The sequence below is a fragment of the Phocoena phocoena genome, chromosome 1, assembly GCF_963924675.1.
Source record: "Phocoena phocoena chromosome 1, mPhoPho1.1, whole genome shotgun sequence".
Classification (NCBI taxonomy): Eukaryota; Metazoa; Chordata; class Mammalia; order Artiodactyla; family Phocoenidae; genus Phocoena; species Phocoena phocoena.
Genome location: NC_089219.1, coordinates 68,819,664 through 68,936,152, shown reverse-complemented (window position 1 = coordinate 68,936,152; position 116,489 = coordinate 68,819,664). Strand labels below are relative to the sequence as shown.

General features: G+C 37.4%; 1 protein-coding gene across 3 annotated transcripts; it reads right to left on the bottom strand.

Annotated features, from left to right (window-relative positions):
- Positions 1–43,479: 43,479 nt before the first annotated feature.
- On the bottom strand, positions 43,480–99,468 carry PTGFR (prostaglandin F receptor). Of its 3 annotated transcripts, XM_065875594.1 has the most exons (3): positions 98,598–99,395; positions 46,930–47,122; positions 43,480–43,642 (listed from the first exon to the last, which is right to left on the bottom strand). In XM_065875594.1, exons 1-3 carry the CDS (start codon positions 99,393–99,395, stop codon positions 43,614–43,616), a joined length of 1,020 nt encoding a protein of 339 aa, XP_065731666.1. In that variant the 3' UTR covers positions 43,480–43,613. The 3 variants fall into 3 exon arrangements, with proteins under 3 accessions (XP_065731666.1, XP_065731656.1, XP_065731675.1); XM_065875584.1 differs by lacking the exon at positions 43,480–43,642 and having other exon boundaries at positions 45,705–47,122; positions 98,598–99,468; XM_065875603.1 differs by lacking the exons at positions 43,480–43,642; positions 46,930–47,122 and adding an exon at positions 94,266–94,270 and having other exon boundaries at positions 98,585–99,395.
- Positions 99,469–116,489: the final 17,021 nt, after the last annotated feature.

Sequence of the window (116,489 nt, the reverse complement as noted above, 5' to 3'; positions counted from 1 at the left end):
TATATATATAAAACTATGGGTAGATATGAAAAAAATAGATAATTTAAATTTAAAATATTTTTTTAAGGTCAGTAGAAAAAATAAACTGGATTAAAAAAATAGAGAAAAATTCATGAATTAGAACAGGGATCAGCACACTTTTTCTTAATAACAGATAGTAAAAAGTTTAGGCTAAGTGGGTCATAAGGTCTCTACCACAATGACTCAACTTTGCCAATGTAAGGCAAAAGCAGCCACAAACAATATTTAAACAAATGCACATGACATTATTCCAGTAGAAGTTTTTCTACAAAAATAGATGGCTGGCATATAGGCCATAGTTTGCCAACCCATGAATTTGAAGATATAAATGAGAAATTAATTCAGAAAACAGTGTACAAAGAAAGAAATTGAAACATGAGAGGATTAAATCCTATTTAATTGAATAGGATTAAAATGGTCTATTTTACCTAAGTGGCAAAATAAACCATTAGCCATCAGGCCAATTCTTTCAATGAGAAAAATTAGAAACACAGGATAAACTGTAAAACAGATATATTTGAAAGTATTGGAGAGAAAAAAAAAGCAGTGAAGAATTATGTTATTAGCTAAGATTTGGAAAAGAAGTGAAGGCAGAGAAGTAAGCTTGGCATTTGATGCATCTGTCAACTTTAGAAGGTGCTAAGAAGTTCAGCAAAGCTTTTGCTAGATTCGTAGAGCTAGGGTAATACAGCACAAAAAAGAGGGTGCCTTCACAACCCTCCCCGAGGCCATGCGTGACAATTATGAAGAGCTACAGAGAAGAAGCACCAGTGGACTGGGAGGTAGACTTAATTTCATCTCTAGTCTTCTCAGTCTATAATCAGATTAAGACAAATGAGGATTGCCAGTGTCTCTAGCTACAGGACAGATGCAAAATAAACTTTGGATGAAGAGAACATTTTCTTAACTTTAAATTACCTCTACATTTTCTTGATATTCAATGTCTCATATTCATCATAAACACAGGGGAGCAGACAAAACAACATGATAGAAAACCAAGAGAAAAAACAGAAAAGAAAATAGAAACAAATCCATACTGATAACGGAATTACCTACAGCAATTTTTAAGTAACTAAGCTTGGTGTGTTCAAATAAGTTAAAGATAAGATTGAATGGTTGACAGTAAAATGGAAAAAAGAAATTTTAAGGAAATTCTGGACTTAAAAAAATATATCTGAAATTTTAAAATTGGAAGATACATTTAACTAAAGGTTAATAAACACACTTAAAAGGAATAATTAGTTGGAAGAAACTATATCAAACTGAAACAATGAGACAAAAAGAAGAGAAAGAAAAGCACAGGACAAAAGAGACTAGAGGTACAGTAAAATTAGCTAACATCTGTGCAACTAGAGTCTAAGAATGAGAGAAGGAAGGAATAGAACATATATTAAAATAGTCCCACAAAACTCAGGCTTCCCTGATGGTGCAGTGGTTGAGAATCCGCCTGCCAATGCAGGGGACACGGGTTTGAGCCCTGGTCTGGGAATATCCCACATGCCGCGGAGCAACTGGGCCCGTGAGCCACAACTACTGAGCCTGCGCGTCTGGAGCCTATGCTCTGCAATAAGAGAGGCCGCGATAGTGAGAGGCCCGCGCACCACGATGAAGAGTAGCCCCCGCTTGCCACAGCTAGAGAAACCCTCGCACAGAAACGAAGACCCAACACAGCAAAAATAAATTAATTAATTAATAAACTCCTACCCCCAACATCTAAAAAAAAAAAAAATAGTCCCACAAAACTCGAAAAGCAAGTCTCAAAACATTTCAAAGCACTATAATTTTGAATAAGAATATAGGCTAGAAATCAGGAAAAAAAAAAAATAGATCCCCTAATACATTAGACAATAAAGAAATCTACTACTAAGAAATCCCTGGATCAAATAAGAAAACTTAATGAGATCTGGAAAATTGAATAAATGATAATAAAATATTATTGTCGAAACTTATGAAATGAAGCTAAAATGTACTGTAAAAAATGTATATAATTAAATACATGTATTAGAAAAGAAGAAAGGCTGAAAATGAATTATATAAACTTCAACTTCACAACGTCAAGATAAAAAGCCAATTAAACACAAAGAAAAAAGAAGAAATTAAATAATAAAAGTAAAAGCAAATATTAATAAAGCAAAAATAAGTATACAAAGAGAAGATCAACAGAACCAAAGTTAGTTTTTAAAAAGAATAATAAGATGTGTAAAACATTGCTGATACTGATAAAGAAAAAAAGGTGGTGGGGTGACAATGTACCAAGGTCAAGAACATAGACAAGAACATCAGTACATATGCTACAAACAATAAAAATATTGTTTAAGATGAACAAATTTTTAAAAATAAATTTGAAAATAGGCAAATTTGAAATGGGCCAATTCTGAGAAAAACAAAACTTACCAAACTGATATGAAAATAGATAAAAATGAATAATCTCATAGCCATTTTAAAAAAACAGAATTCATCATTAAAGACTTCCCAAAAATAAAACTCAAGGATAAATGAGTCCAATAGCTAAACCAAACTTTGAGGGATCAACTTTACAATCTTAAACAAACACTTCAAGAGAATAATTTAGAGACCAACACATTACAATGGCATTATAGGCAAGGAAAATTGCAAGCTAGTCTCACTCCTAAATACTGATGCAAAAATCCTCAGCAAAATATTAGCAAACCTAAAGAAAAAAGAAGTGAAGCAGATTTTTTTTTTAAACCTCATTCGCAAAAGCAGCAAATAAAATAATGTTCCTAGGAGTAAATTTTTTAAATGATGCAAGCAACTTCTGAAGAGATAATTATATGAAGAATGTTATAAAGGACATGAAAAATGACCCAAATAAAAAGCCTCTACCCGGGCTTCCCTGGTGGCGCAGTGGTTGGGAGTCCGCCTACCGATGCAGTGGATGCGGGTTCGTGCCCCGGTCCAGGAGGATCCCACATGCTGCGGAGCGGCTGGGCCCGTGGGCCATGGCCACTGGGCCTGCGCGTCCGGAGCCTGTGCTCCGCGGCAGCAGGGGCCGCGGCGGTGAGAGACCCGCATACTGCAGGAAAAAAAAAAAAAACCCTACCCAACTTTCTTGGATGAGAAAAGCCTTCTTAAAAATAATATCAATTCTTCCAAAATTTATCTTTCAATTCAGTGCATGCTCAATCAGAAGCCCAAGAACATTCTTTCCATTGAATGTAAGAAGGTGATCTGAAAGTTCACATTATATTTCAAGGAGCAAAGAAGAGCCAGGAGAGTTTTGAAGAAAAACAAGTTAAGACTTATATAAAATTATGATAATTAGGAGAATGTGAGAGTGGCACTAAGATAGTCAAGAGCCCTAAGACTGACCAACTTTCATAGCCAGGGTCCCCTGGAAAACAAAGCTTAAGGCCGAGTTTACATGCAGAGGCTTTATTGTGGGGTGCAAATCCAGAGAAATAAACATGAGGTAAAGCAGAAAGTGAAATCGAGAAGGACTTGACCAAATACAAAATTGACACAACTGATTACTCAGCTTGGAGACCAAGTAATAGCTCTATAGGGAAAAAAAAATTAATTAAATCATATCATCCTCATAATCTCATAACATCTTTAAAAGTAAATTCCAGTTGGTATGAGGCACTAAATGTGCCAAGTTTTAGAAGGAAATGCTGGAGAATATCATTATGACCTCTCTATTGGGAAGGATTTCTAAAATAAGATACTAAAAGTACAAACTATAAAGGAAAGAAAGATAAATTTGACTACATTAAAACTTAAATTTTTCTTACAATAAAAGATACAACAAATGCAACTTTAAAACACATTTATCCTACAAATATTATCCAACGTATAAACAATAAGAAAACCACAAACGACCTAATAGAAAAGTAGTCAAAGTATGTGAACAGGAAATTCACAGATGAAGTAACTCAAATGGGCTATAAACATATGAAAAAATGTTCAATAGTTCTAGTGACAAGGAACTGTAAATTAAACAATAATGAGATATCATTTCACGTTAAACAAAAGTCCAGTGATACTAACAGTTGACCAGGACATAGAAATTCAAGAATACTTACATTGTCCTGATGGGCATGCAACATTTTGGAAAGTAAGTATATGCATAGCAGCATCGTTTATGGTGTTGTTAGAAGATTGGATGTACAAATTTTGGCATATTCATACAAGGAAATACTAAAGGGCATTGAAGTGACTGAACTAGACCTATTTGAATCAACGTGGATAAAGCTCAAAGAACTAATTGGAAAAAAGCAAGTTGAGAATGAGACTCTTAGTATGATACCATAAATAAACTGTTAATACAAAATGCAATACTAGAGATCATTTTAGTTACATACATATATAGAGTAAAAGCATAAAAACAAGTATGACAATAATTTATACCAAAGTCTGGGTAGTGTTTCCCTCTGGGAAGGAAGAGAAGGGAAGAGAACGTAGGAGAGACTCTTAGATAATTTCAACAGGATCTGTAATGCTTTGATCTGTAATTAGAATGGTTTGGTTTTCAAGGAAAAAAAAAAAAAACCATTCTAATTAAATAAAGCAAATCATTCGAAAAATCAGATAGAACTGTATAAGATTACAGTAGAGTTCATTTATTCTCTATAGTTCCCTGTTTATGAAATATTAATTAAAAAACAAAACCAGTGAAAGAGAAAAGCATGATCATTAGCAGTGATTTCACTCTGAAACTTTTTTCAAAGAAAGAAAAACGGGCAACTTTCTTCGCACACAGCTAGGAAACATTGGATGACAGCAAGTCACTTACTGGTTTTTCAGAGTTGGACGAGGCTTAAACTGCTCTCTGATTTATGGAACAGCCACAGTTGGGACACTGAAGCTTCTGCTGAGATCAGTGGTTTCCTGTTCTTAAGAAAGGAAAGTGAAACACAGCAGCAAACAATCAGGAGACAGCAAGCCACCTGCTGTTAAGTTTCTTTTTCTCTAGTAAAAAAGAGACAGCAGCAAACAATCAGGAGACAGCAAGCCACCTGCTGTTAAGTTTCTTTTTCTCTAGTAAAAAAGAGACAGAAAACAAGAAAAAAATAAAAAGATTCCTGTTGAGCACAAGAAAAAGATCTTTGGTCCCCTCTGCAGCCCACATCTAGGCATGCATGAAATGGCAATTATTAATAAAAAATTGCGATAAAACTAATAGTTAATAATTTCTTGTGCATATAACTATGTATTTGGCACAGTGCACCTACCTGCATTGTCCTAGTTTCTGCTCAAAACAATCTCATACAGTAAACACTATTAGCATCCCTATTTCTCAGAGTATGAAAATAAAACTTAAGGACATTAAGAGACTTTGCCCAAAGTAATGGAGCTGATAGAGTGGTGCAGCCATCTGGTATTCAAAACCCAGACTGCCTGCACCGGAACAAACAGTTTATGATTTGGCTTTTCCTGAATGCATATGGTAAGGCAGAGTGCAGCCTCTTTTCCTGTTTATACATTCATTCATTCAATACAGACTTAGATCCTGGGAAGGAAAATGCTGAGTAAGATAAAACCACTGCCCTCAGGGACCATGCTGTGTACTCCAGGAGACAGTCAGGTATACAGACAGTTATGTTAGTGTGCCGAGGGCTACAAGTGGAGTAAGAACGAGATTGTCTGGGGACCAGGATGATGGTGGCCTCACCCAGTCTTAGTGCACTAGGAAAAAGCTTGCTAAAAGATCAAAGTTTAGACTGAGACATGAATTACAAGGAAGAAGTGAAGCAAGAGAGAGCACAGTGTTATGAGACCTCCAATTATTTTAGTCTGACTGGAATGGAGTGACAACATCAGATTGGCAGGCAATGAGGCTAGGGAGGTGATCAGGGTTTTAAAAGATGCAGACATAGAGAATGGAGTTGAGGACACGGGGAGGGGGCAGGGTAAGCTGCGACGAAGTGAGAGAGCGGCATGTAGTTATATACACTACCAAATGTAAAATAGATTGCTAATGGGAAGCAGCCACATAGCACAGGGAGATCAGCTCAGTGTCTTGTGTCCACCTAGAGGGGTGGGATAGGGAGGGTGGGAGGGAGACGCAGGAGGGAGGAGATACAGGGATATATATATATGTATAGCTGATTCACTTTGTTATACAGCAGAGACTAACAAACCATTGTAAAGCAATTATACTCCAATAAAGATGTTTAAAAAAAAAATAAACTGTACAAAATTTAAAAAATATATACACACCTGGGGGGGGAGAAAGTCTTATTTAAATTGAATTTTTATCAGGAAGACAACCTTCACACTCTAAAAGCAGGGGGTGGCATGGTCAAAATTGAATGTCTTAGAAAGAAAAGTGTATTTGTTGTTTCTTGCTTTGTAACAAATACCATAAACCTAGAGGCTTTGAAACAACTCACATTTATTATGGCAGTTTTTCCATGGATCAGGAGACCAGCATGGCTCAACTGGATTCTCTCCTCAGGGTCTCTCACTCAAGGTGTTGGCCAGGAGTGGTCTCATCTTTCTCTGGGAAAGCTCTTTCCGGTTACGGCAGAATTCAGTTCCGAGAAAGTGTAAGACTGAGGTCCCCTGTTCTTTACTCACTGCCAGCCTGAGGCCACTCTCAGCTCCAAGAGTATGCTCCCAGTGCCTTGCCAATGGTCTCACTCATCTGAGGCTTACAAGACATGGTGGCAACAGAATCCTCCAAGGCCAGCAGCAGAATCTCCCTCGTGTCAAATCGCCTTCAGAGGGAGCCCCTTTCTTTTAAGGGTTTACCTGATTGCATCAAGCCCACCCACTGAAGATAATATCTCTTTTAAAGCCAATAAATTAATCATGGAAGTGGTATCCCATCATTTTCAGACCTCTCTCGCACTCAAGGGTAGAGTTACACAAGAGTGTAGGTCATGTGGGGGCCATCATAGATTTCTGACTATCACAAAGGGCAAGACTGAGATCAAAGAGACCACTTTTTAGTCTTTTGTATTTATTTATTTATTCAATCATTCATCCATTCATCTATCAGTCCTTTTTTTTTTGAAGTATAACTGATTTACAGTACTATGTTAGTTTCAGGTATACAGCATAGTGATTCAGTATTTTTGCAGATTATGTTCCATTATAGATTATTATAAGATAAGGGGTATGATTCCCTGAGCTATACAGTAAATCCTTCTTGTGTATCTATTTTATGTATTGTAGTTTGTATCTGCTATTCCCATAACCCTACTTTGGCCACCCTCTCTTCCCTCTCCCCTTTGGTAACCCCAAGTTTATTTTCTATGTCTGTGAGTCTTTTTCAGTTTTGCATATAGTTTTATTTTTTATATTCCACATATAAGTGATATCATGTAATATTTGTCTTTCTCTGTCTGACTTACTTCATTAAGTATATTATTCTCTAGGTCCATCCATATTGCTGCCCATTTACTCTTCTTATTCCTGTGTTGTATACCTGAAACTATCATAACATTATAAGCCAATTATACTTCAATTTAAAAAAATTTTTAGTCAAACAGGAAAAAAAAAAGATTCCCAGGTCTGCCTAGAGTAAGACTCTAAATCCTAGACTCAGGCCTTAAAGACTGCAATGGCCAAAGTGTTTTGTCACTTGAGTTATTCCTGTAGCTGAATAGGGGGGCCACCTCCAAAAGCAGTGAGCATCCCCCACACTGTGTGTAGTTAGGAAGACCAGAGAGCCACGGCTGCCTCACCCGGGGGACAGAAAGGTATGGCCCTGCCTTCCTTCTCCTTCTTCGTGCTTCCTGTTGTTCTGCAGCCTCTTCCAGATACAGACTCAGAGTCTCTAGCTTCCCAGTACTGTCTTGCTTTGAACATTTTGTTTTCTTTCTACTTATTTTGCTTCCTCATCCCATAATGCCTTCCTTTTCTATTTTCTTCCTCCTTAGCATTTTTCCTTCCTTGGCTTTCTTCCTTCTCCTCTGTGGTTAGTCTCCACTTCTGCTTGTTATTCCTCAGCTGCTTAATATACATTTGAAGAATGAATTAAATTAAACAGATGAATGACAATTTAGAAACCCCCAAGGTTAAAGAAGAGCCTGGTCATGACCATTGTGACCCATTTTCTAAAGAGAAAGTAGAGCATATTTAAAGAAAAATGTCTCTTTGAGAAAATAAAAATAATGAAAATAAATATTTTCCTATGATTAAATAATTTCCTTTCCTTATGATTAAACACACAACTATTCATTTATTGATTTCTTATTATTCTGCATTGTAGATGAACAGTGAACTGATTTTAACATGATACTCAGACTTACGCTCAGGAAGAACAGCCTACAATGCTTATGTAATTTCACATTTGGGGCTACAATAAACTGTGGTATGAAAAATGTCAAATTTACCAATTTTACTACATTTAACATTTTTATTATTAAATGAAAAAGAATGTTGCATAATAAAATTTTCACAGTAATCATGAGCATAAAATAGAAATATATTTAAAAGATACAAATTTCACTCTTCCAACTCAAGTATGTTAAATCATCATTTTCTTTAAATCGATTTATTCATTTCTGAATCCCTCTCCCAGAGTGTCGGGAATTTATGCTCTGGCATTTGGGGAACTCTCCACTTTCAGAATTGGACCAAGGACATTGAATCCAGCAGCAGGACAGTACATGTCCTGAAGCAGTTAGGGCATGTGTCCTAAGCAAACTATCCCAGTGACAGGAGCTTGACTGGGCCCCTTCTCCCTTGACTCCTGGACAAGACTACTTCCAGTTTCCCTGTTGATATCCATGTAACACATTCCTGTTCTTTAAGTCAATGAGCATTGACTATTGTTGCTTATAACAATAGAACCCTAACAAACCTGCATTTACTTCTCTGTTAACACTCTCACATCCTGGATGATTTGATTTGGTCCCATACTCTATTTTTCTTTTCTTTTTTTTTTTTTTTGTATATGGTACAATTAGTGCTTTTATCGAAATACAGTTAATTTACAATGTGTCAGTTTCAAGTGCACAGCAAAGTGATTCAGTGAGATATATATATATATATATACAATATATTCTTTTTCAGATTTTTTCCATTAAAGATTATTACAATATATTGAATATAGTTCCCTGTGCTATACAGTCAGTCCTTATTATTTATCTATTTAATATATAGTACTGTGTATCTGTTAATCCCAAACTTCTAATTTATCCCTCCCCTGTCCCCTTTTCCCTTTGGTAACCATAAGATTGTTTTCTATGTCTGTGAGTCTGTTTCTGTTTTGTAAATAAGCTAATTTGTATCATTTTTTTTAGATTCCACAAATAAGTGATATGATATTTGTCTTTCTCTACCTGACGTACTTCACTTAGTATGATAATCTCTAGGTCCATCCATGTTGCTGCAAAAAGCATTATTTCATTCTTTTTTAAGGCAGAATAATATCCCATTGTTTGTGTATATATATATCACCTCTTCATTATCCATTCCTCTGTCTATGGACACTTAGGTTGCTTCCATGTCTTGGCTATTGTAAATAGTGCTGCTATGAACATTGGGGCACATGTATCTTTTCAAATTAGAGTGTTCCTCTTTTCCAGATATAAGCCCAGAAATGGGATTGCTGGACCATGTGGTAACTCTATTTTTAGTTTTTTAAGGAATCTCCACACTGTTTTCCTTAGTGTTTGCGCCAATTTACATTCCCACCAACAGTGTAGGAGGTTTCCCTTTTCTCCACACCCTCTCCAGCATTCATTACTTGTAGACTTTTTGATGATGGCCATTCTGACCAGTGTGAAGTGATACCTCATTGTAGTTTTAATTTGTATTTCTCTAATAATTATCAATGTTAAGCATCTTTGCATGCGCCTCTTGGAGATCTCTATGTCTTCTTTGGAGAAATGTCTATTTAGGTCTTCTGCCTATTTTTTGATTTGATGAACCCTTAAGACTCCACACAAAAACTATTAGAACTGATAAACAAGTTCGGCAAGGTAGCAGGATACAAGATTAACATACAGAAATCTGTTGCAGTTCTTTACACTAACAATGCAATATCAGACAGAGGAAGTTTTTTAAAATCCCTTTTAAAATTGCATCAAAAAAATAAAATACTTAGGAATAAATCTGACCAAAAAGGTGAATGACTTATATGCTGCAAACTATAAAACATTGGTAAAGGAAACTGAAGGTGATTCAGAGAAATGGAAGGATACCCATGTTCTTGGACTGAAAGAATTAATATTGTTAAAATGGACATACTACCCAAAGCAATCTATAGCTTTAATTCAATCCTTATCAATTTACTCATGACATTTTTTATAGAACTAGAACAAATAATCAAAAAATTCATATGGAGCCATAAAAAACCCAGAATTGCCAAAACAACAAAGCTAGAGGTATAACCCTCTCAGATTTCAGACAATACTACAAAGCTACAGTAATCAAAACAGCATGGTAGGGCTTCTCTGGTGGCGCAGTGGTTGAGAGTCCGCCTGCGGATGCAGGGGACACGGGTTCGTGCCCTGGTCCGGAAAGATCCCACATTCCGCGAAGCAGCTGGGCCCGTGATCCATGGCCACTGAGCCTGTGCTCCACAATGGGAGAGGCCGCAACAGTGAGAGGCCCGCGTAACGCAAAAAAAAAAAAAAAAAACAGCATGGTATTGGCACAAAAAACAGACATATGGATTAATGGAACAGAATAGAGAGCCCAGAAATAAACCCACACACCTACAGTCAATGAATCTTAAACAAAGGAGGCAAGAATATATAATGGTTAAAAGACAGTCTCTTCAGCAAGTGGTGTTGGTAAAGCTGGACAGCCGCATGTAAATCAATGAAGTTAGAACACTCCCTCACACCATGCACAAAAATGAACTCAAAATGGCTTAAAGACTTAAATATAAGACATGACATCATAAAATTCCTAGAAGAGAACATAGGCAAACCATTCTTTGACATAAATCATAACAATGTTTTCTTAGGTCAGTCTCCCAAGGCAAAAGAAATAAAAGCAAAAATAAACAAATAGGACCTAATCAAACTTATAAGTTTTTGCACAGCAAAGAAAACCATGAACAAGTTGAAAAGACAACCTACAGACTGGGAGAAAATATTCACAAATGAGCAAATGACAAGGGCTTAAATTCCAAAATATACAAACAGCACATACAACTCAATACCAAAAAAACAAACAGTCCCTTACTTTAAATACCACCTATGTTGAGGCCAAGGACTCTTAAATGCATGTCTTCAGTCCTGACCTCTTCCCAGAACATCAGGCTGACCACTTGATATCTCTACTGGATGTCTAAAAAGCATTTAAGTTTTTACAGGCCTACAACAAAACCTGCCTTCAAACATGACCTCACTTCTCCCCTAGTAGTTCCTGTTTTAGTTAAGGATACCAATACCCATCTAGCTTTATTCAGACAAAGCCTAGGAATTCTTCTTAATTTCTCTTTTTTTTTTTCACTCTATATCCAAATTATGAGCAAAGCTGTCACTACAAAATATTTTTCTCTCTAATATCCCTAGTGTAGACTATTATCTTATTTAACTTAGATAGTGATACAAGCTCTGTTTTGGTGTTTCAGTTACCTGTTGTTGCATAACAAAGTACCTCTAACGTTTACTGAGTTAAAACAATGACAATTATTTATCAGGATTCTATGCATTCACCATTAAGTGCTTCTGCTTCACTTGATTTTGGCTGGGGTGTAGAACAGCCAAAAGTCCAAAATGACCTCACTCCCAAGGCTGGAAGTTGGAAGTTGTTTCAGGCTGCTGGTTAGTAGCTTTCCTGGGGCTGTTGGCTAGAAGTCTTGATTTTCTATGACATGGTTGCTTGGCTTTCTCACAGTATAATGAGCCATAAGCTAATTCTTTGCAAAGACAAAACTGATAAACTCCTAGCAAGATAGATCAAGAGAATGAGAGAGAGAGAGAATGAGAGGTAGAGAACACAAATGATCAACATTAGATATGAAAGAGTAGGTATCACTATCACTACTTACCTAATCCTAAAGACATTAAAAATATAATAAAGATATTATTAGCAGCTTACATCAACATATTTGACAATATATATAAAATGGAAATTTTTCTAGAAAATCCCAACTTAAAACTGATAGAAGAAAAAATAGAAAATTTTAAATTTCCACTCTCTAATAAAGAAATTAAATCTTTTACTTAAAATCTTTCCACAAAGAATCATGAACAGACAAAAAGTTATAAAAATATCCATCAAACACATGAAAAGATGTTCAAAAACACTCATAATTAGAGAAATGAAAATGTAGAAAGCACTGCTATACCATTTCTCACTTGTATTTAAATTTTTTTAATTTAAATTATGGCACATTCTGTTGGTGAAACTAGAGGGAAACAAGCACTCATATATTACTGGTGGGAATGCAAGCTGGTACAGCCTTTCAGGAGGGGAATTGAACAATAGGTAAGAAAAGTACATATGTCCTTACCTTTTGGCCAACAATCCCACCTCTAGGAATCTACCATGAAGATATGCTTCCAACAATGCAAAAATACATATACACAGGGTTATTCATTACAGCATTCTTTGTAATTGCAAAATGTTAGAAACAACATAAATGCCTATATATAGATCAGGTGAAGAAATGGTACAATACACAATGGAGAATTATGCTGTATAAAAAAATCTCTATGAACTGATATGAAGTAATTTCCAGAATTTACTATTAAGTGAAAAAAGTAAGTGCAAATAAGAGTATCTATAGTCATCTACCTTTCATGTAAGAAAGAATTTAAGAAAATATACATGTATCCACTCATTTGTGCAAAAGAAATACAGTCAGCCTTCCATATTCATGGGTTCCACATCCACAGATTCAACCAAATGTAGATTGAAAATATGCAGAAAAAAATTCCAGAAAGTTCCAAAAAACAAAACTTGAACTTGCCACACACCAGCAACATAGTGTTTACATAGTATTTACTACCAATTACATAGCATATATATTGTATTAGTTATTATAAGTAATCTAGATATGATTTAAAGTATTCCAGAGAATGTGCATAGGCTATATACAAATACTACTCTACTTTATATATAAGACATGAGCATCTGTGGATTTGGGTATCTACTGGGGGTCCAGAAACCAATCCTCCCAGGGATACCAAGGGATGACTGTACAGGAATGCTAAACCAGAAACTAAAGAGATTGATTACTAATGGGGTGGGGAAGGTGTAGAGTAAAAGGGGGACTGAAAAAGGAGTAGTAGGTATGAGGAAGGAACGTCACTTCTCTAAGTATGTCCTTTGGTTTGCCTCTTACTCGTAGAACTATAGTAATGTTTCACATACCAAAACAAAAAAATAAACAATTTAAATCAATCAAGATGTGGGAGGAACCCAAAATACAAGATGAACTGTAGCAAAGGAACCTAACTTAACCATGTGCCCAGAAATGATGGAACCACATTGAAGGAGAGGGAGGGAGAAAAAAAGAACTAACCTAGGTAACTGAGAAAAACAGTACTTTGACTAAATACTCTAATGCTAAAGACAAAAGGGGTTGTCTTTTTCTAAAGGGGTTTGGGTTAGCAGTTTTGAAATAAATTAATGTTTGTTCCAACTAGAATTGAAGGAAAATTAAATATATTGTAAATAATAATAACTATGCTTCTTTTTGCCAAAGAAATTACAAATAAGAAAAGGAAGAAGACTAGCAGGAATCCTGTAGTGCTGTATTAGAATTGCAGGAATTGGTGTAAGCACACATACAGATAGATAGATACAGAGATATAGATGTATGTGTATGTGTGGATTAGTATGCAACATATGTTCCTAGATCCGTCAACTAAGAAATGACTATCTTGCGGTGCCAGAATATGAGACGGTGCTCCAAAAAAATGTCAAAAAGACACAGGATGACAGAAGGGGAAATAATTTGAGAAGCAAAATAAATAATAATCATATTAGTTTATAACACATAGAATAAAATAAATAGCCATGAACTCATCCTGATATAAATAATTTAATATGTAAATAAATGAATGACAAAGTACAGTTCTGAATTCCAATTAATAAGTGTAGGAAAAATGAGGGAAATAGAAAATCAATATTAGGTAAATTCCATAAGATGCATCAATGTATGCTAAAATTAATGAGCTGTAAGTTTGAGGAGAAATAGGACATTTACAGAGTCTCAAAGTATTTCCCCCAAGATATTTATTAATTTTGAAGGAAAAAATAGTAACTTAAATAGACAAATTCTGCAGACACCACCTTAACTAGGTAATTGAGGTTAACATTAACAGGATAAATATATTGCTATTATGTACTCCTAGTTATCATGCACTGAGAAGAACATATAACTTTTATGGTATTCTTGGTAAAATGCATAACTTTCATCTACTCATAAGAAAATATCAGACAAAGTCGTATTGAAGGCCATTTTACAAAAAAAAGCTGAACAGAAATCTTCAAAAATGTCAAGGTCATAAAAGACAAGGAAAGAATTAAGAACTGTCACAGACTGAAGGAGACTAAGAAGACAACAAAATACGATGTGTGATCTTAGATGGTTCCTGGGACAAAGGCATTAGTGGAAAAACTGACAAAATTTGAATGATGTCTGTAATTTAGTTAATAGTATAGTACCAATGTTAATTTCCTAGTTTTGATAATTGGATTATGGGAAATGTTAATATTAAGGGGAACTGAGTTGAGAGTATGTAGGAACTCTATAGGAACTCTCTGTACTATGTCTGCAACTTTTCTGTAAGTCTAAACTACTGCAAAATAAAAATTAAAAGAAAAATCTCACAAAGAAAACCCCAAACCCAGGTAGTTCTGTTAGTGAAATCTTTTAAATATAAGAAGAATGAATAATACAAACATTATACAAAACTTTCAAGAACACTTCCCAAATCTTGAGATCAGTTAACGTAGATACAAAACTTGAGATCAGAGTAACCTATGTACAAAACTTGACAGGGACATTATAAGACAAGAAAGGAAAACTATAAACCACTATCAACATATATACAAAAATCTTAAACAGTATTTAGGAAATTGAATCTATCAGTGAATAAAAAAGATAGTACATCCCAACGACTTCGGTTCATTGCAGTAATGCAGAGTGTTTTTACATTAGAAAAGCAACTAATTTGACGTATTAATAAACAAAAAGTTTTGAAATAATATAAGATCTACACAAAGAGAAAATACTTAATAAAATTTGACACCCACTCATGATTTTAAAATAATAATAAAATCCTTAACAAAATAGGAATAGAAGGAACCTTCCTAATCTAATAGAGTATCTAATGATAAATAACTAGAGCATGCATCACCCTTAATGGTGTAATACTGAATTTTCTTTCCAAGAGAAAGAGTATCTGCTATTACCAGTTCTATTTAACCTCGTATTGAAGGTGTTAAATGTAAACATGCAATAAGTCAAGATACAGAAATAAAAGGCATAAGAATTAGAAGGAAAAAGTAAATTCAGTGATTTGCATAAGTGTTAAATGTGTATGTGGAAAAATACAGAAGACTGTGCAAGCACACTGTTAGCAATAATATGTGAATTTAGCAAGTTCAGTGAATAAAAGGCAAATTGTGAAAAATCAGTTAGATTCCTATATAACAATAACAAAATTTATACTAAATATAAAAGATACCATTTACAATAACATCAATGCATGTTAAAAAAAGTAATAAATCTATCAAATGTTGTACAAGAATAGAACTAACTAAATGGAAAAACCTACCATGTTCAGAGTGGAAGACTTTATTTTAAAGCTATTATGTCAACCTGGATAAAATCAGGAGAAAGAAACCACACTGTAATTTGATCTGGGAAAGTTTAATACAAAGAACTATTTATAGTAACAGAGGGTTGTAACAATGAGAGATTGTCTAGAACTAAAAACTTCATAAATAGTAGATATAAGGAACAGTCATACCCTTAGGACGAGTTAGAACACACAGCCAGAAGTCCCAGTAGGGCAAAGAACCCCAGATCTTAAGTATGGCAGTGGCTTTCTAAATGGCAAAGAAATGGCTGTTGCGTGCATTGGTGGAGATTGCTGGAAATTCACTCTCTGGGGTGCTGGGGAAAGTTGCTCAGACAGCGGTGTCTCACTGGAGTCATGCTGCTACAAAACTACCCGAGATGGGGTATTGGGGAACGCCGCAGGCTGCTGGGTGCTTCTGGCTGCCATGCACTGCAGGAGCCTGGTACTGGAATAGCCAGCTGTGCGTGCTGCAGGAGCTGGACCCTGGAGAAGCCATGCATGCTTCAGCATTTGCAGAACCGGGAAGCAAAACCCTTCTCTTGCAATGTCCCTCCAGTGCCCTCTACTAACAATGCTCGACTTCATACCAACTGACAAAGGGAAAACATTTAAAAGGACAATTTTCATCAGAGACTGGGCAATAAAGAGTGAATTTGGAGCCAGGAGGCAATAAATTGATAACTGGAACAGAAGAAGAACACCACCCAAACTGGAGGACTCACTATTATAAAACTATTATAAAACCATCATTAAGATAGTGTGTGATTGATGAAAGATAGAGAAACTGACCAGTTGAACAGAGTAGAGTCTATAGAGACAGACTCACACATACACAGTCGCCTGATTAATGATAAACACACACTGCAGTACAGTGAAGAAAGGATAGTTCATTCAATAAATGGTTCTGAGTCAATTAGAAGACCAAACAGAAAAAAATTAATTTTGACCCTACTCAAAAATTAATTCTAAATGGATTACAAATCTGAATGTAAAAGGTAAAACAATCACATTTTTAGAAGAAAACTATATGGAACATTTCCAGACTTTGGAGTAGGCAAAGCATTCTTAAATAGGGTGCAAAAAGCAGTAACTGTAAAATCTGATAAAGCAAAAAATATTAAAATTAAGGATTTCTTATCAAAAGACGCACCACTAGGAATGAAAATACATCTCACAAATTTGGAGAGGAGATTTCCAATTCGTATATGCAACAGAGAATTCATATCCAGAATATTTCAAGAACAGGTACAAATCAGGAGAGACAAACCCATAGAAAAATGAGTGCTTCATAAATGGTGAATAGACATAGGCAAAGTATTCAACTTCATCAATCATCAAGAAAGTAAAAATTAAAACCACAATGAGATATCACTATTCACCTATCAGACTGACCAAAATGATAAAGATCAACCAAGTGTTGGCTAGAATGTGGCACAATGGCAATTCTGGTTGTGGAAGTATAAACTGGTAAAACCATTTTAAAAACTAGTGGGCAGGGCTTCCCTGTTGGCGCAGTGGTTGAGAGTCCGCCTGCCGATGCAGGGAACGCGGGTTCGTGCCCCGGTCCGGGAAGATCCCACATGCCGCGGAGCGGCTAGGCCCGTGAACCATGGCCGCTGAGCCTGCACATCCAGAGCCTGTGCTCCGCAACGGGAGAGGCCACAGCAGTGAGAGGCCCGCGTACTGCAAAAAACAAACAAACAAACAAAAAACTAGTGGGCAATATCAATGAAAGCTGAGTATAAGGGTACCTTATGACTCAGCAATTCTACCACCTATGCATTCTCCTATCCATATTCATCACAGAACACGCACAAGAATGTTCATAGCAGCACTGTTTGTAATAGTCCCAGGCTGAAAACTCCTCAAATGCCCATTAGCAATAGAACAAATAAATATGGTATATTCACAAAATGAAATACTGTACAGCAATGAGAGCAAAAGAATGATATCTTCATATCATGAACCCCACAAACAATGTTAAGTGAAAAATGGGAAATGGATGGGAAAAGAATACATAATGTATGATTTATCAATGTTCAAGTATAGTCAAAACCTACCTATGGTGTTAAAAATCAGAATTGTGGCTGCCCTTGCAGGAGCAGTGACTAGAAGCAGGAACAATGGGAGTGTTCTTGGTGTTAGTAATATTCTTATTCTTGATCTGGGTGCTGGTTACATAGGTATGTTCAATTTATGATAATTTATTGAGCTATACACTTGTGATTTGTATACTTTTCTGTATGTGTTATACTTCTATAAGTTGCTTTTAAAAGAGAGAAAAGGAAACAAAAACAAACAATGACATCAAATTAATGAATATGGTACAATTAACTCATACTTCAAACATTGGGTATAAGATAAGAAAAATCTAACGAATTCTAGTTACAGTCTTCGTTTGGAATAATATTATCCTGCCACAAGGGGGCTCCCTTGCTACACTCCTTTACTTATGACACTACGTATTTTCTAGATTCTTTTGGTGTTCTGATGCATTTTACCTATTTATCTTTGAAGGGTTCAACAAGGCACACTCTTTACTGAAAATCTGTAAATCTACAGAATAGAATAGAGCATGAAGCCTCTCCACAGTTACTCCAAAAATGGTCATCCAACAAGTAGTGGAAGATGTTTCCTCAAACTCTTAATCTGATTACTAGAAAGTGTATCCTAATCTAATATTTAAATCTATCCCCTTGTCATTTCTAACCTTTGTTCTTGCTCTGCCTCTCAGGACTGAATTTCTCTGTTTTGGGGGGAGTGTAAGCTTTCTATTAAAGCAACTGAGGTATGTTTATCAGCTACATCCTATCTCTAACTTTTTAAACTGACAGTTGGGTAGCACCCACAGATTTTTTCTTCTGGGTGTTGTCATGTTTAAATCTTTTGTACAAACATGTTTCAGGACTCTGTTAATCCTTATGTTAATCCTTATTAATTTTCTGTTAAATTTAGACTATTATGTCAACCTATCGTGCTATTTTTAATCTAATTTGGTTTTCAAATTAGATTCCACAAGTCTTGTGTTACACACAAATGTAAATGAATGTCTCCTACCTCATAAGGTGCCTAGCATATGGTAATAACTCAGTAATATTCATTTAAGTCAATTCGGTGAAATAACGTATTCAAGAAGAGAGCAATTTGAACCCAAATAATTATAAACTTAATTTACATTTCTCTATCTTGTCTACATATATTTACATTTCTCTATCTTGTCTACATATATTTGATGTCTACAGCATTACCCAAGTCTTTAGGTCGAGCAAACCTACTTCACAAAGAGAATTAGATTATTCTGCCAAGACCTGGTTTTGACTAAGTTATGATGGTACCTAGTGATCATTACTTCCCTCTATAATTTTGTCTGCTCATGCATTCAGTCATTCATTTGTCGAGTATATATGGAGTGCCTGCAAGGTGCTCTGCACTTTCTAGGAGCTGGGATGGGGACCTTGAATGTGACAAGTTCCTACCTTCAAGGAACTTTATGTTCAGTGGGAGAAAAATGGAAAATAAATAATTGAACAAATAAATTAGCAAGTTAGTGTCACATAGCAAAAGTTTTGATAAGCTAATAAAAGCAAACTTACGTAGTAGAGAGTTACAGGGAGATACTTTAGATAGGATGGTCAGGGAAGACCTCTTTGAAGAAGTACCATTTGAGTTAAGACCTGAATTGTGAGGAACCAGCCACAAGAATGACCAAAAAAAAAAGTTTCAAGAACAGAAAATAGCAACCAAAGAAAGACCTGAGGCAGTAACAAGCATGATGAGGAAAAGAAAGAAGGTCAAAGTAATGTATAGGGAGCAACAGCAGAAGAAGTGTGAGATGAGGCGGGTAAGATTGGCAAGGACCAGAGCAAGTGTGGACTGATCGGCCATGTCAGGGAGTTTGTGTTTCATCCCAAGTGTAATAGGGAGCCATTGAAAGTTTCCAGTGGAAGAAAGATATGATCTAGTTGATAGATTGAAAGCATCACTATGTATGCTGAAAAGAAGAGGGATGGCAGGGGAAGGTGGCAAAAGTGGGTGACTATCTAAATGAGTTATGATGGACTGGCCTAGGATGGTGGTGATCAGGATAAAAATAAATTAAGAGGTAGGAAGAATATTTTGGAGGTAAAGCCAGAAGACCTTGCTAATGGACTGTATATGGGACTGGCAGAAAGAGAGAAACAAAGAACAGTTTCTAAATTTTTGGCTTAAGCAATTGACTATACGAAGGTGTCATTTTCTGAGCCAAAGGGAAACTGGAAACTGAGGAAAGATCAGATTTGGCACATGGATCCAAAAGTTCCACTTTGAGTATACAAAGTTAGATGTTAAACAATTATGTAGCATTTTTCAGTTGCCTGTTAGACATACGAGTGTTGAGGAACTCATTAGGTGTTCCTGTCATTTCACCATTTGTTCATCCCTTTATCTTCCCCTCTCTTCTCTCTGTGAGCTGATTTTTGGAAACTCCAGTAGAATGCGTATCCCAGTTTGTATTTAGATAATGTTCAGTGATTCATTCCTCTGCCCCACAGCCTAACATGCCCCCAAACAGCCATTACTGAAGACAGAGAGTAGTTTAACTTCTGCTTTACATATTGGAGAACACTGTTGGGGACCAGGAAACGTTTCTTGTTGTCAGGAATCAGGAACTGGTTTTTGTCCATTTTTGTATTACCTGAACCAGTGCTAGTATTTATATAAAAAAGGTTATTTAAACAAAAGTTATATTATTATTTAACCAAATGTTATAACTTTAAAAACACTTCCTAAGCAAGCTCAAAGATCAAAACTTTGACAATTTTTTAATAAGGCAGATAGCCAACATTTGCCTGACTTAAAAGTTTGTTTTCTCCACTAACCTGATAGGTCAACTCAAATCCCAACAGCCAAACCAGTTTGGCAACATAGATGATTTACTTAAAGTGGAACTGGACACTAGTTAAATATCATTCTCACCAAATGACTTAACTTCTGCTGTAAAGAAAACTGCTTCTAAAAATCCACGTTTTAATTTTAGTCAGAATGTAGCATAATGAGAAGGCTAGGAGGGAGAGGGAGGAAGGAAGAGAGAAGCAGACAGAGAGGCAGAGAGAGAAGAGGAAGAAACAGATTACAGACAAATATATTAATTTGTTTACAAGCATTTAGGACTGCTGGGAACTAGTTTTTAGATCTCAAATGTGTTGTGAATAAAATCTTCAGCTTTACAGTTTGTTCAGTGAAATATAAAAACACTATTCAGTCAAAATAATAAAAGTATATTAATAATGACATTACCACAAGCAATAAGTATACTTTCTTATCTTGGAAACCATCTACAAAATAACAGATGTTAAAAGAATTATAAGTAAATTTCTCTTTTCTTTCTATAAAATAGTTGTGAAATCATTTATTTTTTGAAATTAAATAAAAGCATTTCAGATTCCACCAGATCAGCAAACATAGCTCCCTACAACTATTCAAAAATTTAAAAAGAATGATAATAGAAAATATATGTATATAAATAAACGTTTTTCTTATTATTTGAAGTCTGATTTTCAATTCAGTGGTAAATGGTATACTGTAGAAAACACCATGGTGTACTGAAAATTATTCTTTGCAACTAATAGGACTTGCATTGGAATCTTTAGTTCCATTTGGTTCCAGTCAACAATATTTTTTTTCAGATAATAATCCTATCTCATATTTCTACTGCAGCAAATAATAAAAATTCTACTTACTAAATCTCTTGAAAAACTTCCAAAAAACTTGAATGTTGTGAGAATTATACTGATTAAGCTTAAATTTTCAATGTTCTAGAAAGCAAATTTTAAAGTACCTCTTCATTTGTATTATTCATGTCATCCCTACTATCTTGCATCAGATTCCAATAAATCTAAACCATGCCATTAAGGGTCAAGAAATAAAGAATAAACAGCTGATAAAAATGGCAGGGTTGGAGAATTGGGCAGATAAGTTTTAAAACTATTTTCCGTTATTATTAATGTACCAAATCTTTATGGACCATCTCTTATGTGCCTGATTACTAAGCTAAGCACTGAAGAGAGAGAAGTGTACAGAATAAATATGGTCCCTGCTCTCACAGAGCTTTCCACGCAGTGCAGGACACAGATCTTGAAAATACATTTGCACAAAAATATATAAATTACAGATAATAATTATGACTATTTAAATCACCAATCTTTCCCTCACTCAACAAAATTGTTTTTTAAATGCATCAAGATAGCCCCAGAAGAGTAGGGTTGAATCCAGTTAGATGGAAAATTTGCAAGCTGGGATACGGTGGGATTAACTCACACATACTGATGGACAGAAAGAGAAGAGGAGCAACATTGTCAGAATCTTTGGATTGCGGTGACTTCAGACCACATACTAGCCAGTGGTTCTGAGCTATAACTCATAAATCTGTTTCCTAGTGTCCTCTCAAATCTTTGGCACTTGAAAGACATGTGCAGTGATAACATTGAATCTGAGAATCTTTTGCTTTCAATCTCTTTAAGTTTCTCAAATCCTAGTCACTGAGATTATTTCTGACTCACCTTACAATCCTATATCTATGATTGATGAAGCATAGTCTGAAATAATTTATTCTGGAAAATTCAGTTTTGTGTATAGGCCATATATTCAGTACTGAGTAAATATTGTGTTTATTCTTTTTCCCACACAATAGATAATTTATGAAAGCTCAAGATCTTTATAATTTCATTTTATAGGCAGGTATACTCTCCAGCTTCTTAATATCTTTGCTAAGATAATATTAAATGTATTTGATTTGATTTGACATGGCTTCAGATAAAATTTCAAAGTATCCAGAAATCAACTTTTGTATACTCCATAGTTCTTACTATTACAAAATATAAGTATTATATTTTTCCCATTCTATATAAAGTAATTAACCTTGGCGAGAATTCACTAACTTTCAGAATAGTTTCCACTTCATTACTTGTCTTAAATTTAGAGATATTGCTGTCATGATTTCATGAGTGTTTGATTTCACTTTATTGGCTATTTCCTTAAAATCATTGGTTAGAATCTAGCAAGAATGTTCAAAGAATAGTGAATAAAATATGTGTACGTATGTTTGTTTGTGATTCTCTTTGCAAAATACAGAGTCAAGTTATTTTAATTAATGAGGATCTAACTGGTAGGATGCATAGGAAAATGAAGAAAGTAAGAATCCTAGGCACATGAGCAGTTGTCAAGGAAATTCAAGAAAAGCCAAGCACCCAGCCCGAATAGGAAGAAGAGACACCACAGTGCTCTTGGCCCTCATGGCACCAAAACGTCTTTCAGGCAACAGGGCCGCTGTAAAAATCTGGTCAACTTTTAACCCTTCCCACTATGAGAGTCCCTGCATCACTCTAGTTTTTCTGCTACCAACATGGCTCAGTTACTATGTCCATTTCCTCTCGAGCTACCAATTAAGTAATTTTCTCTAAATTTCCCTATTCAAATTCCTGATAATGAGTGAATCTAGTGGGAACTGCTAACTACCATCAACACTTTCCAGGCCATCTTAAAAGTGTTCATCTTGGTACAATCATACATGGCCGATAAGTTTACAAGGCATGGAACATGGACACCCTTGCTTTCCTCAGCCACACCTTGGGGAGAGCAGTTTCCCTTAGGAAGCAAGTAAATGGCCAGAAGCAGAAGAACCATCTTGCACTTATGTAGCAGAAACAAGAAGAAAACTCACATCTAACAGTGGCAGGGCAGAAAGCTAGAATCTTAACAACATGTTGGAGCGGCTATACCAGCTAGAATACCTTCTTCCTACCTTCTCATTACCTAAAGGGGGAAAAAAATCTCGCTGTTTTTAGTTAACCACTGTTAATTAGGTTTTCACTATGAGGCAGAATATAATTTCTGTCACTGCTGAAATGAAACATTCTCATGAAGCAATAAGATCCAACATTTCATCTGATCCGTAATGTCAGTGTACTACGTCTAATAAATTATTTTCCTCCATTATTTCATTTAAATGAATCACTCTGGTTTCTATTTTATCTTCTGCCTAACTATTAATAACAATGACCCTCAGAACACAGCCTTTGGCATCTCACTTTAAGAAATCTCATCCATTCCCATGGCTTCAATTATGACATACATGTTGAAGGCTGTCATACACCCAACTAAACCCAAGACTCTTGTATATAGCTGGCAACTGGAAATATGAACTTTATCTGTGGTGAAGATAAGGCACTTTAAACTCACCATTTCCTTCTTAAACCTGATCTTTCTCTGTTCTCTAATTTGGAGAATAACATGAGCCTCCTCCTAGTTTATCTAAATCGGTGTCATTGAAATTAAACTTTATTCTTCCCTTTGCCCTCTAAATACCATTGTCACTGAATCCTGGTAATCTACCTCGTATGTACTAGCCCTCTGTTCTGTCCTTCTCTCTCTTTCTTCACTGTCACTGTCCCTCTTAGAATCGTCAATGGGCTCATCAAGGGCTCATAACACTGCCCTCGACTAGACAAAGGCAACAGTCCCTCCGACACATTCTGCGCACTACTGTAAGAGGACTCTTTCTAAAATGCAAATCTTATGTGATTTGCCATGTAAAACAGTTGGGTGACTCTTCATGGCTTTTAGGATGACATAAAATTCAGTAAGGCCCAGGCTCTACCATACTCTCCAGACTCATCTTTGACTATCTCACCCTAAGTACCAGGGACACAGTATTTCTAACACACCATGATTTTACACATGGTTATATCTTTGAATATACTGTTCCCTAGGCCTGGACTAAGCTTTCATTTTTGTTCATTCTGATCCTCTCCTAGACTAACTGCCAGACAACTGCAAAAATCTGTTCTGATATCACCAACAGAAATGATGGACATGTTAATGATGTTCATATATTACATATCATTATTATCTATTAAAACATTAAACAATCCCAGGATATAAATGATATTTCCACTTTACATATGAGAAAAATTGGTTCAAAAGAGTTAACTGATGTGTCTGAGCCAAGAAATCAAAGAAAGATGTATTCATATTATGTTAATCAATGAGCTTCATGTTTTATAAGAAACCACTCCTGGGCATATATCTGGACAAAACTATAATTCAAAAAGATATTGATACATGCATCCTTATACATGGTAGCACTATTTACAATAGCCAAGACAGGGAACCAGCCTAAACGTCCATCAATAGATGAATGGATAAAGAAGATGTGGGGTATATATATACATGAATATATATATGTATGAATACTACTCAGCTGTAAGAAAGAGTGGAATAATGCATTTGCAGCAACATGGATGTACCTAGAGATTATCATACTAAGTGAAGCAAGTCAAAGAAAAATACCATATGATATCACTTATATGTGGAATCTAAATTACGACACAAATGAACTTACCTATGAAACAGAAACAGACTCACATAGAGAACAGACTTATGGTTACCAAGGGGGAGGAGAGGTGGGGGAGAGATGGATTGGGAGTTTGGGCTTAGCATATGCAAACTATCATATATATGTATAACTGAATCACTTTGCTGTACACCAGAAACTAACACAACATTGTAAATCAACTATAATAAATTATTTTTTTAAAAGAAACCAAGGACAAATTCTTTTATGCTTAAAACTACCAGGTGTTATTAAATTAATAATAGCCAATATAGACTACAAATTCCCATTATGTTTTCTATTCTTATGAAAGGAACATTGACCACTCAGTTGTCACGAACTTAATGATTATTACATAGTTTTAATATATGGCTTTTAAAATTAGGACATATTGAAAGGTGTTTAACAAATATTTGTTAAGAGTGAAAGAAAGATCAGTATTTCCAATGAAGATAATATAATGTTACAATTTACAGAGTTATTAGCACAGGAAAATTAAGCACCTGTTTTGAAGAATACAAAGTTCAGAGATCAGGATCAACAGGTGTTGCTTCTGTTAATATACAAATAGCCTGATTATATTCTAATGCTCTGTTCCACTGCCATGCCTTTATGCCTGATGACTCTTTGGAAATACTAGGAAGGCACAATTTGTCTTTCATTATTTATGACCTTAGGAAAGCTGAGATCAAATGAAGCATGGGCTTCTCATTCTTTATTTTAACCCAGATATCCAGCTGAGACCACTGAAGCATAATGCATTTGGGGGAAGATGTAAGACCACACAAATTTACACTTATACCTACCGGATAAGTGTATATTTTGGTGTTTGCAATAAGACTCCAATTTATCTTCACCTTAGGAGCTAGCAAACTGCTTCCAGGAAGCTTAAAAGAGTTTTGCAAATATTGGAGGGCTTATATGTATAACGTTCTATGAAAGAAGAGATTAAAGATAGATAAACTATCTAATAAGTAGATAAGAAGAGATGTAGTATATAAAATTATTATTAGAGAAAGGGACTGGAGACAAAACAATTAAACAATGTTTTGACAAAAGTAAAACAGTAATAAAGTCTATATTCTGAAATTAATTCAGCCTGTGCCATTATAAGAAATTAGTTGAATACTGTTCTTTTTATTTTTAGCTTTATTGAGGTATAATTTATACACAAAAATACTGTATACATTTCATGTAAACTCATGCAGACCCTTCATGAGTTTGGACATATGCAAAGTTTCTGTTGTCCAGGATGAATAAGTTGTAGAGATCTGCTGTACAACATAATACCTATAGGTAACAAACCAGTATTGTACACTGTAAAATACTATTCATTTTTTACAGTGTATGTTGAGGCAGGAGAAATTGGGATGAATAGAAATAATCAACTTTATCCAGGTTTTTAATATTGTAAGCATGGAATTGTGTGCAGCATTTCTTAATTTTTAAAAATAATTTAGATATGTGTCCCTATATCTAGTTTCTCACTATTGATTTTAGTAGTTCCCTCTTTATTTCAATTTTGTTTGCTAGGCTTTTCAAGAATATTAGATTGTTGGGTTTCCTCCCATCAGACAAGCAACCAATTTTTAGATTTTTATCAGTTTCCTTGTTCTGTTTACTTTCTGAGTTATTAATTTCTTATTTGCTCTGTACTCTCTATCATTTTTGGTATTGTGCTCATCCTCTGAGTTTTAGGAATGAGATTAGTTTTACCTTTCCTACACATTTCCCTTTAGTTCATAGTGCCTTCAATATATTTTTGTTGTTCATTTTCAAATGTATTTGATAAATGTTTAATTCATTATTTTTAAATTTCAAAATATTTAAAGTTTTGAATTTGCTCTTGAGATCTTTAGATGATGTATTTCATGTTTTAATATGAAAACTTCATTTTTACTTTCTCTAAATAGTATGAAGTTGAGTCTGAATTGTATTTTACATCCAATAGTAATTTAGGTGATTGTGCGTAATTAATTTTTAAATGTATACAAATTTTAAAATGATTCACTTTGTTATTGAAATATCTGGTCTTTGGGTATAATTTCTTTAGCTAGTTGAGCGCTTTATAGTATTCTAAAATTATTGCTTCTATCAAGTTATCTGTATATTTCTAACACCTTCTTACATGAAATATTGCAAGGTTATGTATTCTCCTAAAATGGTTCATGACTATTATATGGTCATTGTGAACCATGCTTATTGATATAAAATTATCTTGCTTAATGATTTGTCTTGAATTGTCTTTTCTTTGAAATTTAATATTTCTTCTTTTGCTTTTTGTTTCTACTTGCCTTATTACTTTTATCATCCTTTGTTTTTTAATCACCTGTGTCACTACTTTAGATATGCTTTTACAAGCAGCCTGTTGTTGAAATATCCATTTTATATCAATATGAAATGTTGCTATGTAATAGGGGAAATTAAGCTATTTGTATCCATTTTCATAACTGATATAACAGTTCTCTTATTTCATACTTCCTCTCTAAAAAAATACTCATTTCTTTTGCATTTTATTGCATAGGCTAAACATTCTTAGCTTTTATCTACTCCAGTGATTTAACAATGATATATCCTGCTTTAAAATATGCTGCTAATCACATTAAGATAAAAAAATGAAAATACTATAATTTTCTGATTACCAAAATCAATAATGAATTTGCCTTAACCCCACTCCAAGTAAAATGGGAATTTACTTATTTTTTTCTCCCCAATCTATATTTGTAAATATAATCTAGGAGTTCAATATATATTAGTCATATCAAATTATCATTTTTAATATTACATGTGTTTTCATTTAAGAATTACTTTTGATATTTACAGTATTTTAAAGCAATATTTTAAAATAATTGCTTACAATTTATTTTATATTGAAATGTTTTTCACACTCACCCCATTCCTCTAACACCACAAATTACTCATTTTGGGGTTATAGACCTTTATTTATTTTTCTGTTGACATATACATGACTTGAAGTATTTCTCAAAAAGTATCCTTTTAGGGTAAATTCTCTTTACTATTGTGTATCTGAGTTTATTTTTTCATTAGCAACTCATGTGACCAACAGCTTGACTGGATATAATTTTCTTTGATCAAAACTTTTCTCTTCAAAATTCTGTAAATATTGGCCCCAACTGATGTCTGATGTTGTTTCCACTTTTTGATGATACATTTGTGTACAAGTTTTTGTTTGAATACCTATTTCAATTCTTCTGGGTATATTCTTAGAAGTGGAGCTGCTGGGTCATATGCTAATTCTATGTTTAACTTTTTGAGAAAACTCCAAACTGTTTTCCATAGCAGTTTCCCCATTTTACATTCCCACCACAAACTTCTCTACATCCCCACCAACACTTATTAATCCTGGTTTATTATTATTATAGCCATCTTAGTGGGTGTGAAATGATATCTTATTGTGGTTCCACAAGGTTTTAATTACTCTAACTTATAATAAATTTAATACTCTCTACTTTAGCAAGTATCTTTCCTATTTTTTTGAAACAATCAGGTTAATTTTGTTTATTTTTAAATGACCTTTATATTAATTTTTTCAGATTGAAAAAAATTGATGTAATTTTCATTAGTATTGCACTAGTTTTAATGGTTAATTTAGGGAAGATTTACATCTTAACAATTTTCAAATGTTCTTTGGTGTCTCTCAATAAGACTTTGTATTTTTCATTTAGATTCTGAACATTTTTATTATGTTTATTCCTACTTACTTGACACCAACTGGTCTGGCTATCTTGCAGGAAAGCCATTTACTGACATTGTAATTTTATTTTATTAACTGCTAATCCAAAGACTTAATCCAGACTAAAAGCAATCCATACTAAATACAATTATTTTGAATACTTTATTTTGAAAACTTCAATTAGCAATATTCCATGTCCTTTTGAAAAATTAAGAGATCTAACCCATTCCCAGAAATTACAAATTGACTGGAACTAAGTTGCACTGTTCCCTTTGCGTAGGAAATACTTTTTCCAGTTTACTTTCATCTTCACTATTCCTTGTTTTATTCAAAAACTAGGGCTGAGTAGGAAGGGATAAACATCAGTGTTCTTATGCTGTTGTTGATATAGTTTTTCTAATAACAGAGTTAGAAAAGTTGAACATTTCTTGTAAATGTGAGTCTTGGTTGGGTTTCTCAGAGAGCACAGCCTGGGACAGGGACTTGAATGCACAGAGTTTATTTGGGAAGGAATGAAGGAAGCCAGAATGAGGGAGTTAGAAAGACTGAGAAAGTGAAGGAGAGAAAAACAAGGGAATATCCTTTACTGAACTGGCGCTGCAGTAAACAATGGAGGCACAGTCTTCCCCAAGGACCTCTGAGAACTGTGAAGATGCCACCTCAGAATTTTTCCTTCAAATAATGGGAGCTGGTGTATTCATCCACTGCTTCCCCCTCTCTGCATTAGTTGAGGGCTGCAACTAGGGACACTTCATTCCACCACCCCACCACCTGCCCCAACCAAATCTGGGCAGAATTATCTCCCTAAACTTTGGGGAAAGCTCTGAGGCAGAAAAAACTGAGCGATACTGCTGGGACTTGAAGTAGGAATCAGGGAAGTATCCACCACAGTCACTTCCAAAATCAAAGGGTGAAGAGAATATGGCTGGGGAAACCCAGCAGCATCTACAAAGCCATTTTCCTGTCAAAAGTAGGAAAATCAAGATAAAAATCAAATGAATGTATGTTTGAATAAAGTATCTCTGTGTCAGAAAAGACACAACTTAAGACTCCATTGTGAAGAGACCTTCAAGATGGCAGAAGAGTAAGACGTGGAGATCACCTTCCTACGGACAAATATATCAAAAATACATCTACATGTGGAACAACTCCTACAGAACACTGACTGAATGCTGGCAGAAGACCTCAGACTTCCCAAAAGGCAAGAAACTCCCCACATACCTGGCATGTAGTTGACAGGGTTTTGGTGCTCTGGCTGGGTGTCAGGCCTGTGTCTCTGAAGTGGGAGAGCTGAGTTAAGGACATTGGTCCACCAGAGACCTCCCAGCTCCACATAATATCAAACAGTGGAAGTGCTCCCAGAGATCTCCATCTCAATGTTAAGACCCAGCACCACTCACCAACCAGCAAGCTAGAGTGCTGGACACCCTATGCCAAACAACTAGCAAGACAGGAACACAACCCCATGCATTAGCAGAGAGGCCACCTAAAATCATAATAAGGTCACAGGCACCCCAAAACACACCACTGAACGTGGTCCTGCCCACCAGAAAGACAAGATCCAGCCTCAGCCACCAGAACACAGGCACCAATCCCCTCCACCAGGAAGCCTACACAACCCACTGAACCAATCTTAGTCACTGGGGACAGACACCAAAAACGATGGGAACTACGAACCTGAAGCCTGCCAAAAGGAGACCCCAAACACAGTAAGTTAAGCAAAATGAGAAGACAGAGAAACAGCAGGTGAAGGAGCAAGGTAAAAACCCACCAGCCCTAACAAACGAAGAGGAAATAGGCAGTCTACCTGAAAAAGAATTCAGAATAATGAGAGTAAAGATGATCTAAAATCTTGGAAATGGAATGGAGAAAATACAAGAAACGTTTAACAAGGACCTAAAAGAACTAAAGAGCAAACAAACAATGATGAACAACATGATAAATGAAATTTAAAATTCTCCAGAAGGAATCAATAGAAGAATAACTGAGGCAGAAGAACGGATAAGTGACCTGGAAGATAAAATAGTGGAAACAACTACTGCAGAGCAGAATAAAGAAAAAAGAGTGAAAAGAATTGAGGACAGTCTCAGAGAACTCTGGGACAACATTAAATGTACCAACATTCGAATTATAGGGGTCCCAGAAGAAGAAGAGAAAAAGAAAGGAACTGAGAAAAAATTTGAAGAGATTATAGTGGAAAACTTCCCTAATATGGGAAAGGAAATAGTTAATCAAGTCCAGGAATCACAGAGAGTCCCATACAGGATAAATCCAAGGAGAAACATGCCAAGACACATATTAATCAAACTATCAAAAATTAAATACAAAGAAAACATATTAAATGCAGCAAGGGAAAAACAACAAATAACATACAAGGGAATCCCCATAAGGTTAATAGTTGATCTTTCAGCAGAAGCTCTGCAAGCCAGAAGGGAATGGCAGGACACATTTAAAGTGATGAAAGGGAAAAACGTACAACCAAGATTACTCTACACAGCAAGGATCTCATTCAGATTTGATGGAGAAATTAAAACCTTTACAGACAAACAAAAGCTAAGGGAATTCAGCACCACCAAGCCAGCTCTACAACAAATGCTAAAGGAACTTCTCTAGACAGGAAACACAAGACAAGGAAAAGACTTACAATAATATACCCAAAACAGTTAAGAAAATGGTAATAGGAACATACATATCGATAATTACCTTAAATGTAAACGGATTAAATACTCCAGTCAAAAGACATAGACTGGCTGAATGGATACAAAAACAAGACCCGTATATATGCTGTCTACAAGAGACCCACTTCATACCTAGGGACACATACAGACTGAAAGTGAGGGGATAGGAAAAGAGATTCCATGCAAATGGAAATCAAAAGAAAGCTAGAGTAGCAATTCTCACATCAGACAAAATAGACTTTAAAACAAAGACTGTTACAAGAGATCAAGAAGGACACCAAATAATGATCAAGGGATCAATCCAAGAAGAAGATATAATAATTGTAAATATTTATGCACCCAAACATAGGTGCACCTCAGCACATAAGGCAAATGCTAACAGCCATAAAAGGAGAAATCAACAGTAACACAGTCAAAGTAGGGGACTTTAACACTCCACTTTCACCAATGAACAGATCATCCAAAATGAAAATAAATAAGGAAACACAAGCTTTAAATGACACATTAAACAACGTTGACTTAATTGATACTTATTGGACATTCCATCCAAAACAACAGAGTACACATTCTTCTCAAGTGTTCATGGAACATTCCCCAGGCTAGATCATATCTTGGGTCACAAATCAAGCCTTGGTAAATTTACGAAAATAGAAATCGTACCAAGTAACTTTTCTGACCACAACACTATGAGACTAGATATCAATTACAGGAAAATATCTGTAAAAAATACAAACACATGCAGGTTAAATAATACACTACTTAATAACCAAGAGATCACTGAAGAAATCAAAGAGGAAATCAAAAAATACCTAGAAACAAATGACAATGAAAACACAATGACCCAAAACCTATGGGGTGCAGCAAAAGCAATTCTAAAATGGAAGCTTACAGCAATACAATCCCACCTCAAGAAACAAGACACATCCCAAATAAACAACATAACCTTATAGCTAAAGCAATTAGAGAAAGAAGAACAAAAAAAAAAAAAAAACCAAAGTTAGCAGAAGGAAAGAAATCATAAAAATCAGATCAGAAATAAATGAAAAAGAAATAAAAGAAACAATAGCAAAGATCAATAAAACTGAAAGCTGGTTCTTTGAGAAGATAAACAAAATTGATAAACCATTAGCCAGACTCTTCAAGAAAAAAAGGGAGAACTCAAATCAACAGAATTAGAAATAGAAATGCAAAAGGAGAAGTAACAACTGACACTGCAGAAATACAAAGGATCATGAGAAATTACTACAAGCAACTATATACCATTAAAATGGACAACTGGGAATAAATGAACAAATTCTTAAGAAGACAAACTTCCAATACTGAACCAGGAGGAAATAGAAAATATAAATAGACCAATCACAAGCACTGAAATTGAGACTGTGATTAAAGATCTTCCGACAAAAGCCCAAGATGAGATAGCTTCACAGGCGAATTCTGTCAAACATTTAGAGAAAAGTTAACACCTATCCTTCTCAAACTCTTCCAAAATATATCAGAAGGAGGAACACTCCCAAACTCATTCTACGAGGCCACCATCACCCTCATACCAAACCCAGACAAAGATGTCACAAAGAAAGAAAACTACAGGCCAATATCAATGATGAACATAGATGCAAAAATCCTCAACAAAATACTAGCAAACAGAACCCAAGAGCACATTAAAAGGATCATACACCATGATCAAGTGGGGTTTATCCCGGGAATGCAAGGATTCTTCAGTATACCCATATCAATCAATGTGCTACACCATATTAACAAACTGAAGTATAAAAACCATATGATCATCTCAATAGGTGCAGAAAAAGCTTTCAAGAAAATTCAACACCCATTTATGATTAAAAAAAAAAAAAAACCTCCAGAACGTAGGCATAGAGGGAACTTACCTCAACATAATAATGACCATATGTGAGAAACCCACAGCCAACATCGTTCTCAATGGTGAAAAACTGAAAGCATTTCCTCTAAAATCAGGAACAAGGCAATGTTGCCCACTCTCACCACTGTTATTCAACATAGTTTTGGAAGTTTTAACCACAGCAATCAGAGAAGAAAAAGAAATAAAAGGAATCCAAATTGGAAAAGAAGAAGTAAAGCTGTCACTGTTTGCAGATCACATGATACTATACATAGAGAACACTAAAGACGCTACCAGAAAACTACTAGATTTAATCGATGAATTTCGTAAAGTAGCAGGATACAAAATTAATGCGCCAAAATCTCTCGCATTCCTGTACACTAATGATGAAAAATATGAAAGAGAAATTAAGGAAACACTCCCATTTACCATTGCAACAAAAAGAATAAAATACCTAGGAATAAACCTACCTAAGGAGACAAAAGACCTGTATGCAGAAAACTATAAGACACTGATGAAAGAAATTAAAGATGATACAAACAGATGGAGAGATATACCATGTTCTTGGATCGGAAGAATCATTATTGTGAAAATGGCTATACTACCCAAAGCAACCTACAGATTCAATGCAATCCCTATCAAACTACCAATGGCATTTTTCACAGACTAAAACAAAAAATTACACAATTTGCATGGAAACACAAAAGACCCCGAATAGTCAAAGCAATCTTGAGAAAGAAAAACGGAGCCAGAGGAATAAGGCTCCCAGACTTCAGACTATACTACAAAGCTACAGTAATCAAGACAGCATGGTACTGGCATAAAAACAGAAATATAGATCAATGGAACAGTATAGAAAGCCCAGCGATAAACCCACGCACATATGGCCACCTTATTTTTTATAAAGGAGGCAAGAATATACAATGGAGAAAAGACAGCCTTTTCCACAAGTGGTACTGGGAAAACTGGACAGCTACATGTAAAAGAATGAGATTAGAACACTTCCTAACGCCATACACAAAAATAAACTCAAAATGGATTAAAGACCTAAGTGTAAGGCCAGATGCTATAAAACTCTTAGAGGAAAACATAGGCAGGTAACCACACAATCCAAAATGGTAGGAAGAGCTTCAGTCATCGTGTCTGAGTTGCAGAAGGAGGAAAGGTATAACGGGAAATAATGGACTCCAACTAACTGTAGTAACTCCTTTCAGTCAATTTTTCTCCTACAAAACAAGTTCTACAAAACACTTCTCCTGATATCCATGGACAAGAATTTAGTTATAGGGCTCCCACTAGTTGAAAGGAATTTGGGGCAGCATACTCTTTTAGTAAGTACTGCGTATCAATTTTGAAGTGATTGGCTAAGAAGCCAATTCATTCCCTTAATGACTCTGATAGCATATTATTCTATTTTACTTAGACCCTTTAGAATACAGCTAATAACATGTTTTAAATCCCACTGAACACTGAGCTTCAACAGCAGAAACACGAGAGAAAACAAAGTAATTATAGATCTGTACTTCATGGCTACTCTTATAAAATTACTGTCTGTAAAAAGATTCTGATGACTGGGGAACTTTTCACTTAATTCATCATTCTTTTTTAGAGCAATATCACATATTTTATGTGCATTTAGAAAAAAAAGCTCAGTAGAAATTTCAGGGTTTTTTCTGGTACATTAATTTTGTAACATGCATATTTTTGTACCACAGTTGTAGTTGGCACTATGGTTTATTTCACAAAGGAGTCTTTTTTTAAAAAACATCTTTATTGGAGTATAATTGCTTTACAATGGTGTGTTAGCTTCTGCTTTATAACAAAGTGAATCAGCTATACATATACATATCTCCTCCCTCTTGCGTCTCCCTCCCATCCTCCCTATCCCACCCCTCTAGGTGGTCACAAAGCACCGAGCTAATCTCCCTGTGCTTTGTGGCTGCTTCCCACTAGCTATCTATCTTACATTTGGTAGTTTATGTATGTCCATGCCACTCCCTCACTTCATCCCAGCTTACCTTTCCCCCTCCCCATGTCCTCAAGTCGATTCTCTACATCTGCATCTTTATTCCTATCCTGCCCCTAGGTTCTTCAGAACCTTTTTTTTTTTTTAGATTCCATATATATGTGTTAGCATATGGTATTTGTTTTTTTCTTTCTGACTTACTTCACTCTGTATGACAGACTCTAGGTCCATCCACCTCACTACAAATAACTCAATTTTGTTTCTTTTTATGGCTGAGTAATATTCCATTGTATATATGTGCCACATCTTCTTTATGCAGAATCCTTTGATAACTTTTAAATAACATCAGACTAATAGAATTCTTAATAATGGTTTCAATGTCCAGTCCTATAAATTAGGTAATTCTTGTGGCTCTTTAATTATACCACCACATTAAAAATTATTTTTCACAGCAGCAATGTAGCCTCAATTTTAAGACTGGTGTTTTAATTCTCTCTCTGTGCTCTTAAGCAAATGGTTTTACCAACCTATAGATTTTGTCTATTTAAAATGACATAATAATATAATGGAATAATAATACCAAGTAAAGATCAAATTAGATCACTGATAAGCTTATGAATAAAATTTCAGGCAAGATAATCCGATTTTCAGAACTTGATAAAGAGGTGTACTTGTGGTCGGATTCAATTAGTCTCAGAGTACAAGAATAGTTATTGGTAAAAACCTCTGAAAATGATAAAAGGAGACTCAGAAATCTCAGCGAAGGCAGGATGGTTTATAGGATTGCTCCGACTCTCCAGAAAAGATCCACTATAGACAAGATAGTGAAGAGCTTTGTTTGTCATGCTAAGTAATTTGGACCAAATTTGAAGGCAAAGAAGAATGGAAATAATTCAAAAGCAGGTAGGTAAAATAGTCATAGTTATTTTTAGGAAGAAAATTCCACACTCAGTGTAAATGGTCAAAGTGGTGACTCTTTGGGAAACAAAGTGGTTTAAAAAAACAACAGCTAGGCAGCTATAGATCAGGTAAAATGTGATACTTGACTTGCAGTAGTAATTGTAATGAAGAGCAAAATATAAAAGCTTACATGTTGGGACTCAGCAGCCATCTACCCTCTCTTAATCATCAGAGAAAAAATGATTTATATCCATAAAGAAATGTGTCATTGGGCAAGTGAAGTTCGAACCACACAGGCTCAGATGATATTAATAGTTATAAATTTAATAATGACACTCTTACCTACTTGCAAAATTTACTCAGCATTACAAGTGAAATGCTGAATTTCAGGGGGGTGGTCATAATTTTATAAAGAATTACTGGCAATGCTTATGAGAGTTGAATTATTTCCAAGAGCAGTGTTGTAATGTGATGGTGGATCATCTTCCATTCTTGCAGATGTTTTTCTTCTGAAGTTAGAGACATTAAAATCATTCTTTTCCCCTCATGCTTACTCCCCACAAATCAAAATTATGGTAAGTTTCTAAACATGTACAGGTGAATGACTGCAATGCCAGCCCGTAAGCTAAGTGGTTGATGCTGCTTCATTAGGTCAGATTGAATTGCTGAATCAGTTCTGAACTGAATCACAACCGACGATAGGTTCTCTTGACAGGTAAAGGCAAGCTGGTCCAAAATGTATTTCTATTTTAGTTAGACATAAGCTATATTGGGCTTAAATCAGTAGAAGGCCAACAACTTGCCCTCAAAGCCAGTTGATATCTCCTTATTATAGCACGAAACTACAACCACCACACAGATCCAAGCTGCTTTTCACCTCAAGGCCCTGGCACATGGAGTTCTTCTTGGAACACTCTTCCCAAACAAAACAAGTTTCTGATTAGTACAATTAATAAGGGCTGGGAGGTGTGTACCACAAACCAGAAAGAGGGTAGGATCCACAAGGGCCTCAGCTAGATCATCTGGCAAATGCTACCTCATGGGAAATGCCATTGTTTCTTAAGGCATTACTGAAAGCATCACTAAATTACAATTTTAACATCTGCCCAACCACAATTTGGAAAGCAAATAGCTATGTAGTGCTTCTAACTTTTTTAGGACATTTTTAAGCTCTCTGTCTTGCTTGAGCATTGCTGTGAGGAAATCACTAATCTTATAAAACCAAAATCATAAAGTGATGACAAATGTCACAGTCTTCGGAAAACTATATCCAATTGCTGTTTTCCACTCTTTTAATAGTCCAAGTTTTATAAATTAGTACATTTGGCACTGAGATTTCAGAATGATATATTTATTTAAAGAAGTAGCTACTTAAAACATTTTTATCTGTGTTTATGTTTGATATTCTTTGTAAGTCTCCCAGTAACCAATGATATATTATTCTTAAGAGGGAGAGGAACTTTCCTAGGTAGAACTGTGTTTTGAAAAAGCACAGCCTGGGCTTTTGCTTCTGTAGCTTTTTTCCCCTTTACCTTAGAAATACCATTTATTTGGAGTTGTATAAAAGACCTTGTATTTTAATGCCTTTAGCATGAGATTTTGTATTCAAGATTTTGTATTCAAGTATTTAGTTTTGGTCCATTTATTGTCTACTGTTATTCTGTTTGTTTTTTAATAAAAACCACTCTAATAATTTACTTGACCCAAAAGTATTAGTGTTATATTTTATTTGGAAACTGAAAAGTCTCAGTACCCCTCTGGGAAGCCAAAAACTGACTGAAGATTTATTTTACCAGAGCAGGGAATTATTTTAAGATCATCTGGACTCAAGCAAGAGTGGAAAACACAAGGATCAAAAAAGATTATAAACACTGAAAGTGTGGGGAGGAAAATATAAAATTTATCCAAACAACCTTGTTAAAAGCTTTTGGTTAGAATTAAAAGGTAAGCAATATTTTTAGACTATGGGAATTTTGCCAGTCTACAACATAACACAAAAATTCCTTTGACACCAGTAAGAAATTTGTAGCCATCTAAACCGTGGCCTCACTTAGGTCTGCTTTGTCTTTTTGTATACAATTTTTACTGTCAATCTGTATTAGCCCATGTTCTTCTAGCCACTTTCTGGATAGTTCTTACATTTTTCAGGTCAAATTTGTTTGGGCTTGGAGCAAAAAATGTGTTTAGGAAAAGAATTAAAATGCCAGTACTAAAACAGTGGTACAGTTTTGCACTGTCAAAAAGCTTCATGGTTCTTTGTATGTTTCATATCATGCCATCTGTGGCTGGTTAGCCTAGTTGATTAGGCCAGTGGTTCTCAAAGTGTGTTCCTCAGACCAGCGTTGCCTAGGGACCCTCCCCTGGGATCTTGTTAAAAATGTAAATTCAGTGGTTCCTCCCAAGACCTACTGAATCAGTCACTGGGATGGGACCTGGCAATCTGATTTAGCAAGACCTCCATGTAAAAGAGATGGATACTAACATTTGAGAACCGCTGGATAATAAACCTGAGGTAACAGACTCAACTCTTGTATGGTCCATCTACCATAACTTTATCTTAATGTCTCAGATTATACTCTTTTTATGAGCTGAATTGTGTCCCTCCAAAATGCATATGTTGAAGTCCTAGTTCCCCAGTCCCTCAGAATGTGGCTGAATTTAGAGACAGGGTGGTTAAAGAAGGTCATTAAGGTTAAATGAGAACTCTAAGGTGGGCCCTAATCCAATATTACAGGTGTCCTCATCAGAAGAGGATATTAGACACAGGCAAAAGACCATGTGAAGCTAAAGGGAAAAGAAAGCCAGCTACAAGGCAGGGAGACAGGCCTTAGTAGAAACCAACCCAACTGACACCTTGAGCTCAGACTTCTACCTTCCAGAAATGTGAAGAAATAAATTTCTGTTGTTTAAGCCACCCAGTCTGTGGTCCTTTGTTATAACAGCCCCAGCAAAATAATACACCTCCTCATTAACCCGCTTAACCTTAAGCTGGAAACTGTTGATGGTCACAGAAAACATGGCAAACAGGAAAAATGACAGTGCATAAAATTGTATTCTTTTCTGGAAAAACAATTGAAAGGCTGAGTCCTAGTAGTGATAGGTCTTAGTGGTATTGTTGAATACTAAAGGTAGTATTACTTTTGTGTGGTTTAGACAACTGTTTTCCATCCTGAGTTAATAATAGAGGCCAGGTGGGCTGAGTGCAGTATTTCAAAAAGCCTAATAGAAATCTACCCAAGATAAGTCTTCAAGAATATAACTTAAAAAAAAAAAATCTGAAATTGCTAGCATGATGTTGGATCTATTGGTTATACATCTGGGATTTAAAAAGGAAATTTAGATACCCATCTCACATGACATAAAAATATAAATTCCATGAAAACTACACAATTTAAAGATAAAAAACAAAACTTGAATTGTAGAAAATGACATAGGGGGATATATTTATAACCTTTGAGGACAGAAAGACTTTCTAAACAAGAAACAAAAGAAGGAATCCATAAAAGGTTAGTTCTACCTAAGTAAAAATGTAAAATTCTTATATAGTGAAAGATACCTTCAGTGCAGAAGAAAATGGCAGCCTGGTACAAAAGTATTTGTAACATATATCAAAAAGTATTAATACCTGCTATGGACAGAATTGTGTCTGCCCACCCCACAAAATTCCTATGTTTAAGCCCTAACCCCCAATGTAATGGTATTTGGAGATGGGGCCTTTGGGAGGTAATTAGGTTTTGATGAGGTCACGAAGGCAAGGTCTTCATAATGGGATTAGTACCCTTATAAGAAGAGACCAGACAGTTTGTTTTCTCTCTCTCTCTCTCTCTCTCTCTCTCTGCCATGTGAGGATACAGAAAGAAGATGGCTAGGAAGAGAGCCCTCACCAGTTATCTAACTGACTGACACCTTAATCTTGGGCTTCTCAGCCTCCAGAACTGTGAGAAATAAATTTCTGTTGTTTAAGTCATCCAGTCCATGGTACTTCATTAGAGCAGCACAAGCTGACAAAGATAATATCCTTAATATACACAGTCTTCCCGCAAGTCAAGAGGAAACAATGAGTGTATTAAAAATAGATAAAGGTCAGGAACAGGAAATTTATAGAGGAAGCACAAATGACTAATAAATGTATGAAAACATGCTCATCTTCATTAGCAAAGTGAAATGCAAGTAACCTAAAGGATGACTTAAATATGCTTTATTTTTGCCAATAAGATTGGTGACTTTATTGTCATGAAAAGATTGCTGGAGGGCTTCTCTGGTGGCACAGTGGTTGAGAGACCGCCTGCCAATGCAGGGGACTCGGGTTCGTGCCCCAGTCCGGGAAGATCCCACATGCCTTGGAGCGGCTGGGCCCGTGAGCCATGGCCGCTGAACCTGTGCTCTGCAACAGGAGAGGCCACAGCAGTGAGAGGCCCGCGTATCGCAAAAAAAAAAAAAAAAAAAAAAAGATTGCTGGAATACATGGTAGGTGATGTGGTGATGTCAGGAATAGGGCATCTTCTCTTAGAAGAGAATGGCTGTACACACTGCACAATTTAGCAATGCATATGAACATTGAAAATGAGCATGTCTTAAGCCAGCAATTCCACAACATACACACAAAGTATAAAGGTATGCATATCAAAATAGCATTATTTAAAAAAGGGAAATAACTGGAAACAAAAACAACTCTCCTTCAATAGGAAAATTGTTTCTTTAAGTTATGGCACATTTATATTATATAATACTATTTAGATTTTAAAGAAGAGTATTCTGAATATATTGACATGGACAATTGAAATTAAGAAGTGCAGAACACAATAGATGTCTCATATGATCTCATTTTTTAAAGCTAAGATGATGTTGGTGTATACTAGTGTTGAATTGCCTCCTTTAACGTGGGAAAGGTAGCACCGTAACGGCAGGATGCACTTTGTTAACCTGGAGTTTACCAATCACACACTAAAAATAATTCAAATGAAATTAAATACAAAACTCTAAGACTGAGTTTACATCCTAAGTAAAATTGTAAAGGGCACTTCAAATCCAAAATATAGTTCCTTTAGATTTCAATAATTCTACCTTTCCTTTTTATGAATAAGATGTATATAAAACAGTATTTTCATTATTCTTTCACAAACTAGATTATTAACTAAAAAGTATACTTTAACAAATATGAGATTTTTGATAATGTAAAAGCCTTCCAACTACTTTTTCATAATTGCGTATCATATCCTTATCATATTACTTTCAGTTGATATTTTTGCAGGGCAGAAAGACAGCTCTGCTGGAAATTCTTTGCAATAACTTCCTACAGAATCTTTGAACAGGACACTTGGTGTATATGAACTTACATCTCAAGATTCCTAAGGTTTAAATTTAGCCAAGTTTCTGATTCATTTCATATACTGTCATGTTTGGGTTCAAAATGAAGAGACTTGGAGAAAAAGAAAAGAAATGTAGTTTAATCTTGTTCTAGTGCTATTATACTACTTTGGGTTTTCTGACAGTTCAATAAAATTCATTGGCAAAGAGTATATCAAGGTATCAAGATATTCAATTATAAGGAGACTGAAAATGCAAAGGCAAAAATAAATTTCAAATATCCTCATTTATTAAAAAAGCAACTATTTCAGACAGTGTTGCAACTAAGCTATTCTTAGGCATTGTACAGAAAGGTCTCACTCCCTGCATTTTTAAGAACTAAGTTTTTCACTTTTTATTCTGTCTTATCTTTATAGATTACAAGATTCTTAGGTGAATGAGACCTAAATGTTTTTAATCCCACGACGTTTCTAAATTAAAAAAAATTTTTTTTTAAATCTGGTTCCAGTTTGAATGCCGTTAGAAAGGCAATAATGAAAAAAAATTACCTAATGTGGAAATCACTAGTGCTATCTACCAATTATTTTCAGTTCTCCTCCTGGACATTTTACAGTATTGCATTTACCTGCCCTGCTTGAAGTTAGTGGGGCCATATTACTTGCTTTGGCCAGAAATGTGTGAGCAAAAGTAATATGTATCACCTCCAGGTGTAAGCTCTAAGAACCAGTGCATGATTCACCAGGCTGTTGTTCCCTTTAGCACTGCAGACAGCAACATATAAGATGATGGCTGCTTTGTCCCCTGAGGTCTCTGAGTGGTTACAGTAAGCAGAGCTCCCCTTCTGAGTGGACAGCATCCACAGGTGAGATACAAACTTTTCTGGGTTTATGGCACTGAGATTTGTGGGTTGTTTGTTATCACAGGTATACTTGGGCCACTCTGTTTTGGAAATGATCAGATTCCCATCAGAATTATGACCTACCTACATAAAATGAGACACAGGTAAAAGAAAGAAAGCAGATGTCACAGAAGAGTGGACAGGAAAGGGATAGCAAAAGGTAATAATGGAAAACAAGCTGAAATTCTTCCCATCTAATAGCAGGTGAAAATGGAAGTTTAGGTAGGTTCAAGAGTTCCAAGTTTTATATGATCTTCCTAAAAATAACCACTCTTGATAAACACCAGTCCAAGTTTATTTTTTAAAAATCATTTGTTTAAAGTTTTAAAGTAGTCAAAGCACTAAAATTACATGAGTTGCATACTGATGGAAGCCACAAAATACACATATCACTCTTTACTCTCTTATACGATCCAACAAGTATGAAGAGAACAAAATACATTTATTCACGTAACACATTTCATCTACTGTTAAAATATGTCAATAACAAGTTGAAGTCCAACACTATTCTTTACCAGGTGGTAAAATATTCTGACCTCCAGATGAAGAAGCAGGAAAATGTACACTCCCATCCTTTATATTCTCACCTTAGACAATGAATTTAGAGCAATAATGGTGATATAGGTGATGCTAGCAATACGTTTCACAAAAAGTTCACACTTTATTTAACAAATAATCTTATTTGGATTCTAAACTCAGATTAGCACAAAACTAAAGTAAGTTTTTCATTTTAAGACTGACAATGATCAAAGAAGACCATCTGTTTTACAAGACAGATATATCTGTGTATATATGTGTGTGTGTGTGTGTGTGTGTGTGTGTGTGTGTGTGTGTGTAACTTTTAAATATTTTCCACTTCAGCAATACAGATAGTTAGAAGCAACTTTCTGCCTTTAGAAAAAATGTTTAAAGAACATATTTCTATCACCTAGTTAAAATCCATCAGCAAAAAATCTGATGTTTTGGGGATATACTTACAGCTAATTATGAATCAGCGTTATCTGTCTCTGCATTCACAAGCATAAAAACCCATGTGCTGTTGGGGGTTTTTTGGTCTCATTTTTTTTAAAGTTCACTAACATCAGAAAAAAGTCTGGTATTTTCAAGTAATTTGCCTAGAGTAATGTAATTCCCCAGAAATAATTTGATCAAATGGCATGTGAACTTGCCTAGCTACTACTTTATCCAATGAGAAGGGAAATTCAGTTACTCTGATGGTCTAATGATAAATTTTAAAATAGAGTGTAAAACTTCAAAACTGGTAAATGTGCTGAACTCTATTTACTTCTAGTACTTTGAACAAATATATGAAAGTTATTGGTAGATGTTCCATTTATTATTCCTTATACAATAAATTGACAAACTACACTGAAGTACATATAATAACAGAAATAAAATTCTGAAGTCAGATATGCATATTGTTGTGTTCACTTTATTTCATTTTCTGTGGACAAACAAAGCCTAACACAATGTAAACACACATATTCTTTGACTAATTTTTTTTTCAATTTTTGGTGTTTATTTTTTGAGTTTAACAGCATCATAAAACCAATTTAGTTACCCTAAACCTATGCTCAGATAATAGAGATAACCCTTCCAGGTTATGCAGAGAATGACCACCCTGTCACTCCCCAAAATCTTGCATGCTAAGCTCATACTCTCCCACACATGGGCATGTCACAATATCTCCTCAGTGCAGACACACATGGCCAGAATGACATAATGGCCAAGGGTCATGATATAGATAAACAATTCTGTCATTTGAATAGAAGCCACAAGGAGAAGAGGCCTAAAACTCTGAATGAGGGTTTCTCCTCCACATCTCTCCCAGATCAGGCTCTATGGGAGTGTTCACTGCAGCATGCTACCCAGCCTGAGGAGAAAGGATGGAGCTTTGGTTCCTTGTGCCTCATCTCACAAAACGCCAACGCTCTCTCAAGCAACTGTAGGAAATACATATCTCCTCTAAACCATCTACAAATTCTTTTAGTCTTTAAGTGCTCCTAAAACACATGAGAACATTTATGTAATACAACAACGATAACAAACTGCAATGGCTTTTTTTTAAGTATATACACTGAAGATATATATATATATATCTTAAAATAACCAGTATGTAATTGCCAGTTTAAAAATGCACAAAAACTTTGCACATCCATGCTCATTTGCACCAAGAAATTCTTTCCAGTTTTGGCAAGTATCAAGCACCTACTCAGTACTCTATATATGAGAATGACCTGCATTTGTATGATTCATCATTTACTGGTCATAAACTAAGAATATCATATGCCAGTGTGTATATGTATGTTGCCCTACTTTAAATTCATTGGAAAAAAAGATAGCTGTCTTTAAATCTTCACTGAGGCTATTTGCTTAATTTTTTTCTTTTTAAAAAATATTTATTTTTGGCTGCGTTGGATCTTCGTTGCTGTGCACGGGCCTTCTTTAGTTGTGGCAAGCGGGGGCTACTCTTTTTTTTTTTTTTTTTTTTTTTTGCGGTACGCGGGCCTCTCACTGTTGTGGCCTCTCCCGTTGCGGAGCACAGGCTCCGGACGCGCAGGCTCAGCGGCCATGGCTCACGGGCCCAGCCGCTCTGCGGCATGTGGGATCTTCCCGGACCGGGGCACGAACCCGTGTCCCCTGCATCGGCAGGCGGACTCTCAACCACTGCGCCACCAGGGAAGCCCGGGGGGCTACTCTTCATTGCGGTGCACGGGCTTCTGATTGCGGTGGCTTCTGTTGTTGTGGAGCACGGGCTCTAAGCGTGCGGGCCTCAGCAGCTGTGGCACGCGGGCTCAGTAGTTGTGGCGCACGGGCTTAGTTGCTCCGCAGCATGTGGGATCTTCCCGGACCAGGGCTTGAACCCATGTCCCCTGCATTGGCAGGAGGATTCTTAACTACTGCACCACCAGGGAAGCCCCAGTTTCTTTTAATGTATTAATTAGAATTTACCAACCTTGACCAAAGTTAACAATAACTTCCAATGTAAATTACCATTCAAAAGCAAAAATTTGTGAAAAGAATAATTTAAGTCTAATTGAACTGCACAGATTTCCTAGAGAATCTAAAATCAGTCTCATGGGGAAGATTAATTTTAAAACAGACCCCAGTTAATGAAGGGACTCTTTCTACAGAAATGCATTTCCCTATTATAAAGCAGAACTAGCTACCCTATGCTGTGATAGACCCACGACATTTTGAATGATTACTAAAATTCTTTGGGTTAAGTTATACAAACAAGCAAAAATAAAGTTTAAATATCACTGAGAAATTTGGGGAAAGATTTCAACCCTTGATCTCTTGGTTAGCCATTATAAGGGTCTCAAAATGCCTGTTAATTGCCAACCCTCTCCTTGGCACTGGTAGCACAGGCTTTAGAAGATGCCACATTACAGATTTAAGGAGCCCTCTTCAACTGAAATTTCTGATGTTCTTTGTGTGCTTGTGAGAGTGTGTGTGTGTGTGTGTATTGTGTGTGTGTGTAAGTGGAAAGAACCACACTAGCTGCAGATGGTCTTTGAATATTATTCTCTAGAGGTTGTGTTTCTTTTGTTCCCTGACATAGAAATGACACTGTGTCAATGACTCTAAAGGTAAAGAGCATTTGCCAATGTTCTTTGCACCCATCACTTGGGGTTTAAGTTCTACTGGTTTGCATTATCCATGGCAGAGCTTCTTAGGAACTGCTATAATGCATGTCACCTATATACGTGCTCACAGAGCCTTTGTTTCTCTAAAAAGTATTGACTATACACTAGAATTTTCAGAGGAAATGGTGATTACTTGAAAACTATGACTTAACAAGAATATCTTCAAACAACACTTGACCTCCATAATAATAAATGCAAGCAGTCATATCTGTCAAATATAACAAGGATAGGCTCATTCTAAACAGGCTCCCAAGATCAGGCAAACTGACAGCCACACGTCACGTACGTGGAAGTCATTATAAAAAGCCACAACGAATCCACTGTGACATGACAACACACTAATTGAGGCTACATAATCTGGGGTAAAACAGACCAGATCAAAAGAGGGCGCTCCGCTTCACTGTGCCTAGTCTATAAGGAATTGTTATAGAGCAGTGACACCCCCAAATCGCCATTTCACTGCACAGGTAGTAGGCCAAGTAAATGCTACAGCCTTCAAGAGAGTTACTTGTTCCAAAAGCATCAATAACACAGATAAGCCCAAAATTGTTTTCAATTTGACTCCTGTGGCATTAGTTCATCATGTTTACCTCCAGTTGACAAAAACATGTGAAAATGCACAACTATACAGTTAACTTAACAAATTTCAAAAGCCAAATCTGACCAAAGTGCCCCCCAAACTATCTGGCTGAGGGTTGATTTTTCCAGTTAGGCTTTCTATATTCATACATTAACTGAAATATTGCCAAAACTTTCCTTAATTTGGTCCTAGACCTACACTGATTTACCATCCTACTGAACTAGGTGCTTGTTTGCTGAGACACTTTCTCTGTAACTGGTGACTCCGAAATAGCAGCAACCTTTAAGGAATTTTTAATGGAGCTAAGCTCCCAAACATGTAAGCTGATGATATGTACTCCACAACAGCGTCTGGTAAATGTGTAGAGACTCTTAAGGACAGCCTTCCGTAGAAGAATATACACCCAGGGATCTAAGATTTGATTCCATGTTGCCATTCGAAGAGTAAAAAGGGTTCTTTCACAGGCACCCATAAAATCTTGCCTATTCATTCCAATGCTGGCCATTGTCACCTGCAAAACAAAATACGGAAATCAGCTGAGAGGCATTTTCTCAGTCCTATAGTTTTGTTTTGTTTTTTAACATCTTTATTGGAGTATAATTGCTTTACATTGTTGTTTTAGTTGCTGCTGTATAACAGTGAATCAGCTATACGTATACGTATATTCCCATATCCCCTCCCTCTTGCGTCTCCCTCCCACCTTCCCTATCCCACCCGTCTAGGTGGTCACAAAGCTCAGTCCTATAGTTTTTTAACTGAACAAACTGCTTTATGCTATTCATTTCACTTTCCACAAAGTGATGTTATTTTGCAAAATACTGAGAAAAAGAAATGAACAGTCACAGAAACATTGATGTAGACATCTGAATCCTTTGAATTCAAACTGACATCAGAACTACAAAAATAATAACTTATCTGGCAAGTCAAATGTGCACAAATAGAATGACCCAAGAGAGGACAAACACTGATCCTAGCAACAGACCTTTTCTTACTTCTGGGAAGAGAAAATTCAAAGCCAACACACATTTGTAAATTTCAATGAAAAAACTAAAATTTACTTATGCAAATTAAGTATAGATAAGCTAAAGTTTGGATAAACTATAGAGTTTAAAAAAAATTATTTAGAGCATCTGATACTAATTTGCACATGGTATGTTATATTGTTCTGGAATGTTACTTTTAAAATTTTCTGCTTGGTAACTACAATGATACTAATGTCTTCTCTTTCATATTCCCTTTCCTTCATCTCTTACCCTAGCCTTAACTTGGCTAAAATATTCCAAAATGCAATGAGATTTCCTAAGGGCTTTGAGGAAGTGGGTTCCCCTCTTCATTACCATTGAGACTTAACAATAACAATGTAGATTTTGGTCTCATGTGTCCATTTCCTGACCACTCGTGATGTTAAAGAGATCATTTTGTAGAATAAGTTCCATAAATGATCCCAGCTATAGGTTAGAACTGGTCTAATCACTAAGCCCAGCTTTAACTTCTAAATGAACAACTGCAGAGCAAACAAGATATCTTTGAAAACACCTAGGATATAAAAACAAATAACAAATAAATGAACAAAAGGTAAAACTGAAAACTTAAGGGAGACTTAGATTATTATGCCACCAGGATTAAGAGAAGATGTAAAAGCCTAAAATCCAAATGAAAGGAAAATCAAGTCTTCTTGGTCTTCTTGATGGATCATTATCAAGAAGAAATATCTTATTTTGGCCTGGTGATACTAATGGTTGAAGGAAAAATGTCCCTTACCAAAACCTTCATTATCTACACAACAAAGTAGAAACTCCTTAACTGCCTTCTTGATGATGCATCTGAAATCCTCCTCTAAACCTCATCTCTTCTGCCAACACCCTCTGCTCCAACTGCTGTAAAGGCCTCATCTGTCCCAAATGCACCATTCCCTTCTGAACTTTGGCTTGTGTAAGTCTCTTCATTTTGAACTTCTACTCCCCCTTTCTCTGCCTGACAAACTCCTACCCATCCTTCAAACCCCATGTCAAAATGGGCTCACCTCCATGAAACTTTCCCCGACTTCACTGAGATGAATTAGCAAGTTGTGCTGCCCCAGCACCCTGTCTATACCCAGTTGTATCACTTGCAACACTGCCTGTATTATCCTGTATATCTATGATCATCTCTTCTTTTTATTTTTATTTCTAATATCTGGTACAAAGCTGAGACCTAAGATGTCCTTAGTAAGTGCTGAAATGAATAAAATTGTATTATTTTTTATTCATTGAGGCTATTTCTAGAAGCACAGCAACTAGTCATCAGAGAAACATCTGCTCATCCATCACAGAGGTCTAATATTTTGAGGCTTAGAATGCTTCTAAAAGTTTTAACACAACACCATCCATTAGTAAAGGATTTCAAGGTGGTTTGTTGCCACTAAAAGGAACAAGATCTTGCAGTCCACACAGATCCTTTGGGAAATGGTTCTTTCCTTTATGGGTCCTTTTGTAGGGGAAAAATGTATCAAAGTATCAAAAATGTATCAAACACAGAGAAAATTAGTCCCTATATCCCTACTCCCCAAGTTAGCCAGCAGGATTGAAGAAGTAAGCCTATATGAGCCCTGTTTCTCTCAGAAGAAAGCAGAGCCAAGCCCCAGTTGGCTATCGGATTGAGATATTGGGTTGGCCAAATGTTCGTTCAGGTTCTCCATAACATCTTACAAGAAAACCTGAACAAACTTTTTGGCCAACCCAATATTTTCACTTCTTATTTTTTCTTTACCCATCAAATATGTGTTGATTATCTGCTATGTGCCAGGAAATGTGCTAGGCACTGAGGACACAGTGGCAAACAAAGCAGACATTTCCTGCCCTTATAGAACTTAAAGTCTATTTGCTGAGTTTTGGGAGGGTTTTTATGGTTCAAGAATGAAGGAATCAATCTTCCTCTTGCCTCATGAATATTAAGTGAATGCATTTCCTATTTATGACTAGGTGTGTTCCTGGAGATCTCAGAGCCCAGCCAAGACATGGCTCTGTGTAGTCAGGAACAAAGATGCTTGGTGCAATTGCATGGAACAGCTGGGCCTAGTTTAGAAACAACCTGAAACTAACACAACATTGTTAATCAACTATACTCCAATATAAAATAAAAATTAAAAAAAAAAAAAACGCCTGAATTACATGACACACACTACTCTGACTTGACTCTCCTCCCTTCCTGCAAGCAGCATTGTGGTCACCAGCCGTGAAAAGCCATTGAGTCCTCTGCTGAGGGCAGCCAGTACCCAGGCTTCTCTCTAGAACACCAGGGCAGTGGCCAGGCACTCCCTCTCTCTCCCTCCCTTGACCCCCAGCCCCAACCTGGAAGAGAGGTTGCTTTAGGGCCTAGCTTGGGAGAAGCACCAACCACTTACCCACCAGTAAAGATGTGGGTGGAGTATTCATGTAAAAGAAAGATCATAGTATATTGTTGACAATAGTATATTATTGAAAATTCAGGACAACCAAGTATGCAACAAAGGATAAATTATGGTAATTTCATGTAATGGGAAAAAATGAAAGCATTGATGTTTGTGTTTCAGTCTTAATTTTTTTTAAAGCAAGTTACCAAACTTCGCCCTATGGCATGTGCGGCATCTTAGTTCCCCAACCAGAGATCGAACACATGCCCCCTGCAGTGGAAGCAGAGTCTTAACCACTGGACTGCCAGGGAAGTCCCGCAAGTTACCAAACTGTATTCACTGTATGATCCCAATTTTGAAAAAAAAAAATACATAATTTTGTGCACGCATAGAAAAAAAACCTGGGGTGTATTTCAATATTTTCCTTTGTTAACTCCAGATAGTAGAACTACAGAGGATTTTGATTTTCTCCTTTGGTTTGTCTCTAATTTACTAATTTGTTGGATAGATTGTGCATTGCTTTTGTAATCTGTATCTTTTTTTCCCATGTAATTTGTTGAAATATACGGGCATACCTTGTATTATTGCTCTTTGCTTTATTGCGCTTTACAGATACTGCATTTTTTTCTTACAAATTAAAGGTTTGTGGTAACCTTGTGTTGTCAGATGATGGTCAGTATTTTTTTTCGCAATAAAGTATTTTTAATTAAGGTATGTACATTGTTTTTTTAGACATAATGCTATTGAACAGTTAATAGCCTACCGTATAGTGTAAATATAATTTTGTATGCCTTGGGAAACCATAATTTCATGACTCGTTTTATTGCGATATTCAGCTTATTGCAGTGGTCTGGGACCGAACTCACAAAATCTCCAAGGTAAGCCTGTACTATGGTACTAAAGAATCAGAGCTATTGTTAATCATTTATGAATGTCTATGTGTATGTGAGAGAGGTGCTGCAGAATTGCTGGGGAATTTCAGCCCTGATAAGCCTGGTAGAGGGTTGGGAGTTGGGGTAGGAACAGGAATGTCTACCATTTTCCCTAGGCTCCATCAACAGTCACCTCACAAGCCCTGAAAGCATTCTTCTCCAGCCAGCCCACCGGAACTTGGATTCCAGAGAGCTGTGCGCAGATTCTCATCACACACGCAGCCTTTCATCTAGTTTCCAAGAGCTACCTGGCACGTAACTATTATGTGTTATTTTCTAAAATATCTTCCATTGGACCTTGGCAGGTTACAGTTGGTCATCTTTGTTTATGATTAGAATTCTAACTGAGAAGTGGAAAGGCCAAACGTTTGGATACTCTATGAAAAAATAAATGAATTAACCTGATACTTCTCAAGACACTCAACATTAATACAATAGAGAAATAATGAAATCAAAGACGTGTATGGGCCAGAGTGTTTATGTTCATTGCTAGCTGCAAAGAGCAAAACAGGTGTTAAAATAAAATCTCCATTTATTTGGGCCCCATAGTACAATTATATCAACTGTTAAGGTCACCAAATGAATGAATCTACCAGGCTACTTTAATCACAGATAATAGAGCCCATGGTCACTAAAGTTTTATTCTGGAAGTTACTCCATCATCCCCTACCCTAAGTCTGTATATTTGTTGACTGGTATCAGCACTCCAGTGGCTGCTCACAATTAAAAGCAATGGTAAATTCAAGAATTATAATTCTGTTCCTTTGAGTAATCACGAAAGTAAATCAAGCCAGCAGTGAGTAGTTTGAGTGTCTACTATGTCCAGGCCTTGTGGTAGATGCTAGTGATGCAAAGAACAATATTTAGAGAAATCCCAACATATGATATGTTTTGCTTCTTTATCTAGTTTTTACTTCTGTCTCTGCCACTAAAATATCATCTTTTAGGCATGTATTTTTATCTGGCTCTCTGCTGTATCCCCAGCACCTGGCATAGAGTAGGGCAGGTCAACATTTGTTGAATGAATTAGATGAATGAAGTCCCTATGATGAGAGACTGACAAGAAAGCAAACAGTTATAATTTGTAAGTAATATAATAAAGACATAGAAAAGGTACATAGGCAGAGCTATTTGCTGGTACATGATCACAGATGCAGTAATTAATGAGTTTTTGCAATTTTTCTAGTACATCAAAACTTCATTTACTCAGACTTCACTAATTTTGAATTTTGTTTCTGCTAGAGTTTGTATTTCTCCTTGGCACCATTGTTTAAGGAAATGTAAATGAATACATAATCAAAAAACCATTTCTGATAGAATATCCAACTTCTTTAGATACCAAGCCATTTTCTAGCATTTTATTAACATCTATTTTCACATGAACAATGTCTATGACAACTATACATGGTTCTCATCTAGTCACTAAAGCAGGTATTTTCACACATAGCTTTCTTTTTTTTTTTTTTTTCTGTACGCAGGCCTCTCACTGTTGTGGCCTCTCCTGTTGCGGAGCACAGGCTCCGGACGCGCAGGCTCAGCGGCCATGGCTCATGGGCCCAGCCGCTCCGTGGCATGTGGGATCTTCCCAGACCGGGGCACGAACCCGTGTCCCCTGCATCGGCAGGTGGACTCTCAACCACTGCGCCACCAGGGAAGCCCCTCACACATAGCTTTCTTATTCCAAGAAGCAGACCATTCCTTTCCTCCTTTCTGTCATCATAAAAGACTTAGTTCAGGGACACTTTCTTTGGGGACTGAAAGCATACACAGAAGTACAGTTCACTGATTTGCAAATTATTGTCCCTTATAGCATGGTCATCCAGAGACTGATCTTTAGGGTTGGCACTTGAATAACCACAGAGATGGGGGCTAACTGTGATTATGCAATTACAATCCAGTCTTACCAGATGATGACAATGGTCCATCTGGAAGCTTTACCAAGGAACCATTTCATTACACCTCCAAGTTTGAGAAGTTCAATCTATGTGTTAATTTGGATAACTAGTGAGTAAAGAACCAGATATAGATGAATGATTTTTAAATGTCACAGTACCTATGAGTATTGCAAATTAGAAATTTCATTTCATTTCATTTCATTTTCACTTAAATTGCCTTAATGGCAATTTTGGAAAAGATACATTATATAAATCACTGAATCCATCTCAATACAACAGGTAACTTTTAGAGTTGAATATATTTGTGGTGATTTAACTCTAGCATTTATTCTTAAAATAGAATATTTTATCTCTGCATCAGTGACTACAAGAACCTTGAGAAAAAAACTTATTCTAGTGTAACTCCCAAATAATAGATTTTTTTTTTTAAGTAACAAATTGAAATGTAGAGGCTCTAACAGGATATATCTTTCAACTATGAACTTTTCCCATACATGAATTTTATAAATTTCTACATTGTTGAATATAGAAGGTAATATTTCACTCATTTCCTATTTATTGAATACTCATTAAAATTAAGACAGTATTTGCACATGGTGAATGATTCAGAGATAAGTAAGACAGAAATATTATAGCGCGGGGAGAAACGGACAAAAACACGTGGTATTTCTTATACCACAACTCTAGAACAGCTGTGAAATGTTGTCTACCCCTAAAGTATACATCAGTGCTGCAAAATACAAACACTTGTACAATAAATTTTTTTTTCTGTTTGATTTGTTGATAGAGGATTAACCAATGGTCCGATTGACAGCACATTTTTGTCTCTGCCTAAAGACATTGACAGTTACAAAGAAGTGAGAGAACAGGGCATGCTATATCAAGATAGCTCCCCCTAGAATGGGACTGTCCTAAACCATAATATTTTGTATGCATCTTTGCTGCTTCATTCCGGCTGAGGAAATCAGGTGCAAAATGAAGAGCGGGAAAAATTTTCAACTGAACAGTGCATAGAGAAGAAAAAAAGTATAATACTTGAAAGAACAAAATATTAATCTTTCTAGAGAAGGTTCATTTGTAGAATCCGTGTATTTTCATTTTCTATTCCAGTATCTTCTCCCAGGCCTGCACTTTTTTTGAGTCTGTTTAGAGGGAAAATTTATGCCAGAACTCTTAGGAATAAACGTCCACATAGTCCCCTGCTGCTAGGCCTTACAAAAAAAAAACAAGTTGTATATTTTTTTTCTGACACTTTTCAAAGGAATAAAATACATTTATCCCAGAATACAAAATATAACAAAAATTTTAAATAAATAAAATGTTTATATATATATATACACACACACACACACACACACACACACACACATACACATATATCACATGTGATTTCTTTAAGGAAAAAAATATAGGAAATGTGAAATGAATACAATCAAAAGATATGTTCTACAATCCAAATAGAGATTGCATTGAGCTACAATGAGAGAAACTTACTCATAAATGAATGAGAACAAACTATACAGTTAAGAGAACATCTTTACTACAACTGCAGACTCTATCATAGAACTGGACCACCATCAAAACACAGGCCAGGGCTTCCCTGGTGGCACAGTGGTTGAGAGTCCGCCTGCCGATGCAGCGGACGCGGGTTCATGGCCCGGTCCGGGAAGATTCCACATGCCGTGGAGCAGCTGGGCCCATGAGCCATGGCCACTGAGCCTGCGTGTCTGGAGCCTGTGCTCCGCAACAGGAGAGGCCACAGCAGTGAGAGGCCCACGTACCGCAAAAAAAAAAAAAACAAAACACAAAACACAGGCCAGCATCAGACCATAAGAACTGGTCATCCTGGCTGTTATGGGATTCTAAATCATGGGAAAGGCAGAAAGTCTCCTGTAAACCAGAGCAACATGCTATGCCACCTATGAGTAAGAGATACAGCCACAAATAATAACAACTAAAATTAGAACTGAGTACTGCCCTGTGCTAGGAAAGCTCTTTTTATGTATTAGGTCAAATAAACCTCACAATGACCTTATGACATATGTACTATTGTTATCTGCACTTTACAGATAAGGGAACTATGGTTCTATAAGATAAAGGACCAGTCCATGTTAATGTCAGGGCCTGAATGAAAGCATGTCCAGGGCTTGTCCTTCTAATTACTACACCAGACTGCCTAAGGGCCCTGCAATTTACTTGTTCAATATTCTTACCAAACTTCACTCAGGAGAGTAAACAAAGCTTCCTAGGGAGTGGGAGACACTGAGAGAGACACTTGCCTGAGGGAACAGAGCTCTCACCACAACCAGGCCTAGAGAAGGCAGCCAAGGAATCTTCTGCTCCAGCCAACCTCTCCGTCCACCCTGAGGCAGTGGTGGGGATGGAATAAGAAAGCGGGACAGGATTGAAGCCCTGCTCCAGTTGTAAAAATGCCTGAAGAAGCCCTTCTCTTTTTCCCTTCAGATTAACACAGATATATCCAACTTGCCCCTATGAGAGGCCAAGAATAAGGCAGAGGCCATAAAACAAGGTTTAGGATTGATGTCTCTGAGTCAGAGGGGTCTGAGGAACTATGCTAAAGTTTCTCTGCCCAAATCTAGTCATGAGCTACAGTAAATGATTATGTGATTTTGTGATCGCTACCACTAAGACCTACGTTCATGTTTCAAAGAAAGCAAAAATATAATTTAATCCTGAGAGAAGGGAAAACAAAATGTGCTTCATTTATTATGTACACATGTACCTGTCTACATCACTTCACCTGAGAAGACAGAATCACAAAATCTTAGTGAACACAGGAAAGTTTCCTTTATCTAGTCCAGTCTTCTCCACAAAGCACAAATCCCTTGCAGGTGTCCTTAAGTAACTAATGGGAAAGACTCAGCACTACTCATGAAAGAATCTCTGCCATTTTAACTGTGTGAGTTGTTGAACATTCTCTATTATCACAAGCTAAAATTTATTCTATGTATCTTAATTTTTCCTTTCCGGAGCATCATGGAATAAGTGCACTTGTTTAATGTCAGCCTTTCACATACTTTAAAGATAACGCTGGTCTTATATTTTCTTCATTTCTTCAACTGCTTCCCATACAACACAGTTTGCAAACCCCTGGCTATCTACCTCTTATACCCTAGTTTCATTCTTCCTTTTAAAAATTGCACTGGTCAGAAATAAAATTAACATTCTACAAATGGTCCAGTAAGTACAAAGCTCAACGGAACAGTCATTTCCTGTGATCTGGATAAACTACTTAGCTGTGCTTCCAGGAGTATGTCAGCTAGTTTCTCCTTGGCATGCAGCCTATGAATGGATCCTAACTCCTAGCACATTATAGGAAATAAGCTTCTTATTAATTGTACTCTTAGTGAATATGTAGAGTAAGATAACCTTCACTTTTCCCTGCTTGTTTCCAAATTATTCACACTTAGATGTATGAATGTATAAATATACATCAATATATTCATACATCTAAATATATGCAGAGTTAGAGCCACAGATTTATGACTGTCAGTGGATTTACTTCATGGTATAAACATCCAGTTCCAGAGCCTCATATGTCAAACCTGAGGCAGCACCAATGCATATGCTCTTTGATTCACTTTGATGATGTCCCTCAAACCCACATCCTGTTCCCTCTTCAGTGTCTTATCACTTAAAAACCAGAACATTATATTACAGGCTCCTAACTGGTCTTCCAGACTCAACTTTTTTACTTATTCATTTATCTTATTTCAACTTCTTTATTCTTTTATCAAATATTTCATAAATGCCCAAAACATGTCATTTTCCTGTCCTTCCCTCACTGGGAATGACCTATCCTTCTATCCTTCCTACCCCATCTTCTCCAGGAAGCCTTCCCTAAGCTCTCTATAGCTTCGTAATCTCTCATTCTAAATACATTCCCATCATGTTTGGCACAACTTCATGAGCATTGATAGACATAGTATCAGTGTAATACAAAAAATATAATGAGATAATGTCAGTATATGTATAGTAGTCCTTCAGTTATATTGTAAGTGTCTTGAGGATAGGAATTATGTCTTTCACTTTCTCAAATCCTTCTCCTCCACCTTACACAGGACAATAGGGAAAAGACTCCCACAGCTTAGGTGAGAAAGACAATAAGAAATAGGCAATTTCAAGAACAGAAGTTCAGAGATTTAAGCAGAAAGCAGGCCTGACAACCCCAGATCCAAGTCAAGGATTCAAAGTGAAAAACAACAGACATAAAAGAAAGCTTATGTGGACATGTGTTTCAACAAATGCCTCAGATATTTCAGACCATTAAGTTTTAGTCTGCCCAAAAGTGCTTATTTACTTAAAGAGACCTGGTTAATTACACTGAGTTTTAAATATTTAACTTTTTTAAGGTTAGAAATCAAACATTTCCCCAGAAATCTTTCCTGTCCTTAGGGAAGGGTCATAGTCTCTGGTCAAAACTGAGACTGATATGGGAGGGTGAAGAGGACAGATGCAGATACAGAGATTTCCACTGGCCAGATCCCAGAAGGACTTGGGAGCTTGGAAATGGGAGGCAGGGGGAATGGGTGCATTCAAGGTGCTACAACAGAGACTTCTCTGTCTTAGAGGTTAAAAAGCTTGTGCCGATTATCATACTAAGTGAAGTAAGTCAGACAGAGAAAGACAAATATCATATGATAGCACTTATATGTATGTAAAAAGATGATACAAAATAACTTATTTACAAAAGAGAAATAGAATCACAGACATAGAAAACAAACTTACAGTTATTAAAGGGGAAAGGGGGAGAGGGATCAATAGGGAATTTAGGATTAACAGATACACACTACTATACATAAAAGATAAACAACAAGGACCTACTGTATAGCACAAGGAGCTATATTCAATATCTCGTAATAACCTATAATAGAGAAGAATCTGAAAAAAGAATATGTGTAAGAGTATATAACTGAATCACTTTGCTGTACACCTGAAATATTGTAAATCGACTATACTTCAATTTAACTCAATAAATAAATGCCAAAAATGCAAACAAAAAAGAAACGTTGTATATCTATACAAGAAAGTACTGTAAGAAAAAAAAAAAGATGTGAGACACTCTTGATATATTTTATAGGGCTGTCTCTATGGCACATTGTTAAGGGTGAAAAAGCAAGGTTCAGGAAAGCACATATTACATTTTGTATGAAGGGGAAAATAATTTATACATATATTTATGTTTACCTGCCTATTCATAAAATGTCTTTGGAAGAATAAATAAGAAACTAATATCAGTGGTTGCCTGTCAGGGATGGGACAAGAGTAAGAGAGACTTACCTTTTTAAAGTTTTTGAATTTGAACCAAATCAAAACATAATGCAAACAGTAATTCCAAAGGAGACAAAACAAAACTGAAAAAGTCAAAATGAAAAACTTTTTTGGAACACTGATAAAATAATTTTTACCTTCATTCAGATAAATTGTCTAATCTTTAAAAATCTGTATTGTACACCTGTAACTTACATAATATTGTACATCAAGTATAACTCAAAGAAAAGATTTCAAAAATTGTCTAAAAATTTATCTCATTCTTTGAACAAGAATGTAATGTTTACTACCATTTAAAAAAAAAAAGCGAGCTTGTGCCATTCTCGCACTTTCTACATAATAAGTTGCTAGATTCAACCACTGTTAAATCAAACTCACTGGTAATCAGTTTGATTTAATTTTAGAGAAGCCACCTACTGCTAGCCATTGGATATTCCTTTCAGTGTCTGACACCTCCAGTCACAAGAGTGGTACAGGAAGACTAGGCCCGCCTAAGGTGGCTTGGGCATAGTAGGAATAATGGAATCCCAATCTGTCTTCAATGGAGGGTAGAAAGGGAAAGGAAAAGTCATATTGGCACTAGATATATATTAACAAAACTTCCAACGGTAGTCACTATTTTTCTGATACTGCAGATAAGAAAACTAAATCACAAAGACATTAACTTGCCCAAGTTTGCACTGTTGGTAAATGGCAGAGGCAAGATTTAAATCCAAGTCTATCTGGCTTCAAAGCCTCTGATCTTTACCATTCCCAGTAATGAGACCAGTAGTGCTATGTTACATTCATGAACAAGAAGATAAAAAGAAAATAACAATTAACATTTAGTGAGTAGTCATTACGTTCCAAGCACTGTTTTAACACTTTATACCTAATATCATTTTTAAACCTGTTAACTCTTTGAGGAAAGCAGTATTATCCCTATATTAAGATGAAGGAACTGAAGCACTGAGAAGTTAGGCGGTTTGCCCCAGGTCACCCAACTAAAATGTGATGGAGTCAGGATTTGAGGAGTGGGAGATGGTGAATAAAGATTCATGTACTGGTCTCCCTGGCATTGGTAGGTCTCATTTTTAAATCTCTAGGTTTCTATTTCTGTCTTCCTATGTCTAATTGTCTTTCTATCTGATTCTAGCACTCTCTCACCCGGTATTTCTATTAATATACTTTCACTAGTAACTTTTATTTAAATCGGGAACATATGCTTATAAATGTATTGCTCCAAATCCCTTGTGCCATAACAACAGATGCAACTGACAGGTAAGTCATATGAGTTGGGTACCAACTTAGGCTCAGAAGGACGGTTGTCAAAAAGCTGCAAGGGCAGAGGAGAGCTACTTATCCAGAAGGGAAAGATATTTTTTTTTTAATATTAACTAATAGATGTAAAGTGATAGAATAGACAAAGCTCAGCATCATTTTTCTTTTCTTCTTCTTATCTACCCCATGATAAATGGCATGATTATCATTTTATTAGTCTCTTTCCTCTCATCCTTTTGACTGGTCTTCAAATACCCTTTTGAATCTTTTTTTAAAATTACTTTTTAATCCACACTTCTAATTGTTATCTTTAGTCGATCATTTCTGTTCTTAGGCAACATTGAAAATAAAAAATGGGTAGGAAAAAATTTTAGGTCTTAGAAAAAGAAAACGTGTATGAAAATATGTATGTTTCTTTATATGTCCTACCTTGTTATAAAAATGATTTGAGGCATTTTACTTTGAATTATGCTTTTAGCAGTATTGTAAACTCTGGTTTTTTCTAGCTATGATTATCTACCTTAAACCCATAGTTAGGCTAAAGAAATATTGGTTATGCTCTAAACATTAGCAACAAGAGATGCATAAGATATTTTCACCCTAATCAAAAAATGTTTATCTAAAATGTCATGACTAAGATAATTATTAACAACTCACCTATGACTTAAAGAGACAACAACTGGTTGGAAATCAGTTGTAGTATTGGAGGTACACTGTTTTGGGAATAAAAAACTATTTTGTTTGACTGCTGGTAACACTGTTGTTGTTGTTTTTTAACATCTTTATTGGGGTATAATTGCTTCACAATGGTGTGTTAGTTTCTGCTTTATAACAAAATGAATCAGCTATACATATATCACCATATCTCCTCCCTCTTGCGTCTCCCTCCCACCCTCCCTATCCCACCCTTCTAGGTGGTCACAAAGCACCAATCTCCCTGTGCTATGTGGCTGCTTCCCACTAGCTGTCTATTTTACATTTGGTAGTGTATATATGTCCATGCCACTCTCTCACTTCGTCCCAGATTCCCACTCCCCTTGTCCTCAAATCCATTCTGTACGTCTGTGTCTTTATTCCTGTCCTGCCCCTAGGTTCTTCAGAACCTTTTTTTTTTTTTAGATTCCATATATATGGCATATATATATATGGAATATATTAGCATATGGTATTTGTTTTTTTAGATTTCATATATATGGAATATATTAGTATACGGTATTTGTTTTTCTCTTTCTGACTTACTTGCTCTGTTTGACAGACTCTAGGTCCATCCACTTCACTACGAATAACTCAATTTCGTTCCCTTTTATGGCTGAGTAATATTCCATTGTGTATATGTGCCACATCTTCTTTATCCATTCATCTGTCAATGGACACTTAGTGGCAACACTGTTTTAATAGCAAAAGCAGACTGTAGCAGTAAGGTGTTTCAGAACAGATGTTAAGGTGTTTCAGTAAAACATCTGCCCTGAAACACATTATGTTTTTCCAAAGAGAAATTTCCTACAGGCAAAGTCGGTTTATTACTACAGAAGTTCAGAAGGATTTTCTAAAGCCTTCTCTAGGCTCTAGCACAATAATTTATTATGTAATGGGAATTTTTAATGAAATGAGTGTCCCTTTAAAGAGAAAAAACATCCACCATTTTTAAGAGAAAATCAGTCATTGAAAAAGGCAACCTAAGCCCACAGACCAAATGCAAAGGCTCTCAGTAACCTTATGGGTAAGTTTGTTACAAACTCTTTACAAATGAACAAATTGAGACACAGAACACATAACTAGGTAGAGTCTGGGTCAGGATTATAACCAATGTCTATTTAAATCTAAAGCATAATATGAGTATAGTTCAAAATGAAATCAACATATACTTCTGGTCAGGAAAAAAAATCAGGCCTCGCAGATTATCCAGTCAATTTAATTAATAATTCCATTTGCTGGCAGCACTTGAGTCAGTCTGGTTGTTTGGCCACCAGGATAAGACAACTTGTTAATCATTGAGATTTCTTTTTTTACATTCTGAACTTAATTCTCTGGAGAGATGTAGTTACACTTTTAATTTTTCTTTGGGGTATCTAAGCAGCAAACTGAAATTCGTCTTCCTTAGTTGTAAATCAGTGTATACATTAGCATTCTCTAGACAACAGTCTACTGGCCTAAATCCAAACAAATTCACTCCCATGTGATTTTCAACACTTAGCCATAAAGCTCTGTTCCAAATCTGTTTCCTCTATGAAACAATCTAGTGCAATCATTATACTCCACATGGTTCTTTCTCGTCACACTTTGTTATGTATTACCCAATTTTCAACTGTTTCAGAAGCACATACCATTCCACTAAACAGTAAATTCTATCAAGAGAAAGACTTTGTCTTGTGGACTCCTTTATCCCAAGTGCCTTGTTCAATGTGCGGTATATAACAGGTGCTCAATAAATACCAAATGAAAGAATGAATGAGAAGAAACTTTATGGTCCATGGAGGTCACAAACCATGACTCTTATTTTACACTGCACTGGGCACATAGTGAGTGCCTAACTGTGAATTGGTATACAGTCTTCTCAGTAATGCAGAAAAACATCCAATTTGCTGCAATGGCCACATCATATCGTAAATAAAGGAATAGCCAACACTCATCAAGTTCATGATACTTTTATGTTCAACATCCAATAGAAGCAGAATTAATGGGTTGTAGGGTTTGGGGAAAGGGGATCTTTTTAAATTTATTATTTTATTTTATTTTATTTTAGGTAAGAGACTCAGTTATTTGAAGTGGTAAATTTAGACCTTAAAAGTTTGGCATAAGCATGGCATTGATGTGTCTCTTTGACATGATTTTGGGAATGCAATTAAAATGACATTTCTGCATTCCATTAATCATCACTTAAGACCTCAGAAAGGCTGTCATTTACTGGTGTATTAGCATCATCATCATCAAAAATTACAATAAATTCTTTTGTTAGTTTAAGATACAGTTAAGACTCAGAGGCCAGCAATCATTGTCTAAAAACTAAACCATTTTACGACAATATGAAAAATTACTGCATTTATACCATTGAAACATTTAATCCTATAGCTTTTTAAAAAGTCATAAGAATTCAACTTTTAAATAAAACCAAAACTCTTCAGTGCAGTATATACAGTTATTAGGTTGAGTTGATGTTCTTTCTGAAATAAAGTACTGACTGGGGGACCTTCAAGACGGCAGAGGAGTAAGACGCGGGGATCACCTTCGTCCCCACAAATACATCAGAAATACATCTACATGTGGAACAGCTCCTACAGAACACCTACTGAACGCTGGCAGAAGACCTCAGACCTCCCCAAAGGCAAGAAGCTCCCCACGTACCTGGGTAGGGCAAAAGAATAAACAGAGACAAAAGAATGGGGACGGGACCTGCACCAGTGGGAGGGAGCTGTGAAGGAGGAAAGGTTTCCACACACTAGGAAGCCCCAACGCGGGCAGAGACTACGGGTGGCGGAGCGGGGAGGCTTTGGAGCTGCGGAGGAGAGCATAGCAATTGGGGTGCGGAGGGCAAAGCGGAGAGATTCCCACACAGAGGATCGGTGCCGACCAGCACTCACCAGCCCAAAAGGCTTGTCTGCTCACTCGCCGGGACGGGCGGGGCTGGGAGCTGAGGCTCCGTTTTCGGTTGGATCCCAGGGAGAGGACTGTGGCTGGCTGGGTGAACACAGCCTGAAGGGCACTAGTGCGTCACAGCTAGCCGGGAGTGTGTCCGGGAAAAAGTCTGGAGCTGCCGAAGAGACAAGAGACGACTTTTTCTTGTCTCTTTGTTTCCTGGTGCGCGAGGAGAGGGGATTCAGTGCACCGCCTAAATGAGCTCCAGAGATGGGTGCGAGCCGCGGCTATCAGTGCGGACCCCAGAGACGGGCATGAGACAATAAGACTGCTACTGCAGCTACCAAGAAGCCTGTGTGCAAGCACAGGTCACTCTCCAAACCTCCCCCCGCAGGAGCCTGTGCAGCCTGCCGCTGCCAGGGTCCCGCAATCCAGGGACAACTTCCGCCAGAGAACACATGGCGCGCCTCAGGCTGGTGCAACGTCACGCTGGCCTCTGCCGCCACAGGCTCGCCCAGCATCCGTACCCTCCCTCCCCCCGACCTGAGTGAGCCAGAGCCCCTGAATCAACTACTTTAACCCCGTCCTGTCTGAGCAAGGAATAGACGCCCTCGGGCAACCTACATGCAGAGGATGGGGCTAATCCAAAGCTGAAGCTGAGGAGCCGTGCGAGCAAAGAAGAGAAAGGGAAATTTCTCCCAGTAGCCTCAGGAGCAGCGGATTAAATCTCCACAATCAACTTGATGTACACTGCATCTCTGGAATACCTGAATAGACAACAAAACATCCCAAAAGTGAGACAGTGGACTTTGGGAGCAACGATATATATTTTTCCTTTTTCTCTTTTTGCGTGTATGTGTATGCTTCTTTGTGTGATTTTGTCTGTATAGCTTCACTTTTAACATTTGTCCTAGGGTTGTGTCTGTCCCTTTTTATTTTTATTTTTAAGTATAGTTTTTAGTGGTTGTTATCATTGCTGGATTTGTTTTCTGGTTTGTTTGTTCTTTCTTTTCTTTAATTAATTTTTATTATTTTTAATTTTTAATAATTATTTTTTATTTTAATTATTTTTTCCTTCCTTCCTTCCTCTCTTCCTCCCTTCCTTCCTTCCTTCCTTCCTACCTTTCTTCCTTTTTTTCTTTCTTTCTCCCTTTTTTTTCTGAGACATGTGGCTGACAGTGTCTTGGTGCTCCGACCAGTGTCAGGCCTAAGCCTCTGAGGTGGGAGAGCCGAGTTCAGGACATTGGTCCACCAGAGACCTCCCAGCTCCACATAATATCAAATGGGAAAAGCTCTTCCAGAGATCTCCATCTCAACACTAAGACCCAGCTCCACTCAATGACCAGCAAGCTACAGTGTTGGGCACCCTATGCTGAACAACTAGCAAGAGAGGAACACAACCCCACCCATCAGCAGAGAGGCTGCCTAAAATCATAATAAGATCACAGACACCCCAAAACTCACCACCAGACATGATCCTGCCAACCAGAAAGACAAGATCCAGCCTCATCCACCAGAACACAGGCACCAGTCCCTTCCACCAGGAAGCCTACACAACCCACTGAACCAACCTTAGCCACTAGGGGCAGACACCAAAAACAACAGGAACTATGAACCTGCAGCCTGCAAAATGGAGACCACAAACACAGTAAGTTAAACAAAACGAAAAGACAGAGAGATATGCAGCAGGTGAAGGAGCAAAGTAAAAACCCACCAGACCAAACAAATGAAGAGGAAATAAGCAGTCTACCTGAAAACGAATTCAGAGTAATGAGAGGAAAGATGATCCAAAATCATGGAAATAGAATGGAGAAAACATGAGAAATGTTTAACAAGGACATAGAAGAACTAAACAGCAAACAAACAATGATGAACAACACAATAAATGAAATTTAAAATTCTGTGGAAGGAATCAATAGCAGAATAACTGAGGCAGAAGAATGGATAAGAGACCTGGAAGATAAAATAGTGGAAATAATTACTGCAGAGCAGACTAAAGAAAAAAGAATGAAAAGAATTGAGGACAGTCTCAGAGACCTCTAGGACAACAATAAACACACCAACATTCGAATTATAGGGGTCCCAGAAGAAGAAGAGATAAAGAAAGGGACTGAGAAAATATTTGAAGAGATTATAGTGGAAAACTCCCCTAATATGGGAAAGGAAATAGTTAATCAAGTCCAGGAAGTGCAGAGAGCCTCATTCAGGATAAATCCAAGAAGAAACATGCCAAGACACATAATAATTAAATTACCAAAAATTCAATACAAAGAAAAAGTATTAAAAGCAGTAAGGGAAAAACAACAAATAACATACAAGGGAATCCCCATACGGTTAACAGCTGACCTTTCATCAGAAACTCTGCAAGCCGGAAGGGAGTGGCAGGACATATTTAAAGTGATGAAAGGGAAATACCTACAACCAAGATTACTCTACCCAGGATGTCATTCAGATTCGATGGAGAAATTAAAACCTTTACAGAGAAGCAAAAGATAAGAGAATTCGGCACCACCAAACCAGCTTTACAACAAATGCTAAAGGAACTTCTCTAGGCAGGAAATATAAGAGAAGGAAAAGACCTATAATAACAAACCCAAAACAATTAAGAAAATGGTAATAGGAACATACATATTGATAATTACCTTAAATGTAAATGGATTAAATGCTCCAACCAAAAGACACAGACTGGCTGAATGGATACAAAAACAAGACCCATATATATACTGTCTACAAGAGACCCACTTCAGACCTAGGGAAACATACAGACTGAAAGTGAGGGGATGGAAAAAGATATTACATGCAAATGGAAATCAAAAGAATGCTGGAGTAGAAATTCTCGTATCAGACAAAATAGACTTTAAAACAATGACTATTACAAGAGACAAAGAAGGACACTACATAATGATCAAGGGATCAATCCAAGAAGAACATATAACAACTGTAAATATTTATGCACCCAACATAGGAGCACCTCAATACATAAGGCAAATGTTAACAGCCATAAAAGGGGAAATCGACAGTAACACAATCATAGTGGGGGAATTTAACACCCCACTTTCACCAATGAACAAATCATCCAAAATGAAAATAAATAAGGAAACACAAGCTTTAAATGACACATGAAACAAGATGGACTTAATTGATATTCATAGGACATTCCATCCCAAACAACAGAATACACTTTCTTCTCAAGTGCTCGTAGAACATTCTCCAGGATAGATAATATATTTGGTCACAAATCAAGCACTGGTAAAATTAAGAAAATTGAAATCGTATCAAGTAACTTTTCCAACAATGCTATGAGACTACATATCAATTACAGGAAAAAAAAACTGTAAAAAAATACAAACAAATGGAGGCTAAACTATACATTACTTACTAACCAAGAGATCACTGAAAATATCAAAGAGGAATTCAAGAAATACCTAGAACAAAATGACAATGAAAACACTACAACCCAAAACCTATGGGATGCAGCAAAAGCAGTTCTAAGAGGGAAGTTTATAGCAAAACATTCCTACCTCAAGAAACAAGAAACATCTCAAATAAACAGCCTAACCTTACATCTAAAGCAATTGGAGAAAGAAGAACAAAAAATCCCCAAAGTTAGCAGAAGGGAAGAAATCATAAAGATCAGATCAGAAATAAATGAAAAAGAATTGAAGGAAACGATACCAAAGATAAATAAAACTAAAAACTGGTTCTTTGAGAAGATAAACAAAATTTATAAACCATTTGCCAGACTCTTCAAGAAAGATAGGGAGAAGACTCAAATCAACAGAATTAGAAATGCAAAAGAAGTAACAACGGAAACTGCAGAAATACAAAGGATTATGAGAGGTTACTCCAAGCAACAATATGCCAATAAAATGGACAACCCAGAAGAAATGGACAAATCTTATAAATGCATGACTTTCCAAGACTGAACCAGGAAGAAATAAAAAGTATAAGCAGACCAATCACAAGCACTGAAATTGAGAGTATGATTAAAAATCTCCCAACAAACACAAGCCTAGCACCAGATGGCTTCACAGACGAATTCTGTCACATATTTAGAGAAGAGCTAACACATATCCTTCTGAAAATCTTCCAAAATATAGCAGAGGGAGGAACACTCCCAAACTCATTCTACGAGGCCACCACCACCCTGATACAAAACCCAGACAAAGATGTCACAAAGAAAGAAAACTACAGGCCAATATCACTGATGAACATAGATGCAAATATCCTCAACAAAATGCTAGCAAACAGAATCCAACAGCACATTAAAAGGATCATACACCATGATCAAGTGGGGTTTTTCCCAGGAATGCAAGGGTTCTTCAATATACACAAATCAATCAATGAGATAAACCATATTAACTAATTGTAGGAGAAAAAACGTATGATCATCTCAATAGATGCAAAAAAAGCTTTTGACAAAATTCAACACCCATTTATGAGAAAAATCTTCCAGAAAGTAGGCATAGAGGGAACTTACCTCAACATAATAAAGGCCATAAATGACAAACCCACAGCCAGCATCATGCTCAATGGTGAAAAACTGAAACCATTTCCACTAAGATCAAGAACAAGACAAGGTTGCCCACTCTTACCACTATATTTCAACATAGTTTTGGAAGTTTTAGCCACAGCAATCAGATGAGAAAAATAAATAAAAGGAATCCAAATCGGAAAAGAAGGAGTAAAGCTGTCACTATTTGCAGATGACATGATACTATACATCGAGAATCCTAAAGATGCCACCAGAAAGCTACTAGAGCTAATCAATGAATTTGGTAAACCACCAAGGTACAAAATTAATGCGCTAAAATCTCTTGCATTCCTATACACTAATGATGAAAAATCTGAAAGAGAAATTAAGGAAACACTCCCATTTACCATTTCAACAAAAAGAATAAAATACCTAGGAATAAACCTACCTAAGGAGACAGAAGACCTGTATGCAGAAAGCTATAAGACACTGATGAAAGAAATTAAAGATGACACAAACAGATGGAGAGATATACCATGCTCTTGGATTGGAGGAATCAACATTGTGAAAATGACTATACTACCCAAAGCAATCTACAGATTCAATGCAATCTGTATCAAACTACCAATGGCATTTTTCACAGACTACAACAAAAAATTTCACAATATTTATGGAAACACAAAAGACCCTGAATAGCCAAAGGTATCTTGAGAAAGAAATGCGGAGCTGGAGGAATCAGGCTCCTGTTCTTCAGACTATACTACAAAGCTACAGTAATGAAGACAGTATGGTACTGGCACATAAACAGAAATATAGATCAATGGAACTGGGTAGAAAACCCAGAGATAAACCCACGCACATATGGTCACCTTATCTTTGATAAAGGAGGCAAGAATATACAGTGGAGAAAAGACAGCCTCTTCAATAAGTTGTGCTGGGAAAACCGGACAGCTACATGTAAAAGAATGAAATTAGAACACTCCCTAAAACCATACACAAAAATAAACTCAAAATATATTAAAGACCTAAATATAAGGCCAGACACTATCAAACTCTTAGAGGAAAACATAGGCAGAACACTCTATTGCATAAACCACAGCAATATCCTTTTTGACCCACCTCCTAGAGTAATGGAAATAAAAACAAAAATAAACAAATGGGACCTAATGAAACTTCAAAGCTTTTGCACAGCAAAGGAAACTATAAATAAGATGATAAGACAACCCTCAGAATGGGAGAAAATATTTGCTAATGAAGCAACTGGCAAAGAATTAATCTCCAAAATTTATAAGCACGTCATCAAGCTCAAAATGAAAAAAACAAACAACCCAATCCAAAAATGGGCAGAAGACCTAAATAGACATTACTCCAGAGGAGATTTACAGATTGCCAACAAACACGTGAAAGAATGCTCAGCATCACAAATCATTAGAGAAATGCAAATCAAAACTACAATGAGGTATCACCTCACACCAGTCAGAATGGCCATCATCAAAAAATCTACCAACAATAAATGCTAGAAAAGGTGTGGAGAAAAGGGAACCTTCTTGTACTGTTGGTGTGAATGTAAATTGATATAGCCACTATGGAGAACAGTATGGAGGTTCCCTAAAAAACTAAAAATAACACTACCATACGACCCAGGAATCCCACTCCTGGGCATATACCCTGAGAAAACCATAATTCAAAAAGAGTCATGTACCACCATGTTCTTTGCAGCTCTATTTACAATAGCCAGGACATGGAAGCAACCTAAGTGTCCATCAACAGATGAATGGATAAAGAAGATGTGGCACATATACGCAATGGAATCGTACTCAGCCATAAAAGAAACAAAATTGACTTATTTGTAGTGAGGTGGATGGACCTAGAGTCTGTCATACACTGTGAAGTAAGTCAGAAAGACAAAAAACAAATATCGTATGCTAACACATATACATGGAATCTAAGAAAAAAATGGTTATTAAGATCCTATGGGCATTACAGGAATAAGGATGCAAACGTAGAGAATGGACTGAGGACATGGGGAGGGGGAAGGGTAAGCTAGTATGAAGTGCAAGAGTGACATGGATATATATACACTACCAAATATAAAATAGATAGCTAGTGGGAAGCAGCTGCATAGCACAGGGGGATCCTTTTGCTGCTTTGTGACCACCTACAGGGGTGGGATAGGGAGGGTGGGAGGGAGACACAAGAGGGAGGAGATATGAGGATATATGTATAGCTGATTCATTTTGTTATAAAGCAGAAACTAACATACCATTGTAAAGCAATTATACTCCAATAAGATGTAAAAAAAAAAAAAGCACTGTCTGCAACATTTCTGTGTTTTATAAAGCATTTTATCTTACCTTAAAATTCATAGTTGATAATGTGAATTATATCAGCTTCCTTTGTGGCTGAAGTGTATGGCTTTTGGTAAAGTATAAGAAGAAGACTTTGAGAATTTGCCAAAGTGTTCTACTAGAAAAGAAACATGAGCCATGCTATCATTAATCCTTAACAAGAGCTACACGGCCTTGTGGGATCTGCCTTTTATGAAGCAGATTGCGTCCTCCACCTATTTTATGGGTAAGTCCTGGTTATCTCTACAATGAGCACAAGTGCATTCTATCCCTTTTAATGGGTGACGGCAACCCATCCATGAAACTTCTCCTTGACTCACTACTGACCCCAAACTTTTGCTCCACCAAAGACACTTCACTCACATTACTCTCACGAATCACAGTGTTTGTTATGAGCATTTCCTTGCCATGCTACTGACTGAGGTATTGCTTACTGCCTCACTGGTAGCTTGCCAAAGAATGACATAGGTGGTGACCGCATTCTTTCTATTTGTCCCAAATGAGGATCTACATCATAACGAGTATACGAAAATGCTGGTGACCTGGCTTCATTCCCAATAAAATCACTGGTGTTCTTGTCACTGCCCTCAGTGTTCAGGAGGACCTATAGGTGAAACTGTTTGGGACCCTGGATGTCTGTGGCAAACTGGATGTTAGCGCTATCCAGGCTACCTCTACTCTGTCCACTCACACCACACATTTCTATCATTCTTTGCTGACAAATGACATCAAACAAAGCAAAAGGCAAGAGCACTAAGACATGCCTAGCAGGATTCAGTCACCTCATTTAAGACTCTCTGTAGAAATGAATCATGCCTATAATGGAGGTTCAGAAATGTTCCTGCCTTCTCCACTCTCAGTGTGGTGTTAAACTTGATGCTACGTCAACCCTACACTTAAGCAGCCTCTTGGAAAAATGTATTGGTTGTCTTCAATTGTTTATCACTGAATAGGGCACCACTTTGAAATAAAGATCTAGCAATAAGCTTTTAGTTCCAGTGAATAATTTAAATTGTGTATAGTTCTTGCAGTATGGGGCAGGACCTGGGATTTTTTGTTTGTATGTTTTTGCTTTTAAAGGCATATTGCCAATCTAATATAAATAAGTCTCAGTAATAGACCAAAATCAACAATAGTACTCCTTGGTATGATCATTATGTAGATTTATTACATAAGCCTATCACTAATTTGAGAAGATTGCTTACAATTTATAACTAGCGAATTGAAACAGTTTCTAAGATTTCAAAACAGCAAACAAAATATTGTAATACCACCTTTGGTCCTGTAATATAAAAAAGAATTTGGGTGGCCATTGTCCCCTGGTTCCTAGGCAGGAGCCTCTAAGCCCTTAGAATTTCCCAAATGATAGATTTGTCTTTTTTATTCATGATGGGCCCCTGGAATCAGGCCTGAGTTATGCTAATGAAGTGACTCATGGTGGACCCATAAATAATTTCAGGATGGGGTCAGGCCATGCTGGAAAGACCACTCATGTAATTAGTGGGTTGGAGCTTTGAACCACATGAGATCAGCCTGACCTCCTGGAGACTGACAGGGCCAATGATTCAATCAATTATTACTAAGTAATGAAATCCAATAAAACCTCTGGACATCGAAAGCTTGGATGAGCTTTCCTGGTTGGTGCTGCACCTTGATGTATTGGGAGGGTGAAGCACCCTGAAGACATGTAAACTTGGTGTTTAGGACCCTCCCTGATCCTGCCCTATGGGTCTCTTCCTTTGGCTAGCCTGATTTGTATCCTCTACAGTAAAACATTAAACATAACACTTTCCTGAGTTCTATGAGTCATTCTAGAGAATTATCAAACCTGAGGAGGTAGTTAGGAATGCCTGAATTTATTTCCAGTTGGTCAGAAATGTAGGTGGCCTGAGAATCCCCAAGCTTTCAGTTAGTGTCTGAAGTAAAGGCAGTCTTGCAGGGGACTGTGCCCTTAATCTGTAAAATCTGAACTAACTCTGGCCAGTCAGCATCAGAATTGCATTGCAGGTCCCTTGTTACATCTTCAAGCACGTAAGTGTGATAAAGGTAAAGTAAGCCTGGAAATATTATAATAGCCATGGACTGCTTCATTTTAGGCACCCTGATATTGATCTTACATGTTGGAACTGGTGATTGGGATACCATTTTCATACCATTAAAAAGCAGTCGGAGGATATACATGAACTTTTCAATTAAGCCATGGTGGATACCCTAGGCATAACTAGTAGCAAAAAAAAATTCTTGCATTTGTTCAAAGTATAGAGTTTTAGATAAAGTTATCATGATCCCCTTCTGATTGACATAAGACAAATACTTTATTATAGAAAAGTATAAAAGGTTAGAATTGGAAAGAACCTTAAAAATCATGTAGCTTAAGTTGTTCATTTCACAGGGAAGAAAATAACTGAGGCCAAGGAGATAAGGGATTTGCCCAATAGCTATTTAGTGTCAGAGCTGGGACTAGATCTGCAACATCTCAAATCATACTGTGATTCCCAAGCTCCTTGTGGCAAAACATATTCAGTTACTGAGGCAGATCTATTTTAGTCTAGTTGTCTTGCCAGTGGGAGAGAGAGCAAAAAATAGCATGCAGGATACAATCACATGTTTTGCCTTTCTTCTATTGATCATTAAAGTAGCCCTTTTCATGTCTTCCTTACATTTCTGCTGACTTACCTAACAAAAGAGGTAGCCAATGCAGATATTCACTCATTTCATAAGCATTTATAAAGCATCTATAAAGCATCTATTATAAATCAGTACTAGGTACTTAGAGATATCAAGATTAATTATTAAGCCCCTCTTTTCTAGTGAGAACTTCATCCTTCATTAAAAAATAAACACAGCTGTATAAGTCCTGTGATCAAGGCCTCAGAGAGAGAGCACAGAAAAGAAAGCTGGGGATATCATGGGTGGGTCTTTTCTGGCTGACTAAGGAATTTGGCCATTATTCTGTAGGCATGACAAGCCATTAAAGGGTTTTAAGCAAAACAAAACAAAAAACAGAAAAAAAAAAAAAAAACCTTCCCTAAGGCATACATGGGACATGACCTTGCCAACTTGCTTGAAGATCTCAATAGAAATGCTTCCTTATCTTTTCTTTCTACATGCCTCAGCAACCACAATGGTTTTGCCAAAACTGTGAAGATGGCCAGATACACTCTAACTTAGTATTGTTCAGCCCCTATTATAGAAGTCTTACGATAAAGAAGGTATAACCAATTCCTTGTATGAACAGTTAAAACTCAGTTCTGTAATCCCTGGCTCAAGTGAGGGCCACGAAGAAATTTGAGGCAGATAGTAAAGGAATCAGGCACCCACTTGAGCGTGTAAGCACATCTGAGATCCCTCACAGACCTCCAGCCCACTGAGTCACTGAGACACTGTCTGGGGGGAAAAACAAGTAAAATATTTCTGGCTGCAGGAGTCCTTCCAGCATGGAGTTCTCCAGTTCCATAAGAAACAGTGGGAGGCATGTTGCCACTTATGTAATCCTTGGGTAGCTTCTCAGGATTCCAGGGATGAAAAGTGATACAGTCCATCAAAACAAACACACAAGTATAAATTAATTATACAAAAAAATGAATTCAATCTTTGTTAAGAGAACTAGCAATTAAGACTATCAGTTTACTATCCAGAGGCAAAGCCAAATTGAGGGGTATCCTAAAAATAAAGACAAGAATACATCAAAAGTGTCAAGGTCAAAAAAGACAAGGAAAGACTAAGAAATTGTCACAGAGACTAAGGAGACATGACTAATGAGTCACAACAATGTAATGCTGGATCTTGGATTGGACCCTGGAACAGAAAAAGGGCATAATAGAAAAACCAGTGATCCAAATAGAGTCTATATTTAAGTTAATTATCTTGTACCAATATGATTTTCTTAGTTTTGATAATTGTTCTATGGTAAAGCAAGATGTTAACATTAGGGGGAGCTGGGTGAAGGGGATAGATAGATAGATAGATATAAACTCTCCTTAACATCTTTGCAACTATTTAGTAAATCTAAATTAAAAAAAAAAAAAGCTTGTATAGTTTTTTTTGGTTTGTTTTTGTTGTTGTTGTTGTTGTTTTAAGGAATATAGGTTTTAGAGTCAGAGTCTTGGGTTTAAAACATAGTTCTATTTCTTACTAGCAATGCAGCCTTGGGCAACTTCCTTAATCTCTCTGTGCTTTACTTTCCTCATCAGTAAAATGGGAATAATAAAAGCAAGTTTAGGGCTTCCCTAGTGGCGCAGTGGTTGAGAGTCCATCTGCCGATGCAGGGGACACGGGTTCGTGCCCTGGTCCGGAATGATCCCACATGCCACGGAGCGGCTAGGCCTGTGAGCCATGGTCACTGAGCCTGCGCGTCCAGAGCCTGTGCTCCGCAACGGGAGAGGCCACAACAGTGAGAGGCCCGTGTACCGCAAAAAAAAAAAAAAAAAAAAAAAAAAAACAAGTTTATAAGTGAATAAGGTTAAATAAAATATTTAAACACTTAGTATTACGTCAGGTACATAACAAATTCCTGAAAAGGTACATCTAGTATTTGCTTATGAGCATTAGCATAATTACTAAAGATGTCATTATTATTGTTGATATTAGGATTTTCTGGTTCTGAAGTCACTTCAAGAACTAATAAAAATGCAGTAATACTATAGATAGCATGGATTTACTCTCTTCCTCATTCTGTTGGAGTCAGATGGAGTAAACTGGCTCTAATACCTTCTGGGGTAAACTAACTCATCAAGCCTGGGTATGTGCAGTTGCTGAGTGTGCTGAGTGTGGAGGTTGAAGAGGGCAAGTATAGAGATGGAGAAGGTTTCACCAGCCTCTAACAAGTGCCCTCATCAAGTTATATCATTCTTTTTCAATGAATAGATGATTATACTCAATAAGCTACTACACCAGCTGCCTAAAAGGCACCATCAAGATTAAGGAATCCATACACTGTTTTATGCTATCAATTACAACCAGATCTTTGTGTTCCAAAGAGCTGTTGAGATTTTGTTTCCAGAAATCTGGTATTGATATTTTTGCTGAATTGGAGGCCACTTTTATACAGGCTAGGAATACAGTTCCCAAGAGTTAGCAGTGTATCAGTACAACATTTGAACTAATGAGTGACCTGAGTACTTTAAAAACCCTCTGGATCACTTCTTTAAACAACAAACCATAGACAGTCCCTGATTTACAAACTTTTGAAATAGCATTCATTTATCAGTTACTTTTTAGAGCACAGAATACAGCTCACATAACAATGTAGAATCTACTTGCTATATAAGCTTGTTTAAAATATTGTGCCATTGACACACAAAAAAATAACTAAAATAAAATTCTGTTGCAATGTTAGTAATCCTCACACACACACAAAAAGAGTTATTTTCTAAATGGAACTTTATGTCATATCTGAAAGCTATGTAGGGTTCTGGCCCCTAGATTGCCAATTTCCTAGGTAGTCCAAAGGTACTTACACTTGTCTTTCACATTCTCCTTTTCCCCAGATGCTATTCTCCAACACAGACTTCTATTCCTGACCACCTCCCCATGAGCTCTGAATTGTACTAATTCTCCTCCTTCCACTGCTTCAAGGTACTGACCACCACTGCTCACTCCCTAAAGATATTATTCCATAATTTTAAGTTTTTTAAAAAGTAAGTCAGACTTCTGGGAGAAAGGAGAGGGAAGTGTACAAACTAGTTCAATCTTTCTGTAGGACAACTTGGCAAAATACCCCATACATCTTCATAAGATATTTCCCCTTGAAACTATCAATTCCATGTCTATGAATTTATTTTAAGGAAGTAAATAGAATTAGTGTGCAAAAATCCACGAGATGCACACCTCAATGTTGTTTATAAAACAGAAAAGCAGAAGCAGCCTCCAATAAGCAGGGATTTGTAAAATAGGTTATAGACTACTACACAATGGAACAGTTTGTAGCCATTAAAATGATGTTGCCTAAGAATGCTTACAGATAAGATAAAACATTTATATTGTAGTTAAGCAAATAAAGATTACAAAATAGTAGCATTTTAGTTTGATTACTATAATAATTATAATAGCTGAAACTTATTGCATAATTACTACATACCTTCTGAAATAGGTACTACTAATATTCCCATTTTAATTATAAGGAAAAAGAGACAAAATTAATTAACATGCCCAAGGTCAAATGGTTAGTAAAGATAATCTGGCTCCCAAAATCACACCCTTAATACAGCCTCTCTAATACCTGTGTATATGCTTTGAGGAAAGCATGGAAGAATATCAACAGTACTTAAGAGAGGTTGGGTATGTACCTGTCGTAAGCAAAATTTTTACAATAGAATGACTCCCTAAAGATGTCCCAACCCAATCCCTGAATACAATGAGATATGTCTCCCATGATTATATTAAAAGGCACAGTGGACCTTAACACAGTGCAACTATCACAGGTGGACCTAATCTAACCACAGGAGCTCCTCTAAAAGCCGAGAATTTTCTTCAGCAGGTAGCACGAGAAGCCAGTGAAGATTCCAAGTGTAAGGAGGATTCAGTACACCATTTCTGCTTTGTTGATGGAGTGGACCACATGAGAAGGGAGTTCAGCTGCCTCTAGGACCAGAGAGCAGCCCCCAGCTGACAGCCAGCCAGGAAATGGGGACCTCAGATCTATAGCTACAAGGAACTGGATTCTGACAACAACCTAATCAGCTTTGCAGAGAATTCTTCCCCCAAGCCTCTAGGTTGGAGCCCAACCTCACTCTTACCTTGATTTCAATTCCCTGAGCAGAGAACCCAGTTGAACCCACCCAGACTTCTGACCTACAGAACTGTGAGATAATAAAGTGGGCAATTTCACGCTGCTAAGTTTGTAGGACTTTGTTTTCTAGCAATAGAAAACTAATACAGTACTTATGAGGGACTTAGAATTAGGAAACTAAAATTTGTGTATTAAAAACCTACAACAGCATTATACTTGATGGAGAAAATATAGATGCATTTTAAGATCTGGAATAAAATAAGAACATCTATTATTACTACCATTGCCTAACTTAGTATTATAATTCCTGGCCAATGCTATTTTAAAAATGAGGTATATAAGAATTAGAAAAAAAGGGATCAACCTTTGTTGTCTAGAAATGATTGGAATCAATAAATGACTGAAACCAATAAAAGAGTTCAGTAAGTTGCTGAATACATGACCAACTCAGAAAAATTAAAAACACTTCTCCTCACTAACATTAGCAACCACAGAATATAAGAAAACGAAAAAAACATTCAAAATAGCATAGAAATTATAAACTATCTAGGAATTTACTTAATCAAGAAATAAACAAGCCCTTTAAAGGGGCTTACATTTTTCTTTTTACTTATTTATTTTTTTATTTTTTGCGGTGCGTGGGCCTCTCACTGTTGTGGCCTCTCCCGTTGCAGAGCACAGGCTCCGGACGCGCAGGCTCAGCGGCCATGGCTCACGGGGCCCAGCCGCTCCGCGGCATGTGGGATCTTCCCGGACCGGGGCACGAACCCGTGTCCTCTGCATCGGCAGGCGGACTCTCAACCACTGCGCCACCAGGGGCTTACATTTTTCAATTCTCCTTTTTCTGTATTTTCCAAACCATAATTAATGAACACATATTACTTTGTTAATAAAAATATACCATATCAATATGGTATTCAAAATGTTTAGAACATTGCTACCAATCAATTAGAATGGCACGGGCAATAAAGAAGTAGTTCAGCCATACAGGTATATGCCAGGTGAAGAAGAGCTTCACGACTTATAATTATTAATTAAGTAATCATTATATTTCTCTCCCTGAATTGGCAGGGAAGAACAAACTTCAGCCTTCCACTTTCTTTGAAGAATTTCTGTCAATTAACTATTTTTTCCTGTACTTACAAAGAAAGGTAAGAGAGTGCAATTAGATCAACAAGGCAAGCTGGCTTACTTAAAAAATGCATGAAGCAAAAAACAGAACTGGCATAGAAGGGAGAAAGACATGTCTACAGGGATGGCGAACGGGAAAGTAAGAAAACAAAACCAGGAAATTCCCTGGCGGTCCAGTGATTAGCACTCAGCGCTTTCATTGCGGTGGCCCAGGTTCAATCACTGGTTGGGGAACTAAGATCCACAAGCTGCACAGCTCAGCCAAAAAACAAAAAAGAAATCAAAATCAACCCATGTGGCCTGCGCGTGACCAGCAGGCTGACCATCCTACCCTGCCTGAGGGGACAGAGTAAAAACGTGTAGCTCAAATTACATCTCCCCACATGAACTCAGTCTTCAGAGAATGCAAATGCTGGGGACCTTGCCATTACCTGCCTTCAAATTATGAAATGACTAGGGTAATAATCCTTGGAGCTTGATTTTCAGACCCCAGGGGCAATCAAAAATAGTAATTAAAGCATGTCAACATACTAAATAAGTACTTTTACAAAATCCACCAGATTGGTAAGTAAATTTAACATAAAAAGCAGCTTAAGAGGTCAAATTGGTGGGGTTTTTTTTTTTAATCACAATCCTGGTCTTCCCAACAGATAATTTGTTTCTCCTCTTAACATAGAATTGTTTTAGAAATGTCAAGAAATGACTTCTAAAAAATACTATCTCAGAATTTTGCACTTATTCCTTTCCATCTTTGGATAATTTTTGAAATATTATTTGTGCAGCTCGTTCACTATCACAACATCAATGGTGCCTAACTAACAATAGTTGGCATTGCACAAAGCCATAAAATATTTAAAACTGAGGAAATGGAAAGATCCACTTTACAAAACAGAAACAGACTCACAGACATAGGGAATGGACTTATGCTTACTTGGGGGGCAGGGTGGGGGGATTGATAGATTGGGAGTTTGGGATTGACATGTACACAATACTATATTTAAAACAGATAACCAAAGAGGTCAAGTTGTTTTCACTTTATAAACACATTCAAGGAAGGCAATAGAGACACCCTCTGTATACGTTAATCATGATTGATCCCAAACTGAAGGCAGTTTGTTGCCAGATTGCACTAATGATTCATTCATATCACTAAGAAAGGTCTAGTAGGTCTGAAAATGACCATCAAAGGTATCAAGACTGTTCTTCCCTTAGGAGACTCTCAGTAAATGCTCAGGAAATTTCATCCTTGCAGTACTGTCAAACTGGTTCCAATGCCACTCCATTCTTTCCAGTATATAAATTTTCTGTTACTTTTTCCATCAAGCTACCAAGTTTTGTGGTATTATTTGCAATACCAGAAAGCCAAGCCCTTCTTCTGTGGTAATATAGAAGACACTGGATTCCTAAGCGGTTTTGCAAATAATACCACAAAAATGGCCTTGCTTAAAAGAACATGATTTTTCCCAGAAGTAAACAAGAGGAGATAAACATATGTAATCAACAAGAAGTTAGGCTTTGCATTCAGGTAAGTGTTTTGATAAAGAAGAGCTGAACTAGTCTCCAGATTTCCCTGGTTGGGTTAACCAGTGAAAGATACAAGATCCAAAACCCTGAATTGCAAAGGTCCAAAATCCCAAAAGGTGAAACGATGTCAGGTTGTCATCTTCGAGAAGAATTGACTTTATTAAATACATTCGTATTAAGAAGCACATCATGAAAAGAAAGGAGGCGGTACAAACCGAAAATGGTGCTTACTACAAGTTTATGGAAAAGAAATCAGTGTAAGGAAAAGATGAGACCATTTAATGCAAGGAATAAAAGAAAACAGAAAGTTTATAGATCAATGATTGAATCAAAAGACAAGAATTGCAATTCTAGAAGAGAACTCTGTCTCATGATTGGTAGTTAAGCGCCTATTTCACTAAACCCAAAGACCACCAGAGACCACATAAGCCTGAAGTCAAGGGGCTTTGGTCAAGAACTCTCTACCCTCCATTGTTTGGTGTAGACTAAACATAGATGAAGTTTCCAGCAAAGCTGCTCCTTGGAAGGTCATGGGCCCTTGCTCACAGGGTTCTCTTGTAATAGAGCCAGTTCTGCTCCTGCCTCCCCAGATAAACTACAAATTCCTTTGAAGTTAGGATCTCATTTTATTCATGTTTATATACCCATGTAGCACATGTGCAAATAAATGTCCATGGACGGCACTTAGTGAATGTTTTTCAAATTACCACTGAGTTTTACTAGAGTATCATTTGGAATAATGGTCATAATAATAATCAAAACAATCACACAGCACCTTTCGCTGGGTGCTTACCAGATGTCATGGGAAAATTCACAGGTTACTTGATTAAATCAGTATATAGATATAATCAGTACTGTTAACCATATTTTACAGAAGTTAAAATTTAAGCCTACAAAAATCCTTAATAATTTGTCAAAGGAGATGTGGCTAGCATATCCAAACTTGGGTAGTGAGAAATTTCTGCAAAAGAACGTATATATATATATATATATATATATATATATATATATATATATGTATAACTGAATCATTTTGCTGTACAGCAGAAATTAACACAACATTGTAAATCAACTATACTTCAATAAAATTTAAAAATTTTTGAAAAAGAAATTTCTGCACACTACAATAGGCTATGGGAACTCACCTAATTAGAAGTAGAGATTCAAGAATAGGCTACAGAGACTTAGCATAGTCATTACGTTGTGGAGTCAACGCTGATGAAGATGCTCATTGATGTAGACAACATAAAAAATCAAGACATCTTTGACTATAGTAGGTGCCTGCTAAATATTTGGTAAGTGAATGCAGAACTAAAGTGGGAAACAACAATTTTTCCAAGTCAAAGAATTGTACTGAGGTCCTAACTATGCCATTCAACAGGGAATGAATACTGATCCTTTCTTCCCAGCAACAGAAGCTAGAGAATAGTTAAGCACCTTGACTCAGAAAACACAGCCTCTTCTCAAGTCAATTTGCTGAGGCTTGTTATGGTGGGGCTTGCTCTCTTTCTCTGCCCTTAAATACTTTAAGGCCCTGTAGAAAAGCTCTGTAAAATAAAAGGATATGCCCCATTCCTGCTTTATACAGTTTAAACAATGGGAACTATAGTATTAAAATCAATAGTAAAAAAAAAAAAATGTTTTTAATTCCAGAGTCAAAACCCAAAAACCCCAAACAAGGGATATGTAAACTCCTGGCCCATGGTCCATCTGACGTGTAAAACACACTCTCCTAGAAATGCATGTACATGTGTGTCCTTCATACTGTTATCATAGACACAATAATGGTTGAACATTTTTCTTTTGTTGTAAAATAATTATTAGGGCATTTCAAAGCTGATTTCTCTAGAGCAGTGGTTCCCAACCTTTTTGGAACCAGCGACTGGTTTCGTGGAAGACAATTTTTCCATAGATGCCAGGGGGGATGGTTCAGGCAGTAATACAAGCAATGGGGAGCGCTGGGGAGTGGCAGATGAAGCTTCACTCCTGTGTGTGGCCCAGTTCCTAAAATGCCGCGGACTGGTACCGGTCCCCAGCCCAAGGGTTGGGGACCCCTGTTCTAGGGTCAAGAAACAGAAAATCATTTGTAACTAAAGCATGGACTTATCAAATTTGTGAGTGTGAGTGTGTGTGTGTGTGGCTGTGAAAAACCAAAACCAAAAAGGATTACAATAATAAAGAGAAGTAGGGCTTCCCTGGTGACGCAGTGGTTGAGAGTCCGCCTGCCTATGCAGGGGACAGGGGTTCGTGCCCCGGTCCGGGAAGATCCCACATGTCGTGGAGCGGCTGGGCGCGTGAGCCATGGCCACTGTGCCTGCGCGTCCAGAGCCTGTGCTCTGCAACGGGAGAGGCCACAACAGTGAGAGGCCCGCGTACCGCAAAAAAAAAAAAAAACAAGAGAATTAAAAGAGAGCCAAATAACCTCATCTCAAAAGCAAAATAGGATGGATAATTGCATATCTCAACCAAATGAATGTTCATCAAAATGCCCTTTGCTAAGGCAGCAAAGAAGATGTACTGAGATTATAAACCAAGTAGAATAGATAAGATGAAACTAAATGTTTCCTTTAAAACTTTTGCCACACAATATAATTGTATTTTAAGCCTTAAGGAGAATTGTTTTGAAAGTGTTTCCTTTGTTACTCACAAGCTAATCTTTATTTAACAGTGATTTATTATTTGCCTTACTTCCCAATATAAGTTCTAGAAAAGCAATGTATACATTACTTATATTTCAAATGAAAATTTTCAAACAACTTTCTGCCATATTCCTGCTCTGCTGTAATCCATTCTCTATGTAGAAGCCAAAATGATCTTTTAAAGCCATACGTCAGATCATATCTTTCTCTTGTTAAGAAAGCATTTCAACCTAATTTAATCCAAACTCACAGTGACCTAAAACGTCCTCGAAAATCTGACCCTTGCCTTCCTCTCCATCCTCAAATCCTACCACCCTTACCTGTGGTTAGGTAAACCAAAACAAATGGTTTTGCTTCTCATTACAAGAAGCTTATACCCACCACTGAGTTTTTTGTGCTGGTTGCTCCCTCTACCCGACCACCCTGCCCATATATCTTCCTGTGGCTGACTCCTTTTTGTCATCCAGGGCTAACCTCATCATGAAGCCTTCCCTGACCATCCAATCTAAAAGAGCCCCAGCCCACCCTCTGTCATAGCACATACAGCTATGCGAAGTCATTCTGTTAATTTCTTTGTTTACTTCTTCTTCCTCTCTCTCTCTCTCTCTCTCTCTCTCTCTCTCTCTCTCTCTCTCTCTCTCTCCCACCAAATAGTCTCTACCCCTGGCTACCACCACCCTCCATAAAAGAGGGAATATTGCCTGTCTTATCCAGCACCATGCTCCTAGAACACAGAACAGTCTCTGACACATGAAAGGCTCTAAGAAAAATATTTATTGAATAAATGAACATTTCTAAACATATTATATTTATAGATGCATTTTAGGTTTTTTTTTAGAGTGAATTTTCACTAAGGCCATATCTTCAGCTCTCTCTAAAAATCAAGGATGATGGCTTCTTCCAGCTGCAAACATGCCTGGTTATGACTGCAAGACATTTGGAACAAAGAGGCTGTTCACTGAGAGATAAACACATTTTCAGGATAAAAGTTTGCTTTGCTGTAATCAAAATTCTGAAACTGGCTCTTCATGGCACGCTATTCTTGATATTCAATAGCAACTAACAGAGCTGCTATTATCATTTTTGTAATTTACCCAGATAAATTAGGACCCATTTAGTTTGGGGACAGCAGGAAAAGGTAGGAGACTAAGGATGTTATCGATAGGAAGAAGAGAAGCAAATTTTTTTTTAATTTATTGAAGGCAGACTTTTTAAGCAAATTTGTTCAAGGACTTACTCCCAGTCAGGCCTATGTCAGAAAAATAGTATAGTACAAAAATAATCCTCCTTTTAATCCTGTTCATCTTTCTTCACAAATTACAACCATTTCAATGTCTTTGAGCTATCTTCATGTCAGAGCTCTTCTCTGTGAATCTTGACTGAAATCTGAAGGTATCTTAATTTTAACTACATAAAATTTGCATTGTAACACATGGCCAGTGATGTTACAACTGCTTAGGATGCTAAATGCAAATAATGTCCAGCTAAATGCAAATAATGTCCAAGAATACGATTGTATTCTTTGGGTAAACCTTCTGAACATACAGAATCGTAAATAGTTTCCATGTCTGAAGAAATATACAATTGAAAAGGTAATAGGGATTCAGTGAGTTAACATCTGTAAAGTGCTGAGAGCATTGTCTGGCATATGGCAGGAGCTATATAGATGAGGGGTTTTAATTAATTCTCACACTACAAAATGAAATTTCTAGGCAAAAACTTTACGCTTAAAATGATCACCACAGTTATAGTTTCTAGTTACATTTCAAAAACTTTACTGCTTTTTTCCAAAACTAACATTTAAAAATAAAATCCTTATGTGACATCATATGCATTTAATAACCATCATTATAAGGATGTTGCTTCATTCACTAATTTCTTTTGTAATGAAAGGATTCTAATGGATGAGCTGCATTTTCCTTGAACCTCTCCAAGTAGTGTACCATGCACCACAAGAAATAGAGTAGAAACATATGGCCTTGACTCTGTCATTAGGGGCTCCCTGTCCATTTGAGATATTAGACAGTCACAAGACAAGTAGTGCAAATTTATGACTATATAGAATTTGATGCTATACTTTATCCATAGAAAGAGAGATAAATGTGGGTTAGAATAATCAGAACAGGTTTCATGAAGAAAATCATTAACTATAAATAAAAACAAATCAAGACTTCCAGAATTGTAATTTCTCTAATAAAAAGAAAATCAGATTTGCATCAGTGTAACATGCCATAGCGACATATTCTCCTAGAGAGATGATCTTTAGCCACCAGCCGTATATACATTTGACTATACTTCATGCTAAACCATGCAATTTTGGCATTTCATTTATGAAACGTTAGACTTTCTTCAAGAAATTTTGGAAGGAAAAATACTTGTTACTTAAGCAACATTCATATATGAGTGTTCTGATTTTAATTATAAAAGCATTATTTAAGGAACTGTATTCACCTGTACTTAAAGTCATGCTAGCACATTAATTCCTCCATCCCCTCCTCAGGCTGGGTGGTAATCTGTCACTGAATAGGGAGGCCAAACTTCTCCCTCTACCTACCACAAAGAAGGCTCCTGTTTCCCACAGATGTCAATGGCATTCAGTGGACAGGAAAAATGAGCTTAATTCCAGAATACACACCTTCATCCTTCAAGCTGAAATGTTTTGGTTTTGGCTGTTGGAGAAGGGTGGGTAGTGGGGTGGAGGTAACAAAGAAACTCCTCAGGACTCACGAGGCTTTGTTACTCTGCTCAGTACCTGAATATACAGGGCATCCTTCAGAAATCACTGTGATGTGTGATTTTTAACTGACTGCTTACTTGTCTCACTATCCTGTTTAGCAAATAAATAAACTCTGGGCGAGTTGAATTGACATGAACTTGAGCTTTCAGCGACCACGTAAAACAAACCAAGAAGTCCAAGAGAAAGGTGACTCCAATGCTGTGGTTATAGATTAAGTCAATTCATACTCAAAGCAGGTATTCGAGACAAGGGCACCGATATATGTAAAGCTGGTTATTCATTCATCGTAACAGCCAAATATAAAATGGCTTGCCAAATCAACCGTGAAATCCACGTCAATCTAAAACCCTCGAAATAAGCAGGCTAGCTTTTGTATTACTACCATTTATCTTAGACAGACAAACCTAAAGTGCGCAATCAGGAGGTCAATAGCACACAATGGAAATTACTCTGAGACATACTGTTGTCTTCTCCATCATCCAGGAATGCTTTTAGCAAGCTGGCCCTGGCATCTGTATCCACAGATGAGCCTGATACAAGCTTAGAGAGATGAACTAGAAAGGCAAAGAAGTCCTCTAAATGTCATGCATTTAGAACTGCTTAGTATTTTCTTTTTCTTGATTGAAAACAGCAATCCTTTATATTCCCTTGAAATAAGAAACAGTCTGCCTTAGCTGTCTTTGAACTTTCAATGGAAAAAACAATCACCACACATCCTGTAATAGCTTCAAAACCACCTCATGCTAGCAAAGATTATAAAGACTAAGAAATTTCTTTTTTAGCTCTTTTGTATGTCAGGTCGTTTTTTGATTCAGAAATAGTATATGAGAGAAACACTGAAATGGTCAGTCACAAAAATGTCATTATAGTAGCATATAAATATTAAACTGTATCAGAAACTAATTTTCTGTTCACTGCACTGAACACAAGCATAATGATAGAGATATGTGTTGTTACTTCTGTGTTGCAATTTGGAAATAAGCTTCCATATTAGGAAATGAGGAGAAAGAAGGCATTCACACAGTTTTTTCTTCCTATATGCAATTCTAATCTGGCTTTTCCCCAAAAAGACTGCATTTCTAATTTAAGCCTATCCACGGGATATGCTGGGTTGGAGAAATATTCTCAGAAGTTTCTTCCTAGTGCATAGGTCTTGGGCAATTCCAAACTACAACCTGGAGCAGGGACAGGCCAGTTACAGGTGCTGAGGTCCACTGTGGTCTGTAACAAATTCGTGGGAACAGGTAGAACTGACCTACTTTCTAAACTGGAAATTAGCCATGCTCTTCCCTTCACTGACCCCCTTTCTGATTCAACTTCATGCTTCCCAAATTAGCAGAACTAAAGCATCCACCAGAGTACATACTACAGAATATCAGAAAATTTACTCCCCATGTTGTATTTTCTTCAATGTCAGAATTCTAGAGCTCAGCCAAGAGGTATTGGGGGCATGACAGAGAGGGAGAGAAAAGCTCTTCTTGTTCTGTTTGAATGTTATGATGATGCTGTATTCCATTAATAAGAATGGCACAAACAGATTCTTAGACTATCCCAATAATAGTAAACGCACAAACAAAATGCAAAATACCCGAAAAGTCTACTGCTTTCATTGCACTAATAATGCTCACCTTCAGTATAAGATAAAGAAGAATTTAAAGCAAACTATTTTAAAAGTGAGAGGGAAGGTTGCTTTATGTTTATAAAAGGAATAATTTACAACAAAGATATAACAGACATGAATTAACCCCGATGACATTATGTTGAAATCTAAATCATCGAAATCCAATGAAAACCATGAGAAATACAAATATAAACTAACAAAACACAAATATAATAAAATTCCAAGTTCTCATACACTTTTTTTTTTTTTTTTTTGGCGGTACGCGGGCCTCTCACTGCTGTGGCCTCTCCCGTTGCGGAGCACAGGTTCCGGACGCGCAGGCTCAGCGGCCATGGCTCACGGGCCTAGCCGCTGTGTGGCATGTGGGATCTTCCCGGACCGGGGCATGAGCCCGTGTCCCCTGCATCGGCAGGCGGACTCTCAACCACTGCGCCACCAGGGAAGCCCTCATACACATTATTTGACAGAACAATTAGAAAGAATAATAAGAAAATAATATTCTATTACCAATAATCTTGATTTAATACCTATGTATTGAACTTTGTAACTTAAAAAAGAGTGTAAATTCTTTTCAAATGCCCATGGGATATTTACAAAATCTGATAATAAGAAGTTAACTAAAAAAAAGAAAGAAAGAAAAAAAACCAAGAAGTTAACTAACTTGTAAACAGTAAGATTTGTAATTTGATGTAAGGCTTTTTTTTTTTTTAACATCTTCATTGGAGTATAATTGCTTTACAGTGGTGAAGCAACTGACAAAGGATATAAGGCACTTTTAAACTGTTAAACTAAACAGCCCTCTGGAAAGACTAATTTTAAAAGAAAAATTTCAAATTTTGTGTTATGACAAAACTACAAAATTATTATTCAAAATATGCTTATGATCATGAAAGGGGACACTCTATATTGTAATTGATAAACTGAACACAAGTCTAAATAAAATGTGAAGAAAATGGTAGTTGTACGTAAAGTTAAATTTAAATCAATAGGATGAAATAAAGAGTGTAGAGAGATCCAAACACATTTAAGAATTTCATATATAATGAAGGTAGGAATTTAGAACAGCTGCAGAAAGACCATTTAATAAAAGATTTGGGATAACTAGCTAACCATTCAAAAGAAAATTCATGTTATTAACTTGCAAATTAAACCAACATAAACTATGAATGTATTAAAAACATAAATACAAAAAACTGAAAAAGCAAAAGTGCTAGAAGAAAAAAGAAATGAATACCAATGTCATCTTAGCCTGAAAAAGTATTTCTTAACATGAAACAGAAAGCAGTAACTACAAAAGAAATTATTGATTCATTCACTACTTGTATAATTAAAATACTAAGTTAAAAGGCGAACAATGAATATGGAAAAACAATTGCTTTTATAACAATTGATTTTATAATTATTTTTATATATTAGCAGTATCTGGTCTTTGTTATCCAAAAAGTTCTTGAAAATCATTTACAGATACCCACACATTCACAAAAGAAAGGAGATAATGCCCAATAATATAAGAAAAAAATTTCACTCCGTTAATCAAAGAAATTAAACTAATATGTATTCTGTATCAGATGAGTAAAAGGATGCACCCAATATGTTAATAGTGTTTATCTCTGGGTAGTCAGATTTGGAAGATTTTTTAAAATTTTAATTTGTAGCTTGCTGTACTTTCTTACAATAAAATTTTATAGTTAAAGAAAACATTGCAAGTAGCTTGAGGGAATATAACACATGAAATTTAATATTCCTTAATAAGGATAAGATGCCCGTGGAAATAAAGCGAGGTCTTTCCTTTCCAACGGAGTTCCTATAACATGACAGCGCCTCTCCACCCTCACATCTATATATGCCAGCTCTCTGCTGCCTTCACTGCTTCATCCTTGCTTCGCTCCCCATCCTGCATTCTGTCTCTCTGTCTGTTGTGTGGTTTTTATTTTCCTTGTTTTCTGGTCCTCTGCCGTGAACAAAAATGCAAGAAGCAAAATAGGGGAAGATGTAATCAAAGTAATAACAACAATGACTGCTGCTGCTGCTGCTACAGCAATGTTATTATTTATTATTTAATACTAATATACCTTTGGGTCCAGAGGTTTCTCCACTATTACTAAAGCAATTAACCCTCTACCCTCCTCCCAGGCAAGGTCAGAAAAATACAAATAGTTTTATTTATGTCATACTAAAAGAAGAAAGAAAAGGAAAAGGAGGACGCAGATAAGAGAGATTGGAGGAATGAGCACAAAGGTTGTGGGTAAATTGAAGGAGCTAGAAAATATGATTCCTAGAATTTGGCTCAGGAAAATTTTCCCAGGTCATGTCTCTGTTTCTATGCTTTACTCTCCACCTGGAGAGACACCCAGCCTTTTGTTCAGTAAAAACCTGCTCAAAGAATATATCAGTGAGTAAATTAACAAGTAGATAAAGAATAAATGATTTTTTAATTTTCTTAATTTATATTATTAATGTTCATAGCAACTTGTTTTTCTTTATCTTCAGTCCTTGCTAACACTTTCTTAACCTAAATTCTTGGAAGGAATTATTGGGTTTTGTGATGCTTCATTTCACCAACATTTATTTCTCTTCTATATCCTGAGTCACTTCACTTGTCAAAAGATAGTATAAAATACTACTTTGAATTATGAAATTTTTATTATCTGATTTAATTTTTCTACTACTCATATTTCATTACTTAAAAAATCTAGCTTTTAATATTAATTTATTACAACCTGCTGTATTCTAATCTTGTTCAAGCCTGTCGCAAATACTAAAGAGTTTATTATTCTTACACTTTTATATCTCTAGAAATTATATACATTATTATCTCTTTTCTCCTTGTTTTACCTTACAATTTACATTACTTGACTTTGGATCACAATTTTTTCCAGTAATATTTCATTCTAAATGATATGCTATAGATATTTATAAGTTATCAAAAATAATCTCATCCACTACATTCATAACAGTATGCCTGCTACTCTTTTTTTTTTGCCATAGCTATTTTATTGTATTTTTGGCAAGCAAAAGCATTTATTTGGTTATCCATTTTAAACATAGCAGAGGGATAGTTGGGGAGTTTGGGATTGACATGTACCTGCTATTTTATTCTAACATAAATTATAATCAAATATCTTCATATTTCAATTTTCTATATATGTCTTCCTTTTTCCTTTTCTATAAATACTGTTAACTAAGGCCATAGATATAGTGACCAATTAAATCACAGAGATTGTTATTCTGCATTAGAACACTGTCTGGCACCTGGCAGGTGCTCAATAAACGTTTGTCAAATAAGTAGACAAATAATTCCTTGTGGACCACCAAATTGGAAGTAACGGCTTCCTACTGTAGCACCCTTATTCATTTAATAACTAATTAAAGAGTGCCTTTGATCAGCCTGTTGACAGATGATCTTTTGTTGGCTTTTATTGGTCGACAGCATTAATATTTGCCAGTAATAGCAACATAACGATAATAGTATAATAACTGAAGCATATGGTACTATGTCAGGCACTATTTTAACTTACATCTATTCATTTATTTAGTCCTCACAACAACCCAATGAAGCGATACTATTACTCTACCTATTTTACATGTGAGGAAATTGAAGCACAGAGTGGTTAGGGACACACAGGAACCAGAAGAAACAGGACGTGAACCCAGGCTCTTAACTACTACATGACACTGAGCTAATATTTTAGCTCCTCGAATATATCTTTTACTCCAACTAAGTTGTCAGCTCTTCGAGGAAAAAGCTTTATCTTTTAACTCCTGGAATGGGCACAGCCCCAATAGTAGTACTTTATACATAACAGTCTCAATAGTTTTTTGCTAATTTTAGCTTGGTTCAATAATGTATAAGTTAATATCTAATACATTATTATAATTATAATACTACATTATTAGATTATTTGAATTCAAATAAGATGTGAAAGATTAGCACGGAACATCTTTACTTCTGGTGAGACAGTGAAATGAGGCACAATAATCTGAACCTTCGAGGGACATTGTTCAGGAACGTTTTCTGATCCCAGCGTGACCAAACCTTCTCAAGAGAGGAGAAATGGAAAACATCTGGACTAAACACAGATGACTATTTCTAATTGAGATGGCAGGTGGCAATAACAGCAATAGATGCTTGAGGATCTGGGGATTGTGTTGAGCGCTTACTGTATGCCAATCACTATGTTATGAGATTGTAAGGAGGACAAATCATATTTTCCAGTGGTACTTTTAAGTAAGATCCAGTTTTATAATCAGTTCACGGATGTACAAAATTGGCTTAGAGTAACTCCAGGTCACAGCTAAGAGATGGTGGGGCTGGGACCCTGCCCCCACCCCACCACCACCTGTGCTTAAATAACTAGAGCATTCTAAAAGAAATGCTTGACTTGGGACCGTGCACTAAAAGCTAAAGGGAATCTTTTACACAATCCAGTTGTCTCTGTCTCCTTTGCCATCACACCGCAGCCATACTCTGTTTTGGCATTTCACAATCTGAATTTAATTTGGGGATTCAGTAGCTTAGAAGGAGTGAGAAAAACCATCTCCCTGTCTGTATAAAGCCACAACTGTACCCACTCCTCTGTGGCATTACCATCCTGACGCCCAGGACGGAGGACTGACAGAATGACAAATTTACACAAGCTTTGAAAGCTAATATTTGCAAATATCAAAAGACAAAATTCTCCTATTGAATGAAATCCTCTCTAAATACAGATAAATGGCATTGAAATAACAGTTAAAATCTGGTGTGGCTGTAAATGATTTCCGAAGCAAACATAAATGCAAATGCATTTTATATACCTCCTGTAAGGATGAGACTAAGCAAATAAAGTTAAAACTGGCAACCCAGAGAGATTTGGGGCAAATCAACATCTTGAATTGTTCTTGAAATATTTGGGGGCTTAATTTAAAACCCCAAAACACATTAAGCCAGAAGAGTTTTAGAGCCATGAGGGTATAAACTTAATCCACATGTTTCTGATTCATTTACACTTGAATCATTCAAGTAATGTTTTGTAAGTGCCGTCTCAATGTCTGACATCTCTGGGCGTTTTTATGTCTCTCTCCTTAAAAACAGGAAGCCATATTTTGCCAAGAGTAAATAAACTTAAAATACCTAAGTATTCCAGACAACCATGCACAACTAAATCAACAGACTTTTGTGTAAATTCACAACCTAGCAGTGTCTTTTTTTAATTGATTGACTTTTGGTCCAATTTTGCACCATACTTTTCCATGAAGAGAGATCATATACTCAAATGAGTTCAATTCCAAAGGCCTATGCGTAACTCAATATATTTACCAAATCACACTGTAAACCTATGTGTAATATACTTTATATTTCGATAATGTGTGAACAAATGGACTTCTAGAAAATGGTCCTAAACCAGATTCTGCAGGAAGCAGACAGAGATCTACATGCAGGCATTTTTCTGAGCACAGTGAGGTGATGAGGAAAGCAGGACTTGGCACAGGGAGAAGCAGAGCTGGAATGGAGCTACAAGCTCTGAAGCACATATGATCCTTCAGAAATGTCCCAAATGAGGCAAGGGGGTAAGTGCTTTGGATCCCCACACCCACCTGTCACTGTACACAGAATGACCAAAGAGAGGGGGGCACAACCACGGGCAAGGCAGCTCCCTTGGCTGAGGGTACTTTCTCCAGGGGCAAAACTCACCGCAAAGGGGATCTGGGTGGGGCACCATGTCTACTAAGCAGGTCTGTTGGAGTTCTCTGAGAATTAATCCTCCATGAATAAAAGACCTACTCAATCTTTTAGTCTGATTAGCAATACAAATTGAGCCATGTAGTCACTCAATCAGCTGGCAAAGGCTTGAGGTAAGCAAGCCCATTTTGTAGAGAAATTTCAACAATTACTCTGGAGATTTTATTTATGACAATGTACAGTATCTGCAGGTCTTTACTCAAAGAAAGTTTTTCCTTCTGTCTCCTGAAGTGACCCCTTCAAAGATAAAACACCAATAAAAAATACATACATTTTGGGAGAAAAAAATGTGTGCATGTAGAGAAAAAGGTGGTGCTAAAGATAATAATGGTGCAAAAATAACTATGAATAAGTTATATCACCTAATTGTTTCCTTTGCCTTCAATACTTTGTATTTAATACTTGGTTCCCTAGTTCATTCATTCAATAAACATTGGTTTATGACCTACTACTTGTAGAAACTAAAGCACAAACCAGTAATATAGCTCCTAGCTACCAAGGACCATTGAGACTAACAGAGGAAACGGGCATGTAAACATCATCACAAAATAATATCGTTCCTAGTTTATCCATGATGCTGACAAAATTCCTAAATTCTGGCACCAGATGCAATTTGTAGAATGTTCAGGATCCTCCAGGACACCATTTCCAACTAATACTCCTGGGGAACCTCTGAGCACACGTTCCCCTCTTGGACTTCTCCAATCCAATTCCAATTCGAAGTATTCCCGAGGCCGACCAATTAAGAACTGACCTCATCAGCAGACTGGGTCCAAAGTGGAAATGAGAGCCATGACCCACTGAGCCCTCCTTTATGTGAGATTCATTTAGCAAATACTTACTGAGCTCAACTCTGTGCCAGGCACTGGTCTCAGAACTGAGGACGCAGCAATAATCGAGGTCCCTTCCTTCAAGGAGCTTACATGCTAGAGGCAGAAGCCAAAAAACAACCAAATAAACAGAGAAATGTACCCCATGTTATCCGATGCTGCTAAGTGCTATGAGAGTAAATAAGGCAGAGCAATGGAGGAGAGAAGAGAAAGGGTACTTTTTACGATAGACTACCTAGACAACATGATATTTAAGAGAGGAGTCGGGGGAGAGCCACATGGATGTCAGGAGGAGAGTACTCCAGGCAAGAGAACACCAAGGCTTCAGGGACAGGAATATGTTCCCAAATCTCTCAGAACTGCTCCTCTGCCAGCTCCTGTCACTGACCTCACACCACGTACTCCACGTCCACCCAAACACAAGAGCAGCCTGAATTCCCATCATAGAAACTATTTAATGTATCTCTAAAACATACCTTTTCGTCTGGATATGAATTTTAAGCTGTATGAGTCTGCGTTGTTTACGAATTTCCTAAAAGTAGAACCTAAGTCTTACCAGTCCTCTCTCCAGACATCATGATTGCTGCTTCCACATTCCAAACCGGGGAGCACTCCCACTTCACAAAGGAAACCAGCTAAAACAATTTCTGACAAATCGCCTCTAAGATCAGCAGCAATGCAAGAATAACCAAAAAGATCTGACATAAAACTATATGAGAGTGAGAGTCCATTTTTTTTTTTTTTTTTTTTTTTTGCGCTGTGCACGGGCCTCTCACTGTTGTGGCCTCTCCCGTTGCTGAGCACAGGCTCCGGACGCGCAGGCTCAGCGGCCATGGCTCACGGGCCCAGCCGCTCCGCGGCATGTGGGATCCTCCCGGACCGGGGCATGAACCCGTGTCCCCTGCATCGGCAGGCGGACTCTCAACCACTGCGCCACCAGGGAAGCCCCCATTTTGTTTTTAATTTTAGAATGAAACCCATTCAAAGCCCTTTTTATTTGGTACAATTAGATCCAATGATGGATTAGTTATTTTTTTAGGTTGGGAAATAATTCAAACATGTACACATTATGTATATACATATTTATACATTTTCCGTATTTTTCTTTCCACTTGAAGCATGTAACTATACATCTGTTCACCATCCTTTCAGTGTAGAGGCAGGTGCACAAGACACATACACAGATTTCCATTACACAGGTCTTACACACGATAATGAGAGCCAGCCTCTCAAAGAAAGCAATCTTCACTAGTAGTCAAAGTGTTCTATTCTGTTGTGTTGTTCCATCATTTGCCACTAGCCCTGTAAGACCTGGTCATTATGATGCCAATACCTTTAGTAATTCAGTAGAATTCAATTAACCATTCATTTTTTGATTTATATCTGACAAACATCTTGGTGACCAAATGTTTAACTATATGACTAGAAATACTAGCAGAAGAGTAACAACCTTAGAAAAATCAAATTCAAACTCTACCTACACAAGAAAACACATTTCTTGGGTAAACTCACCTACATAAGATATCATTTTCTCTTCATATACTTTATACTTCTTTTCCCAATTCAAAATGAACCTCTACCCTTGAAGAGAAGGTAAACAAACTAAACAGCCTTCCAGAAAAGATCCCTGAAGTTTAATTGTGTCATAACTCGACAGTTGCTGACTTAAGAAACAGATTAAAAATTACCATTTGGTTTCAATATTTGCTTAATTAACGCTCACCTACAGAACTCAGAATCCACATTCTGGTCAATCATTTCCAATCTCTTGACATTCATACTACTTAAGTTACAGTCAAGCAGTCAACAAGTATTTAATGCTCTGCCAAACTAGTGAAATAAGCATAGCAATAATAATAAATTCCTTTTAGGACTACATATTCTAGAAATGGAACATTAAAAAGAATCAGTATCTGTAGAAAGACAGAAGCAAAGACTATTAAGGAAATGTTACTTAGAAGTGCTGTTAAATGTCTTCTTTTTCCCCGTCACTCTAGAAACATCAGAAAAAATCTTCAAGATTTATTTGGAAAAAGTGATTTACCTAGAATGCATGCAAGACAATTTTGTAATTGCCATTTGACTCTCAAAGATTTTTGTATTAACTTGTTGCTAAATGGAAATGTAAGCTAATAAGTATCTATTGTATTTTCCTAGATTTTTCAGTTGGGATTGTAATTAAATGAATTTATATGAGTTAACCATGTTTAAAACTATAAAATTCAGATATTGAAATTTTTTTAAGTCATTAACAAGTTATATTTTAAACTAATATTACGATTGTACTACATTTCTAAACTTCAGTTCCTGAAAATACACACACACACACACACACACACACACACACACACACACACACATTTTCCCCTTTGTGGGAAAAAAAGAACAAACATTAAATTAAAAAAAAAGCCATAGGGGATTTTTAGGGTGGTGAAACTATTCTATATGATACTACAGTGGTGGACACATGTCAATATACATTTGTCAAAACCCACACACTGTACAACATAAGGAGAACCCTAATGTAAACTACAGACTTTAGTCAATAATAATGTACAAGTATTGGCTCATCGATTGTAATGAATGTACTACATCAGTGCAAGATGTTAATAAGAAGGATGACTGTGGGGTGGAGGGGTGGAGACATGAGAAGCTATATGTGAACTCTGTGTTTTCCACTCATTTTTCTGTAAACCTAAAACTACTCAAGAAAAATTAAGTCTATTAAAAGAGAGATTTCTAACAAACATCATGATCATCTTACCTTTGTATTAAAGTCAATCATCAAACTTAATAAAGTATCCCCCTTTTCATCAGCTACAAATTTTAAAAGTTTTAGAAATTATGCCACTATTGATGTTTTGATGCAGTAAATCCTGCCAAACCCAGACACCATCATCTGCATTACTCACTTCCTCCTTTTAGTGTATGCACCTGTACCCCATTCCAGTTTGAGGCTTGAAAATGACAGTGAACACAGGTCAAAGAGTGTCTTCAGATGTTCATTCAAATGACAAATCCAACATTTCATCCTCATCAATCATAGAGAGAAGGCACATGGTGTAAAGTAGGCCATTGACATGGAAGATGTCACAACTATAGTGCATCTATGGGAACTTAGAAGCTTGGTTTCAGAGATATTTTTTAAACTAAGAAGCTTTTAAAACATAGGGTGGAGAATAATGGCTCAGTCATTAATACCTATGCAGTTCCACCTGGGCACTTACGTAGTAAAGGAGAAATGGTTCAACAGAGGAATCAGTGTTAGGTGTTATTTTGGCATTCCCAAGCCTGGGTTTTTCACTCAGGTTCCATTTAGAGCTGTCTGGTGGTCTTAATGTAATGTGCAAGGCACTTATGTCCAGGCTACAAGTTATAAATCCTTCAGACAGAACTTGCCATGAAGACCCAAGACTCCACAAGAGAAACTGAAAATAATGCTTGAAACAACTTAAAACATCAATCCAGCAAGGGGTATCTGTGGTAGACCTACTACACATCTAATGCAGAAATAATTTTCCACACTAAAAAGCATTTTAGAAGTATTGATACATTGGTGTCATATGTGTAGCAATAATTCACAGTTAAATAGAACGCAGACCTCAGAAGATGTTTCACAAAAATAAAATTATATTCCACTAGGAAATATGTTCAAAATATGAATTAAATTGTAATATCTATTTTAACAGTAAAGAAAACCAAAAATTCAGGAAAAGAAATTAGAGAAAAACATAAATTCAAAATATCCATGGTGAGGATGAAATTTTGTTACTTTCCATTCCCTTACAGTAGTTAACCTATAACTCCTATTTCTCAAAGTCAAAAGCCAGAACTAAGTAGAATTTTAAAGGTGACTCAGAACAAGCAAAAACCAAAACACCAGTGATTAGCCCAGTTATCCAGATTATCTGTCTCTCATTAAGTTCACTATTTCATGGTTTTCAGGTTTTCTCCAGAGCTAGGACCTTCATTTTTACATTTTCTTTAAATATTTTCAGCTACCTCTTTTCTCCCTTTCTTATTATTCCCTTTCCAACCCTCAAATTAATTTCGTTTTTGCTCAGGCTCACTGTTTATTTTAAAAAGCTACTCTATTTAAAAGTTTAAGAAGAAGAGGAGCATTACTCTAAGGGAATTTCCTTTGTCAAGTAGCATAAATTAAACTCTCTAAGAATGAACACTGAAATGACTCGATGTGTTGATAGAACTCATCTCTGCTATTCAGATTCAAACAACTGAACTATGAGCTCAGATGAGACCCCTAACTGGGGTCACCCAAGGCCTCCTAAACTGACAATAAGCCAGCCTCAAAACGTTGACTTGCCATTGACAGATGTAGCCTATCCTCTCCTCGGTTGGGCCCCTAGGACAGTTCTGGAATATCACGAAAAAAATATTTAAATGATACAAAAATTTTAGAAGCCAAATTCAAATTGTGAGGAAATAACAGAGATAGAAACAAAGAATTTTTTTTTTTTTTTTTTTTTTTTTTGTGCGGTACGCAGGCCCCTCACTGCTGTGGCCTCTCCCGTTGCGGAGCACAGGCTCCGGATGCGCAGGCTCAGCGGCCATGGCTCACGGGCCTAGCCGCCCCGCGGCATGTGGGATCCTCCCGGATCGGGGCACGAACCCGCGTCCCCTGCATCGGCAGGCGGACTCTCAACCAGTGCACCACCAGGGAAGCCCAAGAAATATTTTAAAAGTAGAAATCTTTTTGCAGAATAAAGTCAACTACCATAGGATCTGTCTGCAGCAACAGCTCTCAAAGACTTTTCTGTTCACCAGGACCATCAGGATTGTTTATTAAAACCCTACTGGCAACAGTTCTTGGACAATGGACCTAAGGGGGCCTAGAAGAACTGCATTATTAACAAGCACCTGCATAACACGATGCAAGGTATGACCATGACCTGTGTGTTATGTCTACCTTTGTCTCACCCTTTTGCTTTACCTCTACCTGGGTATCACCTGTATTACTATCTTTGGATATCAATCTGTTTCTCCACTGGTACAAAAAAAGGGATCAAAATAATCTTTACTGCCATCAGGAGCTACATACAGAAGGATGTTTTCTCTTTCGTTGTACGTTATCGCTTTTTCCATCATAAAGTAAACTGTTGGAGACAGTTATGGTCATACTTATCAATCATAAGTATTTTGTCTCCTACCTAGAAAGTCATATAAATGATTTATGTTTGTTGCTAATTCTTTAAACTTAGCCGTCATTTCCAAATAAAAATACCAAGATGTTAAATATAGCTGCTGGCTAAATTGAAAAAGAGGAGGGAATGAAATGATAAGAGAAGAATCCCTGGCTCTCCTGCCAATCATACCCCTCCCTGCATTACTATCATCCTGGGTTAGTGAACTAGTGATTCTTTACCTTATCTACCCATCTAGTTCACCTACACTATCCAACTATCTCAACCCATCACCTCCCTTTGCAAGCTGAGACCTGGTCATTGTGTGCTGAGAAGCAGCCAGTCTATAAATTACAAGTCCATGTGGTTTTCTATCAAGACTTACTGGAGTCCATTCTACTATTGTTTTATAGCCTTTTTTTTCCACATTTTAGAAACTAATCATATTCAGTATATTAAAACTATGTTACTTTTGTGAAAATTACTTTATACCACACTGCAACAGGTAACACTATGGTTAGAATGGTTTAGGGAGATATTTCTTTTAATTCTGGGCTTGTGGGGAAATAACCATCTATGCCATAAATATCTTAATTCTAAGCCAGAGCTGAGAACTAAAGGAAGTTCTGAGTAGAAGTAAGTTCCAGCATTTAAAAGATGAAACAGCATTGCCCATCAAGACTATCAACTTTGAAAAGACAAGAAACCTTGTATTGGATATCGATTAACTGAACAAAGCAAAAATTGTCAAAACCATAGGTCCTTACCAGAAACGGACTCCAGCAAACGCAGGAGACACACATTATACCCAGGAGCTGGATGACCATTTCAAAATGATGAGACCTGCCTTGTCTGTGCTGCTGACTTTTAAATTTAACTCTTAAAAGTGAAATTCCTGTGACGGCATTGCAAAAAAATGAAATACCAAGGGCTAGGAGCCCCAGAAATGAAAAAAGTAAAAGATAAAACCTATCTTCCCAGTCTTTGATGTGATCTGTTTTGTAGAAACACCAGGTCTTCGACGCTTGAATTTTATAGTCACGATGCCCAAGGATGGGCAGCAAAGCTACGAAAACAGCAAAAAAGCACACTCCACTCAACATCATTTTAACATGTTTGGATGTAATTTTCGTAGAGTGAAATATTGGTTGGGTGACTCCAATACATCGCTCAATGGCCATCACACTGCCTAGAAAAAGTGGGCACAGACCAGAGAATACCATGCAGATACCAAATATACTGCAAAGGACGTTTGATTTGTCAAAATGGATCCAGTCTTTATCAGAAGCATATACAAAGACTGCTATTGCTCCATTGATGAGGTGCCCAAAGAAATCTGTGATTACCAGAGCACTAGCTAAAAGCAAAAACGATGACTTGTACTTCTGTCTAAATCTCTGGTATGCCTTCATGAGAATAGCAATAGCAAGGCTGTTTGATAAGATTCCCACTGTCATGAAGGTTATCGAAAAAGATATTGAAAGCTCTTCTTCCATTTGGCAAGTTGTATTTGAAAGGAGCCCGGCTGCAGGGGACACTGGCTGTTTAGAATTGTTCGTGGACATTGTTGTGGAGATAAGAGCTGGCCACTCAAGTCATCTCCCTCTCAAAACAGTGCAGGCTTGCGGTCCAGAGATCTGTAGCATAAAGACAGAGAAATTATGAGCCCTGGATAACTGTTCATCTGACATTGAAGGCCAAAGCACCCCAGCACCCTGTGGTGGGAATGAGATTTATCTGGTCTGTCATGAGCAAGGTTGCATCATACTGAAAACAGCACACATCTGCCTGCAGTTCCACATTTCATTTTCAAGGTAAAGAAGCTACCAGAATTGAGACCCCTTGGTTAACCTCTATGGCTACTCTGCCACTGGGAACCTCCTAAACTGCCTCCTGACAATTCACTGACACCTTAAAACTCCTAAGGTTTACGAAGTCGCTTAACAAGGCTAGATTTAAACCCAGTTGAGTTTTTAAAGTATAATAGTCTATTTTAATAACTAGGAGACTTTCTAAAGTTTCTGCTTTTTTCTCTGATGAGCTTTGTCCCCAAAGTGCAGATTATTTCTTTGAGACCTATGACTGTCAGGCAGACAAAATCATCTTCTCCAAACTTTGGGAGCGTGCAAAGTGGAGCCACAAGCTCACTGACGCTGCATGGGGCTTCTCTGAATAAGTTCGAAAACTATTTGATTTAGGTCAAATAACAGCAAACCACACACATCAGTGACCCCTGGAAGGCTCAGTGTTGAGTGTCTAGGAAGATTTTCTGGTCCAGCTACCACCTGTGCAGAAATGTTGGCTGATGAGAGCATAGAAGGCGGGCCGCCCTCACTGTGGGCGCATCTGCCTAGATGCTATTGATCTAAGTTATAGCTTCAGGGTAGCTACATCCCAGGCGAATTATTTATTTATCGCTCTTTCTCTAGTGAGTTGAGGCCTGAGTCACAGACCCTCTATAACCGCCACCACTGCCACCCCTCCCCGAGCTATTTCCACCGGCGTTTCCCCAGCAGCTTTCTGGGAGGCTAGGAATTCCAGAGCCAGCCTCTCCTGGGACCTGCCCAAGTGGGGCCGCCCGGGACTGCCCGGAGGGCGGCCGCCTCCTCCGGTCTTACTCACAGCTCGACTTTCGATCACTACTACCCCACCGCCCCCAGGCCTCTGCTTGCAACATCCTTCCCAAACCTCTTAACTGCCTGAAACTTTCTGCGATTGCTCAAACGCCAGAGGCCGATTTCCCTCCCACCCCGGGGGGCGCCAAAGGCCTGCGCTGGCCAGGATGCCGGAGTCGAAGTGTCGCGGGCGGGGAAGCAAGGAGAGGGAAGGGGATCTTTTCCTTTACCCGTTTCCCTCCTCTGAGATCCGTTCTACCCGGTCCCCAGGCGCGCACCTCAGGCTCCAGACGGATCAGACATTGCTCTGCGGGTCTCCCCAGCTTGGGACATCTGGTCCAAACTTGTTGGCCAGCTCAGGCTAAGGTGCCCTCCGGTGCCGCCGGCTGCTGCTGCCGCCGGGCATCCGAGGTGGGGTGGCTAAACCTCAGTCGGGTGGCCAACGCGTGGGAATCCAGCCGCTGAAGGGATGTTTACCTTGGCATCCCGGGCCGCGGGCAGGGCTCTAGGTGGAGCAGAAGAGCGCGCGGGTCCGTGGGCCATCCCGCGCCCGGCTTCGCTCCGTCGCTGCCGCCGGTTCCTGGGGCTCTGCGCCGCGCTCTCGCTCCAGCTCCGGCCCGGGCTCCGACTCTGTCTCGCCGCGCGTGCTTCTGCGCGCTCTCCCAGCGCGAAACCTGCCGGGTGCGCTGGGCTCCTCCGATCCTTTAGCACCTAGCGGCGCTCACCGCCTGGGCGGGGTGGAGGGCGCGGTTGACCTCCGCCCCTTCCTCTCCGCCCCTTTTGCTTGGAGTCCAGAGCCGGACCCGGAGGGACTTGAGAACCGCGCTCGGATGCTACGTCCCCCTCCTCAGCATCAGAGCGGCCCCCTCAGCTGCCCGACCACTTAAGGAAAAGTTTTGTTTTAAACTCATTCTCCAGCTAAAGGCGCCATCTCTACGGCTGTAAAATAGGAACCAGGAGAGCTGAGGAAAGCCTGCAGAAAGCTGTCGTGACAGCGTCTTGAACTGTCAGATTGCAGATTGCAGACAGTTCATCCCAAATCCAGCTCAAAAAGGATAAAGAAACCAGGTAGAAGGAAAGAGATGGTGTATTTGGGCTTAGGGACCGACATCCCCAGGAAGTTAAAAACAGGTATTCGGGCCACGTGTTGTCAATGGAAAGTCACTGCCTTAGGATTCACTGTCACTTAGAGGACTGGACTGTTCCTAGCTTTCTAAAGAACGTGAGAAGGGAAAGGGATAAGCAGTATTCTCACAGGACACATGCAGATAAAGCATTAGTAACATTTTAATGATCAAAAAAGCCCAGTGGTGAGAGAATTTCTAGTGGTATGTTTACCCAAAGAGATGTGACTCTTAAATTTTGTGGAGATTATTTTTATGATCAAGTAAAGAAAAATCCACTACTTCATTAGGAATTATAATTTGAGCCATTTTAATGCTGTAACCACTTTTTGCTAATATTGTTTTGATCTGTACCTATTAACTATCTCATTTTTATAGCTAATCACTTATGGAAATCTATTACTGACCTTTGCTCTTTTATCAGTAAAATATTGCCACGGCTTTTGTGAAAAACCAATGCCACATGGAAATAAACTCTCTTTTCTCCATTCTAAAATCAGAAAGGGCCTCAAAATTCCTGGAAATTGGAAAGGATCATAAAGTGCTACAGTGAGATAAAATAAATTAGCCATTAACTATAGAAAAGAATGATTGCACAGCTTCCCCCTGTGGTAAGCATTGAGGGTTTTTTTAATGATATGATCATAACTTGTAAAATAAACTGTTACTCAGGTATGGTCAGGGAATTGAAAAATTTGGTTAACCAAATATTCTGGTTAGTAGAGAAATATTACATCTGATGACCAGTGTCCAAAAAACAACTATGTAATAAACCACATGGAAAATGTGCATGACACAGAGAACTACTCTTTCCTTTAGTGATTAACAGCACTTAATCACATTAGATGCAATTACCTATTTACTTATGTCTCTCCCACTGAATTGAATTCCTGCAGAAGTCTCATTCATCTCTCCATCCTCACCCAGGACTATGCCTGGTCACTTATCCAACGCTGTCTGAATTCATCAATGTTATAACCGACATTTCCAGTATCATACTTCAAAATCTTGAACAGTCCCCATCTCTCACTGGCACATCTCACTAACAACAGCTGCTCAATCTACTGGGTAAAAAAAGAGAAAATTCTCGTTAATGCAATTTCAAGTCATAATATTTATTATGTAATATATTCAAAACATTATTAATTTAGTTTTCAAAGTACTAGATAAATCCTATTAAAAAAAAAACTTTCCAATACAGAAACAGGAAGAAATAGAAAACAGAAATAGAAATAGAAAATGTAAGTAGACCAATCACAAGCACTGAAGTGGAGACTGTGATTAAAAATCTTCCAACAGGGCTTCCCTGGTGGCACAGTGGTTGAGAGTCCGCCTGGCGATGCAGGGGACATGGGTTCGTGCCCCGGTCCGAGAAGATCCCACATGCCGCAGAGAGGCTGGGCCTGTAAGCCATGGCCGCTGAGCCTGCGCGTCCGGAGCCTGTGCTCCGCAACGGAAGAGGCCACAACAATGAGAGGCCCGCAAAAAAAGGCATCCACTTCACATGTATTCTTGGAGTTCCTTTTTTAGAATCCATTCCTTAATCGACACATTTCACCTGAGTCTCAATAAAAGATTCTAAAGCATCTACATCTCTTCTCAAGATAGAAAGAATATATTAGTATCAGTAGAGAAGGTTACTAATTTATATGGAAGATTAAACAGCTAACTAACTACTCTTAAAAGAAAAAAATATATGTCTGGCCTTATCACACCCAAATCTGATCCCCTATTCCAAGTTCCCAATGGCAGCCTCTGACTGCTTATATAAGGAAGACTAGCTGGCCAATCAGCAGATGAGAGAAACAAACAGATCAAAAATTGTGTGTGGGGGGAGGGGATGGCTGATAAACTTCTGAAAAGTGGTAGTTGGTATTGCTACTGCTAAGTGGACGCACATAAAACTCTTAATTTATACATTCATTCAACAAATTTCTTGAGCACCTACTTTGTGTCAGGCACTGTTTCTAAGAGGCAGAGGTACAGCTGTGTGGACAAAGAATCCAAGCCCCTGCTCTGGTATGGCTTCTAGGCTCGGGGAGGGTACTTACTTTTGTGGAGCATGTGTCCAAAACCCTGATGTGACTTGGTGGCTTCCCTTTAATGGAGGCAAAGCTGATGTCAGCCTGTCTGCCAAGAGGTAACATACCATGACAGGTGTGTACCTGGCAATCATCTTCATTCAGGATTAGATGCAGATCACTTTGCTCAGAAGAGTGTGCACATTATAATTAAAGTCAGAGAAACTGGGACTCAGTGACACTGAGGCTGAAATTAAAACTCCATAAAAATCAAAGGAAGTGTTGGGAGTTTATTTTTATAGTTTTAATAAAACTGTCTAGGAAAACTTTTCTGGAACTTGCCATTGACATTAATACTAGAAACTACGCCCAGTTTGGTAGTAATGAAACTAATAACAACTTCTTTTGTCTTTTTATTTTTATTATGTAACTCTTTGAAACACGAAAAGTAACATACATAATGCATTTGTAAGTTGTGAATTATAAAATAAACACCCATGCACCTACTATCTAATTTAAGGACGGCATTAATTTCCTAGGACTGCTGTTACAAAGTACCACAAACTGAGTGGCTTAAACAACAGAAATGTATTGTCTTATAGTTTGGAGGTTAGAGTCCAAAATCAAGGTGTTGGTTAGTTCCTTCTGAGGGCTGTGAGGGAGAATCTGTTCCATAACCCTGGCCTAGCTTCTGATGAATTTCTGGCAATCTTTATTGTTGCTTGGCTTGTAGATGCCTCACTCCAATCTCTGCCCTTCATCTTCACGTGCCATTCTCTCTCTTTGTCCTCACATGGCCATCTTCTTGTAAGGAGCCCAGTCATATTGGATTCGGGATCCACCCTACTCCAGTATGACCTGATCTTAATTGATTTCATCTGCAACAACCTTATTTCCTAATACAGTCACACTCTGAGATACCCGGGGTTGGGACTTCAACATATTTGAGGGGAGGGCGGGGAGTAATTCCATCCATAACAAGGGCTAGACTAGAACATTACTAATATCGTTACATCTATCTGCATATTTCTGCCTCCATTTCATTCCTCTGTATCCATCCCCCAGAGATAACCCCTATCCGGAACTGTTTGTCATCATTCCCTTGCCTTTTATTGTTTTATCACATAAATAACCAGATGAACCAATATGTAATTTAATTTTCCTTGTTTTGTAACTTAACCTTCTGTAACTTGTTTCTTTAGTGCAAGATTTATAAGATTCACACATATTGTATACAGTAATAGTTACTCATTTACAAAATTCTATAGTCAATGTTTGGATATCCAAATTTTTAGAATATCATCCTATTAATAACCATCGGGGTTATTTCCAGTTTTTTGTTCTTAGGAAATAATCTACTATGAATAATCTTGTATTTATCACTTTGTGTAGGAGTTTCTCTAGCATATATACCTAGAGTGAAATTACTGGGTCATAGCATATGAAAATGTCTAACTTGCCAAGATAAGGCTGTGCCTAAGAGATTTCCTTTACATTTGTGATAACACTTGCAATTGTCTATCTCTTTAATTATTACCAACCAGATGGTTGTAAGGTGATATCACATTGGGAAACTAAATTATATGTCTCTTTGCATTCCTGTTTCTTCTTCTGTGAAATATCTGTTTGTCTCTTTTGTCCAGATTTTTACTGGGTTATTTATCTTCTTATTAATTCTTTATGTGTTCCAGATACTAATCCTCTATCAGTTGTAGAGAAAACATCTTTTTCCAAATCACAGCTTGCCTTTTCATTTTCTTTACTATCATTTCTTTGCTATCATTTTTTTTACAAGCAGTGCTTAATTTAATGGTGTCAAATTTAAATATTTTTAATCTCACATTTTATGCTGTACTCTAACATTTTTTGTGTCACATTTTAAAACGCCTTCCAGAACCTGGATTATAAAGATATTCTACTATATGTTTTCTAAATGTTCTAACATTTTTGCCTTCCACATTTGAGTCTTTAATCTTTCAGATAATTATTTTTGAGTATTTGTAAAGTAGGAATACAGGGTTTTTCTCCATATGGATAACCAACATTTGTGATGCCATTATTAAATGATCCCACTATTATGGGTTGAATTGTGTCCCCCAAAATGCAAATATTGAAGTCCTAACCCCCAGCACCTCAGAAAGTGACCTTATTTGGAGATAAGATCTTTACACAGGTAATCAAGTTAAAATGAGGCCATCAGAGTGGGCCCTAATTCAATCTGATTGGTGTCTTTATAAAAAGGGGAAATTTGGAGACAGACACACAAGGAGAACACCATGTGAACATGAAGATGACCCAATTACATGCCATGGAAAGAGGCCTGGAAGAGAATCATAGCCCTCATAACCCTCAGAATGAACCAATGCTGCCAACACCTTGATTTTGGACTTCTAGCCTCCAGAGCTGTGAGACAATACATTTCAGTTGTTTAAGTCACCCAGTTTGTGGTACTTTGTTGTGGCAGCCCTATCAAATTTGTACATCCTCCCTTCCCCACTAATCTGAAACATATATCTCTCACGGACCGAGTTTCCATATATGCATAGGGAAATTATTATTCATTGACAGACCTACCATGCTCAGTGGTTCCCACTGGACTCTGATCCCCCTCGGAAGTACTATTTGGGAAGTGCTATTGTCATCCTTAGGATAAACTCTGAATTCTTTAAGGGTGGTTTTCAAGGCTCTTCCTAATCTATCCCCCTACTTCTGCCCCGAGGTTTAACTCTCATTCCTCACTGCTCGAACTCTTTGCCTCAGCAACACTGACATCCTCAACTCCTACAACCTGTCCCTTGGCCTTCTGCCATCTCTATCTTTAGCAATCTTCCTCCAACCCCTCACACATTGCCAGATCCCTATTCAGGCTTCAGTGCTCAAAAGTTATTGTGGTTTCTGTACATCATGCTAATTGCATGTCTATCATTGCCATTGTATTTCCAGCACCTTGCACATGCTGTGGAAGTGCTCATGAATGAGTGAATGAGTGAATGAATGAAGCAGACATACTACAGAAGTGGAAACCCAAGCACAAAGAAGTAACTTCCCTGATTAGAGTGGCAAGTACATGTGACAAAACCAAGTCTATCTGACCACAAAACCCATACTCTTACCAACTCTTCGTATTGCCTCTGGGTTTAATAAAACATAAAGTGCTGTCCTTTATGCACAGGGTTTGTTGCTGCTAAGCCTACCACAAGAAGGACAAATGCCTGTATTGTTTTTCTTTTGGTGCAAGAAGTTTTTCAATAATCCATCTACATCCTTTCACAAGATCCAAGACCCACAATGCCACTTTTTTAGCACTGATGTTTTTGTTAACTCTTCAAGACAGGCAGAATGGAAAGCCTATGAGATGAAAAGAGGGAAAGGTTGGAAGGAAGCAGAATAGCAAGATAATATTTATTGACTTCCTGCCCTGTGCCCAGCACTGTGACAGGCTCTTTAAATGCACACATCAACACCATCAGATGGTCATTTTATCCTCATTACACAGAGGAGAAAGGAAGAAACCGAAGCCCAAAAAACATAAATTCTTTGTCCAAGATCACACAGCTATGATGAAAGTGAGATGCAACCCAAACCATGAGGTGCTCAGCAATTTCTGCTTCATTCAGGGGCAGGGGGCCATGCAGATCCTCTTAAAACTCCTGTCTATTCCCACACCTTCCCATCAGCCTGGACCCTGTCCCTGGCTAGTCCCTCTGGAGCCCTGGATGCCTATCACCATTCACTATTTATTCGACAAGTTTATTAGACTCAAAGTGAGCAAGGTGTTATGCTAAGGACTTTTCAGATGCAGGGATCATGTAGCCCCAGCTTCTGCCTTCAAGAAACTTAAAATCTAGACTAGTATGCTAGTTCTTGTTAATGACCGATTTTTTACTTTTCTTTCCATTTCACCTTCATCCTTTTCCCGGCTCCCATTTGCCCTTTTGATACTTTTCTTCCTGATTTATTTGACTTCAATATTTCATATAGATAGCTAGGATCCAACTAAGAAGCAAATTTAATCCACCCAGTAAACTATCATTTTTAAGTGGCCCTGAGCAGGCGAGACACAAGACATAGAGTGTTTGACAAAAGTGAAAGTGGCAAGCAAGAGTTTGCATCAGGGGAGAGAATGGACCAGATGCAGCATCACAGAAATGCCTGAAGGCACTGGGGACCCCACAGGGGCCAAAAAGGAAGACAGTGTTATGCAAAGAAACTTTGTCTCCTTCACTATTTTTTGCGTGCTTGCATATGAAAAGATATAGAATTTACATCTGTTGAGAATTGGCTGTGTCTCCATGCTAAACACTTTACATATATATTCAATTAACTTACCCTAGAACTCTATTAAAAAAGGCAAAATCACAATCTTCGCTTTGCACAGAGGCAACTGAGGCACAGAAAGATTAAGGGGTTAAATTGCCCAACGGTAGAGGAGGAACTCAGTACCAGGTCTGTTCAACTCCTTGACCCTAACCCCTGCCCCAACCGCCTCCCTGAAAATGATAAGCAGTCAGAACGCCCCCGCACGCTGTGGTTGGACACGCAGGGTTTTCCCAGTATTGGCAGCTGTCACGGAATGTCCTTTTGTGGCTAAGTAGTTATCAGGGGTCATCTTGATTCCTCATCTGCATTCAGTGTTTGTCCAGGGTTTTCACGTGAATGCTGCTTCAGTGAAGTTTCAAAACACCCGCACCCAAATCCAGAACAAATATGAAACCACCATGAAAGATGATGAGACCATCCTTGCTAAAGTCAGGAAAACCTCCCCTTAAAAAAACACTAAAAATGAGTCCCTTGAACTGCAATTTAAGTAAAGAGAGCTTGAAGAAGAAAATAGTGATAGGTTCACTGCTCCTCCAGCTCAGCACAAAAGGGAAACTGCTTTTCTTGAAAGATGGAGCCATCTCAGCTGTGGAAATAGCCACAAGCGAACTCCAGAGTAGGACTGCCTTCTTGGGCAGGCAGCCAGTGCCACCTTGAAATTTCTTAATCATTTTATCTTTGAACTGGTGTATTTAAGTGAAGTACAGTGGGACAATGGAGCCTGCACCAAGGGCTTAGACCTCCAACTCCTGCACAATCCCACCTCCCTGGGATGGGCCTCCCTGGGATGGGTTCTTGGCCACCCATTCCCCTGTCCCAGACCTCAGCCAGTCTCCTCTGACACCCCCAGCAGGTGACTGCTGCCACTCTTTACCTGGGAAGGGGCCTGGCCACGAGCTTTGGTAGGGTGGAGATCAGGCACACACTCTGGTATCTCTGGGCCAAACATGGCTGCTGCCAGTCCCACTCCGGGTGAGACTGGTCTGGGCCAGGACAGGACAAGCCTCTCACCCCCTCAACCAGGTACTGAGCACATCCTGGCACAGAGGTTTAAGATCTTGAGGGGTCTCCCATCTACTGTGGGTTGGGGCAGTGGGCCCGTGGAAACAGGGAGCCACCTGGCTAGACTCCCTTGGCCCAAGTCCCCTACCGGGACACTGCACATGGGTCCCTTGTTTGAGGGGAGTAGGAACCCAGTAGCCATCAGGCCCCAGCAAATGCATACACACCTCAAATCACAGAACGGGACCCTTGGGTATCTGTGAGGGTTTTGCACTGGCCCCTATGCCCCGAGGGCTCCCTCAGCCAGCTCCAGGCTGCCGGATTTTCTCTTCTTCCTTCCAACCTTCCTCATTCAGTCTTGAGTTTGTCTCTGACCAGCTAGAGGCACCCTTGAAGGACAAGCCACAAAATACAAATCGTGTAATTTCGGTGACTCCACCCCAAAGTGAAATGTGATATTTGTATCTGAATTGGTATTGCGCCATATAGAGAACAATAAAATTCATGCTAGTAATGTATTATTTTAGTTTCTATTTTCTTAGAACATCAACTAGCAAATAAACAACACCAAGACAAGGCCAGAGACAGACCACAAAGGAAGGAAAAGCTTTATATTTTAGTACCTTTGCCCTTTTTCCTGCTTTTTGCATTTCTTTCTCAGCTTACGCACATTGAACACTGGATCCTAGTCATCTGGGAGCCTCTGGGCTATAACATACAACCAGTAAACATTTGGTAAGTGAATACAGAATAAATTCCTGTAACAACTTTTCCCTTACGGCACTAAAAGCTTTCTACCTGCTAAACTGACAGAGAGGCTGTGACATCTATATTTTTGTATCTTCCCTAAAACTTAGCACATTTCCTTTGTTGATGATCGTTAGAGTGTATTGAATCACCACATACATTTGTGTTTTCCCTTGTCTCAGTAACCATATCTCTCTAGACAATGTGAAGTGGAGATCAAAATTATAGGCTGAATAAATTAAAAACAAAAAATACTCTCAAGTTATCCAACACACAAGGCAGAAAAAAAAATTGAGAGGAAAAGTCGTTCTCAGACTGAATTGTGCAACCTATTAGCCACGTTCTCCACAACACGTTTCCTACCCAGGCAGAGCTGAGGCATCACATCTCATTTTCAAAAAGGCCAGTTAGAACTTATTCTAATGTGGTTGACATTGTTTCTTCTTCTATCGTCAAAAAATTTTTTTAATCAAATTGAAAGTTGAAAGCTCTGTATGGTCATGACCTTTTTTTTTAATTCAAAAAAAATTTGGCTTTCAGAGCGTGACTTTTCTGACTGTAAGAGTCTCTCATCTTGTGAAAGTGTCAGCCAGAGGCATTTTTCACTAATCAAAGGGAACAATGCTGCTGTTAGAATGCTGCAGCCTTGACAAATAGAAACTTGGCTCTTTTCACACATGCTGAGAGTTTGTTCTTTCACATCATCATAACCGAGAGTAAATCTCTATTCTCAACAGGACAATCATCAGACAGAGATGTCTCCCTTTCCAGAACACCTCTCTTGCCCATTGACTACCTTCTGCGTCTCTGCCACAGCTGATGGTTTAAACACAATTGAACAAGGGTCAAACTTTGTCTCAAAATGTGAACACTCTCCTGACATCTCTGTTCCTTTAGACAATCCCGGGTATCCAGCAGGTCAATATATTAGTCATCTTTGATGCCCCCTCTCTCCCTACCCCACCGATAGCTCAACATACCAACTCAGTCGCTAATTAGCTGGTCATCTTGGACAAGTCACTGGACTCCTCTGATCTTCAGACGTCTCATCTACACACTGGAGAACAGCAGGCAATGGAACAGAAAAGAGAAATGACTAGGCTAGAATGCTCTTTAGGATTCTGTATTAGTTCTCCAGAAAAACAGAATCAATAAGGTGTGTGTGTGTGTGTGTGTGCTTGTGTATGCCTGTGTGTGTGCATATATACACTACATATATATATTACACATATTATATATATAAATTATATATAAAGTATATATTATATACATATATATGTAATATACTACATGAGTGTTCAGCCCACAGGCAGAGACCCAGAAGGACCATGCTCCAGTTCCAGTCTAAAGGCAGACCACTGGAGAATTCCCTCTCACTTGGGGACGCCTGCCTTTTTGTTCTAATCAGGTGTTCAGTGTATATACATATACACACACAACTTAGTGGCTCTGTTTCTCTGGAGAACCCTGATACAAAATCCTAATCCTACTGCTTGGCCTCTACATGAAAACGACCCTCCCATACATCATGCGGGTGGTCAGGGCACCAGCAGTTAGATAGCATTCCATACAGAGAACCAGTCACACAAGGAACTAGAGGACAGAATAAAAAACCAAGGGAAAAGCCTGTTTGTAAAGAGTGGGTGAATGAAGTGGAATGAGTGTAAGTCAGCCCACCGGACATGCAAGTGCCTAGGACTCTTCCCACGTACCCCATGGGCAAAGTCCACTCCAGTTCCCCTTTGCTTGTGGTCCGAGTCCACTGACTGCTCCATCAGAACAAGCCCAGGAATCTGCTAGAGAAGATTCTAACAAAGACAGGCACTCCCTGCTAATTCTACCACTGGTTTACTAATTTATTCAACAAATGTTTATGGGTTTAGCTTGAACAAAATTCTGGATACAATGATTCCAGACTTTCTGGAGTAAGTTTGCCATCAAGTTATACAGCTAAAATTTAAGTGGGCAAGAGGCCTTTGATAGAATTGGCATGGTAGACATCACCCAAATATAACATGTGAAGAAGAAAGAGGAGTTGAGCTCATAATCACACCACATCTACAGGTGATTTTAGAACTTAACCACATCAGGGTGTGGTATGGAAAATACTTTGGGTAAACCAGGCTGCCTCTGAAAGCCTGAAGGTACTTGGAATATGAAATGAACCACTGGGCCAGGATTAGGTTGGCAATCACTGTGTCATTGTGCCTTCAATTTACCAAGATATCTGCTCAAATTGGTCAGTCCAGGCTGTTCGGCCATGAGGGCCTGAGGCTGACCCATCCAACTAAAATGTATTGATAGTTACCCCTGCCTCACATGTGGAATCTGTCAGTTTCAGGTACATTAAATCCAGATATAGACTATATCAAAACTGCACATTGTAATCCAAAACCATATGCTAGAAGAAGAAAAAAATTAAGAAGAAATTATCTCATCAGAATTGTGAAGTTTGACCTTAAAATAATCAATCAAAACTTTATAAAACAAAAACAGGCAGTGATATCCACTGAAATTCAGTTTAAGTACAGTCCTCATGTATTTACACTCAAAGGCAATGGAAAACTATTGTCTCACACACATCATCAGTTAATTGATTTCACTCTTCCAAACTGGTGTTTTGAAACTAATTTAGAAGATGTCTCTGGGTCTAGGCTTATCCCCTAGTTTACCCTATCAATAATTTTTTTCAATTGAAGCCTATTTAACTTAACTGACCAGATATTTATTATCTTCTAGAAAAGACCTTCTAGCAAATCTGTAAAATGGTTTCATTTTCCTAACAGTAGACTTTACGGTGGCTTCCACGATCAGCTTGCAACTACCTCTCTGATCATCCTTCTCTACCTCGTCATCTTAATCACACTGGCTTTTTTTTCCTACCTTAGGGCATGTGTACTGTTGTTCTCTCTGACTAGAATAATTTTCCCACAGATATCCGCTTAGCCAACTCCTTTACCAACTTCATGTCTTCGTTGAAATCTCCCCTTCCCAATGAGTTCTATTCCTAGTTATACTGTAAATGGTTCCCCCCATGCCTCACCAGCACCCCTGCATGGATCAGACCCTCTCCATCCCTCTTACCATGCACTATTTTCCCTCTTTTCCATAGTACTTATTAACTTCTAACATAATATGATTTCTTTCTTTATTGTAACTATTATTTGCTCTCTCCCCCTCTAGGATGACATCTCTGTGAATGCCTTAGTATCCCATGGCTGCAATAACAAACTACTTCAGACTCGGTGGCTTAAACAACATAAATGTGTTCTCTTATGGTTCTGGAGCTCAGAAGTCCAAAGCCAGTTTCACTGGGCTAACACCAAGATATCAGGAGGGAGGCTCTGATAAGAGGATCCATCTCTTTCTCTTTTTCAACTTTTAGAAGCCACCCTCATTTCGTGGCTTGTGGGCCCTTCCTATACCTTCATAGCACATCACTCCAATCTCCACCTTCCCCTCTCCTGAAGGAAAATCTCTCTCTGCCTCCCTCTTGTAAAGACACTTGTAATCACATTTAGGGCTCACAGGGATAATCCAGGCTAACCTCTTGTCTCAAGGTCCTTAACCTAATCCTACCAGCAAAGTCCCTTTGCCACAGAAATTAACATATTCACAGCTTCCTGGGACTACCTCAACTTCTTTGGTGGGCATTTCTCAGCCTATCCCAACGAGGATAGGAATTCTGTCTGTTTTGTTCCCTCAGGTTATCTCAACCCAAACCTAGAACACAGTAAGGACTCAATAAATACCAGTTGCATTAATAAAGTTAAACTGTATAAGGTGAAATCATACAAGTAGTTTAAAATATTTAGTTGAGGATTTGACTGTATCATATGTGATCTTGAGAAGCATTCACAGAGAATTTCACAATGTGGTAAAGGCATCCAAAGAAGCCGTACTGCCTAGCGTTATTCACACAATTACTTTACCTCTGCCACATCTTAGAACATTTCTTTCTGTGAAAGAAATGAAGTCTCTATTGAATTGAATCACCCCTGAATGATTAGATTGAAATATGACCCCCTTTTGTTTCCTTTCTTTAAAATTATTCCACCTTTTCATTTTGTCTATGTGCTGTACAATCTCTGTGAAGGACTACTTCTCGGGGTACATACATTCAGAGTTACTAATTCAGAATGTTTAACTAACCAGTCAACAGTTATTGAATGACACATTAGTCTTGGCATGCTTTTAAAATGTTTATTACCTCACAGAATTCCAGCTCCAGATAAAAACCCACACTATTGACTCTCAAAAATGTATATTTTACAGGTGATTATTTGAGATTCATAAACCTTGTGGAAACAACCAGGAGCAGTGGTCACTCTCAGTTAATAACTATTGTATCTTTAATCCACCCTGTTAAGCCATTTATCAAGCTATGGATGTAGGCTTTATTTATTCATTCATTCATCTTGCTCCACAAAAGATCTGACTGTAGCCTAAAGGGGGTTGTTTTAATAAACAGATGGCTAATAAAAAGGCAAGTTTATTTTTTAACTTATTTTTTATTGAAGTATAGTTGATGTACAATATTAAATAAGTTACAGGTGTACAATATAGTGATTCACAATTTTTAAAGATTATATTCTATTTATAGTTATTATAAAATATTGGCTATATTCCCCGAGTTGTACAATGTATCCTTGTAGTTTATTTTATATCTAATAGTTTGTTAAATAAAAAATGCAAGCTTATAGTGGGAAGCAGCTGCATAGCACAGGGAGATCAGCTCAGTACTTAGTGACCACCTGGAGGGGTAGAATAGGGAGGGTGGGAGGGAGGCTCAAGAGGGAGGGGATATGGGGATGTATGTATACATATAGCTGATTCACTTTGTTATGCAGCAGAAACTAACACAACCTTGTAAAGCAATTATACTCCAATAAAGTTGTAAAAAAAAAAAAAAGACAAGCTTAGAATTAAAAATCAGGGCTGGGCAAAATACAAATAAGAGAGTAGGATAGCAGGGAAACTTATCAGCATTATAATGCAAGTTGTCAGCATTATAGAGTTACTGTATTTGTGTCTCATATTTGGATCTAAGCTTCTTAGTAGGTCTCTTGTAAAGGAAGAAATAGTCATATAGTTGTTTCAGACAAAGAAGGGAGGGAGAAATGCCAGTTCTTTAAGGTGGGGGGCGAGGACTGTTCCTAGCACGTGAATGAGAGATACCATGATGGGAGATGTATAACATGATGTGACATGTAATGTGCAAAGGTGAATAAGCACACTAGAGTCATAAAGATCTGGGTTTGAATACTGGCCCCACTACTTAACCTCTGTAAGCCTCAGTTTCCTCACCTGTTAACAGAGGTTTGTTTTTTTTTTTTAAAAGTCCCTACCTAAGGGTATTATTGTAAAGAGTAAATTATGTCTTACATGCAAAGCAATTGAACATGGATAGCAATATCTACCTTAAAGGATTGCTGTACAGACTAAGTGATGCAAGTGTGTCAGGCACAGCGATAGACACTGCACCAAAAGATTCAAGCAATCTTGGCTATCATTAACATCCACTAGCATTTTATGTCTAAGATAAATGTCCTACCTGGGAACCTAACTGGAAGCTTAAAGTTAAATGTGAGGTTCTAGTGTACTGTTTTGTATTAATAACAATGGGCTGGAATTAATTTGACAATTTCTAAATATATTACCAACTTTGCTATAAATAACGGTAATATCTAATATTATTGAGTGTCTGCCATACAGCCAGACATTGTTCCCAGTAATTCACACATACCGTATCACTGAATCTTCACTACAACGCCTATAAGGAAAATATTATTCTGTTCCTCATTGTACAGTTAAAGAAACTGAAGTTTGAGGAGTCTAAATAGCTTGCCTAACCAAGCCCAGCAAGGAAGTAACTGGTAACTCTAGTTCTCTCCATATTTGATTGAACAAATTGTCACAACCTTATAATAATAGCAGACTGGAAAGTTCAATGAGAGAACATCTAATGTAACTCCTCATTTTAAAGATGGAGAAAGAAGTCCCAGAAGACACTGGGGACTTGTCCAAGATCCTCAGGTAATTATGGCAAAACTAACATAAGCAGGTCTTCACTCTGTGGGGGAGAGTGTGTGAGTGGGGAGGTAGCCAATAACTCTCCATGGCTGGGAGAGTTGTGGTCGGTGGATGCATTCAAATGTATGAGGAGAATGGCTCCAGTACTGCACTGCTGCAGCATACGCTTGACCTTCAAAAACAATTCAGTGAAAAGAATTAATTAATTAATTAATTAAACTTAATGTTTGACTAAATGTGATGCTTCCGTTCTAGTGGCTCATTTGATCTTCTTATTAGGCAGAGCCATTGTCTTATTATCTGCACGAACTTAGTAATGAAGCACAGTCTTAATCATCAGGAGCACAGTAAGCCGGGCCCCCTGTTTTGCCACTTTGTCTTGATCTCCTGCTCTGCGATTAACAAGATGGCTAGATCTCATTCAATTAGAGCAGTCTCTTTATTTCTCTTAGTCATTCATCAGACATCTAATAATGGTTCTCATCGAGTATCGCACACTTTGCAAATTCTTAACATTGCCTGTTTTCCACTTTAGGTGGTCATCTGCCTGCTTGGACTTTCAGAAGTAATCAACATTTTTGAGCCTTTTCTATGGTCCCAAGAACTTTCTTAAGTACTTTACTTATATTAACTCGCTAACATATTTTATTCTCAGGACTGTACTATGAGGCAAGTGCTATTATTATCCCAATTTTGCAGATGAGGAAATTACCAAGAGGATAAGTAATGTGTCCAGGGTCTCAAAGTTGGTAGGTGGTGGATTGAGAGACAAATTCAGGCAGTAATATCCAGAGCTT

What these genes read in the sequence shown, in the direction of transcription:
- PTGFR (XM_065875584.1), bottom strand. Translation starts at nt 99,395, where the DNA reads ATGTCCACGAACAATTCTAAACAGCCAGTGTCCCCTGCAGCCGGGCTC. An exon ending in TTTGCTGGAGTCCGTTTCTG is followed by an intron (nt 47,123 to 98,597) that starts GTAAGGACCTAT and finishes TTTGTTTTGCAG; the next exon opens with GTGACAATGGCCAGCATTGG.